This window comes from Toxotes jaculatrix, chromosome 12, assembly GCF_017976425.1.
Source record: "Toxotes jaculatrix isolate fToxJac2 chromosome 12, fToxJac2.pri, whole genome shotgun sequence".
NCBI classification, from domain to species: Eukaryota; Metazoa; Chordata; class Actinopteri; family Toxotidae; genus Toxotes; species Toxotes jaculatrix.
Genome location: NC_054405.1, coordinates 13388346 through 13501524, shown reverse-complemented (window position 1 = coordinate 13501524; position 113179 = coordinate 13388346). Strand labels below are relative to the sequence as shown.

Below are 113179 nucleotides of genomic sequence, written 5' to 3'. Positions count from 1 at the left end.
TTTGTAGCCACCCTCCAGTGTCAACACAGATCAGACCTCACCTACACTAGACCCATACTGACACCACACCTCACTTAGCCCACTTATTACCGTCAGTCTCAGTGCAGATAGGGTAATAGGATGGCTGGCCCCACTGGATTAGAATACAGTCTCTCTAAATTCTTGTCTTTTGTGATAAACCTCATCTGCTCTTATAGAAAAAGTGATGGCTGCTTTAGTGAGGCCAACTGTAGCCTGCGCATCACATCACTCTGGTGTTTAGTGACGTGGACCTCTGAGTTACACTCTGTCTCTCCTTCCCTCAGTTCCTTATGTTCTCAGCAGGGGGTAGTCAAACAACACAAACCATGTTACTGCTGACAAGAGTATTGTTCTTATTCAAGGGATGGCTGAAGATGTGAAGTATGGTTTATTTTTACTAGAAATAAACACCAAGTCAGGACACAGAGCAGTCTGGAGGACAGGACTCATAAAATTATGTCAGTACTTTTGGATAATTAGTGCATTTGACACCATTTCCGCTGTAAAGAATGCATAATGTATTATTTACCAGACACTAATGAAAAGAATATCTGCTGTAGAATGAAGTTCTAAAATTGTTTTAACATCTTTATTGGTATGGTATACGATTATGTTGGCTTATATTAAAGAGTACACCAGTACTCCTCAGTTTTAGTCCCCTAACATGGGTTAAGCTCCCTAAAACACAGGCTCCTTCACTTCCCATAATGCAATGCGATAGTGACATTCTCTGCCTGGTTGACGCCAACAACCTTCAAACCATGCCACAACACACAAGGTTATGACCTCGAATCTGAACCTATCACACTGTGGTGTGCATCACTTGTGAACCCAACAGGAGTTCAGCTGGTTTAATATTTTGTGTTATTTAAGCTTAATGTGAACAGATCAGCCTCACTGACGTCTACTTTGATGCGGGATCCGAGTTAGACAGCACCAGTAGTGTAAGGTGCAGAAAAAACTTTTCATTTCATAATAAATAATGGACATACAGGCCTTACTAACACACCATAACTATGCAATGCCCAAAAAAGAGTCAGTGAGAGGGAGAGAGAGAGAGAAGGCAAGAGAGAGGGAAGAAAGAGAGTACATGATGATGAAACTCAAGTGTAACACATATTTTTAAAACATACCATGACCTGCAATTTGTATGAAATGCTGTTTCTTCATGTTAAACATGTTAGCTTATCTTGTTAGCAAAATGTGACCTTTGCAGAATTACATCATTGTGAATTCATAGTGTTTCTTTGATCCCCAAAGATTCACAACTCCCCAAGCTTAATCACCAGTAGTTAGATTAATGTGATGAGTACATAACATTAATATTTGAAGATCTGTGGCTTGGAGAGGGCCACTTGTGCTCACATGTTAAGTTACCCTGATTTATACCACTATTGTTACCTGAAATTGTAATTCATCTCAGTCTTAGTTCACTCTGAATTTGCCTCACATATCAGCTTCAGTATGTGTCTACAGTCTCTGTATTGAATAATAAAAGGCAAATAAAGTGAATTTTCTTAGTAAATCAGCAAAAAGCAACACACAACACGGGTGTGTACAAAGTATATAATCAAGTGTATTTTCATCTTTATCCACGTTCTGTACACATATTAAGATCCATTTCACATGAACACTATACAATAGCAATGAGTGAGGAATGGAATATTTTCTGAGTGCTGAGCAGCTCATGTTGAATGGCACTTTCATAAAAAAATAACAGGAAATCACAGCATGAATAAGTAAATGTAGACGTAACTCAACAGAGAAAATGGCTTTATATTATCAGATCCATTGAGTAACAGATTCAGCACATATAAAATGCACAATGCAACAAAACAAAACATTTGTTTGTTCCATCCTTGTGTGTTTCTCTGCATAATCTGAACTGTAAATAATGCAAAAACAAAACATATTTGCAGCTATCAGAGGAAAGTGTGCTTTTTCTCTGGATTTAAGTAAAAGGCAGTCTAAAATGTAACGTGTTAAGAGGAGTGGTAACAAGATACATCGAAATATCAGAGAAATATCAATACAATTCACAAACCTTCAATTATTCATCTCATAGAATAGTCTTTTAGTAACTGATAGAAAAAAACAATACATGTTTGGCTGCTTTACAAGGAATATCTATGTCTCAGAGATATGTTTACATTTTCTGTGTGCTTTTGAATTATTCCATGACAGTTTTAAGGAAGAGAAAGATCAAGAGTGAGTCAGCCTCTGGTGAGGTGGGTTGGTTCTCCTTTTCCAAGAAGCAATCAGAAAAACTTCCTCAGATTTGATTCTGTGTTCCCAAAGATTCCTGTGAAGTTTGGGCTGCAGCGGTTTTGATGTTGCTGTGAAAGCTGTCGGGGTGGGGTGGGGGTGGGGTGGGGGGGGGGAGGGGGGGGGGGGCACCTCAGACGTTTATTCTTCTTCATGTTCCCCTGCATACACAATGCTTTTTCAATCTGTTAACCTCTATATGTACATACAAGCAATGTTTACAGAGAAATACCTTCACTGGTGTGGACTGACTTGTTCACAATTATCCCTACTTGGAATGGCATGGCACACTGACTGTGAGATCTCACATATAATGTTCCTGATCCAAGGTTCCCTTGCAGGAGTGTGTTGAGAGATTCAATCATTCCTTTAAATTTGCTGTATTTTTCACCAGAGAGCTAAACACCATGCTTCATTTATGATACTGCACCAGCAACATAATACCATCTCTTGTGAACAGAGGCAGGGTGATTGGGGAGTTCTGAAAGCACATAACATGGAGGCTGCAGAGATGATGTCTTATCCAAATAAAGGCTTTCTTTTTTGACTGTAGTCAGAATTACTTGGCTGCTCTCTGTTCATCTACCATAAAAATTCAATAACTGGTCGGTTCTGCCTCATATATCATAATGGGGACACTGAGACTTGAGATAGAGCATTACAAAGAAATACAAAGAAAACATTTAGGCAAATCTGTCCGGATGTTCTCAGTACTTTCTGCACTGTACCATATCCATGCTATATACAAAGCCAAAGTGGATATGCTTCTTCCAGCTTTTTAAAAACATAAAAAATGACACACTAACAAAGAATCGGTGGATGCAGACTCAGCGCACGTTGTGACACAGAGGATGAGTCAGATCTTGTGTCGTAGATGAAGATTTCATCACTAACAGGAGCTGGGCAACCTTGACTTTTGAGAAAAATGTACCTGTTAAAAGCAAGACACAGTCGCTTTGTGCAGTTGTTTTTTTGTGGCCTGTGAAATTTCACTGATGGTTGACCTGACAAAATAGGGGAGTGAAATGAAAGCATTCTCTCATCCTCTCATCTTGTCTCAGTCCAAACGTGCCTACTCTCCTTCTGCGTTCTCAGACGTAGTATTCTTTGTCTTTGTTCTTTTTGCCCTTTGTGATTGCCTTGGCCACGGAGGCTGTTGCTGTGCTTTTGTCTTTGACCACTGCTCCATTGCCCTCCACAGTGGCATTGTTGGCAAAATTGTGGCTCTGGTCTGTCTGGTAGGAGCCCTCGTCCCGGTTGCGGTACTTGTACATGGCATAGAGGAGGATAAGAATGCAGAGAGCAGCAGCAGCCACAATACCAACCACCATCCCCGTGGTGCTGCTGGACTCCCTGATCACCTCCACGGCACCAGGTTGGCTCTTTTCATCAGAGGCTGTGGGGTTGGCTGTGGGCACATGGGGAAAATTGGGGGGGTAAGTTAGTCCTGGTGTGTTTCGGGAGGATGGAGGAGCAGGGGGCAGAAGCACCTGGTCACGGGTGTTCATTTTGCCTGCGGGGATGTGGAGCTGGTCAGGGTTGGTGGTGGGAACATAAGGAGGTAGGGGTCGGGGTTTCTGGACTCCACCCTCACCAGCGGCGGGAGGTGGAGGAAGGACTGTCCTGTCAGTGACCATGGGGGAGTTATTATTGTAAAAGTCCTCGTCATCAGATTCCGTCATCTCCCCAGAGCCGAAGGCCGAGACCTCCACAGGGTCACCACAGTCCTCCTGGTCCGGGGGGCAAGAAGGGTGAGGAGGGAGTATCAGGGACTCTTTGGTGGTTTCAAGTGGGGATAGGAGGGTAGGAGGAGGAGGGATGACGGGGTAACGGGTGGCGATGGATGGGGGCTCAAGGGAATCCACTGTTATAATAGGCAACACTAATTCACCTCCTAGAAAGGAAACAGAAAAGGTAGGGGATCCTAAATTAGAACAGCACAAAAACTAAAATTCTGGCTGAACTTGTGCTCACTGAAGCAAAGCCACAATCTGCTCATTACACAGAATATTATTGAGGAATTAAACTAATATTAGCTGGCTTATCAGTGATATTATTAATAGTGAAAGCACACATTATGCTGATTTCTTTAATACGAAGTTATTTACATCACAACATTTGGTACATGAGGAGAAAAACAAATTAAAACCACCATGACGCTGTTCTTGAACGATGTATGCAGTTCTTGACCCCTATGTGGTTTCAGTGTGTGTGCAGATATGAATTCTTAATCTAAAGAAAATGTAATACAATAATGCGAAAACATAAAAGAGCTCACATGTAGACACAAACATACAAGGTGACCCATGAAAGGCGGCAGCTGAATGAAGAGCATATAACAGACAGAGCACATAACAAACAGACAAAAGAACAATAAATTAAATTGCCATGCTAGTGTATGTTAAAGGGTGACAAGAGAAATCACAGATTATCTTCTTAAGGAATCACACGTGGAATATTGTAGCTTACTGAAAGCAACCAGTGTGTCCTGTATATCTTTAATCACCACATGGATATAGATTCCTCACCAAATAAACCTACATATATTTTATGTAAATATATACTGTATATGAGCTCTCATGTCATGCATTCACATTTTACTTTGATCTGACTATGAGGTGAGAACGTCTTCTGGTTTTGGAGAAACATTTCAGTCTACAGAGTTTGGTTATTTATGGCCGCTAGGTTCCCTTTCATCATAATTTGAGTCACACTTTGCAGGTCCAGTCAACAACAAACAATTCTGATAAGGTCATATTAATAATTGAGGCACACATAATAAGGGCAGACGCCTTCTCATGTTCCACAGCTTCACAAGTCACAAGCCTGATCTGCTGTATACTGTCACCCACACTTAATGACTGCAGTGCACTTCATTAAGATTTTCTCCCACCCAATTTAGTGACGGACATGACTCAGAAGCTCATATACACATTCAATTGACAAGCCTGTAACAACTATCCAAATGAGGACAGCTGTTTGACAGAGCCCCTGAATAAATGAGTGTAAGATAGCAGCAGAAACATAGAACTAGTAAGGGAGAACTGAGAATTTTAAAACACTGATGGCTCACTGAAGTCAATGAATTTTATCTACAATCCCAGGTAAAAGTAATGGTAATAGTAGTTGGATAAGAACTGTACTCCCAGCTTCTTTGCCATGGCTGACCCACCTGTTCCTGGTTCACACTCTTCCAGGTCCTCATCATCACTTGGACACTCGGCTGATGCCACCAAAATATCATCAGAGTTCTGTGGCTGAAAGGAAAATGGACAAAATGTGTTCTTAAAAAAAAACAAAAAATAAAAAACAAAAAAATACAGTCCATGTATTCCCATCATCTATTTTTGTTTTTATTTTTCGTGTTTGCTGGCTGACTGTCTGTGTACCATTTGAGGAATAGCTGCAGCACACTTTAACATTTTAGCTTGGAGCAACACTAATGAGACTCTAAATCCAAAATGTGCCTATATGCACTTTTTTTTTAATTTTTTTTTTTTACCACTGTGGCTGACTTCATGTGTTTACAAGAGCATTACTGATAGAAAGTGATTTCTCAGCAGGCTAAATGTTGTACATGTTTTTATTTAATTCTATATCGTTTGGTTCTTGTCCAATTCTTTTATATTTGCAAAGACAAATTCTCACATGCTACATCAGGGTTTCAATATATCTAAATTGGATTTTAGGATGCACAGTGACTCAGAATACCTGAGCAGAGCAGGGAATAGATGGTCCACTAATGGATTACTTGGTTAAATTGAAAATACAGAGAAGGCAATTTCAGGGAAACTGGACAAGAGGAATGTAATGAAAAATGCACTGTGTATTTTTATTAGAAAAGGCAGCGGTTTTCTTTGAAACCTCAGGACTCCAAGTGCTGCTGAAATCCTTCCAATTTGGCAGGTCTGCAGCATTTGGATTAAAATCAACCCATTTGAAATGGTGGTTGGTGATGCTCACCAATCTGGATGTTATACTGTGACTGCTTTACGCGCAAGAGTCGTTTGGTCCATAAAAAGCCTGTTTTACATAGCTGTACTATATTTCAAAAATATACACTGAAGGATGAATCCTAGCACATATGGAAATAAAATGAATTATGTGATCAATTCAAAATCAGATATGTTGGCCTAAACCAGAAGTAAGATGACATGAACACATTTATTATTATTTAATGGGTTTACGTATTGCATATGATATTTTAAATAGCGTAATGCATTTGACAATAGGGGAAATTTGACTTGAATGAGATCAGTGTATTAAAATCCTTTCAGCCTACAGTGACTATCAGTGTTGCAGTTAGAAGTCACACAAGCATTTGTTGCATATCCAGAGAGTTAATTAGTGCTTGAGACTCTTATGTGGGTGCACTTTTATTTCAAGCTTTAACAGCAACTTCTGTCAATAAAATGACCAGAATAGCTTGTTCCTCGTTCTGAAGAGTGTTCATGTTCAGTTCAGCCCCTGCACAACACACACACACACACAGTTGCTCTCTGAGACTCACCTCCTCAAATCTGAATAACTTTAAAAATTTGAGAAGGCAATTTAAGAATGTTTGTTATTTTACTTTCAAAAAAAGTTTTCAATTTTAATAAAAGAAATAGGGCTAGATTTTCCAGAGTTAAGTGCCATGGCCACTGCCTGTGTAGATCTGAGGAATCTACCTGACTCTTAGTCGGTTATGTGATTGTGCTCTTTTACTTACACAGTAGGATGTTGTACTACTTGTTAAACTTCCCTGTGAATATTCACACAACATGAATGGAAAAAAACTTCAAACTACAGGCACAATTGGAAAAAAAAAAACACAATCCCATCATTTTTACTTGCTGGCAGAGTGGCGACAACAACCGTTGTCTAAGTTGTAAACCAATTAACCTCCAACTGTTAATTAATTAGCATCAAGCTCTCTTCAATTATCCCTTTATACTCTCTGACCTTTGAGATGCTCTCCCTCAAGCTCGGTGACCGCTGCCTGCGGGTGGTGGTGGTGGCCATAGTGGTGGTGGTTTCCATGATTGTGGTAGACATATCGGACACTGCCAATGGGGTGGCGGCGGTGGTGTCGGTGGTCAGCACAGAGAGCGAGTCCCCGACCAGACGCAGGTTCCCCTCCACCTGTACGCTGGGGTCATTTTCTGCTGCCAGTTTGAGTACCTGGAGACCGTTGTAATACAGTCCCGAAATCTGACCCTGAAAGGGCCGACCCTTGTCGTGACCGCCAATTTTAATGGCTGCCTGGCTGTTAAAGATGGTCAACTGTCTCCCTAAAGTTAGACAGAGGCATAGAGAAAGAAAAAGGTGGAAAAAGGAAGAGAATGGTAGAGCAGACATAGAGAAGTCACACAGGAGAGTTTGCACAGGATCATCATTTGAACCAGGTGGGCTTTAGTGATAATAACATTAGAACAATAGTTCATAAGTTATTTGAAAATTGATTTAGATATGAACTTTAAAAGGGCAATGTTAATTAGGGGGTTTACAAGTTAGACTTTACACATGCAGGTTACAATCATCAGAAGAGGCTTAAAGACTATTTAGGTCCCTATTTAAATGCTTTGATAGGACAGATATGGTCATTTTGAATTATCTCTGAGTTAGCAAACGGTCTGTAGGGAAAAAGGGACAGATGTTTTTCCCGGATATTTATCTCTTAACTCCAGACTAGATGGTGCAAGGATGCGGATCTTATGACTTCTTTTTTACAGAGATGGGCAAATTATTAAAATGGCAGTCTTGCTATACTTCACACTGTGTATAGCTAAATGACAGTAAAAGCTAAACACCCCTCCCTCCACTGACTCCATCGGTCATTAGGCCATTAAAACATGCCCTGCTCTGGGTTCCCCCTTGTCCTATTGTTTCACCTCCTTAAAGAGGCAATGATATCTAACAGCACTATTGCCAGCAGCTTCACTGATAAGCAGTGTTACATCAGAGGTGTAGGACCGCAGAAATGGGCCCATCTCAGGAGAATACTTATTAGCAAAGTTAATGGATGCAAACAGTGATCCACTTAAACAGTCTGTCAGGGCCGTTTTGTTGCAGCAGAAAACTTCAGCTTGGGAGACTGACGTGATTCGTTGTAGTACAAGGTGAGGCAATGCAAGGTTGCAAGGGGAACGAGAAAAGGGAAAGGAATTTGGTCCATTTGGTGTGATGACCAGGTGTAATGGTTTAAAATTGGCAGTTTAGGAAGAACGAGACCTGGTCAACTGATGGCACATGTTAGTTTCATTTGTGTTAATGTAAATGTTACACAGCATTTTAACGATTCTTTTTAAAATGTAGAATGATTACACACAGCATCTAATTACACACAGTGGTTAAAGGGACGATAGAGGGGTTAGACAAGGGTTATGTGTTTTTAGTTAATTGGTTTAAAATCTTTGTTAAGGTGCAGCTTTTCCACAAGGTGAAAGGATGACAAAGAATAAATGGCAAGTGTGCTATACCCCTTTCATTTGGTACTTATTTTGAATTCCACTTGAAACTATATTTGTGGTCATCAAAATTCATAGCGAATAGAAGTTCCAATTAAAATGGAGGCAATCATCTGGGTAACCTGATCCTTGTCACCCTTGTCTTCTGGCACTGCACCTCTCATGAGGGAAAGGTTATTTAGTAGTTATTTCAAGGATTAATTAATTAATCAATTAATTTTTACCTTTATCGAGTAGCCACTCGTCAACTACCCGACCAAGTCTGTATGGGATTCTTTGTCTAGCAATAGCCAGTCGTTCATTATCATAGTGTCCTTCAAAGAATTTGGAGAGACAGATTAAAGGTTAAAGTCTGCAAGCTGAAAGATCACATGGTTAGAAACAGTGTTAGAATGGCTAACAGGTTTAACAAGTTATCAGTTTTAACCCAGCTGTGAGTTAAAAGAAACTTGTGCGTTATGTAGTGTTATCTAGTTATTACGAGTAACAGTGTTAATGCTAATTAGACTAATGTTTAGGCTATTTATAATGTGCTACACTAGTTAGTGTTATTTAGCTATTTTTTAAGCAAAGCATAATCTTCAGTAAAAAGCACTTACAGTAAAATGTTAAATAATTTTATGCACTGTATAAAATTGAGGTTAATTCAGTTAAACACAGAAAAGCATTAAAAATCAGGCAACACAGCAAACACAGTGAAGAAAACAATTTTTGCATTTAGACAGTCTGTAGTTAGAGCAGAAACAGATATTAGCCTTTGCCACCGTCTCACCACATTTCTATTCCACAATGTGTTTGTTTCCATAGTATTCTGCATAATATGCAATGGATTCTTTTTTACTGCAACTCCCATGAGATAATGACAGCAGGTCCAAACCAAAGACAAAAAAAAAATTGTTTGTGTAACATTGTTGTGCCTACAGACTTTATTAACAACTCCAATAACGGATAAACACGTAGATCTAACACCAATACCTAATTTCAGTTTTTGGAAAGATGCATGAATAAATCCTTTATGCAAAACAACATTGTGGAATCAGGGCTAATGGGACAAAAGCTGCTCTCAAGTGGGACAGGACTTCAGCTCTTTATTTAACACATGCAAACACAGAAGAGTAATTTATCCAATGAAATCTACAACAGGAAATACACTATACAACAGTATGAACTGTCAGTTTCTGGGGGACAGCAGAGCCCAGTTGATATTAGTGCCATAAATACTCTTTATTCAGTCTAGTATGGATCTAGCACTGAATCTATCAATCATCAGCCACAAGGTTTCTACAGGGTTCTGACAACGCGTAAATTCTTGTTGACATTACCTTGTTCCATTTTGCTAAGAAAATTCTAGCAACATGTTAATCCTACATATGAATAGAAGTGTAAATAGGACATTGGATAGTATGAATAAAAAAAGGATTAGGACAACAAGGAGAAGGTGGCACAGTACATGACAGTGCATGGCAGTTAAAGCTAAGATTACCTGGTTTTACCTACTAAGCTTTAACATGCAGCAGGTTATAAAAGAAGTGAAGGTGCACTTCCATTGAGCCTTAAGAGAGCTGGAAGCAGCTCCCCTGCATTCTTGCCTTACACAAATGTTAGAAACATTGTATATTATGCCTCATTCCATGTCCATTTTTACAGAGATAAAAAAATCTGTTCCAGGAATCGGTTCCTGATACATCTAATTGTTACCTATGTGATGTACACTCCCTTTACAGCAAGAGTACCCATGTTTATTATTGCTGTGCATATTAGTTACTTAATATTAGAAATGTCTCAAAAATCACTGATTACTGATTGGGAACTCACAAAGAGTTTGCACACTACATGCAGGGCCATCACCATTACACATTTTTGATTTATGTACAACTGTGGCATGAGTGTATGTGCTTTGAGCACGAGCTGGAGGCAGAGAGGGGACTTGGTTTCATCCTGCTATGCCAGCTGGTGCACCTGTTCTGAATAAGGTTAATTGGTTGATTGGTTCAGAACAGGTTAAAGCACAGCCGGTCGTGATTGCATTGTGTATGGGTCTTTTTTTTTTTTTTTTTTTAATTTTGGCTTTATGGTTATATTAAATTTGTGTGCATAGGTTGGTGAGCTATAAAAACTTTCAGGCTGTGAAAATCTGTTTTGCATTTGTACATGCTTCTTTTTGTCTGTTTGCCTTTGTGCCTATGCAGATCTATTCAACATTTAATATGGCATTAATGTTCTTAACATTTTGAAACACTATTATCACCAGATAGGGTAATAGAGAATTTTGCATGTATTTATGTCTATGTACAGTATTTCTCTTAACAGCATCTGACAAATACCTGGACACCATGACATAAAACAACATAACACAAAATTTAAATGTAAAACAGATATATAACTTGGTCATTTTAGAGCTGAGCCCTTTAACGGATAGGGACCTGTACAAATTTTGCCGAATCCATCAATCTGCTTCTGTGAAAAAGGTGACCTTTATATGATGTTGTTTGTGTTCACCAGTGAGCAGATGAATGTAAATGTATGCAAGACCACAAAATTGTTTATGTCAACAAGAATTTATCAGCTGAATTAATAACAATATATATGCCCCGGTTAGTCAACACTGTGTCTTTAGACCTGGGCCAGAGGTTGGCAGATTAACAACAAATAAATTAATATTATCTTGGGATTATATAGTACGTGCACCACGTAAGTGGTTCTTTTGGATTTATCTAGGAAATCCCACATAAACCACATACGCATAGCATGTGCATGTATGGACATTTTTTGAGGAAAGATGGGGGAAAAAAATGCTGCTTTAATTTGCTGTAAATGGAGGAATTTTTCTCATCTGCTGCATTCTTCCCCTCCTGTGTGCCAAACTGACAACAAAAGCAACGGTGGCTGATGAAAATTATTTCATTGCTAGATATCCTTTGCAGCTGGAGGCCAACACATCAATTTCAGGCTATTATATTATTTTTGCAATATGGCATGTCCAGTTGTGTGTGTGTGTCAATTTAATAGATAGTTTGTAGAGCAATGAAACAACTAGACAGGAAAGCTGATCAGTTTTTTGCAAACAGTTCATTTCACAACTGCACATACAAAGGTTTACGTTTGATAGGCAGACATGCAATCCTCTCTTGCTAATCCAGATGCTTCATGCCATCTCTCTATAAATCACTGTGCCATCAGTCTTACCTGGTGGATAACGCTCAATGACTGGTTGGTTGTCCACCTGGAGAGTGGCATTGCCACCGCTGCGTGTGAAGCGTACAACATGGTACTTGCCGTCATTCACTATGACAGCAGGCTCGTCGATGGTGATGTCGTCTGTCCCCACATTGAAGATGACACCAATTTTTCCTTGATCCTGTGGGTGAAAAACAAAAACTGAATGTGACACGGTAAACAAATGATAAGAGTTGCAAATTGAAATGATTTCATATCATATTCACCTAAACAAAACAAATTCCCATTGAATTCAGGGTTGTCGAGCCAGGAACCTTGTTTAAGAGGTAAAAGCATATCCTTTGTGACATGGACAGTATGCTTAGTTCTTTCTTTAGGGTTCAGCACCACTCCCCCTCAGCAACCTGCTAAGGTTTCCTGATGTGGATCACTCCTGACAGAATCCTTCTGTTTCTCTTTTGGTTGACCAACTTCTCTTCCTGTCAGCCTTTCCTTGCTCCTGCCAACCTTCCTCAAAGGTCAAAGCTGCTTCTCAAGCCAGCCTTTGGGTGGCACTAATAAGAAAACATTGGAAACAAACTGTGTGGGCTCTCTGTGCCTGTCTGGCCTTTGTATGTTTGCTGCCTTCTTTCTAAATTCAACACAAGGTCAAAATGCTAATGTGGTAATAGGATACATTTGCAGGAAACAGCACAGGACTCTGCAGTAGTTCACAGAGAGGCACAATAATACACTTATCCAATAACCTTTGTAATTGTGATGAATATATAAATTATATTTTTAAAAAAAAGTACAACCTGGCAGGTTAGTCAATCATTATTAAAGTCAATATGAAACAGAACACCTGAGTGTCAGCCTGAGGTGTGGTAGTAAAGTTTGGCAACCAAATAACAAAGCCATTTTTTGGTTCCCATTCAACAGGCCGTCAAATGCATTGTGTACGTATTGTGTAGTATGTCACAGATGCACAAAAGCATGTTGTGCGCACAGGCAAAACATCATTACCATTACATAATAATAATAATAATGATTAGTGACTTTCAGGCTGTGCAGTTTCCCCTCATATCATTTGTCTCTCAGCTGTGTACCATCAAGGACCAAGAGACAGCAGGTTTTTATTCAAACAACCTCGACTCCAGCAGCTGGTTGCACTATATCACACCTAGAGAGGGGAGAGGAAGTAAACAGTGAAATTGGCTGGTGTAGTATTTTATTGAAATAAAATCCCGTAGACCGCTGGTCCTTCATAGCTCACACAACGTGCACAATATTTACTGGCCTTACAGACATGATGTAAATATCTCCCACACTGGAGACTTGCATTGCATCTGGATTCCCTGGCTGTACTGACAGAACCAGCTTCCAGTGTTTACTCCTTGACATGCACCATTTAATATTACTGATTGTTCCTTTTTCCTCATATCATCAATATTGCATTACTCACTCAAAGACGAAAAATTAAAATATGTACGGAGAAACGCTTCTTTCCTTGCCTTTATGGCGGCTGCTATTGTGTGATGTTAAACCTGTCTCCAAGCTTTTCTCTCACCCCCTAATCATATGTAAAATCCTTTTGAATTTGAAATAATTATTCATGCTGACATTGTTGGCGATAAGTACTGAAGTGTTAAGTGTCCTCAGAGACCTTGAATGTCGCATTAATAATATAATTTTAAGCTTGAGAAATCAACTTTCAACTTACTTTATTCAAAAAAAGAGCTCTGTCTCCAAAAAGAGTGTTCATATTGGAGGTCAGCAACTGGTCTGCGGCTCACTGGGGTGTTACATTTCTCAATTCAAATTTGTCATGAACCCAGAAGAAGGCAACTATGTGTGACTGATGAACACATGATGCATGAACTACAGCTGGATAATCAAATTCACACAAGAAGATGAAACCCCTTCATGACAAATGCCTACCCACTCACGGTTACTCACTGTGAACCTGTGGGCTAATTAAAGTCAGTGTTACTGTAGGTTACTGGGAATCAGCTGGCTGTTAGACCTTGCTGTAAAAGAACTACAGAGTCACATTTTGTTATACAAAAGTATGTCAAGAAACCACATTATCACCATGGTATACATAATTCTTTACATTGTCTGTAAGTAGGATCTCTTGCATTTCTTGTTTATTTATATTCTGTTTGTCCATGCTTTAGTTGCACTTCCCAAAATGGAGGATTCAGTAGGCAGCTATGGGGTGGTGTGGCCTCAGGTCCAATGCCCATGTCCGCTGGACAACAATTAACTTCTTCAGGGCCAGGACAAGTCTGCGGGGGGGGTTTCATATGCCTTCAATAAAAGCGTTGCTTCTGTTTTGCTAACTCAGTATTCGTGCACAATTACAAAACAGCCCCAAAGCACCTTTTGACAGCTGGCAAAGCAACAATACTGCACCTCAGTTTTAGCAAACAAAAGCTTGGCCTCTCCAGTTCGGTTTTTCTCTCTTTTTTCTCTTCTTTTTTTTTTTTTGCAAGAGGCTACTTAATGCCCATGTGTTTGGGTATAAAGCTAGTCAAGCATATCCTCATGAAAAGCTGCACAGTCTCCCATCTAGCTGTTTTGACATCATCTCTGTTGGAGAGAGCGTTTCCTTGAAGTACTCCCTGTTCCCACTGGAGCTTTCAGAGTGGGATCTCAATTCTCATTCTCAAGCTGCAGCCTACTTCGATTCATCTGAGAGGAAAAGGATTGAATATTATTATAAGGACATATTATTATTATAAGGAGATATCTTTGATGGGGGGGGGGAAAGAAAAGAAAACCTGAAAGGACTATGGCTCTGATGATTCTTCTCTGATAAGACACCACTGCCACCTGATACATTTTTAAACTGAGCACAGAGTGGACAGATCATGATTCTTTTAAGAGGGCCAGCATATCTGTCTGTCTGCGTTTGTTACCAGCCAACTGTCTGTCTCAGTATTGGATACCTTTAGGCTCTTTACTGAAGCCTCAGAGGAAGGTGGGCGCTTGCATCAAAAGACTTCTGACACTTATTACCCCTACTCTTGTATGAATGATAAAGTATCTCCCCTCCTCATCATACTCATCATATTTTCTATGAATTCTATCTGAAAATATCTAGTTATTACTGTAAAATGGATTTCATCTGTACAGTGTGTGGGGAAAACTCTGCATTTAAAATAACTGTTCTTTTTTAGATAGCTTTTATATAATATTTAGTGACCAAAGCACACGTGCAGCAACAGATTTGTACCTGACTTATCTATCATAAATTTGAAATGAAGAAGCCAAATACGTTTGAAGCACATGGAGAAGCACTGTAAGAAGGCAGGCTGAGCGCTGCCTTTGAAAGTGCCTTCTTGAAATATACACATTTGTGAGTTTTGGTGAAGCGTTTCCGTTCCTATATAGAATGAGGCAGAATATTTATTAAGAGGGACTTTCCTATTCAGAATATAATTCTGGGAGTCATATAATTCTGCTCAAGTCATTGACTAATGCATTATCAAAATGCATAAGAAATCAACTTATGGAATCAGGTCTTCACACCTTCATCTGTGCTCCTGTAGCCTAAAGCTCAGTTGTGCTGCATCGCTTCTTCAGCACTTCAGCACAACACTAATTGTCATCATTTTGCACAATGAATCTTCTGTTTTTGTTTTATCTTTTAGTCACTTATTAAAAACAGGACCATCTGAAAGTAGCATTAGCCTCTCTAATGTACTCTCCAGTGAATACGGTGATGGTTTGTTTCTTTTGTACGGGGTAATTGGTCTTTGAAGCTTGTGTACGCTCACTCCTCGGTTAACCACGTGGTTTCGGTTAACCATGTCACCATTTTAATGCAGTGTGGTGTTGTGTGTGCGAAGTTATCTGTGATTTGAATTTGCTGTTTTAATGAAGCATTTTAAGCGCTGACAATCAGATGCTGCATCTGCAGCAGTGAAAACTTAATCTTTTCTAAATTATCAGTGGATGGAAGTCTAGTGGCAGGCTAATGTCACATTTCATCTTGATGGCTCTAATAGTCATAATCAAGTGTATTTAAAATGCAATGAAGTGTTCTGTTCATACCAGGCACCCGCTGCTGTTATGGCCTTTAAGTTTTGAGTTTTGACCCCTCCCTTTTATAATTTATACTGTCCATCATTTTATATATTTGAATAGAAAGCTCCATTTTCCAAGGCAGATTATAAGAAGAGAATTCTGTTCTAAGGTACATCATCTGAAAACCCCAAATCCCTGTAGCACATAAAACTCATATATCACTTGTTTCCTTTACTATTTTCAAGTATCCCTTGTGGCCAAGTGTTATTTTGACCAGTGTACTGCTTCTCTCTGTCTTCACCTAGTTTTCACAGTCTTCCTCTTCTTCAATGGGCAAGCAGACGAAGGAAACAGACTGTGATAAAATGTGGAATTAATATGATACATAAATAAATACAAAAGCTGAGAACTAAGGTCCCTATAAAACAAGAATGTGTGATATTATCAAGCTTAGACGAAGAAAGGAAAAAAGACAACCTCAAAACCCTCTGAACTCTTTTTGATTCCCCTCCGCTGAGCAGTAATAAGGTGTCAAAGTAAGCAATCTGTCAGGGTGCAAGGACTTGGCAGATGCTGGAAAAAAAATCTTTTCAGCTGGCTCTGCACACAGGCAGCAGTCTTTGCATTTACTAGCAACAGTCCATGGCTGGCAAGGTCAGTTTCACACTTTTAAAACTGGAAATACAGTTTAAATGAGACAGTTTCAAAAAACATCCAGGGGAGGATTTTTGGAGCAAACATGTCTAGGAACTGAAAGGCGTGGCAGTAAAACTCTCAAAAGAGGCACATTGTATGTTTCAGCTTTCAGTTTTAAATCAGTTTTTGGATATGGGTGTCCATTGATCAAACTGCCGTAGCTTCCATTTTTAAAAGGCCATAGTTAACTATCATAAAACACCAACTTGAAATAGAGAAGATAATGAAGTGAATATCAGTTAATATTGAGATATGGGCTGGATTGGATTAGAAGACACTATAAATGATGAGTGTGATGAGTGTGATTCACTGGAAATAGCTCATGTCTTGCAACAAGAAATGTGCTATGGAAAATAAAGAGGGGAAAGAAGAGGAGATGCATCTCTCTTTTATATATATATAAAGATATATAGATATAGATATAGATATAGATATAACACATTTGGAGATATTCTTTTGTCATTTGTCTTTAAGAGGTTTCAAAAATAAGGGGATATTTCAGTGCCGCTTGAAAGAAAACTCAAGGTCAAGCCTGATGTAGTGTTGTTAAAAATGTTTTGCTTTTCAGGACAGAATCAGTGATTTTCGGAAGCAATTTTAGGTGGTTACAACAAAATGTGCTCTAATAAGGGCCTAACTCCAGTTGCAATTTTTGTCCTGTGCTTTGACAACAGGTGTGGTTTTAATTATTACACCACTTGCAGACATTTGACAGATATCCCCTCTGGTTTTCATCATGGCACATCTGTCCTGTGCCTACATGCTAAAAAGGCTGATTTCCCTCCAGAAAAGACACAGTTGCTGGCAGATGCTGAGGAGTCACTTGGTTCCACCAGCAGACACACCTGTTTATCACCAGTATACATCTAATAGTCCAATGACTTGTGCTCTACTGTTGCTCCTTCTTGAGATCATGACTTATTTATTCCTATTTTGTCTCAAGATCTGGACTCAGTTAATGTAGATAATCTGTGAATCATATGTGCCATGACGAAGTCTGAATAATAATGGCACAGTCAAGTTAAAACTTTAATTTAGTGATTATTTATATTTAGATTTCTTTTTCATTTAATATAATTAAGATTGGAACAGCAGTAGTCTACCAGCAAGGCTTTTGTGCTAATATGAGATTGTTTGCTTGTGCCTTCATCAACATATGTATTAAGAAACTGTGACATTTTCTTTATTCAAACTTTTGTCACCATTGTGTTTTTTTTTACTCAACCTTTTCAGATACATAACATCTACTTAATTGCTTCTGGAAATTCCTGCATGACACTCTAGTTTCAGTTGTATTAGTCCTACCTGCTAACAAGCAGATAGGGCTGCTTTTATTATTATTATTATTATTTTTTGATTGGTTTTGTGTTTGTGTTTTTTTCCAACTCAAAAACAAAGTTTAAACTTCAGTCAAGAGCCTCAGTGCTTACTTCCAAACACTGAGAAAAACTGAACAACTCATTAATGTTGCTCACTGATTTCCTGAGGCAATATGTAGACAATGCAAATAATTTAAAAGTTTGTTATCGTGTGTTTGCAGACAGAGAGGACTAATTTCTACTGTTCCAGTTCCAGTGCCCAATTCACATTGTCCTGATTTTCAGGAGATCTTAGTATTTTGTGTGTTTTTTTCTTTCTGTTTTTGATTTGTGCATTTATAATCATTCACATAATGCTTCTTCTTTAGGTTCATATTCATTGAGTAATTCACTAAATAGCACAATAAGAAACACTGTCAAAGTTTGCCTTATTCTACAGAGGATGATGTTTGCTTCCAAATACTCAAAACACGATTTAGAGCTCATAGATGCAGGATGCAGTTGGTATGAATCTGCTTTTTTGTTGATGAATCTGAAAGAAACTAAAATGTAGTAGCAGTGTAATAACCCATCTATCCTCCAGTGTTGCATGACATTTATGCTTAAAAGCCCCAAACTCTGTTTCCCATCCTTACTATGTGCAGCTGAAGATAGTCTCCGAGCCCGTGAGTGCTTTCCACTCGCACCAAGATGGCATCCTTCTGCTGAGTGCTGAAGCCCACGGCTAACCGGTCGGCGCGGGTGCTTGGCCGTTCATTGGGGGCCCAGGTGAATGTGATGAGAGCTCCCCCTTTCCCAAAGATATATGTGGTTCCAGCTGGGAAAAGAGACAGAAAGAGAAATACGAGGAGAAAGAACATTAGTCCGAGACGAACTGTAAATAGGCAGTATGTATAGTATTAGTAGTATTGCTTTGTTTTTTTTTTTGTTTTTATCTGGTTATATGTGGCTTAATTTGTTGTTAAAAAATCATTTGGTGTTCAGCTGGAGATATCACTGTCTCCGGGAACAATTCCAACTATTCCAAATGCTATTTATTATTTTTAGTTTTTAAACTAAAGCAATATTAAAGAGCCGTCCCCAGTGTGAGGATGAGATTTTGACTGCTCCTCTCACCAACCCACTGCTCTGCACGCACACTCTTTCATTTTTCAAAATCACACAGTAGATATAGAGAAGCTCAAACCAGGCAGGAAGGAGGAAAGATTTATTACAGAGGTTGGCTTCACTCTTAAATTACGGTTAAGCAGCCTAATTTCCAAAATCTGATGAAGCTTTACATTAACAGATGTAGACTAATGGCAGTGCATCTTTTATTTTCATGATTCCACATGGCTCGCACACAACATCATAGCAAATGCTGAGGTCCAACACTGTAGACATAACGTGAGTGGCATAAATACGCCATGGAAAGATTTCACAAAATATAATCCAGGATGCTCATAGCTTTGCATATGTGTGGTATTTTTAGAGAAGTTCGCATTGTTTGTCATAAATAGCACCAATGCTTTTCTTGTCAGGTCAATGAACACGTAAAGTCTGCCTCTTTGAGCGTCACAGGTCCTCCAAAATCAAGACAAGGCACTTGAGCTTTTATTTTTACGAACATGAAAAATTTATCATTTACCGTCATCATCATTCCTGAGGTCTCCTAAGCTGACTTGCTTCATCTCTACAACAGACATCAACTACAGCACTTATCAGGCTATTTTATCAATATTATTTTGCATTTTTACAGACCTTCTGATATATATGCATAATATATGTATAATAATGTTAGAGTTCAAATCGATATAATATAAAATATGGAAAAGTAAGTGTTTAATGTGAAAGGAAATGTTTAAAAAGCACTGACTTTAAGCTGATAAAAATTCATCCACCTGCTCATACAGTATCTAGCAGCTGCATGGCAAAGCAGTGGTGTCTGGTTAAACTTTCATCGTGCAGGTTATTCATCTACACTCAGAAATTCCTGTCTCCCTGAGATGAATGAGGCATATTGGTGTTGATTTATAATTTACAAGTCTTGCTGGAATTGCTGTGATACCTGAGAAAATCCATGCAGGCGTGTGCTAAAATCCATTCACTGATTAGCTGGTAAATCAGACACCTCTTAATTATATGTGATTTATTCCTAACTTCTTAGACAGTTCAGTTTGTTAATTAGATATCATTTTTTAAAAACTTTTTAATTTGTGTGAGGACATTAAAATCTGAACAATAATCCTTTTTGTATAATTCATGCAAATCTAAGTTGAGCTTAAGTTAAATCTGAGTTTAAGTCTGAGCTTTCTTAGAGGGACAATCTTCTTTTAGATGGGTTCGGTTTGCAGGTGTTTGACTGGAAATTGGGAAAGAAATGCTATAGAGTATGGAAACAACAATTGTCTTTGATAATACACCACAAATGTGCTATTCTAGGCTTGTTTTAACACCTGAAACCTGAAGTGTTGTTTTAACAACTGACATTTCTCAATGCTCGTATCTCTTAAGTGAAGCACAGAGAAACACTTGAAACAAAATTGTAGCCTCAATTTCAACCGTGTACAAAGACTTGAGTACCCTTCTGCTTGGCGTAATAGGTACTCACCACAAAGGTTTCTTATTGATAGGAACTAACTGCTGGTTGGATGAACACTGAACACTTACTCCAAAGGCTTGAAAACACCTTGCTTTGACTGAATTTAATTAAAAGGGCAGGTTCTCTGACAGTGTTTTTTTTTTTTTTTTCAAAGCAAATTTTTTTCTTACTGAGGTAATCTTAATTAATGTCTGAGATTTGCAGTCAAATGTGAGTCGGTGACATTAGTTACATCAAGGAGTCTCAATGAGTGGTTTTATTGGTTTCTTCCTTTCAATGAGTGTTATCTGCATCTGGGCTTTTAGCCTACCCTCATTCCTGCTAAATGACATCACTTTTCTCTCTGTTTAAGGAATATAGGATGTACCTCTTTGCTCTTGACAAAGCATACTAGATTTTTACATTTATTTTTACATTAACACATTTACTTACTACTTTTGTACTTGTGTGCCTTAAAATAAGCATACTCCTAACATAGGGGATATAAACAACATTGTAATCCCGCAATCTAATAAACTGAAATACATACAAATGCATCAACTGCAACTACTTTTGTGTATGTTGTGAGAAGTTCCACCTTACACCATGTCAAATTCCTTGTATGTGTAACGTACCTGGCAATAAAGTGTTTCTGATTCTGATTCTTACAGTCCCATCCAATAACACCATAAACTACAACAACCAAAAAACTGCCAGTGAGTGGTATTTGTTGAAGGGCTATAATACTGCATTTCATTATACCGAATAACCTTTCATGATTTCTAGCTTTGTTTGTTCTTGTAAAACCAAATAAACAAGCTGGTAAATCATGATGTGGTCAGTCAACATATTCTGAGGCCCAGTTTCACAGTGGGTCTCATTTCAAACCTCAATGTGCCATATATCCTTGAACACCAATTTAAAAGGATACTCAGCAGATTCAGACCTCCTGAATCTTTTGTACACAATGTCAGATGCCTAAAAACTGGTCTCGGTAGATCATTACACACATTACATTCTGAGTAAAAATGTCACTATCAGAAAAACTGGATCATTTTGACAGGAACAAAATGATTGCCAAAAAACGTGAAAAACTGATTCACGTGTGATTATATCCCACCTAGACATATGTTGTTTTCAAACAATTCACATGTGACAAATTTACAAGATGCAGACACATGTGATTTTTATATATTTCACATGTGAAATATAAAAATCCCATGTGGAAACTTCACTTATGGGGAATATGGGAAAGATATTGATGGAAAAGTTTCCCATGTTAATAACTAGTGAGTGTTCATGTTATCAACATAAAAGTTGTATGATTCATGTGAGGATTTGACAACATAACACCATATCCATTAAATGTGGGATTAATTCTATTAAACAGTGGTCTCTGGCTGATGTGAGGGATCAAAGACTTCATATTAGTAAGTGTAAGCTGGACATATTACAAGTTGGCATTCATGTTATTTACAACAAGTCGGAAGTATGATAACACCAATATGACACAGACACAACATTAACTCCCACATAGGTACATCTGGGTTTGGATGTTTTACATGACAAATGTACCATATATTACATGTGAAACCATGAATTGCACATTTTCTTTTCTTTTTTTCTTTTTTTTGTTTAGATCTTCAAAAAGATTTCTTCTGATGCAAAGAAAAAGGTTTCCCCTTTCAAGGAAACATGTCATGACAAACAGCTAATGAACATTGGAACTGTAGTGTCTTGTAGTGCTGTGGGAATATGAGCTGACAGCGAGAAAACCAAAGGGTAAATAGGGGTAACATGCATCGCTCCACTATGCATCATGAAATATGGAATACTAATGCTCTTGCAGGAAAACATGGAAGCATCCGTCTGGAGACAGCAGTAACTCCTGCATTAGTCATGCTGTAACGTTAAAGCATTTCATTACACCTTTCTGCCTCCCTGTTCTGTCTTCTCCAATTTCTTTTTTTCTCTGTGTGGAAGACCTGCGTCAAATAAAGCAGGCCGTAAATCAGTATTGTTAAGATTCTTACTATAAACATCACAGTTCTCTCCCTTGAAGCAGTGAAGCCTATGTATCTGCCGACTATCTCACGGGATCGCTCAGTTCATCTCTCATGGATGTACAATGCATCTGTGCTCGAATAACAGGCCTCCCTTGGAGATTCTCAACTGCAAAATGTGTGCTGTACATCACATCATTATTAGTTGGGAACCTTTATAATTAATTATGCTGTACACAGACATTGTGATGCCCCTGTGTACTGTATAATAATTTATGGATTTTATATAGGTGGTGTGATAGCACATTCACTGCAGAAATAAAATTGTAAGGCCCTTTTGTTTGTTTCGTTGAGTGATATTACAGATTCAGTGGTGTCAGTGGAGCTCCCAAATTGGTTGATTGGTTGTCATAGCCTTAATGGATCTCTGCACAACAAATGTAACAGTATGGATTTTTTGTTTGTGCCAAGATGCATGCTACCCACTCAAACATCCTGTCCTTTTCATTTGTGCTCTCAGCCTGCTGAATACACAAGAGAAGAGGCAAGATGCTCATAGGACTTGCAAAATACACCACGACGCTGGTGATAATTTGCATCACACATAACAGTTTAGATGTGAAAAGGTTTAAACACATCCCCTGAGCTTGCTGTTGAACAGAATTGGAGAATTCCTGTGGCCTGAGTGAGTGAATGAGTATTACCTCTCATAATATTACTAATCATGACTTTTAAGAGGCTGGAAAATAATCATGAATCATACAAATGGTAACTAGTATCAGCTGTGACATTATGAATACAAATCGGTGGAACGGTGAATTACTCATACCCTTATAGTCATTTAAACCATTTCTGATGATTATGATTCCCACTGGCAGAGTATATGTGCACCCACAGTATAGCTGTATATGGATTTTCACAGTCAGTAAATGTCTCTGAATGACCTGCCAGCTTCCAGTAGGGGAAAATGACAAAAGTGTTCAAGTGCAGCACAGTATACAATATACAGTGCAGGCATTAGGCAAGGACAGTTTGTATAGGACAACAGGGGCACTTTACTGAGAAAACAAAGCTGATTGATTAATATAAACTTGAATAAATCTCTAAATTGTAAGCAGTTTTGCAGAAATGGAGAGTTATGGGGAGATATTAAGTTTGAATTTGCTGTCTGACTTATGTCGTCCGAGGCACACTTCTTCCACGGTCTATTAAATACAGCTCAGTGAAATGATGAAAATGAATAGTGCAGCCTAAAGCCTGACAGGGAGGACATATGGTTTTCAAGTTAAAATATGGTCTGCGAGTTAGAAAGCGGCATCATATACTTAGTACGGTGAACACAGACTTAAAGAATCAATCAAATCAATTGAATTTGATCAATTAAAGGCTTTCCTGAAAATCTTATGAATCTTAAATACTACACATGCAGCTGGCACACGTAGACTTTAGTTATATTGTGGCTGAATTGCAGTTCCCGCTCCTATCAGCAACATATATCTAGACTGTTGGTTCTCAAATTAAATGTCTGCAGCTCACAGCGCCTCAAACTACCTTCTTCTTCTATAAGTGTTAGGGTTTTCTCCCACTCAACTTCCAGATGAGCTGGGTCATGGTGAAACTGTTTCCACTCAAATGGAATTCTGAAATACTGCATTAATGCTCCCTCCTACTCCAAAAGTCACAAAGACACTTCCCATAAATGCTCTCAAGTATCTTTCATGATAAGAATACAACACCCAATGTTGTCTTGGGCATTAGCTCAGTTTTTATGCTTTCATTACTGGAATATTTGTGAGGTTGTGACAGTTTATTTTTTAAAAAATATTTATTTTCTTGTTAGAATTAATTGGTAATTTCCTATTCTGCCACATGGGAGCTGTAATTGTATTAGCATGCATTCACTGTATTTACATTCAGTGATTAGCTTAATATAGCAGTTTCCAGTGACAGTGGATTCAAATTGATTTCACATCTCCCAGGAGTGCACAGGAAATGATGCAGCATGTAATCCAGGGTAATTTCATTTTATTGATACTAGTCTCACTGTTTACTGTTCACTCTCTTAACATTGCATCAGAGAGGTGGTAAAGAGGAACTTGCATGAAAGTCCGTTTACAGGTCTTAGGGAGCGTGGCTGCATTTGCAAAAAAGCATTTTGTGGCTTCAGAGGGAGCTGCATAAAATCTGGTAAACAAGACAACAAGTTTTGAAGGCCTCTGCAGCTCACTCCTCATCTCTGTTTCAAGTTACATTAGCCACTATTAGCATAACACTCAAATCTCTGACTGAACGGTTGGTGGTAAAGTTGCATTGTGGGTAATGTAGGCAACAGGATTTGACAAGGAACACGAATGTTTGGAGTAAAAAAGACATGTCTGGTTCTGCTGCTTTTGTTCCTTCACAATAAAAGAGTGAAAATCTTCCTAATCAAGATGTCCGAAATGGAAGCACATTTTTACATTTCAATAGAATGGTACAGCATGGCAACCTGTATGTAGTATGCTCTCTGACTAACTGAAAAAAACATGACTCTGTAACATGCCTGTACTTCTTTAAATAGACCACCATGAATGCCCACACTATGCTGGTGCCTATGTATTCTTTATGCAATAAGCCTCAAGTCTGTCCATTAGTGTTCATTTACTGTATTTGAAGACTGCCTTCAAGTATTCATGCCTGTTCAAAATACTGTACCTAGGCAGGTTTGCAAGACTATGCTGGTCTACTATCATCCACCATACACATCTGAGACCATATTCATGTCTATGCTGCTTAATGGGTTAGTTAAAAAAATAGAAAGCAAATGAAATATTCCAGCCACTGGTAAGTGATAGCTGATCCCTTTTTTTTTCTTTGCTTCCCATGACCTCATTGGTTTTTTAAAAAAAACAATTTTCAAATGCAGCATATCCTTATTTTTAACATTCCAACATCTCATCTTTGCCGGTGTGCCATTATCATTCATATTCTTTAACAAAAGATCTACACCCTCTGAAATTGCCCTGAGAGTACATAGCAATTCATATATACATATAAATGCAGACAGTGTGTGATAGGAGAACGCAGCCCTTGCATTTCTTTTATGACTCAGTTTATCTATTACAGCAAATGTCTTCTTCTCTTTTCTCAGTTCACATTTTCATTCTTGTGTTTGTTCTGCTTTGCTGCAGATCTAGAGCAGAGCAATGGTAACCTTGGTCTCTGATTTCTGCTCTTACATGCCATCCCCTGCATTGTCCACTTGCTTCACCCTCAATATCTCCAAAAAAAAAAAAAAAAAAAGAAAGACAAGTGCAATCAAAATGTGTGTGTGTTTAGGTACAGAACAGCAAGGACACCCATGATGTAATAATATTGATATCAGTTATAAAATTCACTGGCAGCATTTGGACAAAACATCCATGTAGTGGGAGAGAATTCCTGTTGTTTGTCCACATTGTTTGTGCATGTATGTGTATTACTTGTACATGTAAGTGTTTGTGTATGTGGTTCTGCCTCATTATCATCTTTGAGGGTAATGTAATATGTGACCTGGATGAAATTGAGCCCTCTCTGATAGAGCCTCTGATGTCCCTATCCCTATGCTTACTCTTTCTGCTGCTCGTGTAGCAAAAAATAAACAATGTGTTGTCTAACTGCATCGAGACTCTAGACAAGCATTTTTTTTTTAAGCTTAGTTGGTGCATTTGATCTAAGGACAACATTCTTTCTATTAAATTCGGTCTTTGAATTTCGAATTGTGCTCAGAGACATTATCATTCGAAGAAACTCACTATTAACTACACTATTTTCTCTATTTCTCTCTGGAAGTATTAGCTGCTCTTTGCCTCGCCACAGCCAGACAGTTCTTACACCAACATGGGGGCCCTGGAGAATGAAGTGCAGCAGATTTTTACTGAGTGTGTTGAACATACGGGTGTGTTGGGAGTATGAGGAGGGGTCAGCTACAGTGCAATCCTTCTCCAGTTCAGAGCATACAAGGTCTTAGGCACTGATGGTCATAAATTAAAGAGCCCTCTGGCTGTGTAGTGTTTAGGGGGTTAGTTTAACAAGACACTGCTCTGGAACAACGTTGTATTTAAGAAGCACGTCCACAACTAGTTTAGGATGGTTACACAAAATCAAAAAAACCCTCTGAGTTTTTGTGGCACTGCAGGGTCAGATTATCAACTGTGGAAGACAGCAGCCATGTTAGTTACATAATATGTCTCAAATTGGGATTTGGCTTCCCCTGATATGAGAAATCCTTCAGTCAGTTTGTTAACAATCTTAATTATGTCCTTCTAGTATCTGGTGCATTGATGCAGGGTATTTTGTTTGGCACATGGAGACATCATTTCTTATTTATTACAACCCAGATAAAATGTCTAAATTGTACAGACCAGCATTAACTGAAAACACGCTGCAGGTTTTTGTGAGCAGGGTGATCGCACTGCTTTATCCCAGGTTAGTTTCAACAAAAGACTAAACAGAAAAGTGTAGAAAATGAAATGTCCAATTTGAAACAACATCAATACATCAACGTAGAATTCTGAAGTAATTATCTTGATGTATGTTGTTACTCTGGCTATTTTTCCATCAAACTGTCAAACAAATTTCGGGCAGCACTGAATGTCTGGGAATGATGAAATGCAAACTGGGGGCTTTTTCATGATGTGAATATAGAGTTTGAAGAGATTTGAATCAGAAATCTTATAAAGTGATTGTTGCAAAAGATGTCAAATGACATTATTTTGAATAATTAAACAAAACAAACAAAAACAACAAAAGTATACTTCACTAAGTTCTCATTCATCACTTACAGCCACTGAGTCATCAGCAGTGCCTTTGGAGGGAAGAGTGTGTGTAACATTTTCTGGTGGACATTTTAAAGGTGAATCAGTAACTGTTAAACAAATGTATATGTATTGCAATTTATTGTCAAATTGTTGATATAGAAAACCCAATGAGATTACATTGATCTAATACTGATTTCACAGTGATTTTATATTCAGAAGCTGGAACCAGAGAATGTTTGGCATTTTGTCTTAAAATTACTTTAAAGAGATTAATCAATAATCAGAACTGTTGCTGATGAACTTTTCTTTGATTGGCTAATTGATTAATTGACAAATCATTGCAGGCCTTAAAAAAACTGCATTCATTTGCAGCCTGAATGCCTCTGATTAAGTAATATTTCAATGGCATCTGATCTGTTATTTCACTTAGTACTGCATGCTTTTTTTATGACCTGGATGACTCTTCATAGGCACAATCAGATCATTTTATTTAAACAAGGGGAGGCTGTGTGTAAGAGCCTGCCACATACTGTAACCAGCATACTGTGACAATACATGCAATATAACCTGTGTTTAGGATGAGGAGTGTGAGGCATTGCAGCAGGGTAGGTGGCCTATAAATAGCCATAGCCCAGGGACCTCCAGAAGTCTTTGGCTAGCCTTGACACAAACACATGCATTTCTGTTAGATTAAAGCAAGTGGACAAAAAAAATATGGTTTAGGTGAAATAATTTTGGCAATTTATAAATTCAGAGTTTTTATTTTTTAAATGATTTATGCTTCCTTGATGACGATTACATAACCCAATATTATAGTGAACATTATGTCAATCAGTGTTAACCAGTATCTGACTATGAATTCTACACTGTGCATTATGGCGCTGTGGACACTTGTAAATTAGAAGTACTGTCTGTGTCATTTATGTTGCAGTAAATTGAATTTCTTGCTCTGAAGCACATACTTCAGAACAACCTACAGTACAAAATCTACAACAGAGGTAATTGAAAATTTATCAGTGAGTTCTTTGAAGTGATTTTTTTTTATAGGCCTATTTGATCACAGGCTGTGCTGTGCCTGTAAAAGCCTGGTCCAGAATGATATGGCTTTAATAGCGCAGATGTAATTCATCACATTTTGCAACTGACAAAACTGCTGCGGTGAAAAAGACACTACAAATCCATCGGGTCTCTTTTTATTGGACATAAAAGTGAGTCTTAGGACAGAAAATTCCAACTGTGATAATAAAAGGTAGCAATGACTCTGGTGTCAGTGCTTTGAAGGAGCCAATTTAAGCAGCGTATCCAATTTGATGTAGGCTGTTGAGGATAGGTCAATACCTTATATCCCTCCATTGAACACAAAGTATTTTCTAGTTTATGAAATTGTACTTTTTACAGTTTAGATGTCTCCATGTTCAAGACAGATTTTATATGAAGAAGGAAAAGATATTGCCATTAAATTCTGTGATGATTTACTGTGAGCGCCTTACACTGCTTAAACAAATAAGAACTTCATACAGAACAATAAAAAAGATTTGATGATTCATCACACCATTGATGTGGATATTTCACAGCTCCTCTGATGCTGTAGCATCTTAAAAAGTAATATGGGGAGAGGGCCACCACTACTGATACTGATGGGCAGATAAAAGAGATTAATGATGCACAGAGGCTGCAGCACATACATAGCTGATGAAGGATCCATTAGAGAACCACCAAAGGTGCCACCAATACATAGGAACAAAACTAAACCCTATTTATCTCTAAAATGCCAAAGCTACCAATGTAGATATGCCAAACAGCAAAAGCATGCTCATTTCAAATTCTTATTATTCTTGACCCTTGACACTCGGTGCAATCAGAGCAAAGATGAAGCATTAGTGAGGCAGCAAACAGCAAGTTGAGAATGTTGGAAGGAAATGTCTTACCATGGCCCCCTCTGGTAAGAAAAGGCATCCTGTTGATGGCAATAGGAACGGTGCCATGCTTATTGTGGAAATGGTGGACATGGTGTGTGGTACTGAGACTAGAAGACACACGTGCTGTTCCAGTCTGGATGGGGAGTACAGTAAGCAAAGCAAACCAGAAGACTAGTCTTGAACAATAACTTAGGCCCATGCCTAGGCTAAAGTGCGACCAGCTGCTCTGCTGTCCGAGCACAGGGGTGGCTGGAGAGAGTCTACCCATGTATATTAGATCCACGTGGGGCCAGGACAGACAACTTTGCCGAGCTTTGGCCTCTGACAGTTCAACTTGAAGACGACAGGGCATCTCAGTGACAATGTGGGCCCATTTCTTTCATATTCCCTCTGGTTAGGGAGTTAGAAGATGGCGTAGAAATATCCCCTTGAATTTGTGAGAAAAATAACCAAAAATGGGTTTCAAGAAAGCAGTCAGAATCCAATCAATGTTGTTGTGGATGAGAGCAACCAACTTATCAATTTTTGGTTAACATTTTGCCATGACAAAATGTCTACTGCACAGAAAAGCCAGCGTTAAAACCTCATTGAAAACCATCCCAAAGCACATTCTTCAGAAAGTGAGCCGAGTGTATCCGAAATGCAGAAAAGATACACATCCAAATGAAGAATGGAGATGAATCCGCCCGTCATTTCAAACAGGCGTGTTGCTCAACCATGATATTTAGGCATGAAAAGTGGCAGGACAGAGCTTCATGTGACAAGAATTCTGATAAGAGTCTCCATCACCCACAGGTAGAGCTAGAGGGCAGCTGAGCCTGCCCACTAAGAAGAGTGCCCCTCCACCACAGCTGAAGATATAACACGCTTCTGTGGGAAACTGGATCATTTCATTAAGCAAAAAGGACAAGGAGATAAAAATACGCACAAGTGAAGATGCAGTGATGAAGGGTGATGCAGGAACCAGCGCTTTTGTTCCCCTTTAGCCAGGGAAAGGGAAGAGAACAGAGATAGGGAGGGAGGAGGGGGAGAGAGAGAGAGAGAGAGAAAGAAGGGAAGAGAGGGAGCAATATCTGCAGCAGCGCGGTAAAGGAGAAAATCCAGAAAATAAATAAATAATTTCTCAGCAGCTCCTCATTCAGTCTCTCACAGACGCAGCAAATCCAGTGAACGGTAACCTCTGGTGCTGCAGGGGTCCACCAGAATGCAGCTGCAGAACGAGTGTTTCTTTTTCAAATGAATGTATGATCCTTCTCTCATGCTCCACCTGCTCAGTCTCATGCAGTAAAGACTACTGCTGCATTCCCCCTCACTGCTGCTCCGTTTTCCTTTATCCTCTCTCGTATCCCCTCGTCCAGATCTGCTGTTCTGCCTCAGACTGAGGACGGTTAACGTGACAGCTGCATGTGTCTGTCTCTGGAGGAGGGCAGGTGATTCTCCTCAGATGGGATGGCTTGGATGCCAGAGGCTGAGATGTTGCCTTGGACTGCTGCAGCAAAAATTATGCTAATTAAAAAGCACAGTCGTATCATAATGAATCCCGGATGGGTGAAATTCCAGGACAGTCTGGTCGCCAGCAAAAATAAATGTCGTCTTGGAGTTGTGGTCTAATGAACGCGAGATAAAGGAGCTCTTCAAAAGGCATACTGTAGTCAGAAGCTCTGATCCAGCGAGGCACAGCATGTGCCTCTGTGTGTGTTTGTGTGCGTGTGTGTGCGTCTGAGAATGAGAGTCTGTGAGAATATGAGGGAGGGGGTGAGCGATCGCAGGAGGGAGGGAGAGACAGGAAGAGACAGCGAAAGAGAAAACAGGCAGCCACGGCGCAAACACACAGGGAAACAGTGAGGCAAGAAAATGGGTTGTGTGAATAAATACATGCTACAGATTCACAGCGCGCTGGCTTGCGGGTCCTGGCAGTAACACGTAGGAATCATACTGCAGAGGAGGAGCCTGATTTAGGTGAGCTGTCAGAGCTGTTACAGAATGAACACAAGGGTATTGGTATGGATGTGCTCCTAACATAAAGACTCGAGAGCTACAATAGGCATGAATGACAGAAACACAAATACCTGTCAAAATAATATAGTACAGCTCGCTACCTGAGGCTGAGGGAGCTATAGGCTATGGTATGTAATCCATTTTGAAGAAATCAAGAGCTTGCATCAGTGTTAAACCTGAAGCCTCTGTTTTCCAAGCTTTGCATTTTCATACCTTTTCTGTTTTAACACTCTAAATCTGTTTGCTCTGATCCCTCTGCCTGATGTGTTCACCTTATATCTGTATACAAGCCACCCCTCTGTTAGAGAGCTCAGTAGCACTCTGCTCTCGTGCTGCTTAACCATGCAGAACCTATTCCTAGCTATGACTGATCTGAGTTCAGAGGTATTCTGACAGTTTTTGAGCTGTTCTGGTTTTTTTGAGGGTGTGGGGAAATGTGATGGTAAGGTGAATTGCAATATATTGACACTTGAGAGGAAACAGAGAGACAAATGTGTGTATGGGGGGGGGCTTGGAGGTAGAAGAGATGGAGCTGAATACGAGAAACAGAGGGGGGGGGGGTAGAGCGATTGCAGGGGAGAAGTAAAGGGAGAGGACGAGAGAGACTGCAGCTATATCAGCTAAATCACGGTCGATAGAGATATCAGCTGGGATTGCCTAGTTGGTTGAAAGGACACGCATGGAAACAGGAGGACAGAGGCGAGCCATGCAGCACCACCTCTCATAGTGACAAGAAGTCGACGCAGGCCATTACTCAAGCAGGGGAGGGGTGGGGGTGTGGGGTGGGGTGGTGTGTGTGTGTGTTTGGGGGGGGGGGTTGGTTGCAGGCTGATTGAACAAAAAGAACAGAGGAGGGGCGAGTGCATAACACTCTGGAATGGCAAGTGCCCTAACAACACGCAGACATTCATCTGCTGGTATTATGAACATACATGAATTCAACCAAGCTTTTATTTTCCACACATCTGTCCAATCTGAGTTACATAAATCCTTTATGTGTGTCCTCTTCTATATGTAGTGCACGCCAGCTTAATCAAACAGACAATAGATGCAGCTATAACATGTAGGCACATTTACAGTAACTGTTTGGTGCGGAAACACAATGATCGCACAATAATCCTCTGATAACATCAACGGAAAAGTCTGATTTATTTCTACTGGCAAAGTTTCAGTCTCTTTCAGTTCCACGCAGCTAAAATGAAGGCAATCATGACAAATCATTTTAATTAGAAATTTGTTCTAACTTACGCACAGTCATGTCCAAATAAAACCAGTTGGCTATTTCATTTCCAATAACCGTGAGGATTGGGTACAAGAACTTGGAATGGGATGATTTATAGCCAGTGACTTGGTCTGTCAGGCTTTCTGGCGTATGAGCATCTTTCTAGGCAGCGGATATCTTGATATCTTGGTGTGAGCTGTCTAGAATGAAAGACTTGCATTAATCAGTTTACGTGCTTGAGGGTTGCTCAACATGATGAAAGCCATGCTATCTGGACAACAAGAAGGGGGGAAGCTGGGTGATTGTAACCTTGGGTTGCCCTTGGTTATTTAATAAGTTGGGCATCCCATGCAGCTCGTCCTATTAACACACACCAAGACACACCTCAGAGGATATACATCAAATACGCATTTGATGTATGATGGTATATTATGATGATGAGCTTTATTCTTGAATGAATTCTGGCTTCTCTTGGATTTTGAAAATGGAACTGTCCAATATCTGCTCTGTCTGCAGCTCCAAGTCCAATAAACCTTTGATTTGCATTTTTATTTTCTCCTACAGGCTATTTTAAACCTTTTCCCCCGCTTACAGAGCAGTTTGGCAGATCTCTACTTACTTAACATAATCACATTATGGTTGCATGTATGGAACAATATATAGTACATCAACTCTAAACAGATAATGTTTAGGTTTCTTTGTAGAAAAATCACAAGTCACGAGATTTTTGCAAACTTGCAAATGACATGATAGGAGAAGACGTGTACAGCGTTTTAAAGACTTAAGAGACCTAAATATGCACTGTTTGTTCTCAGGAGGATTTGTGAGAGAAGATTTTTCACAGACATCCAGTCTCGCCCCAGGGGGTAAAGTAGCAGGATTAATCATAGCACTTTCAGATTAATTACTCATAATGCGAGCATCCTCTGAAAGGCATGGCCTGCAGTTGTGATGTTTGGTTGATTTCATTAGGCTCAAAGCGACAACACCTAAAATAAGCCCGGCTTAGACGGTGCATGGAAAGGAGAGAGAGAGAGAGAGAGTGAAAAATATGAAGGCACTGAAACGCACAAGTATATGTGCATATGCATAAACTGTGCATCAGGCAGAAGAGGTTGTCGGGCAAATTGTTTAAAACAAGAAATCATCAGATAAGTCCCTAGCAGCACCTGGTAGAACAATTTTAATTATTAGCTGACAACAATTGGAAACTCATGGAGATTTCAGTTGTGCTGTCGTGGGGGAAAAAAAAGAGAGATGCACGAATGCTAAAGAAAGTCAGGGACATCTGGCCACAAAAAAGGTTCAGAGTTCAGTGGTTTAAGGAGGACCTGCAGTATTTTCTTCTCATCTTGATTAAACATGATTCTGCACTTTTTTTTTTTTTAACCAACTCAGGTGTCCTTGCAGACTGTGAGCATTCTCCCCTTAAAAGACAGTTTTGACAGAGTGTGACAGTAGGTTGCACACTGTTGGCTGCACATAGCGCTGGCAAAAACAGACTCTATTTGCTTGTTTAGCTGAGCTTACTAGCCCTCAGCGTGTCTCCTGGAAAGGAAGAGCAGCAGCAAACCTTGCAATGCTGAGAAAGCTTCCCGACGAGGGCGGGAAATTGCAATGGTCTTTTGAATTTGAACAACCACAATTCCTAAATGTCGTGCTTTGGATTGATGCAAAAGACATGAGTGCACGAGGAGCTGCTTGAACCATCTTCCTTCCCTCATCCACGGTTTAGATTTGGCCTTCAAAAAAAAAAGTGAGCCAGAGAAAAGGCAGTCGGCTGTCAGAACGGAGGAAGATACAGTTTTTGCTTGGCTGAGGTGTTTTTCCTCTACACTCTAGAGCCTAATTTTGATCACGAGCCTGAGAAAGCATCAGCAGGATAGTTGGCCGTAGAGATAGTCCTGCCTGTTATTGGCTTTGCTTCGATCTACTTGTCTTGCTCATTATATTAACATTACAGAAAGCCCCAGCAGAAATGCATGGAGGATTTTTCTGTTGCCATGACTGCAAATTGTGATGGAGGCTTGTGCAGCGTCCAACAATTTAACCCCTTTAGAAGATCCTTAGGATGTTGAGAATGATGGATGGGATACAAGCACCAAGTTCTGCAGACCAGACCTCTCGATGCTTATACAGTTATACATTATTTTGCAAATGTAGGCCTCGTAAATGTGTCTTAAACAATCTGAGAGTTGTTCCGGTTAAGAAATGGTTTATTTTATTGATTTCCTATAGGGACCTTTGTGTGTCTCTGTACAATATCCACTGTATAGACAACCTTGGTTTTATTTTCTTTCAGTTTAGTGGAAAACTGTGTATGGAGTTCTTGCCTTTCCATGTTCCAAATTATTACACAGTGATACCTCATACACTAATGATTCTCTTCATTAATGACAATGTGCGATACTCTAAGACTAGACGTTTCAGAAGTCAGTGGGTCTGCCATTCTGTGAAAAGCTGTGCTGTCGTCACATCTTAATAAAGTAGTTACTGGCAGTTAAAAAAAAAAAAGAAATGGTCAGTTTCAGTCACTACAAAATGTACCCCTTCTTTTTTCTTCATAATATAGAAAAGATCCCAGCCACTTTGCTATTCCAGGATCCTACCCATAGTCCATAATACCCATAATTCCTTGCTCAACCTCGTGAGTTCTCTCTACCCACCATCTCACCTTTCACCGTAACAATTTTGGATACAGTAGTATAGTGAGAAGTGATGCAATTTGTCTGCACCTTGCACAGTTAGTCTAAGTGGTGTATTTAGCCAATGTGAAGAAAGTGCTGTTATTTGAATTCATCTGTGATTTCGGTGTGCACACTGTGATTCAAGTGGAATTCGGTCCTAGACTGCTTATGTTCTGTTTGTTATTACTGTGAATAAACCTTGCATGCTGTCTTTCTTTCTCTCTCTCTCTCTCTCTCTTTTTCCGTCTTTAACTCCCTTTGTCCTCATCACACTCCTCAACTCCTCAAACACAGGGATTTCAGTGCTAGTGGGGGCTTGAATAGGATTCCTTAGGTATGAGTCTAGTTGGAAAAAAACTTCTCTCATCAGATGCTTCGCATCTCTCACCTCTGCACCTGCACACAGCCTCTCTCCTCCTCTCTTCTTCCTCTCTCCAGTGTGCAGCTGCGCATGTCATGGTCTGGCTGTTCTCTCCCTCCTTCCTAGTGTCTCTCTGTTTTCCCCTCCCTTGTGTTTCTTGTTTGTCTTGCTCTCTGTTTAAGTGTGTGTGTATTCCAGCCTGGGCGTGGTGACCTACTTTCATCCTCACGCCAAATCCACCTGCACACCTGGTCTCCATCATCTAATCAGCTCCACCTCCAGACTGCTGCATATATATATACCCCGGGCCTCCTCTTCACTCTTCGCCAGATAGCTCGGCAAGCTCCTGTGGTAACAGGTGGCTCTGCTTACTACCCTGCCTGCCCCGCTCTTCTCAAAAGAAGCCTTTGCCAGCTACACAATAAACAACCATGTTTTGAACCTTTAATCTGTTTCTGTGTTCTGAGTTTAAACACTTGGGTCCACAACTAGTGTGCTATTCATTCCTCAACGCACACACTTACACGCACACTTACACACACCCACATTCACACGCACGCCCCCTTTTCTTTCACCCATAGAATTCACTCCACTCTTACACTCATTCGATCCTAGAACAGAATACTTGCACACAGCCTCACTACCTCATATCGCCATTTGTGCCTTAGTTAATACACTGCCGTTCAGTAATTAGTATTAGTTTGATAACTAGTGGTAATTAGGAATAAACTGTTATCCTGCCTGTTCCTGCTGCAATATTCACTGAAGCCAAGTACTGCTGTTGCCTTCATTATATTGTTATTTCACTGGCATTATAAACCTAGTTATGGAATAATTATAACTATAGTCACTTTAACATTAACTTTAGGCCGTGTCCTTTGTCCATTCATTCAATATTCCCTAAATAATAAACTCTTAGTAGTTCTAAAATAAGCTGGTGTAGTTTTGAATAATTGTAATTTTGGCAGCTGATGCTAATTAGAAAAAAAACATCACAAAGGTTAAAAATGCTGTGTAATAGGCAGTAAATATGGAGAGATTTTGGACATAGCCAGGTTTCTGCCATACCCCCCTTCACTTCGCCTAAGCACTTGTCCACTTAATGTGCAGGGGAGGGGGTGAGGAGAGTGGAAGACTTAAAATGGAACATGCCTGCCTTTATACTGCATTCAATGTTGGCAGAATGAGAAGAACAAGAAAGACATCAATGCTCCTTAGTCCTTCTGACTAAGGAGTGTTTCAGCATCATTTCAAGGTGCTAAACATGACTGGGCAATGATGATGATTATAATGGCTTAGTTATGTATTATGTATTTCTCATGTTTCTTTTTTTTTTTGGAACGATTATTTAACTTAATACAATGCCAACAATATTCCATCGATGTGGGAAGGAAACTGATGGGTATGCAGAAATGCAGGAAATGCAGAGAAGTTCAGAGGGGAAGGAGCAGAGGGGGGTTGATGAACCACTATTACAGTAAAATGCACTGCAAGTCTCTGTGTGTGTGTCTTTCTCACCAAAAGGGGCTGAAAATCTGTCTTTGCCTCAATCCCATTCAGGCCACCACACCCTCCCCCTATCCACTCCAGCCCGCTTACTGGTTTGCATGGAGGGTTCACCAAAATTATGGGCTATTTCAAACCAGATGGTAGAGACTGAAAGTGAAATCTAAATCTCTCCAACAGCACTCTCTAACAACCTTCTATCAACCACACATAGCAGCAGAGCAACCACCTGAGACAAAGTGGTAATACCTTAAAAACAATGTTAAAGACTGACCTTGCCAAACAGCCGCAATACCATAGAAAAAACTTCTGATGTAGATCTGGATCCATATGCACAGGGAAATTACTGAATGTGATCTAGACAATTGTACAGCCTTGACAGATGTGCAGTCCTGCTTTTGATTTACTCTTTATATCTGTTTCTGTTCATTTAGGATGGGGGACAGGTTTAGAGAGATGATATTGATCCCAGGTGCATTAACTCACCAAACAAGTAATCAGGTTGGGGTGTGAAAGTTTGCTTATGACATGTCATAGTCACATTTTTGCTTTTTTCCAAGTACACAATAGAGAAACCCAAAATGTGTAATGGCACTCTACAAAACATTTGTATAGATCACATAATTTACCTTTTTGGAGTGTCAATAAATCAGGCATTGTTGTATATTGAATTCATAATGGCATAGCTCACAGCAAAATAAAATTACAAACATGTGTGTCCCTCGACAGCTGTAAGAATGTGAGACATGCTGGTGTCAAACAACTCTCACTGCTATGTGCTGTATAGCTGTATAGGCTATAATAGGTGTGTGAAAGATGCATGATACTGCTCCAGGCGTCAAATGTAGTAGCACCACCCCCATTCTCAATGATTCTCATGATTCTCCTAGCAAGATGTCGAAACTTATCATGTTCTCCAAACAGCCCCATCCTCTGGGTTGTATGAGCTTGTCATGGAGGGACCAAGAGTATTTATTGAATGGATTCCAACATAATGCACTTCACAATGGGTGAAGAATAAATAATTAATTTGACATCTTATTGTGAAGTATTTGTTGGAAGTGGCTGCTACACTACCAAATAAGGGCTGCTATCTGGCCCTGGGAGAGTTTATATTAACTGCTCAACTCAAATTGTGAAGTATTACATCACTGTCCAAACAACAATAGTGCCCACTGTGCATCGAAGACAGGCTGTTATACGGAATTAAACTAAATGAGAAATGAATACACATGCATGATGAATATATCATTATCTGCATTAAAGTTGAATGTCAGGAAAAATGTATAAGGGACAGCCTCTTACTTCTCTATAGGAAGGGCGCTTAGCAGACTTTTTATTATTCATTGAACATAGTGGAAAGTGAGTGAACAATCTATCAAAATGAATAGGGAGCAAAGAAGAAAATGTAAAGGTTTTCTTTTGCTGAGTATGCAGAGACTGGTGCTTTGTTGCACAATGACCATAGAGTGAGCCAGGAATAGAGAGGAGGTGACAAAGAGAAGGGGTAGATAGAGAGAAATAAAAAGGCAGGAAATGGGGAGTTTGTGTGTGTATGTGAGTGTGTGTGAGAAAGAGAGAGCGGGAGATAGGAAGAGAGAGATCACAAGTACATTTGCAAGACATTTATTTCAGTATTGCTCTATTGTAAATGAACTCTATGTGCTTTTGAAATTTACCTGTGGCACCCCGCGTGATCTATTGCTTTTAGGAAAAGATGTGATTCGGTCCTCCCACCCTGCTGCCATGAAATCAGTATGTGTGTAATCAATATAAAAATGGACACTGGATTCACGGAGATGATAACTCTGAGCTGCAGGTGAAAAGTCTAAACGAGAGGCAGTGACTCAAGGTTTTGATCAGCAACAGAAACGCCTCCTCGCATCTATGTGCTAGTAACCTCTTCCTGGAAATGCCCCTCTACTGTGTGTAAAGCACATGGGACTGAAGAATGATTGAGGAGGATGTGGTGGAGGACAATCACAAGTACCGACAATCAAGCTCCTATAATGGATTTAAATTAACTGTAATCAAACTCTATTATGATTTTAGTGTGACTATGAAAGTCACACTAAGTGAGCAGGGGATTATATGGTGTAAAACCTATATGTAGTAGTGTACATGTATGAAAATTGTTTTGTTTTTTTTAAATGTATTGTATCCTCATATGACCCCCGCATGAAAAAGAAAATTATAGCTATGCCAAAGTCTTGCAAAAAAGGCACTTTATCAACTGCGGTCATCTTGACCTCTCAAAGCTGACATTATTAATTACTTTGTGCATAACTGTGGGAATAAACAGTGTGCTCTTACTGAATGTTTCATCTGAACAAAAGCCTCTATATAGGAGTGTATGTTTGGCTCAGTTGCTCTGCAGACCAATTCTTTATTGCTTCTAATAAAGGTCTTCATTCCTCTGATTAATTTCTGCCTCCAAGAGCTTGTTTGCTTCAAAGACATGTAAATATTTTTAGTGGGGTTGGAAGTCCTAGATCAGGGAGCACTGTTGGACACTGCATGCTACAGCACATACAAACTGCAGAATAATGAACTAACTGACAAGAGCATTACACAATAACTCTCTACTGAACCATGAAGGGGGAGTGAATTGTGCAATTTTGTGTTTTTTTTTTTTTGGTCTTTGTGTTGCAATAATAGTAATAAATCATACTAAAAACAAGTTGTAACATTAAGCTAGTGCCTCATAGAGTCTTTGGGTAGGTGGGTGGCATGTAATGAGAAAGCACACTTATAAAATGTGATGTCTTCTGTGAATAACCATGCCTTGGATTTGCTAAAATCTACATAAATATAACTATTTTAAGTCTCACTGTGAATTTGAAATCAAATATTTGATTTCTGAAATCAAGCTGAACATAATAAACGGTGTGTAAAGAAGGAATCTTGCTGAAGATTGGCAGCTGTGACAGGGTCTACATAACGACTTGTTTGTTAAGGCCTTTAGCACCACCACAAAACTGGACATGCATGCAAACCCCTCTATTTATCCACAAGTCCACTAATTACATGGGTTAGTTACAATGGCTTTGACTATTTTTGCTACGAAGAACATCACAGCTGTATGACTGCCTTGTTATGTCCTGTTTCCATAAACTAATCTGCTCAATGCCAATTTTATATGGATCGTGAGTTTTAATAGCTTACAGAAGTGGGCTGGGGAAAGTGAAGGATTAGTACATGGGCTTTTATCAGGCCACAGAGGCAGCTCCAGCAGCTGAAGACAGCAGCCAGTTGCTCTGGCTGAAGGGAAAAGATGACAGTTGTGACCTCAAGTATAGAAATCCATCTTATGTTGAAGTATATCAAGAGTGATGAACAGTCTGCTGTTCATAGTATTTCTCGACTGCACTGAGGCTGTTGTTTGCTTGTACCATTTGAGTCAGTATGTATGGTTATAATCCAAGGTGACATCTATTTGGAACAGGCACAGCAGGAAAAAAAAATGTTATGGTACTAAATGTACCATGTATCATAATATAGTGAGCGAGTGTGTGATTATAAGGACCCAGGTGCTTTGCCTTAATTACATGACAATAAAGAGGAAGACATTTAATTTTGAGATATATATTATAATCAGGAAGATTATATTTTGTTATGAAATTATGTTGCAGTTTCAATGCATCTGTAAAATGACCACATACGGTCTGGCTTCAAAGGTCTGTAAATCCTTTCATGTTGCTTAAAGAGTCTTGTCAAGTTGAGTGATAGGCCTGTGTTGTAGCATCAAAACTTTAATTTGAAATGACCCACCTCAAGAGAAGTGCTTGTTAAATTATTTCACAGGTAAAATCCTATATACATATGTAATCAAAGCTAAACAATAATAATCATTTATATACTTATATATTTACTACAAATTGTTGCTGATATTATGTAGGGCTCAAAATGATATGATGTTGTGAATCCTCAATCCAAAGTGTAGTGTAGATACCCACAATGACAAAGCCGCATCGAATGCATTCTCTCTCTAAATTCTTCATTACAGTGGGTTATCATTTTATTGCTCACCAAACAGAGTGAGAGCTCTGACTTTACGAGAGGAACGGCAAGTGAATGATGTATAAGTGAGTGTGTCACCGTGTTGATGAGTGTTAGTGAGAGTGACAGAAAGACAGAAATGAAGCCAGAGAGAGGCAGACTCTCAATCTGAAGGCCGCTGTGTGTGCGTCTAGCTTTTATGATGTAAACTCAATGTAACCTTTCTCCTCTCACACAGCCCCTGCACTAGGGACAAGGAAGCCCCACCCTCCCTCCTCCTCCACAACCCAGGAGCCAGTATAGACCAGCATTCATTTGAGGCTCAGCTGCTGCGTGGTTTGGGTGTCAAATGAAAACCACCCAGGTTCCCATGCACAGTGGGGCACAGAGGGACAGTCAGAGCAGGGTGGGGGATTGTCCACTTGGTAATCAAACCTAGCATAATGCTAGTCCCAAAACTGGACGGCGCCTGAGAGACACTTTGGGGAATATCGCCCTGGAAATGAGAGAACGAACAGAGGCACTAACTGCCAATGTGAGACAGTTTGTACTTTATCTTGTATCTCTGCACACCCACAGCACTCACTGTGTGCCGAAGCACCGAGCCTCTTGGCAAGCCTCTGACCCCACTTTTACACCATTTATTGCTGTAATTATATGTGCTCTTGGTTACTTCACCTGCAGGCATATTATGATTGCTGTTACTTCTTTGTTAGTGACGAAGCAATTCTGAAAAAGCATTCTTTCAATAAATAGCCTTTATATGAATATTATTTCAAAATATCCCCTTTAACAAATTGCCTGTTATTATAAAAAGAAACTCTCCTCTCTGATGCAAATGGATCCTCTATGGATACGACACGCCGTTCTCGCTGCAGATGCAGCCTTCTGACCAGCTCTTATCTTTGTTATTATGGAGTCTGAAACTGCCTTTGGCTGTTTAAATCGGTCATCATACCAAGGCTATTTCAGGCTGATATACAGCCTTCATGGTAGGTCTTTTAAGGGAATCTCTCAGTTTTATAGTTTGCTTATGGTGCTGCAACAGAGGCTTTCCCCTCAGTCTACCTCCGACACATAAAGCAAAATGAAGCTAGGACAATATATTTATGCCTCTATTCTCTTTTTTTCCACAGTATTTTGTTTGCGGGTTATTGTTCACACTTGTCATATCAGGTACTTGTGTATCACTTGAAATTTTCACCCAGCCATGCCCTTATGTATGCATGCATGGATGCATTATTGGATTAATGGACAGAGGGATAGAGAGATATATAGATAGATGAATGGATAGATACTCAAACACTAAAGCACAATGACAAACATGGTATAACAAACTGCATAGGCTATAACTGTGTCAGTTACATTATTAATTCACATAATCTCAGCTAGGAAATAGTGGAAATTGCTTTCCAACCAGGAGCACATCTTTTCTGGGGCATCTCTGAGCCAGTAGCCTAAATTGGCCGGGCCTCATTATGAACTTGCTGTTGCTTGCATATTTTGTTTTTATAAATTACAAAATTAAATTGAAAGAGAGCTTCTTCCCTTTTTATGTGATTTGCAGCCCTGCCGTTGCACTTGAGGTGCCAACATCGTTTCTTCTTTTTTAACACATACTTACAATGTTATAATATGACAATTATAATATTGTACGTAGGCTCCAGCTCCCTGCGATCCTGACAGATCAAGAGGTATAGAAGATGAATGAATGAATGAATGAATGAATATTGTACACTTGATTGCTCTAGAACTCTTCTCTCTGCCACCCACTTAAAGAACAATATGATGTTTTAATACATTTGGGGGGAGGGAGGAAGCAGCACCCTGTGGCAATGGCACAGCTCTATCATAAAGCCAGTCCTTTCTGCTTGAAGGACTTGTCCAGGCTGTTGACAATAAGACGAATTCCACAACAGGATAGAGTGAGTTTTAACAAAGCAGGTATTTAAATAAGATGTGTGAAGATGATGCTGAAATCACTGGCACAAAATGAACAAGTCTTCAATGAGCGCTCTCACTCAATGCGTGTTGGTTTCATGGCAATAAAACATCTGCTTGGCAGAGATGAGTTCTCCTCGGTGAAGTGTTTTAGTGTTATTGAATAAACTTTATATGAGGCAAAATCAGACCTCGGAGAGGATTGATTTACCTGAACAATCAAGTGTATGCGATTTAGCTGTGCACGGATACTGATGCAGTTATTCCAATAACTGCCAAAGTTAAATCTTCCTGTATTTACCAGATTATGAGAATCTGGATGCCCACAATAACAATAAAATAATTATTATTTATGCATGAACTTCATATTCTAGCAGTGACAGGATTTATTAGATGACGATAAACTGTAAAGTTTAACTGTAGAAAGACCCCAAATCATTTACACACATCTTACATAGACTTCTGTGCACTATACTGCATAAATTCCCAAAGTGTTATTCACACACATATGAGAATAGGACACTCATAAAAGTCATCATAACTCATAAAAAGTATTAAAGTACAACTCACACTGTAAACAAGAATGGCCAGCCTGGTGTTGTAAAACACACACACACACACAAAATGGCTGCAGAGTGATTTTAGATTGCATCCTGTAACTTCCAGTCTCAGACAATGTAACTGTGGTTCGAAGTCCTTGGTGGACAGAGTGAGTGAAGTGTGTATTATGGAGGTTTGGATATTTCTCCTAACTCTGTTAGTCAGTGTGACATTGGCAGAAGATTGAACTCCCTCACCAGCAGTCAGTGTTTGCAGGGTGAATCATAAGAGACCATGACTAATCATGAAATAACCTGTCGCATATCTGAGTGAAACTGGCAGTGTGGCTTGTATTTTCCAATCTGTTAAACATAGCTTAGCACAGCCCGTGTCTGTTTGCATTCTAATGAGCTATCAGCTTGCATTAAATTATCCTGATATGTGACACTTTACCAAAAGGTTGCAAGAGGTCAGGGAAGCAATGTCTAGTGGCTTTGAATAATGAGCAGGTTTATTTGTGAAGAACGAATTACTGATTGCCGATGATGTAAATTCTTCAGGCTAATGAGAGCATCAAGGCACTGGGTGCTTACACTGCTTGCGGTGAAAAATACTACTTCAATCTTAAACCTGAAAATAACAACACTTAAAGCCTACAGCCGCCACACTAATGCACATTGTAATGAAAATCTAATTATTGGATTAGACTAAGTATTGGACAAACAGACATGAATGTCTGCACGAAATTAGATGGCTATCCATCTAATAGTTGTTGAGACGGTTCAGTCAAGGCCAAAATGGTGGAATGACAGACAGGCACTGCCTCCCTAAAGCCATGTCACTAAAATGGCTAAAAAATGACCTTGCCTTATGGCTAGAGGTAGAAAGAGAAAAACCAATTACTTGTAAGTGAAATTTCTGTTTAAACATCTTCTGAGGTAAAAGAAAAAAGTAGTTGATAATAATAATAATAATCTAGTCACTGACATGCAATATGATCTTTCCCAAGCAATGCAGAAAAGAATAAAAAGACTCTTAAATAGTACAAAAAAAAGACATCCCTGTTATGTGCAAAGACATAAATATCTGGAAGCAGCATTGTAAAGTTCACTTTGCTCCATGTAAATATGTTGGGAAATATTAAAAGTGGATACTTTCAACTGGTTAACAACAACTACACAAACACAAAATAAAAATACTACAGCTGAATATCTACCTGGCCCATGATAACAAATGTACTACAAGATATAAATCTGGATATTTTATTTTCCCTATTTTTTTTTACATACAAGGGAATCAAATCTCTTACTGTTATGTGAAAGGGTTACTTGTACTGCTGATCCCATTGTGAATCAGTACCCCGTTTGCCACTATCACCTCCTTTTAGCAGATCAGCAGAGCATCACAGGTCGCTGTACACAGCTTTAACTCCAGGGAAGTAAAAAAAACAAGCAAAAAACAAACAAAAAAAAGAAACATTCTTTTACTTTAATGAGACTATAGAGGCTGGAAATGCTGCTGTTATCTTGGAAACTACAAGAAGTAATATAACAGTGCATTCATTGTTGCTACTTTTGACTGTGGTCAAAAGTGCACTATGATTGAAACCTGGTGAGGACAGTACAACAATGCCTTTTAGACATAAACCTGCAACAAGCGCTTCCAGTATTTCCAGCTGCACGGAAATCCGTTCGATCAGTTTAGAATATCTTAGATGCAGCAATAGTCAAGAACATTACTATCAAAACAACACACATAACTGGGCAGACAGGACACGACAACAGCCAATGGTGTTCACACTTTGAGTAAGTTTGTGAGCGCTCTATTAGTAAAATCTGGTGTGAAAAGGCTCTAATTGCATCTTTGCTGTAGACTCACGAAGGTTTTGAATGTGAAAATCCTGTATTTCCTCAACCCCAAGGTTTTTTGTTGTAACACTGTGTTACGTTAATAGTAACACGCTAAAAGTAGAAACTGAAACTCTGGCATCCTATTGAGTCTGTGAGTGGAATCTCACCACATTTACCAGAACTGATTCAGCCCCGTGCAAAAAGAGAAGTACAAACGATACTGAGTAGGCTGGTAAAAATCTCTGTCCCTTAGAAGTATATATATTAAGAAAGCTTGAGCTTTCATATGCCAAGACTTAATATGACCCTCTACTACTACAACTACTACGGCTCAACTGTGACATCATGGAACAACAGGCCTTGTTTGAGAGAATCCCGTTTATGGGAAATGTAAAACAAATTATTAATTACATTTTGATCTGTCCCTAATGTCATTTATGCCACGATGCAAACTGAATATTACACCTGGAAAAAGTATTTGATGTGGTACTGAGAGAATTAGATACTAATATCTCATTTATTGCTATTTATGATTTTTTTTTTTATATTCCCAAACTGTTAAACTGCGATTGGCTGTGATTACCATATGCAAACTACTCACTTTGCTCTAAAACTCATTTAATGACATTGCAAGGAGACAGGATACCAACAAATTAGATTAGCAGAAAAGTTCAGCCATGGCCCTTTTTTCAGACAAATTTCCCTGGTTGCTTATCTGTATGGCAAATGAACAAACTTGTTTTCCCCCATGACTTCACTTGGTTTGAGGTTCCACTCTGCATTTTATTTAATCAAGTACTGATTGTGTAATTTCATTTTTTTTAATGCCATCCTCTGATATCCATCCATCCATCCATCCTCTACCGCTTAATCCGTCAGGGTCGCGGGGGAGCTGGAGCCTATCCCAGCTGACTATGGGCGGGAGGTAGGGTACCTGACTGGTCGCCAGCCACACACGCACACACTCACACCTAAGGGCAACCACTGCACCACCGTGCCGCCCATCCTCTGATATCTGAAGGATGGAATTCTCAGAAGTATGAGATTTAATTTGTTGTCTTTTCTGCGAGCCCTTTCTTTGAACAGTTTTAGCACATCCGTGTTCTGCTAAATACAAACACCGATAAAACTGATGATTTCAGTTTAGTAAATTTGTGGAAGCGAGCTATTTCTGTAATCCCTTCCTCTATATTTTGCACCCTACCATTGCTATTTATCAAAAATAATTGGGTCATAGGGATTCCAATCTCTTATTCAGTGTCTATCAAATTCTTGTGTGCACAGTTGGTGGAAGAGTATCATCAGTTTTTTTCAATATATGTGCAACTACATTAATTTCCTTAACAGCTTAATAAACAGTATGAGTCAGTGTGTTAGTGTCACTATGAGTCACTCAACATAGTGTCCTATCAAACATTGCTGAATGGACTGAAAAATTCAACTGGACCACTTATCCTTCTCTGAAAACATCATGATAAACAGTAACAGGAATTTAGAGGAATTTGGTGATTAAGTTAAAAACTATACTGACTCGTGTGACGTAGTACTGCCCTTTAGAGAAAACCCTTAAAATACAACACATAAGACAACAAAGATGTTTTAATGTGAGAAACTCCAAGGACAGAGAGACACAAATAAGCCAAATGTGGTATTATTGCCTCAGGTCCGCGACTTCTTTTCACATCAGTGTAAATGTCAAAAGTTTTCCATTCATGCATAAAAGGCTACAAAAGCTGTAAAAATGCTGTGAGTGTTTAGACATTGACCTGTCGTGTATTTCACTGAAGGACGAATTTGCTTGCTATTTATTTTGGCAAGAAAATAACAAAAATTAAAGCAATTCTTCCTTCCTAAGTCACAGGTTAACTTTTATAACCCCCGTAACCAGTCAGTTACACAATGCTCAAGCTTTTCTACCTCCGTAATGTAGCTGTGGGGCGCTGCGCCAGCAGTCTTGGGCTCAGGGTATCCATATGACTCACACAGAGCAGAGTTTTGGCAGAGATGATCATTTATGGGAATACACTGTCTCTATGTTGAACAAAGCTGACAAAGCCAGGTGGCTGTGATGATGGTGATGACAACTGATGGAAAAATCCAAAGATCTAACTTCTTAAGACATCTGGAAAACTGTACTTGAGAATACAAGATTTCTATATGGAAAATTTAATCATGTATATATTTATTTGAATAGATTATCAGCTTGTTATCATGGCTGTCCATCCATTCAGGTGAAGAATATCCCAATATGCACAGTGCTCTGTTCGTCCTAGACTGTCTACCTCTAGTTGTTATATGGAGATTAACACCTATATCTTGAATCTGCATAAATCTCACCAAGCACATTAATTCAGATAAGATACAAAAACTTCAGAGGCATGAATCAAGTGGAATGCTAGCTGCTTTCATTAGAGAAAGAGCCTGTGACCTAAGAAAATCTTTGTTTAAAATTTGAAAAGAAGGAACAAGTAATACATAACTGCAGTTGAAGGTTGCTTAACTGCCCTCAGACGTCTTATGGTGAGCAGATACATAGATGTTACAGACATACTGGGTCACCAACAGTAAAACCCTGCACAAGGATCAAAGTAGACATTTGCCCTGAGGAAGTTAAGATCTTTTCGTAATATAAACAACTCTCTACCTAGACTGCATTACATGGTTGATGGAAGTATTATTCAATTCTATATGCAACAATGTAGGATGCTGTGTAATGGTGGGTGGGACTTCATTATGTGATGTTTAGAAAGCAGGAGGCAAAGCTCAGTATTTTTTTCTTTTGTTTTTTTTTTGTATTTATTACACACAAGCACCTTAGAGGGAAGTGCCACTGTAATTTCGCTGGACATTGTTCAATGACAATAAAGGCTATTCTATTCTATTGTAAAGGTAACTACAGAGAACCAAAGGAAGGTCAAACTTTCTTTCAAGGTAAATGCCGGCATGTATGGAGTGCATGTAAAATACAATAACAAATAAACAATAGTATAACCAAGGTGCTCTAACAATTTAGACGATTATGCCTACAGACTGCCATCTAGTTTTTCAAAGGCTCAATTAATATAACAATTGGTGCAAGCTGCACTGAATTTGATGTTTGAGTGGTTGGGACTGTGACATTGTTGCTACTTCTGACGGTGTCAAAAATGCACTATGATTGAAACCTGGTGAGGACAATGCAACAATGCCTTTTAGACATAAACGTGTTGTGTTAACATTTAAGTACGTTAATGCAACACCTGCAACATGTTTGCAACAGCCCCTGTGGTACGTACCTGCCTCTACGTCCACACCTTAATGCTTTCTCTCACAGCATGGTCTTTTTAATGGTAACAATTCTAAATGATAAATCCTTAAATTGATGTGGAATGTACAGGGCACATGCTTACAGCAAGTCTGAACAGTCAGTTGCGTTAAAACTATAAACAGACAGAAAACAATCAGAAAAAGCTGCCTCCCCTCTTCTCTGCCTCCAACTGAATGCACCAGCTGTGCCAAGCTCAGCCAGAACTTTAAAAAAGAATCTCTCAACTCTACCAAATATAAAAGGATGACAAACTTATTGACACTCTGTTCACTGCTTCCTATGCTGCTGTCCAGGAACCAGCTGAAGATAAGATCCAAGGACATGAAACGTGTTGTGGAAACGACCCCCTCCCTGGTCCATCCCAAACCTGCTTGAGGCTGGCACCATAACAGATCTGGATACATGTTACTGACTAAACCAAGGAGCTAGACCAAAGACCTGTTCTACCCCCACAGCGTCAAACCCTGAGCTCTGGACAATCATCGTCCGGGGTAAAAGAAAGAATCAGAAATAACAAGCACAGTACCACTCATGTCTAACCAGAGGTGCGGCTGGAGAACAGGTATATTGTTTTGGACAAGCTGCCTGTCACTGAGCCCAAAGGTAATGCCACAGCTAGCATTTGCACCACTAACTCAGAAGCCAAGACCCATGCAGACATGAACTGTGATACAGCTGAGGCCCTGAGGAGAATCTCTTGGGGGCATCTGTGGATAAACAAGAGACCAAAAGCCACTAAAGCTAATGGCACATCATCAAAAAGGATGGGATCACAGCAGACCAAAGACTCTGCTGGTAGGTGGCCACAGAATAATTATGTAATAATTATGCCAGGAGCAAAATTTAAAAAACTGTCTGTCTACCCAAAACAATGGTTAGCAGCATTGTCCAAACACTGCCACAAGTTTTGCTGGACTATCTGGGCACAGACACTCTTATTGTGCATGTTGGAACAAATGAGCTGTGAAATAGGAACTCCATACACCTAATGGAGATTCTACAGCGAGTCCCAGCTCGGACATTTGTGTCAGGTCCAATCTCCACTTTAGTGAAAGGAATCGAACATTTTAGCCGCTTGCTGGCAGTAAATACCTGGCTTTCCTCCACATGCACTGGTCAAAAACTGAGCTTCACTGACAATTCCAACTTGTTCTGGGAACAACGAAACAGTTACAGAATGGTTGGGTTCATACTGCCAACTGTCAGCGCCATGGATCTTTCCTATCCCCTTCCCTCACTCCTCACCTCTCAAACAAGCTAAGGATGCAGATAAAAGAGACTGAAGAGTTGTTAGTATGTGGCACCAAACGTTCACCCTTATTCAAACAAAACAAGGGGAATCTCCATGTAGTCAGCATTACAGGGCATGCTGACATCAAGGACTGACTGGGTCCTCACCCACCCTGCCCTTTTAGCTCATGTCTTCTCTCTGTGCTAACTAGGTATGGACCCACTGCTGTTGACACAGCCCACCACAGACAGTGAGGAGCAGCTCAGTCTGACACTCCTGTTTTGACCAGCGTCAGAATGAACAAAGTGCTTTTTCTAATCTGACTCCAGTTGTGTGCCAGCCACAGACTGTGCCAGACAATGCCTTTAGTACACTAAACATAGCTTTTTTAAATATTGGGTCTCTGACTGGCAGGTCATTATTAATTAATGATTTTATTATCAAGACTGTGTCAAACCTGTCATTTTATGTTTTTAACTCAAACTTGGTTGAATAAAAACAATAGCACAGCAGTCTTTATTGAACCAGGTCCCCCACACTGGAGTACCCACTCTATTTAATAAAGTCTCCCAGTGCAAACAGGTGTCATATGGAAACTCTGGCTCCTTCGAATATGTTGAGCTTCAGCTGAGATCTTCCCTTTGAGCAATATTAGTAATCATCCACAGGCCCCCAAAATATATAATATGCCAACTTTTTTGATGACTTTGCTAAACTACTGCTGTGTGTATTGATTTTAACTGTGTTGTCATCCTGTAGTGGGTGGGTTTAATATTCATATTGATAATCCCAAAGACGGTAGTGCTCTAATCATTACTGTTTTCTGACCATCTCTGCTGACACTAGCAGAATTAAAACAGAGGTAATCAGAAAGTGCCAGATCAACAAAAACACCTGTGCATTATTCACCCAGGCTTTTACAATCCCCCAGCAGCTTTGCCTTCAGTTCCTCTCTGTAATCTTGTACACAGTTTTAGTTCTAAAATTATGAATGTTACTGATGCCATTGCCCCGATGAAAATCCATGAAGTTGTCTCTAGTAAGAAAAAAGCACCACAGAGGAATGCCACACTGGTGAAAGCTCAAACAAGAGAGTGTAGATAGGAGGAAAGAAGGAGGTGAAAAACCAAACACGAGGTTCATAATGACATCTTTAAAGAAAGACTTCGCATCTATACCTTGGAAATAAAAAGGGCAAGGGCGTCCTTTTATCAATAAAAATAGCAATAACGCACACACCTTATTCACTGTGGTTGACAGACTGACAAACCCCTCAGCAACAGTCCCTCCTGAGCTGTTATTAAAAGTCACCCAGACAGCTCATCCACAATGCTGCTGCCAGACTCACACCAAGAAAGTGGAGCACATTACACAGGTCCATAAATCACTGGACTGGCTTCCTGTGTGTCAAAGGATAGATTTTAAAATTCTATTACTTGCCTATAAAACACCAAAGTAAATCTCAGATTTACTTGTACTTTACAAAGCATCTAGACCCCTCAGGTCACCCGAGAAAGGTTTACTCAGTGTTCCAAGCATCAAAATCAAGGAAGATGAAGCAGCTTTAATTTCTGTGCTCCCCACCTGTGGAACAAGCTTCCTGAATACCTGAGTTCTGCTAAAACTGCCAGCTCATTTATAACAGGGCTTGAAACATCAATGTTTGTTGCAGGTTTTCCAATAAATGAAATACATAACATCTTTTTTGTCTATATTTGCTTGTTTTGCATTTGTTTCTATTTTTACTGTCTTTGAAATGAAATTTTAATGTCTTTTTTTTTTAAGTATTTCTTTTCCTTTGTAAAGCAATTTGAATTATCTTGTATCTAAATGGAGCTTTATAAATAAACTTGCCTTGCCTTGAAGCAGTCTGTTTACACCACTAACATGTTTGCTTTTTCAAATTGCAATCTGTTGAATATGTCATTCAAAAAATGACTAAGAAAAAAACTAAAGTGTTACCCTGTACTTCATGCAAGTCTCTTTAAGACATGTCTGCCTGATCCCAGCGTCTCCATATACAATCCAATCTGTTTTAGTGTTGTGGTTGAATGGTGTATATATGAAGGTCACTCACAGTGGTGTCGAAATGTCTGAGACCACATTTGAAAATCTCTTATATTTGGAAATAATAACATGGAAATAATCAGAAAGTTTAGAGGATTCAGAAACATTCTGCACTATAGTTAAGTCAGTAATGATATTTAAGCAAATCTGGGGCACTGAGAAACTCCCTCAGTGCTCCCTCGTACAAAAGCTCAGATTTCCTTAAGCTGCATCCCTTACATTGAAACGTGTGTACAGATGACACTCAGGAGACTTTGATCTACTCATCAGAGGCTCATTCAAGTAACTCAACTTGCACCCAGTATTCACCTGAAAAGGCAGTGCCTCAAGTTTCCAGCAGATCATTGAACACAAGTAACACTGTGATAGTGGGAAAAATGGGATCAGAACTCAGTGAAAGTGTGAAAGTTAAATTGTTATTCTAAGCAAAGATGGGCTTTGTCCACGTCAAATCATGGCTAGACTAAAGGTTTCTAAGGGGGCAGTGCATGGAGCTCTAAAACGCTTGGCAGAAACTGGATCAGTTGTATCCAAAGCACGATCAGGCAGACCGAAAGTGACCACACCATCCGAAGATCAATACATCAAACTTAGTTCCCTGGGAGATAGTTACACAACTTTATCACAGATAAAGAATTTGACATAAAGAAATAAGAAATAAAGAACGCAAGACTCCAATCAGCAAAAGTGCTGTCAAAACAGAGCTGTCTTGTAGTGGTCTCAGAGGATGGGTAGCAGTCATTCCTCGAAACCACTTCTCGGGAGGGGAAACAAGGCCAAACACTTGGGGTGGGTTAAAAAATACCAGCATCTCACAGTGGATGACTGAAGAAGGTCCTATTTACTAATGAAGCCAAGCTTGAGATGTATGACCGTAACAGAAGGGTGCATGTAAGTAGACGAGCAGGGGAGAGAATGATACCGTAGTGTATCAAACTGACAGTGAAACATGGTGGGAGGAACAGTGAAGTCTGGGGGTGTTTTGCCTCCTCTGGAGTTGGAAACCTGTATTCAACCTGGTTTTAATGTGATTGGTGTAAGGTTGAGAATCAGAAGTGTCTCAGTGTCCCCCAAGTCTATTTTGGGTCACCGTGTTATGAACAGCAATATGTTTTCTTGAGCCTTGGTCCCGGGGCGCAAGATTAAGCCTGAACCTCTATCCTGGATTATCCTTGTGGTCTTTGGGACACACTCATAATCATGAATGACTCCACCTGACAGGAAGGTCAAAGGGAAAAAGGGATTTGATTGAGCACTTATAGTTCTTATGCTACTTTCGTCATACTTTATAGTACATTACAACAGAGTGCATTCTTATTTTTCCACACTGCACACATCCACGTGTGTTTTACATAGGGCTCCACGTAAACATTTCCAAATATACAACAATTAAATGACCTTTGCGTTTCTTGTATTTGTAATTTAGTTGATAAATCTAAATTACTGTGTGCTTCATTTTACAATTGTACATATACTCTGCATACAGATTCATATAAAGCCTCTGTATATGTTCTACAGTTCAGAATCCTTTGATAATTACTACTACTGCTGGATAATGCAAACTTCAGCCAGCTCTTTAGAGGAAATGGAAAATCATTATAGTTCTGACACAAATAAAATAAAGGCTAGATTCAATGCTTGCTAACTGGCATATAAAACAGGAGAGGAAGACAGCTGCTGTCTACTGCTATGTTACTGTACCTTGCCTTCATGCCTGCAGGCTACCGGCTCAAGTCTGCCTTTCTTCCATGGGAATTAAACAATTCAAAGGAAATGTTGACTTCCAAATTAATGGCGAAGGTGGGTTCCACTCTGCAGATAGCTGATGGGTGCTGGTACTGTGGTTACGTAAAGCCGTGTCAGGTGGAACGTTGTGTGTTTGTCAGATGTGTGGGGTGCATACTGAACGTGGACTCACGTGGTTGGGATGGACGTGGGAGGACAGAGAACATGCCACGATTAGAGAAAAAGATGCAAGAACAGTCTTTTAACACCCTATTGTTCATGCCATGCCATGGGAACTCATCCACTTGTCACAACAGTTGTTATTATTTTTTCTTATGAGCTAAACAGAAGTTAAATGAAATAATAGTTCTGTATTTGTTATGGTGGGAACAGTGTTGGTGTTAGCTTTAGATTAGTGCTAGTTTAAAATATGTACATAGTTATACAGATACTTTTCCACGTACGGAAAGAAGCACACACACATGCAAACACACACACACACACAAGCAGGTAATGAATATGCCAAAACAATCATCTATAACTGCAGAGGTTAACCAATAATTACACTCTCCATATGTTTACATAAAGAAGCACTGAAAATTGAGCACATTATATATCTCAGTGACTTTGGTGATGAAACAGTGACCTAGAGGTAATTAGCACAGATGTCTGTGGCATACTTGGTAAATTGCTTTCTGTACATGAGTATAGATTTACTGAGGAGCAAACCAAGTAAAGAATCTTAGATGTTTAGCAAGTTTCTACACTTCTACAGTATTTTTTATGAGGTTATGGTTTTGAATGACCAGGTCATATATCAGCACTCTCCTATCTTTTCAATTCCGGTTTCTTGGGAGTGCATACCTCCTGGAGTGCTACACAGACGTGCAAGAAGACGGAGGTGGGAGGGGTGGATTATTTGTGAGGCTTTAATGTTGGTGAGATAAACAAACCAGACTGTCTCATCATGGATAAGACAGGCTTTACCAGCAAATACCGATGGTTAGAAACCCTATTCGTTTGTGATGATGGTTTAATGTGACGCATGAGGCTTGTTATTTCCTCTGAGTTGGACACATGTATTGGTTTGATCTCTGATTTCTGCCAAGCCATGCCCTTTACCACCTGCATGATTGAAAGCCATCCCTGAACAATACCAGATGAAAACAAAAAACGGTGAAAGGGCTTGTATTTTTCCTGAACGTTATTTTTGCTGTTGTTCAATAATGGTCTTGTAAATGCAGGAATATATCTTAGAGTTCCTCCTTTAATTGCACAGGTGGAGATCACTCTTTATTAAAGCACTGTTTCAGTAGGGTCCTGTAATCCCACAGTAAAAATAGGTCTTTCAGGGCCTTTTACAGTTATAGGGATACATTTCAGGAGGAAATAAAAAATGAAAAGAGAGAATTTTGAGTATATAAAAACTGAAGATTTGTAATGTTTACTTTTGGTAGCTCCTGTCCAAAAATTCAGTATTTAAAACACATATTGACTGAACTGTACTGAAATCGACAAGGTCTGTTTTCAATATCCTTCAAAAATCCAAATCTTCCCTCCGTATCTAACAACCAAATATCACAGCAAATGCATTCATGTCTGACACATTTGTTAGAAGAAGTGTTGTGAAGGTTTAGCCTTAGGCAGCCATTTGAAATTCTCGCTCAGACGATGTGATGCGCATCAGACTATAACTGCAATTACAGAAAATATAGAAATTCAAAGGGAAATTTCAAGATGGTTTTCATCAGATGCTGGCCTTTGATTGTATGATTGGGGTTGAACAACTGCATACCAACATGTAATCCCTCTCAACGGTAATCTTTATCAAGTTAAATAAAGATCAACATGCTTTTTTGTTTCTTGCTTTGCTTTGTCAAACAGCAGCTGCCAACAACAAAAACAACAACAAAAAGCTCACTGTCTACAATTGGTTGTGATAAAAAGTGCACATGAAGAATCAATTTTAAGGGATACAGAAGGTTTTTTTTTTTTTTTTCCTTTTACTTGTCTTGATAAATTACCATTTTGCATGACAAAGATGCAAGCTGTCCTACTGGAATAATAATAAAGACCAGCACGTTAAGAGTTAATTTTATAATGTTAATACTAAAACGTGCCGTAGAAGTTATTTTTTCACAGACTAAATTGTTTTCTTTCCTTTTTGAGTTCTGAAGTTATTAACTGAATGTATTACATACAGGACAGAACTGTAAGCTAGGGTTGTTGGTCATGCAGAAAGCAAAAAGTAGCTTTAACAACACACTGTAATATACTGTAATATATTATCCAGGCTCACAGTCTTGGTACACTATAGAGGACAAACTGCAGATTTGAAGGTTAGATCAATAGACGACAGCAGGAAGCTGATGCGGCTGTGCATGTAAGTTTGTAACGCTGGAAGCGAGCAGATGGAAGAGGAAAGCAGCTTTTTGAGGTAACTACAGCACATCGACTTGAGAAAGTGTCTTAACTTCCTGAATTCTCGAATAATAGAATTCTAATAATAATAATTAGACTGGCACTCAAAACTGTACAACAGAATAAATGTGCTCATAATGATGGATGATGAAAATGCTCATACTGTACAGTAAATGTCACATATTTTCATCCTGTAAACTTTCATGCTGTTATTGTCACATTATCCTCAGATAACCCCCGTACAGAGTTTTCAGTGTTTCCTCTCTTTAAAAAATATTGCAAAACAGCACATTTCAATAATGATTAAGGCATGATTCTTGCAGTTATTCTAAATGACTCCGCAGCAAATGAAGCTTAACTCACCATGACCATTGGACCAATAAGCTTAATGTTAATCTCTTGCTATTATAAGTATGAAAAGCTTCTAGTAAAAGTCTGGGCCTATTATTTTGGACATTGAGGGCTCTTTATATTGGAAGCAGCAATTGAACCAGAGGTTTTTGAAATGTGGTGCCATCAATGTGCCATGTGCAATTGGTGTGCAATCAGTTACGAGAGTTAGAAATACACTACAACACCATGTATTCAAATGCATGTATTAAAGAGTATATATCTGAAAATGTAAGGCCAAGACATGCAGTCATGTTTCCCATCACATTCTCTTTATGAGAGTAAGATATTTTTGAGGAAAAACTATAATAAACAGAGAGTGATCATATACGACTGAAGAGTGGTGAGTCATTAAACTTTTGAATTGTCATTGTTATTTTCAACAAGGACTTCTTTTGTAGTGTTCTTACATGCTTTACCCAGTGCCTCCAAATCATTTACATTTTGCATCACTGTTGATCGTTTTCCAAAGCTTAAAATGAATCTCCAGACTGATGAGGCTGCAAGTGGTTTCAGTTCATTTGCATATAGTATTATAACGGGCAACTGGTCCCACTGATGACCATGTGTGACTGTTGTCTAAGTTATGTCCTTTTCTAAACAATTAAAGTAGGATGCCCCCCAAAGGGTCCCAAATAAAATCTGAGTGGCCAACACGTGATTAAAGGGATTAGAAAGACAACAAACATTTCAGTCACACCGAATTAAAATCCCCTCTTACTTTGAGAGTAGTTTTAGGGGTCCACAAGCCAAAAAAAATTTTGGGAACCACTGAGTTAGATGAGCTATAAAAATGCATTCTTCTGCAGATAAAGCAGGGCTCTTATTTCTTGAACAGCTCAAATTTTGGGTATAGTGTTTTCCCCAACAGTTATGACTGACTAGCCAACCACTTACCACTAGACAGCCACTATTAGAGGCTCTGAAAGGCCAATTTTGTGTGATCTGGAAACACATCTGTCACTGTAACAGCCTTAGAAACCAACACGAGTCTCACTGAAACGTCTTTTTTAGCAAATTAATATTTTGCAGACATTTTCAATTGTCAACCACTTACTCTTTAGTGGGATTTGATCATTATCATTTTCCTCATGGTAACCAGTTTTCTATTAAAAAACCTTCCCCCCACCATTCTGCCCACTCAGGCGTAAATACACCTGCACTTACGGTCACTGCAGAACGGCCCCCCGTAGGTGGTCATGGTGCAGTCACAGGAGAAGCCCTCCCACAGCTGCAGACACACTCCCTGGTGGTGGCAGGAGTCCTCTGTGCAGGTGGTGCTGGGACCTAGAGAGGGTTAGACAGCAGATTTACCAGATGCCCTCTCACCATTTTATAATTATTAATTTTCACTACTGTCCAAAGGGAATAAATACGTAATGGCTACCTGCTGCAAAACAAGACTAAAAATATTAATGTTTTCACAGAAAATATTGATGTAAGGAATTTTTATCACTTGTACATGTATTTTACAAGCTTCCAAAAAAAAAAAAAAAGCTCAGCACAGTCACAGCAATTTAAACAAGGACTGATGTTTAGCCTTCAGCCAGTGAATGCATCAGGAGGCTTCTGAATAAAGTCAAGGAAATCTTTTCACAAATCTTCAATGTTTCAAAGTCTCCAAAATACTAATCAGATTGGCTTGGAAGTTTTTGTAACCTCTCAGACTCTCAAGAGGAGCTTTACTCATTCTGGAGACCCTATAACCACTATCAGGCCAGAATCTTTTTCTAATCATTAAATATCTTTACCAATAACTCATACTGCCGTAAAATCAACTTTACTCATTCACGTTGCAGTAAGGAGAGACGCCTTGTGATTTTGGAGACTCCATGACTTTTACCTAAGCGTCACCCTCCGGCCAAACTTTGGGTACACTTACATAACTATTCTGTCACAACCAGTGCAATGTTAAAGTCCCGTTAAAGTTGTGGCTACCTGGGGAGATTCTTTGGGCTTATCCAGCCTTGGCAAAACTCCATTAGCTACTGGGTGCTTTCTTGAGAAAGAGGCTTTATCTTTGATTAGAATTAAATAAAAACAGCTGGATTTCTCAAACGCAGATGGATATTATTATAGGTTAGTGTGTATAATCAGAAATAATAAAACCACAAAATGTGTTCACTGGCCAATCATAACGGAACATTGGACAAAGCTGTTTAACAGAATAAAATATGTGGCGTGGGCAGATCCTCTGGATTCATTTCTGCCCTGACAGCTGTTGGAAATACTAGGAAATCCGATTATAGCAATGATACACAGGTGTTGCATACTTCCTCACCTCCACAGCCGCGCTCCACCTCTCCCACCTTGTGCAGGGCATCTGCCAGCAGGTCAGGGAGTCTTCCATTCAAGTCCACTGATGCCAGACAACCCTTGTAACCTTCCCGGGATGCTATTAACCTGGGCAGGCTGCTGTACATGCTCTTCCCAAGACCACCAATGTACAGCTCCCCTGCAAGATACAGGAACTGGTTTATATAAAAAAAAATCTCTCCATCAAAATTATGTAACTTGCCACAAACCGAGTACGTGTTAGCGCATGTTTCCAAACCCAACTCTAAATGTTGATGCATGCTAAAAATATTGAGTTGAGACAGTAATTGTTTATGCCTTCACAGAATTACACAATAGTCAGTGTGTATTCTTATTATGATGTTAGAACAAAAATACAAAAAGACAACGACAACAAAAGTATTCTCTATCTCCTCTAATAAAACACTTTTGATTGTTCAGATAAATTACCTTTTAAATCCAGGTTGCGGGCTCCATTGGTGTGTTGGGTGACAGTACGGGAATCAATCTTAAGGACGTGCATATTGTTGCTGTCCCGGGAGATCACCACGTTGTGCCACTGGTTGTCACTGAGCGGCTTGTCAGAGTTTCCCTTCATTAGTGACGGCCCGTTTCCCAAGTCAAAAACATAATGAATGTACCTGCAGGACAAGGCAGATGTATACACTCAGTATTTCTTATCTAATATTGTTATGTGATTACAGTATCTTTCAAATTATTCTGATGGCATACATGGCATTGCAGCTGTGCAATGCTGTCTACCAGTCTCTTCTGTGCTACTACCACTGAGGCATTTTAAAGTCAGAGATTTTCAAGTGCGTGTTCAAATAAATAAACAGTGAATCAATGTAAATACCCAAGATAAGCCTTCAGGCGTAGCATCATGATCTTAAATTTGATCAGCAGACACTGAAAGTGCACTGTCAAAAAAACGAAAGTTGTTTGAATCAAAGTTAAGCAACAGCTACACTTTACAGATAAAACCGAGCAGCCTGAAAACGATGACAGAAGTGTTGTGAGCCATTTTTCGTCTGTGTTGTCTGTGCGAGCTTCTGCTGCAGGCTCCAGAGCCGAACAAGGCCTGCTGCTGACTAATTACTGGGAGAAAGTCTGCGCATGGTTTGACAGTGAGACACTACGGTCGTTGCTTTTCTTGCTCTGATTCGACAAATTTTCTCTGCTATTTTCTCTGTGAAAATTCTTTTTTTTTTTTTTTTTTTTTAACAATGAATAAAACATTTGGAACATATTTGTGACTGAGTCAAGTTGCCAAATGTGCTTGACTAGGTCTGATTGTGTGAATGACACTGGTTGAGTGGTAACAACAGATACTGTTTTTTTGGCACTCGTGCATCCACTCTCTGTGTCGCTCCCCTTAACAAAATTATTTATGATGAACAAATGTTTTTAAAGCTATTTTGTGTCTCTCCTCAGTGCTCAAGTCTGGTGGATTGAAGATGTGAATTATGATTAGGTAATTTGGAGCTCAAGAGAGATGAAAAGCTCCCATTCCTGTTTTGCAGGAATAGTATTTTGCGTAAGTATTTTTGCAAGACAAGTATTTTTGCATTGAAATAAAATACTATACAAATAACAAAAAAAAAAAAAAAACTGGTGTAACTATTTTGTTCTTGTCCCAAATAGGCTCCTCTATCTTTCCTTAGCCAAGGCCTGCATGGACTGTGTTTACTGTACAAGACCAAACACCCCAGCACTTACCCTTTGACCAGCTCCACCACGATGAAGTCACTACCATCACCGGAGTTGTAAAGTATCAGGCCATCGGGACTTGTGGTCTTGAACTGGAAGAAAAGGTGCATGGAGGCGTAGGCCTGCAAAGTGGAGAAGGCCAAGTAGCTCGCTTGGGTTATGAAAGATACAGGATTGGCCACAATGTGCCTCATGCCAAATCGAGCATTCAGCTCGCAGTAGGAGATGTCTCCGTTCTTGCACTGGTCCAGGTACAGCATCCCGTTGAAGGACAGCGCTTGCAAATGACCGATGAAGTTGGAGGGCATCACAGAGATGAAACGCCGCTCTGTCATGATCCCCGTCTCAATGTTGTTGAACTCCAGGCGGGTGTGGGCGCCGGTCATTTGGCCTGTGGAGCGAAACACGCGGCTTTAATTGCCAAATAGTTCTCAATATATCTGCACCTTTGCTGCCATAAGCTCCTTGATTCCTAATCTACCTTCCACGGTCACATTGTCCACAGAGAGCTGCAAGTTCTTCCCACGCCGCACCACCTTCACTGTGTGCCACTCATTGTCATTCAACTTCTCGCCTACCAGGAGTGTCTCTGGTCCCTTACCTAAGAGGAGAAAAGCATTAAGTGATAATCATACCAAATCAGCTCAGTACTCACTTTTTTCTTCCTTTCCACACAAAGCTCTCAAAATGAGAAGCACTCTCTCCTCAGGGTGCATACATTAATTCGCTTACAGAATCACTCGCACACATACATTTACCTGCAGCTACAAATTTGCATTCACACTTAAAGGAGAAATGAGACAAATAAATGACAATAGTATCTCCTATTCCATGAGACTGAGTGTGTAAAATGATTTCTGTACTGAAATGGCATGACGCATACTTCTCTTTATTGTGGCATTTGATTGATGCCTGCCGGGGAGTTATGTTAGATATTATCTGGAGGCTTGGATTCAAAGACGTAGCTTTAAGTTTCAACGTTTCTGCACTATCCTCTGTCTTTCTCGCCAGTTTCAAAATAGGTCACAGTGCAGAAGCTTGCCACTGCAGCACCGTCATCCCGAATCAGTGCCTATGCAACAGGCCGACACGGCAGTTCAAAGGAGTTCTGACATCGCTTGGGAAACTAATTGGCCATGCCTAAGCTGACTGCGCCTTTAGGGGTTTGTCTGTCTAATTGAGCTCAGGGTGCAGGAGAATTACAGGGGACGTACAGAGGGCAATAAATGGAAAACATCAACGGGTTTCCGAACACTTCACTGTTTCATCCTCGGGGAAATAATACTGGAGACTTCGTCCAGGGGACTGCGTATCAAGCTTCTTTAACAGATCACCGCACGATATCACCGTCCACCTGGTGAATGTAGAGCTCCCACTCCACACAGATCAATCACATCAAATCCGGCTCCCTCTATATTTGATGGATTTACTTAGATAATGAAAAACAAACTCCTCACTGGAATCATGTCCAACTCAAAAACAGAAATCTTTACCCTGTAAATCTCTATCATGAAAACAGAGGTATAGACAGGATTTGCTCTAATGAAAGAATGGATGGTGAGATGTTGGATAGTGGAGACTATTCATCTTATCTGTGCCTCTTAGAGGGGAGCTTCCCTGCTATCTAATGTCTACACCCAAACAACTCAATAAGCAACCAACATAGAAAAACAGTGAGAACTGTGGAATTCCACCAATCTTACACATCTAAGTCTGTCTGCAGGTCTGGTGGAGTACAGCACATGTGAAGGAAGTTGTATAAAGCCATTTTGTGGTTGCAGTCGGAGCTGAGGGAAATCTGATGACTTGCTGACTCAACTGATGCCACTTACCAAGTCTCCAACTGCACCGTAAACTATCAGGTTGCATTGTGGGTAATGTAGGAAGAAAGTATGAAATTTAAATAGAAACCTAATGTTACAACAATGCATTGCTTAATTGGTGAACTGCTCTCTTCATTAAAATATTTAATAAGTATTTGTACAAACTAATAGCAGTAATTGTTGGACCAGTAATAATAATTTTGCCTTTCAAAAGTCAGTATGCAAATGAAGTAGATGAAAGAAAACTGACTGCGCACCGTGTTCATACCGGAATAATGTTCTATCTCTAAAACTGCAGAGGACAGTAAAATGGTGGAATATAATATGTATTCAAACAGACATCTGACTGTAAACCCTTTGAAATGTGGGATCCATTCAAAGTACCCTTGCATCACAAACTCAAGCTTCCAGAGGCTCAAGAGCAAGCTGCACATGTAAAAGGGTCTATTTTGTCCAGTTTGATCCTCAGTTAAAATTGAACTTGATTAATATTTTCAAACAAGGATAACTTCAAAGGCACGGTGCGCTTATACAGGTCAGCACTATGGGTGAGCTGAGGCTTTGAATGCAGGGTGTGCGTGATAATCAAAGCATGCCATGGTAATTCTGTAACTCTGCAGAACAAACGCCCCATTTCAAAAGTGTGCAGTGTACCATTATTCCCCTGATTCCAGAGAAGTACTCAAGAGCACTGCTGCAACATTTGTTCTTACAACATTCCACCCTCCCACGGTTGGATCCACTTGTGGACAGCTTCCAAGCAGCTGCTGCAGATGGGCTGTCTCTTTGATTCCTTAAGAAATCAGCTACACGCGCAGGAAACCTCACCTGAGAAATACGAATTCTTGATCCTGTAATCAGGTCATAAGCTAATCCTAATATTCACAAACACTCTGTGGTGCAAATTGTAAGTCTCCCTAATGATAGCGCTCACTAAGTGTCACTATCTAAGTCATTTAGGCAGATAATTCTGCAATTTAAAATTTGGCCTCATTTTCTGTTATCAAGCATAAAATCCATCCATCATCACATCTGCAGCATTAAGCTAATCAAAGGTCACTGGTCTAGCATATTTATAGTATAATTGATCAGGAAGGTGATTAATTTTGACACAGAGACAAGTACACATACCGTATGCACTTTCTGTGGACAGTGCATGATGGTACAATGCCATCTGGTGGTAGAAGATACAACGTGTTGGGCAGATATCAGGACATAGAGTATATAAGTTATGTTCAATATAGCTCTTATCTTTGCTATTTGCATCATTATTTATCTGAATATTTTTCGTTTCTCCTGCAGGTGGGTCACTGAACAGATTTACATAGACAGTACTTAAGCATCTCACTTCTGTCTAGCCATCCACACACATACAAAGAGACACACACACACTACTCACCTTGATCAGAGAAGGACAATGTTGCCCATTCAATATAATGGACTGTTGCTTAGGCTAATACGTGTCGTAAATCTGCTCTAACAGTTAAAATGTCCCTTTTCGCTGTACAGCCGTTAAATCTGAACCTCCGATCAATAGATTAGCATGAGACAAAATTACAATACAGACTGTGGGTTATTGATTTTTCCATTCTACATGCGTAAGATCAAAATGTGTTTGAGAGTACACAAACAGATGTTGCATCTCAGGTGATCATAAATACAGTCTAATGACTAATACTCAGGCAGCTCTGCAAATCACTCTAAAATGGAAAATTAACAGTCAAATGTTTGATTTTAGAAAAGTCGGGAATTCTTCATACATGAGTGTTGGAAACAAGCTTTCAGCCGGCACTCGATTATAGTGATAACTTTTATAAGCATTCATAAGCCTCTTCTGTATTGGATGATCTGTATCAGAGAGCCGTTCACCTCTCCACTGGCAATAGCTTTTATCTATTTCTCACACCGCTCCAGTCTGAACCAAAACTTAAATTGCCCACTATCAGGTGAGACCAGCAATCTGCATCATAAATTCCAACATCATCACGCCACAACCTAAAGTACCACTTCATTTCACAGGAGTATGGGATACCAGGAAATCAATTCTGTTAATACAGGGGAAGATCTGACTTTGGCGTTCATCTGCCTTTTAATCAATGGCATTATGTTCGCTCATTTAAATACCCCATGTATTTGACTTTATTGTCATGTTTCCCAGCCTGAGTGCTTGTATTGAATAATTTCTCCTAATGAAGGATTTTAGACATTTTATACATTCATGCAGCTTATTCAGTCTGTATTCCATCTGCATTTTATATTCAGTCTGGTCTAGGATTCGTTTTAAAATTAAAATCTCAATACAATGCAAAGTAAGATAAGTGTTGATGTATGATGAGAAGTTTGAATTAGGCGAATGCTTACTGCATTCGAAGATTTCTCATGAAAAATTGACACCTTATGGTTTCATTTGCTTAAAGAGAGTATATTCTAACAGTTTCCCCTCTAAAATAGGAAGAGCTGGCTGCAACAAACTGCACTCTCTCTCACACATTTCAACATTTCAACATTTCAACAAGCAAAACAAAGGTCTTTTTGATATTTGACAGCCTTGTCTCATACTCGTCTATTGATCAGGTATCAGGCTAACCTTTAATTTAATCTCAGGTCTGCCAATGCAGTGTTTACTCTGTCACAAAATCGAATTTTCTCTAAACAGAGACCGAGCGCTGCTTTTCTCCTTGCAGATAATTGCTGATTGTACTTGAACTCTACCCAATTACCAGTTATGTTAGTCACAGGCAAATGAATGATAGACTTATTGGCAGCACAACAGCAGTCTATTGCATGTCAAATTTAGCTAGCATTTGATTACAACATTATTACGCTGCAATAATGAGACAATGTGTAATTTAAATTGTTACTAAAATGTGTGTTTCATGAGCTTAGAGCAAAAGGATGCAATTATATTCAACCGCACAACTGTTCGCCACAGTGAAGTCTCATTCTTGTTCTCATCTTTGTAATGATGCTTATGAGCAGTGTACCAGCAACAGTAAACAAGGGGTTTCCACAACTGTGGAGCAGAATAAATGAATTATGTTCTGTTTCATAAGGGAACAGAGAAAGAGGCATATGATTATACCACAGTGCATGTTCTCTAAATCATGTTACAGTAAATAATCATAGGAGACACTTACTGAGATTACAGTCTATCCTGATACAATCTGGTGAGAGAGAGAGTGAGATGGTGAGATTAAAAGAAAAAAAAGAACAGCACAAAAGAGGAGAATATTTCACATCCTTCAAGGTATATTCTGCAGACAGTTCAGTGCTTTTCAGAGCCCACCATCCGGGGACAGCCTCGAGAGTCTAAACCGCCAGTTTCCTCCCTGTAGTGTACATAACATTAGAAAAAGGAACACTGAGTGAAAGGAAAACCTCAGCATGCGTCTGGTGCTGCTGGGAGGACAATAGACCAGATCAAAGTTGGGATCAATAAGGGCTTTATTGACCATAAAAGTAGAGGTGCACTGGTCTTATTTTTAGCATCGGTATTGGCTGTGATACGGCTGCTTTCATTCAGCTTTGGCAAATGAATCTGTTTCAGATATCACGTCTAATATGCGCTTTGGGGTAATTCAACAAACATGCACCGTTGTGAAGAAAACTGTCTGAAACAGATAACAAAAATGAAGAATGGAACCTGTGTTAGATCTGAGTGTCTTATGTGGAGGTAATAATGAATTTCAAATTTGAAATAGAATAAAAAAACAAAACAAACCCTAAAGCGCATTAGCGTATCAAAGTGGCAATAGTTTTTCTGCAAAGAACAGGTGTGAGTGGCGACTGAACAACAGCACTTAAGTTACTGAAATTACTGGAATTATGCACAATTTGCAATAAATGACCAGTTTCCTGACAGATCTAATCTTCTCAGTTTTTTTGAGACAGATAGTCCCTTGTCATATTCTGTGAGTGTGTTATATTGCAAAACTGGGTTTAAGATAGCATCCATTCATAAGTGACGCAGACATTAATGTGACTGACTGATTTCACTGAAATGTACATAGAAGGTCACGAATGTGAAATTTAATAAGTTTGATTGGTTGGTAAAAATTTGACTTATTGTACCAATGAACCTCTACTCAAAAGCCCAAACCTTGATCGTCACTCAAACTGCTGTTAACTGAAATAATGCAGTCTCCTGCTGGTTCTGCAGGCCTGACCGTAATATATATTTTCCAAGTTAAATGCAGAGGAAAAGGGCGATTTGCACAACCTGCAGCCACAATGAACCTTACACCACGACAGAAATGACAGCAGCACAAATGTGATTCATTGCTAACATTTTCTCATGGCTCCAACAGCTAATATCTTCTGAATCCGTCTGCAGTATTCAAATTTCTGGCCTCAAAACGGATTCACCCACTCATCATTTCCATGTTCTGAATAATGAAACCAATTTATCCAACTGTACATGAATATATTGGTGTAAGTCATGTGGCTGAGGGGTGCTCTCAAGTTGTCAACCATCACAGAGCAGTGGATACAGACAGCCAGAGACCAGAGTGCTGCAGGTGCATGTATATTTGTGTGCGTGTGGGTTGGGGACTTGTTTTACTATATTCATGGGAACTGGGAGCCCACTATACTTGTGGGGTCCAACAGATTTGTAGGAGCCAAAGTGCTGGACCCCACAAGTTTAAAGGGCTGTTTAAAGACATGGTTTTAGGGTTTAGGTTAGAATCAGGTTTAGGTTAATGTTGGGGTAAGGGTTGGGGCTAGGCATCAGTTGTGATAGTTAAGGTTAGCGTAAGGGGCAAGGGAATGCTTCATGTCAATGAGAGGTCCCCATGAATTTAGTAAAACAAGGGTATGTGCGTGTGTGTGTGTTTGTGTCTGTCCATTTCTAGCACCCTGTGCTCAATGAAGCGACTCTAAACTGGACAAGCCAGTAAATGTGAGGGGAAGGAGCTACAGTGGTCACATCTATGGCATGAGCAGCTTAAGTAGTAATATCTCAGGGTAACGATGGATCTGGTCTCTGACTGCCTTCTCCTTGAACTGCAGACAAGCCATTGAAGGGCTGAAAGAGCCGGGATGGTCAGATGGGACCTGACCACTGGATGAACTGAGAGAGAGAGCAAAAGAGAGAGAGAGAGAGAGAGAGAGAGAGAGAGAGAGAGAGAGAGAGAGAGAGAGAGAGAGAGGGAAGGCAGGATATAAATACAAACCTACAGTTGCTTAAAAAGGCACGAGTTTCATCATACTTATTTGTATTAAAATACTTCCTCAAAATGTTTTTTGAAGATTGATTTTACATACAGCATTCTTATTTTCTTTTACTCAGTTGTTGAGTTTTGTATAGCATTATGTTTTTTTCCATGTGAACAGGTGATTATTCCCGGTTATTCCCTGACTGGTGTGTGTATGTGTGTGTGTGTGTGTGTGTGTGTGTGTGTGCTGCATGTCATACCCCTCTGTCACACTGTCCCCCATGTTTGCTGTTTGCCTCAAACAAGCAAACAAACCTTTTATCTAGTTTTTTTTTGTAAAATTCTAATTGTAAAATTAACTGTGCTAAAACTGTTGTTACGTGTCGCCCTGGTGGTCTGTTGGTTAAGATGCACAGGCTAACATTTAAACACAATGTCCATATACAAATAGCCAAAAATATTATCACAATAGTGGTCCATATTGACCAATTTTATCAACTTTTTGATAAATACATACCATTACTGGGGAATAAAATGAATTCAGCATGTTTGTTAGATCTCAGTTTGTTTTGGTGAGTAACACTGAATATAAACATAACTTGTTTGTTTACAAGAAAACTCCACAGGGTACCTTTTAATTTGAAGTTCAAGGGGTATATTCAGTTTAGGACTGAATCCTAAATAAATCAGATGAAGCTTTTTCATAGTTTTAAACCATCAGTTATTTTTGAATCAATGACTTGATGCAGGATTTTCACCTCAACAGAGCAACAGTAGCATTGCTTTTAAATGAACGTCACACAGAAGACGAACATGTTATGCTGCACGTATTGGCTGATGCACTCTGGCACTGGCTGTTGTATTTATTTTGGCCCAACATGTGTCAGCTACACAGGCCTTCTGCTGCATCCAAGTAGGGTGACTGTGCAAATGAGGGTTGACCCAGATGCAGAATAGACACATTTATCATAAATTACTCATCAGTTTATCATCATTTCTGTGGGAATTATTATTGTGATTATTATCTGGGTTTTTTTTTTTTTTTTAATCACCAAGCCCTAGATACCCTGGGAAACCAAAAGTTTTTGGAAATACACTTTTTCTCTGGTGGTAAGTTAGAGAAGACGAGTCTGTCATGCCTGTCTGTTAAGTATGAAGCTATGGACAGGAGCTGGCTAACAAGTGCAGCTAACAAAAACTGTAAATACGACAGTTTGCCATTTTATTAGGGGGTTATGCATCTGACTACATCTTGGATTTGAGCTGTTGCCAGGCAACCAGTCAAAGACTTGAGAAAGCTGCTGTGCCTGGACAAAAAACAGTCTGACAAATAACCCTTATAAAACAGCAAATGGTCATTTTTACATGTCTGTTATTTTACGGATTAAAGAAACGAGATATAACGTGTTAGTTATCGAGCTGAATTCTGTTACCATTTGACAAGGCCGGGCTAGCTGTGTCCCCCTGGTTTCCATTCTTTGTGCTAAGCTAAGCTAACTGGCTACTAGTACATCATTATATTTCATGAAAAGATATGAGTGTGCTATTGATCCTCTTTTCTAACTCTCTGCCAGAGAGCAAGTAAGTGTATTTCCCAAAAGGTCAAACTATTTCTATGAGTCCCATCCATAACTGAACCACTTCTCAACTCTAAACTTTAAATGAAAGTCCAAGTTTTAATATGGGGTATTTTTTTTTTGTTGACAATTTTCTGTATTTAATGTTGGATTGAATTTTAAATGAAGCAACATAGAAGCTGTATTTACATTAGAAAACAAGACATACAGAAATGAGAGCAAGGAGGGAGCAGAATACGTCAAGAAGCAGATTTTGAGTCTAACTCTGAAAACTGTGATGGGTTTTCACTCCCTGATATTAAAAAACCAAAGTGTAGCTGGCAAAAAGATTTTTGAAAAGGAACATTAAGTTAGGAAGTGCTGTTATCGCTTTCATTTTAAATTGAAGATTCATAATTTAATTCACTACTTTCCAGTTAAATAAATCTGAATGGGCTAAATTTTACACAACCACACCAGGTTTCTGGAAAAACTGCTACGTGCAAAAGAACCAAGGCATGTACTTTCTTTTTTAAGCAACTGTAGTTATTGTATTTGAAGATGGGTATGGGAGAGTCTGAGACAAAACTAATATGAGAACTCTTGCTAAGTGACATGTCCTGAAAGGTCAAGTGGTATTATCTGCTCGCATTTGCCGCAGCAGCATTACCCAGGTTCACAGTGAGTTTCACTCTGCCTCCGTCCAGCTCTAAACGCAGGGTGTCTGCTGACTGCTGAGAGGTGGTGGCCATCAGCAACCCAAAGGCCCTCTGGGACATGAAGCGCAGGGACACATCCTCGGCCTCTGTGTGGAGTGTCCTTGGCAGCACCACCTTTAGATACATGCTGCCGTCATAGCTCACAGTGGTGGCTTCTGTGGATTTCAGGAACATGAAGCATTAGTGGACAATGAACCCTAACGGGAATCAAAACTCTAAATTAAAAAAAAAAAAAAAAAATTTATGGAAAGAAACCTGAATTCTGTTCAAGCTTATCTCAGGTACACCATGATATAATTTTAGATTGCAGTTTTCATCAGTCGCACCAGATGGCAGAAACAGCCTGGAGCATACGAAGACATCAGTGAGCTTGCAGCAGCAATCAAATTTCTGAAGGATTTATACCCATCACAGTGCAATACAAAAGGGATTTTCTTATATCCCTCATACTATTAGCTGCCAATGGATCTGCGTAATTTGGCCTCTCTGTGAGAAAACCATCTGCATGGTAAATGCTAAGTGATTCAGGCCAAATTACGCTGCCGAAGCAGCACAGCATTTCTAATGAAACACACATAACACTGGCAACCTCATGATACTGACACTTCGTTAATGAATCACTGTAACGTAGGAAAATACTGTAATGTTCTTTTGAATGGCTTAATTGAGAAACAACTGAACTTTCTATAGTCCGTTCATTGTCACCTGGACTCCTTTGTGGACGTAGAGTGGTTATTTTGAGCTGAGGGCATGGCTCTCATTTGACTTGCTGTGACATTATACAGCATATAGATGATCAGACAGCATTTGCTAATGAAATGATTATTGTTTGGAGGCTTGAGCATTAAGGTATGTTAATGAATTTTCTTTGTATCAATTTTTTTTTTTATCTATGCAGGCACTTTAAGGCCACTATGCAGCTGAGCTGATAAATAAAATACTGGCCAAAGTGTGTTAAAAGCTTTGCAGCAGCAAATTTAAGATCACTTATCCTCCGCATCCACTACCACCGTGCTCAGAAACCCTTACCCTTTTCACAGCTGCGACCTAGGTAGCCAGTACCGTTGCAGTCACAAATGTGGCGGTTCCAGCCTTCCCTGCAGTGTCCACCGTTGGCGCATGTGTCTCTGGTACACCTGACATGAGTCTCTCTGGTGCAGAAGTTGCTGACACCTGTGGCGCTCTGAACCTCCGCCAGCCTCCACAAGTTACGGCTCTGTCCGTCAATGAAGAGGTCCCTCACACAGCCCACATAGCCAAGGCTGAGGGAGGCTGTCCACACCTCAGGGGGGAGCATGACGGCTTGGTGATCCTCAGGTAAACCTCCAAGATACATGTCGCCGTCTAGGTCAAGGATCTCACTGCCTTCATTAGCAGAAAAGGGGATGCTCTGGCTGTTCACAGAGATGAAGCCTGTAGGGCAGGCATTAACAGTGAGTCAACTTGGACTTATACAATGTTTTTGTTGCAGTAAATGAAAACAGGTGTGTGTGGGTTGTGCTAAGTGAAAAGTGAGAACAAACTGTGAGATTGAGGAAGTGGGCACCAGTCTCTGCTTGTTGTCAAAACTGTGGATAAAGAAACTGTGTTGCCAGTTCTTAGGAATTGATTTTGTGAGCAAAAGCAGAAGCTAAAACTAAAACTTGCTGTGGAAAGGTGAAGAATTACAAATGACAAATTGACAAAATCATATTACCCTGCTTGAGAAGAAGGGGAAATGTGTTTAGTAAAATGTGAAAGAAGAAGTAGAAGGCACTGTGTGTATTTTTTGGTTTCTACTAATAAGGCAGACATTTAGATTGCACTAATAAGGCAGACATTTCCTAATTTGAGGCAGATGACTGTATAATTGGCCACTTGTGAAATAGGTTAACACAGATTTCAAAATGTCATACATATATTATTGCAGCTAAAATATTGTTGTAATTAAAACCTAATATGCATGCGTGTTTCACTGCATAAAAAACAAGAATGTGCTGATGTGACTGTATCCATGCTGGCATATGGCGATTTCACAGCTTGGAACCCTTTTCTACTCCACAGCTAAAACTGGAGAGACACAGTAACAGGAGTAGACAGAAGGCATCCTCCTGCCTTCACAAATACACCAAATTATCTTACCGTTGCGTCCTTTCCTCTGGAAATCCACATGGCACCAATCGCCATCATTGAGCCTCGTGTTACTAGCTTTCATCTTGATGCTGCCAGAGCCCATATCCATGACCAGGTAGAGAAATCCATCCAGCAGCTCTATGGCGAAGAAGTCAGCCCTGGGCTTCCTGTCGGGCTGCGTTCCCTGGAGACTGCCATGACTGAACAGCAACAAGCCGTTGGGCTCTGTGGTGCGGAAGTCAAAAGATATGGCGCCTGTCTTCTTTGTGTTCCACCTGGGCAATGTCAAGTAGGCAGATGGCGTGTCGAAGGTGACCGGCTCTACCGCTTCCACATTCTCGCAGCCGAATATTAGGTCACCGCGGATACTGATCTTAGGGTCCCGCTGTTCAGCCAGCCGTGACAGTTCCAGTCTAAACTCATTGTTCTTGTAGACCACCTAATGAATGAAAGAGATGTCATGGTGAGATGACAGCTGGAGGGAGCAATAGATTCGGTGCAAAGGTTGAATATTACTCATTAATACATACTAGAATCGATATGACACAGCAACATTCACAAGGACATGCAGCAGAAACCGCATCCTCCCTGAACAGAGCTCAGATAGAAAATGTCCTGATAGTTTCATCTCCATAGTTGTGTCAAATAAACCTGCACTTTTAATTATACAGATGTAGAAGCCCTTGATGCATTCATTAAAAAAAGGTAGCCACATTTTGTCTCACTGAGATTGTTCCTGTCTCATACTGTGCATCCATACAGAGACAGAAGCACGCCGAGCTGAACACATTCTATTACTCAAAGTGTACGGTATTCAAAGTCAAAAGCTGTGAGACCAGACATTGTTCTTCACCACACTAACAATCTGCCTGATTCTCTGGCAATTTCTTCCTTAACTACAAAACTGTCATGAGAAGCAAACAAGAAGGAAGCAAGAGCTGAAAGGCTAATTAAATCTGGAGATGCATTTAGATTTAGATGCAAATGTAAACATTTACATTTTGGAAATTTAGCTGACTCACTTCAGTCCAATCAGTCCGACAGTAGAATAATCTTAAAATTCAGAGTGGCGGCATCACAGACAGAGCACCCACACAATGACAAACAGTTATCTGTGTTTATACTAAGTAAACTGAAAAAGATCAAGTCCAAAGAGAGGAAGTGGGTGGGAGAGAGGTGGACTCGATCCTTTGCAAGCACAACACACAATTTATTATTTAAAGAGGTAAATTTAGTAACTGTAAGAGGGTATACACTTTCATCATTCAAGTGTTCATTTTCATGTCTAAGCTCATGATGCAGAAGCAACTAATTAATTATATTAAAAAAATGACTTTGCACTCCAGCTGCAGCTAAATGTACAGACCTCCCTCTGCCTTTGACGAGTGTCTGTTGTCTATTGATTTGATATTTTAGATCAATAAAAGGAAACAATGAAATACAAAACCCTTTTTAAAGATAGTATACACTAGATACAAGATATACAATACCCTGTTTAACTAAAAGCATACTTCAATAAAATGCCTGTGTGGGCTTTTCTCTGCTGTTGTTGTATTATTTTCTTTTTTCATTCTGGGTTCATCAATATGCACAGCAGGAGACAACAATCCTTGTCTCATTTTCTATCAGTGGTAAGTCACCCCGAGCCCACTGTTATCTGCCACATCATTCTGTGACCAGTCACTGCCTGAGGTGACACACCACACTGCACAGAGGACTAACAGCGGAGCTGAGAGGCAATTTGAGCCAATATCACACTTCACACTGCCTCAGTGTGACTAATTAAGCAGTGAAATCAGATGGTGAAACTGACCATCGAGAAATGAGTGTAACAGGCAATTTTAAAATGGGAAGACGGTCACTTTAGTAAAGAGGGACCGGTGCATGCAATTATGTACAGGCATTGTTTACACCTAGGAACACTGTGTCTAACGAAAAATGCATAGATTGCTACAAAAATGCAAGCTGTGACCTCTGCAAGATTATTACATAAGCCAAAGGACAATACAGGAAGTGGAATCCTATTTCACTAATTCAGTTGCTTGTTTTATGTGACAAGGATTACAGAGTATCCCAAAACACAAGAATAAAGCTCTTCCAATGTCGACTGACAAAGTCCTCGTGCATTTTCTGGTCAAGTAGTGAAGAATAACAGCAGTCAGAGAATGAGGACCTTCACTGCTGCTAACAGCTGTGTGAAAACATTCTTCATAACCAAATTGGGTACGATCTTTGAACCATTAAAGTAGACGAACCTAATGATGTGGTGTGGGGTGTCCTGCGGGCGCACACACTGCAGACCAATAAGCCGGTGACTTCAAAGACAATTTCATCTCTCCCTGCTAGTTGTTGTAGTCGTGACATTCGTCTGAAAGTGGCCATTATTTTTCCTGTACCTGATGAACCTGATGGCCTTCACCCAGCTGCACTCACATCTATTATCATGTAACGTCTAGAGAGATTAGTCATGGCCCAAACTCTCTACATTCAATAAGACAGATATCCCCCTAAATAGATCCTCTGCTTATACAATAAATATTTTAGGCACTTCTCACTTTTCTTTCCCAGGATGAATGTGCGTGCGTGAGAGTTTTGCTCCTCTACTTCATCACCAAACTCAGGGCTCTGGCCTGGACTGACCCATCTTTGAACCTGGCTCCTGGATTTTCTGGCGAGCTGATCCCATCTGATCAACACTGCCTTTGCCGCTGCTCACCCTCATTACCAGGACTTTTTAAGGTTTGCCATCCCATCATCGTGACTCTGTATCCCATCCTACTCTCCCTGCATGCCCACAGCACATCTGTGTGACTACTTCCGGCCACACTTCAGGTTGTGCTACAGCACAGACGTGTTTTTCTCATCTCTCCGCTTGGTATATACACTTTGCACATTTCTAAAACATTTGCATTTCTTTGTTTCCTAAAGATTCTTCCAAATAACATCTTAAGTTGAATTGCAGAATGAAACAAAGGTTTACTGTCAGGGCATAGGAAATAACCACTAAATGCTAACAAACAGTTTTTTTTTTTTTTTACATGGGATTACATCAAATGTGGAGCATCCCATCATGGACTTGGCTGACACGCTCCCCTGGATGTGTCCTAATGTCACTGGATTAGCTGCGGAGGCTCCCAAACCAGCCTTCCCTAATGACGCTTCTTGCTGGCACAGCACCAACACTAGGCCAAAAGCATCAGCTCCAGCTGGGACAGAGGCAAACCCAGCAAGAAAGCAAATAAGAGAGCACGAACGCTCACTCCAACACTTGAACTCTCACTGCAAAACAGGAACGATCCACTCGCTCTGAAGAAACTGTGTGACCACACTAACTACGACCACCAACTACCTAGGGAAGTTAATCACACCACCAAGTATTAAGGCTAAATAAAGCCCAAGAAACAGTCCCAAAACTTCTTCTAGGCCAGAAGAGGACAGAAGAAACATTGCTAACTCCACACCTGATAAGTCAGACACTATTTTGATCTGGGGACTCTAAGCATGTAAAAATGACAGACACTGTAAATCTAACTATGGCTGACACATCTGTTGGGGAGCTAACGGGGCTGTTGCCAGTTATCCTCTTGACACATCCAAGTAATATGAGGATTATTATCCACGCACTACATTCTACAAAGGAAAACTGGCTCTGAGATCCTGAAAAAAGACCTTTCGTTGTTACTGAAGAAGCTGAGCGATTGTCAGTTGCAGTATGAATTCATCTCAGGCTCCATTCCAACTCTGGGGAAAGGACTCAAATCTTTTAGCAGACTTCTTGGCCTGAATACATGGCTGACATCGGCATGCCTCACCCACGGGATGAAGCTTATTGACAATTTCAGTATCTTTTGAAACTGTAAAGAATGCTTTAAACCTGATGGGGTTCATCCAAACATCATTATGCTCTTGGGATGCCACACCCAAACAAGAATGCGGATTAAGCTCGAAGGACAGCAAGCAGAGGTAGACAGGCTGTATCGTTCCCCCTTTACCTGACCCTCTGCTCCACATCATACAAAGGTATTCAGAGGATGTCTCTGTCCCACTTAAGAAGAGCCTCAAGGACCGCCCACCCTCCACCACACAAGGAGTTAGTCAAAGCACATTGAAGCTCAGTCATACTGATGAACTATTGACACAGTGACAGATATCATCACTCAGGTGTCTACAAGAGATGAGACAGACCCCATGCCACTTCCTTAAACACACCTGTGATCTTAAACAGCCGAAGACATAATCAAACACACCGCAGCAGGGTGAACAAAGTGTACTCAATTACCATGGCTACTTGATCTAATCAGACTCCAGTTGTGTGCCAGACAATGCCTTCTGTACACTAAACTTCTTTAATTAAATATTAGGTGTCTGGCTCGCCAGTCACTATTAATTCATTATTTTATTGTCAAGAAAAATGCAATTTTATGATTTTAACTGACGCTTGGTTAAATGAAAACAATAGTACAGCAAATATCAAATAAGCTCCCCCAAACTTCCATTTTAACAGTGAGGCTAGAGTACTTGGGAAAGGAGGTGTAGTTGCTGCTTTATTTAACAGTATTTACCAGTGTATGCAGTTGTCATATGGAAAGTGTGGTTCTTTCGAATATGTTGCGTTTCAGTTCTAAAGTTATGAATGTCATTGATGCCATTGCCCCCATGAAGATAAAAGTTGTCCCTGGTAAGAAAAAAGCACCACAGAGGAATGCCACACTGGTAAAAGCTCAAACAAGAGAGTGCAGACAGGAGGAACACAGGAGGCGAAAAACCAAACACCAGGTTCATTATGACATCTTTAAAGAGAGACTTCTCATCTATACCTTGGACCTAAAAAGGACAAGGGAGTCCTTTTTCTTTGAGATTATTCATTAGAATAACAATAATGCACACACCTTATTCACTTTTGTTGACAGACTGCCAAACCCCTCAGCAACAGTCCCTCCTGAAGTGTTATCCACCAAGTCAAAATTCTGAGGATAAGACAAGCAGTCTGTAACGCCATCTCAGGCAAAATGGCTATATCACCTGTGGCTCTACATAAGACTAGTCGGTTGGTGCATTTTCACCCCACAGATTATGCAGCTTTGAGAAATTGAAATTGTTCAACACCTTAGGGATACCACCTGCAGCTTTGATACTTTGACTAGAAGCTTCTTTAAAGATGTTTTTAACTGCATAGCATCAGATATTCTACAGATAGTCAGTAGTTCTCTTCAGTCAGGCCTTTCTCCGGGGGCCCTGAAGTCTCTTTTAAAAAAATCTAATCTGGATGCCTCAGAAATGAATAATGACAGGCCCATATCAAACCTAGCTTTTTAAGGAAAGATTATTGGAAAGGTTGTTTTTCAGCAACTTAATGCATTCTTAATGCAACATAGTTTCTTCAGTGCTATCCAGTCTGGATGTCCACCACACCACAGCACTGAGACTGCACTTGTTAAAGTTCTGAACTGTACTCAACTGAGCAGTGACACTTATGGCATATTATAACATCTCTTACCATATTTATGCAGATGACACACAGCTCTACATAACCGTGTCACCACATGACTGCAGCTCCTTAAACATTAGCTGAATAAGTGCATTGAACAAATCAATAAGTTGTTGTGCCAGAAATTTCTACAACTGAAACAGAAACAAGCCTGAAATAATTACTTTTGGCCTCAAAGAAGAAAGATCAAAAGTCAGTGTTCACCCTGAATCCATGACACTTTAATCTACAAATCAAGCCATAAATCTTGGCATAGTTGCGGATTCCGACTTAAATTTCAACAGCCACATAAAGACAATTACAAAATCCGCCTACTACCACCATAAAAACCTAGCAAGAATCAAAGGATTTTTGTCTATACAAGATACAGAAAAAAAAATGTTCATGCATTTATTTTCAGCAGGCTAGACTATTGTAATGGTGTCTTCACAGGTCTTAGTAAAAAATCAACCAGACAGCTACAGCTCATCCACAATGCTGCTGCCAGACTCCTCACTAACACCAAGAAAGTGGAGCACATTACACAGGTCCATAAATCACTGCACTGGCTTTTTGTGTGTCAAAGGATAGATTTTAAAATCCTATTACTTGCCTTGAAAACACTTGAGCAAATCTCAGATTTACTTGTAAGTTACGAAACATCCAGACCACTGAAGTCACCTTTGACAGGTTTACTCAGTATTCCAAGAATCAAAATCAAGAAAGGTGAAGCAGCTTTTGTTTTTTTGCTCTTCACCTGTGGAACAGGCTTCATGAATATCTGAGGCCTGCTTAAATTTCATTTAAATCAGGGCTCAAACATTATTGTTTGCTGCAGCTTTCCAATAAATTAAATATGGAGTTACAATTTAATATTTGACTATTTGTTTAACTGTCTAATTGCTTACTTTTGCCTCTGTTTCTGTCTTTATTGTCTTTGAATGTAATTCAATCTATTTCTATGCCTCTGTCAAACACCTTGAATTGCCTTGTGTCTGAATAGTGCTGTATAAATAAACTTGCCTTCCCTTACGCACGGTAGTAGTAGGTCTAAACACCACCAGCAACCATACCACCCACAAAGCGGAGGTTGCAGCATTGGCAGCATTGCTGGGACAATAACCTGCCCATAAATAACATCTCATTTTCATTTCTATGTATTCACACTGCAGTAATTATGCAGACTCCATTTAAAAATCATTCTGCAAATGTTTAGGCACTGTCAAATGTTGATTTTATGTACTTTATTAAAAATACTGCCTATATCATATCAAATACACATTAATTTTAAATGTATCTGCGTTGGAGAGTTAATGGACAAAATTACATAGCTGCAGACTGTGAGGACTATTGACTACTGAGACTCTACTTAAGCATAGTGATGTTTTGAGCACAATGCTAACATGAAACATGCTAAGTTGCTCACAATGGCAAAGCTAACTTGTTCATGTTTAGCAGGTAATATTTGCCACGTACTTCATCTCAGCTTATCCTGTTAGCATATTATTTTTGCAGTTATTTGGCCATAAACCACAGCATTGGTCAAAGTGAAATTTTAACCTGATGATGAAACACAGATTACTTGTTGTGCATAAAAATACAGCTGTCTGAAGATTTCGATTCTCCTCTATAAATCTATTCCGTGACTCCACAAACTGGATGCTTTACAGTTAAAACTTGGCAAGTGAAACTGCTTTTATGTTTGGGCCCCAATAAAATAAAATTTGAAACTGAAAAAGAAATCTTCTTATGTTAGCACACCGTTCCAACAATACTCAAATAAGTCATCAATTGACTTTTAACAAGACAGTATGACAGTCTTTATAATCCATCAAGTTCTCTCTCTCACACATAATGACAATGCTGCTCTGCTGCAAACTGCCTATGCTGTTACTAGCTTAGTCTGGTTATTTCCACTCTATTTGCCTTGTGTATTTTGTGTATCCCATTTCTAAGTGATGTGTCTATTCTGTCCTTGGTGCTTTGTACTCCCAGCTGAATCCCATGCAGCTGGATTTAATGGGGATCAAGAGCAGAGCCTAATAACAGTTTATAAGCATTTATGGAATAAATGGTCTTATATCCTTTGACGCAAGTGTCTCTGAGAGGAGAAAACTCATTTTTCTGAGTTGTGTATTGACCCCAAGAAAATTTGTATACACCCATATACCACCCTATTACTATTCCTTTACACATCACTAAAACATCAAACTACTGACTGTTCTAGCCATGTCTCCTCCTAATCCTTCCTTGGTAAGGGAAAGAATTTTTATTACTTTTAATGCACATAGCACATCATTTGCTTTTTATGAGATTGCTCACTTCATTAAAAATTTGTGAGACCAGGGTGCAATTGGGCATTAACCCATAATTCAATGCTTTGCCTATACTAACTTTAATGCTAAGTACATGATCTTCACCAGCTTGCTCAAGATAATCAATGTGACAGGTACAGACCAGAGTTAAAATGCTTCAAAACTGTGTAAGTTGTGATGGAAACTGAGTTCAGGCTGTGTTTCAGGAATAAACATGAGACGATGAATCTGTTTCTTACATATAATCGGTGCTACGTTCTCAAAGGGATTCCCAATCTATAAATGCATATGCTCTGCACAGTGCAGCCTCTCAGCTGAAAGTTTCTCCTTCAAACACCCTACAACAGGAGAATCAATATAAACGTGAGGGGTGATTTTCTATACAGAGAAATTGCCCTGCATATAGGAAGGGTTAGTGCTACCTAAGGAGGGTAGGATAGTATTTCCAGTCTTCTGCTGAGACCGAGGTCAAGCTGTACTCACATCTTTCAGACAGCCCATGAAGTTGTTGCTGACCGGGGAGCCTGGCAGGTCAGCTGTGTTTAGGCTGCCCCCTATGTAGAAGAGATCATCAGAACCCAGCATGGTGTAGTCCTCCTGCGTGTAGCCGGTGGTGGTGAGAATCCCATCCACCAAGATCGTCACCTTGAGGATCCAAGCAGGGAGTGTGAGGAAAATAAATGACAAGACATGGACAGATTTTAAGTCAGACAGAAAAAACTGGCCTAATTATTTCATGCTTCATCTCTTGATTCTAGTTGAGCTTGCCTTAATGTTGGATCTTGAAGGCAATTACAAGAACAGCTTTGAAGGGTTCACTAATCTCTCCTGATCCCTGTTTCTGATATATTAGTAGGATTGCAGTGAAGTCAGTATACCATAAATATTCCTTCCAATGATATTTTGGCTCCAATGCAATGTGAATTCCACAGTATACTCAATTAATTTGAAATTAAAGATATCAAAATGGTAATCTACATCACTTGTATATTGGCAGCAACAAAATAAGATTATTCTTGCATCAGTCTCATCAGTACACAGAGACAATGGAAAAGAATGACTGAAATGGGCTGTATAGGAAAAAAAAAAGATATGCTTGTTGCCATGACAATAAGCCTACAGTTAGCATGTATTGCTGCACAAATATAACAGCTCCCAGTTTGGAATAATAAGTGAAAACAATTATGATTTTTCCTTTGCAGGTAGAAAACTCAGATTTTCAAGAAAAGCTACTATGAAAAGCTCAAGGTTCTTTTGTAAATTGTGATGATGTGATAAATTGCATTTTAGGTCAAAACTGAAAAAATGACAGCTTCAACAGGACATGCTTGTTTGAAGATTCAGTTACTTGGACTCAGGCCATTCACAATCATTTTAGAAAAGCAGGACTTGAGTGGAAAAATGTCCTTGACAAAATTCTTTGGCAAAATCAGGCCAGTACTTTGTAAAATATCACTGACCAATTCATATGTAAGGGAGAGGGAAGTGCTTCCTTAATTCGCAAGTAAACAGCCCCTACACCTTCACTATACATCTTTTTCTTTTTTTTTGTGTACACCTTTAATTTGAGTAAATGGACCACTTTTCATTTTGATTAGGAAAAATGATAACTTGCAATATAACATGTTTATGGAATAATATTCATTATGGATAAAAATGGGATGATTTCCATTAAAAGAGGAGGATGACAGCGATGAAGGCGACGGTGAGCTACATTATTGCACATAAGTATATGTAACAACTACACAACCACCATCACCACCACCACGCCCAACAGACCTCAACTTAGATAAGAACAGTAAAATGATATGATCTCATGTAGATTGGTCCTTATCACCTAGTCAGATCTTAGTAAGGACACAAAAAAGTAATTTAAAATGTGGGACTCATGATCAAGCAATATGAGTGTTAAAAGCCCAAGTCTTTAAAATTTATCTGGAGAATGGCTTAACTTTGTCAAATCTGCTGTGTCTGTTCCGTGAAAAATCATTGGTTTGTTGAAAGCGAGAGGATAAGAGACAAAAGAATGACCTGACATGGTATCTTTACGTGTCAGATCTCTAAAATGAGGTTCTGTCTCACCATTCTCTGGTACTGGCAGATATTGATTTCTGTATATCTAGTGGTGAAGACTTGAGTGTCTTTGGCTTGGACATCGGACAATGGCATGGCTTGGATGTGGGTTGATGATACTGCACTTCAGGACGCTTTAAAAAGAAAATAAAAGTGTCTAGAAACTGATTGATGCTGCTTTCTCTTTCACTCCACAATGTCCAGAAAAGAATGACCAATGTCTAATAGTGGGTATTACACAATATCCTGGCGCTTCAGACAGTTAATTTCGTGGCATTTGAAAATCAGAAGTGAGGGATGGATGTGTTCAGAAGTAATTATTGAATTAGGCACAAGCATCATTATTAGAAGTGCACATTAGGGTAATGTTCAGCCTACAGTCCTGGCTGGTACACTTTAAGACTGACCTTTCATCACAATTTCTTCAGGATTTCTACACAGCCAGTGCTAAACTGAGCTGATTAAAGGGTAACATATACTGACTGTTAGTGGAGCTCAAGCGTTACAGTGAGACTGTTGTGCAGTGTTTAGAGGGAACAATGGATAATGTGTTTACTTGTTGGTGTGTTGTATGCACTGTACAGGTCCATAAATAGGTGGATGCATCATTAATAAAGGTCAGAAAGGAAGAGAGAATGAGCACATCAGTTTGCCCACTACAGTACAAGAAAAGACACATGGAGAGGGAGATAGTAATAGGAGGAATTCTAGCCTGAAAAGCACCACCAGATCTAATAAAATGTTTCCACCAGAACTCTCTTGGGAGTTACAGTTCCCCCTATCTACATGTCAGGGAGGTAACTTATCTAAGGGGAAAGCAATTTACACAGGGATCAAATGCATGGCTGAAAGCATAAGTGAGGTTGTAAGCATTGGATTGCCGCTCCTCTGGAAGCCGGGGTAAGGAAATAGATGTGGAGGAAGATGCAAGTTTATGTGCAGGTTAATGTGACAAGTTCAGAATATATTGGTGATGATGAGAGAGTTAGATACAAAAGGAGCCCTACTTTTGCAAAGAAATCAAACATTTAAATGCATTGCACATAGTGAAAGCTCATTGTGGACTTTACTTAGATCTAGTTTGTTTCAGGTAAATTTACTACAGTAAGTGATCAGAAGCCTTTTTTTTTAAATGCAGTTGTAAGAGTATTACATTGCACCTCAGCTCAGATGGGTTCTACTTGAATTGATGCACATTGCAGGCATCAAAATATCACACACACCTCCCAATATGTGTCAACTGTGCTGGCAGTCTGAAGCACAAAAAGCAATTCTAAAAAATGTGCATGTGTGCACATGTGTGATTTTGAGAACACTGACTTAGAGTAACTGCACATTTTGCTGGATATTAGCAGCCAAAATGTTGTTGAAACCCCACTGTACACAACCCGCTCAGCACTGAGTGACATACAGACGCAGTCAGTGATTAACTGGTGAACATAGTGGAGCAGAGCTGCTAAAGAAACAGATATTTCCCTCAGGAGAGTGAATATTCACCAGGTGGCCACAAACACAAGTCCAAATAAATGATAATGTTCCTCCGTAGCTGTTAGATGTGTTTGCGAACACGTTACCAAATCAACGTAACAGGTGATGATATGTCAGCGTTGTGTTCTGAACTTGTTCAGCTTCCAAATAAAAGAAAAGATAAATTCAGTTTGAGTCCTTAGCTTTCTTCACCAGGTAGCGTGAACTTTGTCTGTCGGCAGTTTGGTGCTGGGCAGGTAGTGAGGTCCGCGCATCAAAACTCATTTGCTGCTCACTGCCAGTCGCTGTTACTGGAAACAGGACTGATGAGAGTGTTGGACCGTGCAGCAAATTTGCAAGCTAAAACACTCCATAGACCTGCAGAAATGGGTAATTGTCTGTGGGTTTGTCACTGTAACAAAGTCATTAATTCAGTGTTAATATAAAAAAAGCAGTGATTTGTGGAGCTTTAAGGTACTGTATGATGGGACTAAATGTAGAATGACTGCAGAGTCCCAGCAGGGTCAACATTTAATGTAACAGACACATCCTGGAAGTGAATTAGTCTGGGAATTCAGAGCTGTATACTGTCCAGTAGACAATGTTAATGAATATAAAACCTTAGGGCCGTGCTGTACTTGGCTGGCGTACAGTAGGTACAGCAGTACAATGCCTGACATACATGGTTGTATTCATTATACTATACTTTTTTCTTTGCATGACCTCACTGATACTGACGCAATCTTGCACCACTGCTTACAACCACAAAAAATTGGTTTTAGCCTGTTGTGTACGTTGAGTTTGTAAAAAATATCTGAAAATCTGTCTGATAATTATCGTTGTGTAAAAATAGAAAAATGCACAAGCTCCTGAGATTTCATTGCTAATGCAGAATACATGAAAATTATGGATATTGCTGTGTGAGTTGAGTCTTTTCTTTCAGGTAAAAAGACCTTTACAGCAATCTTGCGGGTGCAGAAAAAAAAGCAAGTTGCTGATTATAAAAGAACTCCACCAAAGCAATCTATTTCATGAGAAAGAGGGCAATGACCTGATATGAGCTTGTAATATCTATCAGAACGTGGAAAATGGGAGACAGGGAGTCCAGCAGAGCAGAAATATTAAACATTCAACAGAAACCAACACAGTCCATGTTAGTGTTTACACTGATAGTGGACTATAATAACAAATGGGACTGGTTTTACCTATATCTGTATCTATGCTGTATACTGTGATTGATTTCTCTATGACATACATCATTTTAGAGCCTTTGTGCCAGCTGCTGGCATAATAACAGAAATGGCTACAGGATCGCTAAAATCTACAAACTTTTTTTTCCCCCAAAAAGTGTGAATTTCTTATTTCTGTGAGCAGCGAGCATGGAAGTCACAGGCAGTGAATGTATACACACCTGGCGGAGGTTGCGTGTCACCCGAACATCATGCCAAACGTTGTCATTAAACTTCCCACTGGCAGGTTCCACCAAGGCCTCGAAAGCACCAGAGCCCAGGTTGATGACCAACCACAGGGCTCCGTTCCTCAGGGACAGGTTGACATAGTCCGCCGACTTCCCTGTGTGAAGCAGCAGGCCGTTCCTCTGCAGGGTACGGAAGGACAGCGTGATCTCATCCAGGCTGCTCTGAATGGGTGTCTGGGACAGGTTGTAGCTGAAGAACTCATTGCCTTTGAATGTGGCCACTGATTCCTCCTGCCCTAAGAGGGGAGGAGAAACATCTTAGATTATTCTCACAGTCATCCTGCTTATGTTTGACTTATCTACTGCACAGAACATTCACTACTAGAGTAGGGCTTTAATGAGTTGAAGAACTAAAATGAGCAGAAAATCAACAGTACCGTATTATTCGACAATTATTTCACTATCACCAATACCATCTTGGACAGACAATATACTTATTTGTGGAGATATTCATACATGCCACAAAACCACTGTACATTCTTAAGATGAATGTACTGTCAATGGGAGATCACGATTCTGTGCGGTGTTTGTGTGTTGAAGCGTATGACTGGTGATATTCTATTGTACATTTTTCTTATTGTCAATAAATCAAATGAAAAGACCAAGACCAGCAAAAAACTGATCCTACTAATGTGTTTTCTGTGAAGCCAAAGCCTAATGTAGCTTATTCCTCTGTCCCATGGACCTCAATAACACACATTGCTGAGTCACAGTATTTATTCCTTAATTACGACGGTTGGGCACACATGTGCTATTGTTGTAAATAGTCAGTAGAGCACCCAATCTGCAGCTGAAAATAGAAATGCATTATTTTCTCAAATCTGAGTAAAGTTTGCTAAAAACTAAAGTGCCAAGAAATTATTTGGCCTTTTTAGAAAAATAAAAATATAAACTCCTGGCATCTTTTTAAAGATTACGTCTTGAGTAGGAAAGATGGACTTGGTGTCCTAAATGTGAAAAAAAAAAAGTACTGAGCTGGGTTGACACATTGGTTGGTTTGGTCTTTTCATTTGTTAACAATAAGTATACAAGTATAAAATAATGTCAGCCTTATCCTTTTTTTTCAAGAGTGACATTTCAAAAATACCAACATAAATGTGTCAGGCTTCACAGAAGATCTAATTCACCCCCACAAACTAAATAAAATACCAGTGAGTATGTTAAATGGGCTGTAAAATCTGATGGCTCAAACACTTTTCCCCAGTTGCTGCAATAAAAGCAGTTTCCAGGTTTAACCAGAGAAGAAGAAAGATGTTGGTTTTTGTGCACTTCATTGTTTCTTTGGATCCCACCCTGGCAACATAACTTTTCACATCCTGTACTAAAAACCCCCTCAATGTACCTTTGGTGTCAAACATCTTTGAACATAATACAAAATCATTCATTAAACAGTGATGCTTCTATTGATCTAATGATTGCACCATATACAAAATAAAGTAATACCTTGTAGACAGACAGACAGACAGAGACAGATAGATAGATAGACAGAGAAAAACCTTGCTCGCTAAAAACTATTTAGGAGCAAGTTAGAAATCTTAAGATTGTGAAGACGTGCAACAACCTCGGTGGAAAAAGCAGCAAACTGTTGAAAACCGAACTTGACACCACAGTGGCAAAAAGTCATCCAGCTTTGAGTTCAGTGTTGTATTGCGAGGTTGCCAACCTGTGGGATTTGCCTCTGCCTCTGAATGATAAAACACACTGTACTTTATTTAGTTTCATAATTCACTAAGTCCTTGCACACGCATACAGTACATGAACACATCCTGACACCCACTCTTAATCTTCACAATATTGAAATCCGCAGTAAAATTCACAATTCCGGTGCGGTAGCTTTTTGACATTAAACTATCATTTTACATTGAACCACGGGAATAATGTTAACTATTGTATAACACAGTTCTTGAACTCATGAGTGGGCTGTTTCAAGTCAGCATAGACACCCCTTCCTTTGCTTGTTTATACGATGCAGCCTCTGAGCTACTGAGCAAGCTGTTTCAAGCTAGAGGGATAAGCTGTCTCTTAAGCCGGTGTTTGTTTGTACAGTAAATGTCGGCTTCTGAACTCCGGGGCCAATTTAAGCCAGCAGGATCAGTGCTCCTATTAGTCTCTATTGTTTGAGCAGTGTAGTTACACAACTTTTGAGTACACAGCAACTTGTTAAGCTATTGTTGTTGAGTCTAAATGTGTTCCACATTTCACTGATGAAGGAGAAAGATATACCTAAGAGCAGGTGCAGAGTCAATACAATGAGCACTGAAGGTAACATACAGTGGTTGAGAAAAATGATTATGGGACACCAGAATGCCTTGTTATCAAAACACGAGTGCTTACGTGTCAAGTTGATAACCCCGAAGGCACTGCTACCATTCAACCTAATATCTAAGAAAGGATCATAAGAGCATGACATGTTGAATGATTTGCATAGAAACTTGTGCAGATCCTGTGGGATATCTCTGTCATTCCCAGCTTTCTATATGGAAAATGCCACTAGCAGATGACCTCGAAGTCCTCTTAAAGGTCTTTGAGGGATCAGAGGAAATGTGTGCATGGCTAGAAAGTCAGCAGGCCATATCTCTGCTTTCCTCCTTTTACCTTGGAGGTCGCCCATTGTCTGCAGCAACAATGTTTACCAGCTCAAGAAAAAGGCAATACTGACTGTGTTTGCTCTGACACCAGACAGAGTTTGGCACTAACTTCAAGGAAATGCCGTCAGAGACACCGGCTGCAGTTAGTACACCAGCTGAGAGATGCTGCTGGAGCAGTTAAGCACTTTATGCATGCTGCAGCAGACTATGTGTGTGTGTGTGTGTGTGTCGGGAGAGGGGAAGAGCCATCAAACTTCTACCTTGGCTTCAGCTTTAAGATCATTGTGCCATCTCTCTATGCAAATGCATGCTCACATGGGCAGAAAAGGAAGGCTCAGCAGAATATGATGGCAGCACTAACTACACTCTCTACACGTCTCTCCTGCTTCTCTTTTTATTGTCTTGTCTCTGCCTTACTATACATCATCAAATCTCTTATCTGCTTGCACCTCATGGCCCCTCTAAATTCAGCATACACAAAAATATAAAGGTTCTTATAGGATGGACAATTCAGTGAAGTGCACAGTTATAAAATGTTGGGGGGGAGCTAAAGCATCTTGGGTGCCACTTGAACATCGGACAACTGTTGCCCCCATGTCCATGTCCAAAAAGGATTATTTGTACAGGTAGAGAGCCAGCGCTATACATTAGCTGATAAATGTCACAGTACGAGGCACACCAAAGACTGTAGAGAGAAAGTGTTTTGCCATCAGGTGGGAAGACATTGTTTGCTACTTCTTCCTGTTAGCCCACCTGTTCCAACCTCTGTTACAGTTACACTATGCTGCAGTGGCCATACCACATGAAAAACGGCCAACATGTGGATTGCTCATTAATATTAAGCTTTACAGCTGATTAATTTCAAAGTGGTCCAGAAACCCTGGGCACAGATGGCAGTTGCTGAATTTGCCTCCTGCTCAGGGGTGGGAGAGTTGCTTGTGGGCCCCTTGTACCCAAACCTAAGTCAGGCAGTGTGGGCATGTGGCATTACCCCTCTGGTCTGGAGGCAGGGATGTACATAAGCACTCTCGGTGGTCAACAAGCTACACCTGTTTCTGAATAATCTCACTATTTACAGTATATCTGTATGTCTCAGTGCACACAAGCAACGAGTTCTGGGACTGAAGCACACAGACAAGCAGCCACTCCTAAATTTTTCTGAAGTCTGCGAAAAGCTTTTAATTCATTTATAAACTGTGAGACTCTTCCCAGAGAGGGAAAACTGTGTTGCATATTTGATCTGAGATTATTTGTGGCCAAATAAATACAGATCAAATCAGAACACTCTCTTGAGCTTCCCCTCAGGCTGAAGCTGGAACATTGTCAAAGTTCATTATAAATGTTTGTTATAACATTAAATGGCTGAATAAAACTTTGATGCCTCATGTGTATGCCATGAAGTCAGATGTACAGCACTTCATCACTAAAGATATGCTATGTCTGAGTATTGCTTGGAGGGTAATTTCTGTAAACCTACATTCCACAATCAATTACTAACATCTTCTTATTATTGATGCATGAAATGGAGCAATTAAATTTACGCCTCATTTTGCTACAAATAACATTGTGGTTGGCCTTTAGGACACACTTACTGTATAACTTACTAAATATTTGATGGAGCAGTGTTCTTCTAATACAGCAGGCAATGTTAACCATTGTACAGTTGAGGCAGTAGTAGGACACAGTATATAAAATAGAAGCTTAAGTCAAACATTATCTTTTGGCCTCAGAAAGACTGATTACTTTTTCCGAAGACAAACGAGTTTATCACACACGTACAGCCGCAAGCTGCACCATTTATAGTAGGTGAAAAACTGGTGTAATCATACTGGGAAGTATTTGCCTACGCCTTTTCATCTGCTGTAAATGACCTCAATATTGGTGTTAATCAGTTCTACACCAGAAAATGTACATGAGAACACCCAGGGTGCTGCCACACACTCTTTGTTCATCTTCACAGATTTGTGTTCCGATAGAGTGGGAATAACATAATTCAAAGACACAAAGCTATTTCAGTTTACATCCACAGACAGAGTATATATAATGACATCTTACTGAACATAAAAACATCATCTACTAATGAATGAATGTACTTTCTGTGGACAGGAGCTGTAAAGATAACCAAAGGAATATGTCATTTCTAGAAAAACAGATGTTTATTTTGTCAAAATTCATCCAAGAATGTATTATCTCAAGATAATAGTCAAAGTAACATCTCGGTGATGAAGAAAACGGGGACTTCAGCAGCGTATCATACTGTGAGTGGGTCATCAAAGCTAATTCTCTATGTTTAGAGACAACACCGATTGCCATGGAGACAGGATGGTGACTTTTATCTCAGTCTCACAACATGTGGCAGAAAACACAAAGCATAAATACAGCAGACTTCATGTAGGTCACTGCCGCCCATGTTATGCAGTCAAAATGCCCGTTTTCTGTAGGTGTAGCTTTACTATAATTCAGATGTTTTTCAGCACCTGAGTTAAAATCAGTGTGAAAAATGATATCTGTAAGGCAATTTTTTTTTTTTTCTAACAAGAACTGAACATCACAGTAGTGTCTGTACCTCATCGTTCACTGGCAAAACTCTGCTATGTGCAAATATTTCTTCCATCAGTGGTTTGAAATCTCTTTTCTTGAATCTGTGCTTATATGGATATTAAACACATCAGCATGACTGCAGTGTAGAAGTCATTTGAAGTGAATGTTATAGCCCACTGATTAATGGTCGTAAACAACCCAGTGATCACACATTTGAGAAATCAGCACTATTTTGTAACTGTATTGTTATTATTTATATAACAGCCCCCAAAATGCACACAAAAAAGAAAAGAAAATCCAGATAAATATGTTTGTGTATACTCAATACATTTTTTTAACAGGAAACGTCAATAAATAGTTCGCTTTTTTTTGTGTGGATGTGAGAGACATCTTTGACGTTAAATCCCTTCGTGCTCTGTTACTGACACCTGTTTATTTCCTTTGAAAACATCATGAAACCAAACCGAAGAGATGCTATGAGCATAGATGCATTACCTTGGCGAAAAACTGCAGAGGTCAAAGGTGATGTTCCAGTAGCTCAGTCAGTGGTCAGGACAAGGGTTTGACGGACAAAAATTGAGTGAGTAGTGAGCATAACATGACAGGAAGCAAAAACGAATAGGCAAGTATATGAGAAAAGAGGAGAGGAAATATTAGTGCAGCACAGTTAACTAAAATGATTTCAGGGGAAGGGAAATGTTGTGATCAGGTGGCTGGGAAGGAAAAGCAAACCAATAGACCCCATACCTTGGCGGTTTAACATCAGGTGCGCCAGACCTTGAGGGAAAGAACAGAAAAAGGATACGAAAAGAGGAAGTTCATAAAGAGGTTCGGGAGAACAAAAGCATTGTCACAATGTTGGACTGCAGTTTGTGACAGACATCCTGGGGTAGATACGGATGTCAAAGTTCAAACTAAAATATAAAGGGGAAATTAAACTAAAAACAGACAAACATTTCAAGGGAGGAGAGGGAAGGCAAGGAAAGAAAAAAACATCTTGATAGGTGCAACCCTTACAGGTAGTTGCTCACACAGATGCTTTTTTCTAAATGGAACACATACTGTATGTTTACTTGATGCAGACAGCGTTTGAGATGTATCAGATATACATAAAACCTGCTTTACACCTAATGTAAAAAAAAAAAAAAATTACATGTAGTAACTGAAGTTATCTCTAAAGGGGCTCTATGGGCTTATCCCCTCATCACCACTTCTCCGCGCACAGATATTTTGCATGTAAGTGCTCAGCCAATCCCGAGGAGCCTATTTAAGCTTCTATATGGCAGTGTTTTATGAAAGGGCTGAAGCGACACCATTCCTTATCCACCAAATCTTCAGTGACTATCACACCATTTCACAGAGGATTTATTATCTAATAGAGCTCTATAGGTTTAGAGGTGGAACATGAAGACACGAAAAGCATCCTTGTAACAGGTCAGCCAGCAGTTGCCTGCCACACCCGACCTCTTCATTTTGGAAAAAAAAGCAGAAGGGAGCCGAGGCATACTGCTGCACTGCGTTAGATCCTCGCTGACTATAAAGAATCATAAAGCAGGTCAGGAAAGAAAAAAAAATGCAACATCCCACCTTCATATTCTGTCAAGAAGAAGGCAGAGGGGTTAGGTTGTGCTAGACACAGGAACCTTTGCACCGGGCTGACTGCACTGGCTCACACATACAGGACTTCACAGTAAGACAGATAGTATACTTCAAACTAAATGCAACATGGCACATTATAAAGCTATAGTAAAACTACCACAAAGCTATTGAAGTAAACTGAAAATACACTGAAACATATCAGTCACATTAAATTGCTGAGAAGCTGACAGTGACAGCGTATAAAAGTCAAGCTGGTCTGCCTTTGCTCACTGTAACGATCGAAACCAATTTTTATTTAGTTTTGTGTGCGCCACCAACCTAAGTCTCTGATCTCTTATGTTCTGTGTGAAGCGCAGACCCAGAGAAACACAGACAAATATCTCAATAGGTCAGCCAGAAATTATATGGCATACCTCACCAGCTCCGCTTGCCAAGAAGGGGACGGGGGTGACACAATGCAACACCTGTGCTGAGCACATGAGCCCCACTGTGCCAGCCAACACAAACAGCTCTCATCAGTGCATCACCACTCTAAGAATCTCATACAGCAAGTCACGCTGCCACAGTTCAAGTCCCAGTTCAGTCATTAGGTAAAACCTTACGAAGGGGCGAGTCGCTGCTGCACAAATCTCCTCCACACGTTCCTGTTCAGGCTGCAGCTCTTGGTGTGGAATGGACATGAATACCCCTGAGATGGTCCTTGCCTGCCAACACGTAGGCTTTTGTTATAGTGTGCCATTGCAAAGCCAGTGACTGAGCCTCTGCTTAGACAGGATTCACCCACAGCCCTGTCTACACAGCAAACAAAGAGCTGCTGTGTGCACCCCCACTGTGGCTGTGCATTGCACATGACAAGCCAACTTATGTATGCACAAGGCATAAATTATACCACCTCTTCTTCTCTTCATCACCCCTCAGATGCTCTCATTCTCCCTAGATGTACTACGATCTTATTATGCTTGTGCTAAAGCATCATCCTCTTCTGGTGTCTGTATCCTCATATACTCATCCTTATGCTGTAAACAAAAAAGTGCATGGATATCAGGTAAGATCTCTTTCCATCTGTTTGTTTTTTGCACAGGTGGTAAGGTGCATGGATAGGTTGCCCATTATCCAACTAATAACCACAACCAGTCACAAAGACAGAAACAGTTGCTTTTTCTCGCTTTAGCTGGAGAAAGGAGCTTTGACCCGAAGAATTCACAGCTAGGGTGACTCCACACACTTCTGAGTTTTGTTGAGCACTGGGATGAGGAAAACTAATGCATTTCTGACTAATGAAGACTGATGCTGGTGACCAAAACAGACCAGGACAAGCAGCAGTTAACAAGGGCCTCGGCCAATAAAGTATTTTTTGATTTTGACTGTGTAGTTATTGTTCAGTTGAGTTGAAGAAAGCTGAATGAGGAGTGGTGTCATTGCTGCCCTTGTACTGGAGCTGCCACACACTGAATATGATCCACCTACTTGGTTAAGCCTTACATCCAAAGCTCACTGTGTAGAAATGCAGAGATACCTGTAGATAAACCACCTTTCCTACCAGTAATATACTAGTTTTACATTTTTAAATAAGAGGCAAGTATAACAGTATAAGACGAGCTTCAGCGCAAACTAAAATTTATAACCAAGTGATTGAAGATTATTTAATTAAAATTTTAGCAGTTTGCTTTTAGGATTCCTTTTGACTTGGCCTTGTTATATAACAATATTTCTCTACTTTTTGTAGTAGATAAAAACAAAAACCCACTGTTCTAGTCAGTCAGAAATAAAAACTGGCTGATTTACCTTGTGGATGTGATGTTATTGCTCATTTCATCATGGCCCTCTATAAGGGACTGTGAACAGCAATCATTTATTAGTAATGCCTTTCTGAAGGACCTGCTGACCTTGAGTAAATCCATAATAAATCGTACAAGCGCAAAAACTGCTGCTGACACTATGTGTTTTCAAACCATCAGGCAGGTTTCACCACTGTCTGACCACATCCCAGTTAATGATGTTAGAGCTGGTTTGAAAACTGAATGATGGAGGTTTGAACCCTTTGAGAGTTTTCTGTCCAAAATGATTCAGTGTAAAGTTAGCAAGGGGGAAGCATGACAGATGCAAAGAGTGCAAGAATTACATTCTAAAGAGTGCTGCCATGCTGGCGTAAAATATATTACTACTACTACTATTACTATATTGCTATAGGTGAAACACGTTTTGATTGTGAATAAGCATCACTTCAGAAAAAAAAAACATATTATGTATCAAGATACGAAACAAAACTTCAAAAACTGTGTATTAACACTTTCCTAATGTGAAAGTTTAAGTCTTTAACCTTTTACAATTATCTATAAATGACTGAAAGAGCTTGGTTTATAAAAGGTAAAAAAAAAGGTTATGACATTTTCCATAAATAAAATGAGGTTGATGTGCCTGCTAAAAAGCAAAGCAAATCTTGATTTCATTTTTTTTGTAATTTCTTATAACAGTTTAAACTTTTGGAAATATTTCTACCAAGAAAAGCACTGCTATCTTCGTAAGTTTAATTAATGAGTATAGGGAAAAAAACAAATGCAGATGTTGAAGGACCTCTCAGTCATTACTGTGACATTAATTAGCGAGCATCTAAGAAGAAAGAGCCATTGCACGAGGATTAAGATTTGCTGTATTTGTTTTTCCAAGAAAAGTACAGTATTATCGAGCCAGTTGTAATGAGGGATTAGACCAAGGTCACTACTGCTGAAAGATGGAAGCCCACCAGGACCAGCTTTCTTTCTTTAGTAGATTTTAATGCTTGCTTAGTCATTCCTGTAGTTCTTTGTGTGTCATTACTGTGTGCTTATACAAGAAACAGTGAAAATGTGTTGGCACTTGGCATGTCTGAGTTGTGTAAGGTTTTCCTTGACGTTTGAGAGATTTCTCTGTTCTGTATCTGCCATGTGAGGTGACTGTCCTTATCTCTCGTTCACAGCCCTGTTTTTTTTTTCTGGCTCACAAAACATCAGAGGATGCTACACTCTTGTGGCATTAGAGCACGCCCTGCCATGGTCTTTGTCCGTACAGATCGACGGGAGCCCACGTGCTGGTTACTGTAGATGAACAACTCCGAAAACTCACCTGCTGTGCCAAAGGTTTTCACTGCATTAAAGCAGTTCCTCAGACAAAGACAGATAATTCCTGTACCACTTAAAACCCACAGCCAAGACCAAATATAGCATATGGGTTACCATCTTCACCATCTCTGAAGGGAGGAGGCGATTTAGCTAATGCATACATTCGTCTATTTTCGTCAACGCAAGGACAATAAAGGCTTGCTGGGTGAAGAACAGCACATAGAGTAGTTTGAAGGATAGAAAAAAAGGCATGTGGTGAGTGTGATTTTGCTGTTGTCATTGTTGTTTTCATGCATTCTGCATTGGGAATTGTATCCATGTCAAGCTTTAATCCAATAAACATTTTGATGTGCTCTCTTTGCAGCATGTCATTTAATAATGCCTGCCTTTTTGCTGTGAGCAGAGCCATACCATCTTTGCTTATAATTAAGGATGATTAATGCTTGTTTTTGGAAATAGTGCATAGATGAGACCTATTAGCTGTTTTACTGAAGCATACAACCACATACCACAGTCACTAAGTCTTAGGTATGTGCTGTTTTAAATGCAGCAGGGAGAATCTGGACCAAAACATGTATCATCTCTAACAATCCATTACATCCAATATTATGGACACCAATATGTATGTGTACGCTGTTATTAATTCCATTCTACGCTCTGCACAACAATAAAAGACTGTATATGGAGACAGTAGCAGTTTGTGATCTTCAGTCTATTTTGCTGTTACATACCAAATAAGTGTCAGAAGCAGGATTTCAGAGAGCAGGTGTGCATAGGTCTGTGCATTTTCAGTCAGTAACAGTGATTTATAATGTGCAGTGGTCCAATGCACCTTGTACTGGTCTCCTGAGCCTGTTGGCTGCCCTTTCACCAGAACCAGGAGTCCTTACGGGGGAGATGGATGTCTCGCTCTGATGCCAACTAAACAAATCTCCCTCCTCGCTTTCAATCTTCATTTCACGTTCAGTATGTGCACCTCATTAGAAAACAATCCTGTTTAATTATGGTCAGTTAAAATGTTGCCAGTAACGAGAGAAATGTCTCTTTACCTGCCAAAGGAGATTTGTTCCTCTTAAGAAAATAATTTTATATGCACCTATGAAAGAACATCGTTATGCAAATACTATTACAATTGTATGAACGTCAACAGGATCTGTGCCATTATGTTTCAGTTTACGTACTCCACATACTGACCTTGGAGCATAATGGCATATATATAACACTTCATAAATCTTAACAGTAAACAGTAGTTTACATGAGGAAAATATGCACTGAAGAGATTAAAAAAAAAACATACAGAAATCATAAATATTAAAGTACCTCACTGCAGTCATTTTCTCTGTTCCCCATATTCTGAGACACCCACATACTCTGCAGACCTCTCCAGTCACCTTGAGCACACTGATTATATATACAATGGGCATTCAGCACATTAAGCGCTTTTTCCTTAGTGACCTCGTGACCACTGATAGTATATCTCCTTTTAGCTTAATTTGTTGGATGTCAGAACTGCAGTCCAAACTGATAATAACAACCTGATAATAACCAGACACACTCTCACACACTGAGGCTGTGGTAATAGCCTTTGCAAACAAGAGCATCACGGAAAACAAATTATGCTCATCATTACGCTCATTATATGATGCATTGTCTTACCTTCTACTTCTTTCTGTACAGCTGCGGGAGAATAAAGAAAACCAGACATATTTAATGTTGACAGCAGGATATCTTAGTATCAATCCACCACAAACCCACAGACTACATCAGAACTAACACACATGCTGGATATTTCATGTTTTCTTTCATCTTTCTTCTTCTTTCAATGCCACAACATGCATGCTGACTGACACGTTATCTGCCACAGCTGCAAGAGTCTGCTCATCTGTTCTGTTTCTTATAGTCGTACAATTAATATTACTGACAAAATTAGTGGTATTGAATCCCATAAATGGTCCATCTGCCTGCCAGCATTCAGCGGCTTTGTCTTTGTTTAGCCAGGAAGGTCCCCACCCATGACCCCTGACCTTGAGGGAGAAGGTTGCAGAGCTTCAAAGCCAAACATGTATTGCTGGCCCTGTTCAGACCTGGCATTAACATGCATCTTGGGTGATCTGATCCACAAGTGGACAGCTCTAAGTAGAGGTGTGAATGCACCCAAGACATGATGAATTGAGTATATCTTGGATGTCTTGTGTTCTAGGCCACACTGAAGAACCGCCTACTTAGCTGACGTCCTCTGCATAAGAAGAAGAAGAAGTACATAATCATGTGAACATTCATGTTCACAAATCACGTCAGCTGGCTTTGTCCACAATGTCTAAAAATTTTGAAAAGCCCACAGAGATATATTAGTGTGACTAACTGACAAAGGACTAACATTTACTGCATAAGACTTGAGCTCACTTTAAAATGCCAAGTTCAATCCTTTCTGTTTGGTCGACTTTCCAAAATAAGAAAATGACATCCATTTGGTAGCCTGTTAAATGTCTCTGTGTTGAAAACATGCAAACAGCTGACACATTAGGAAGCTGTTATCCTCTATGACTTGTGAAGATAATTACTAAAAGAGCTAGACACACAGACCCAAGTAGCCTTTAAGTACTGCTGTAGTGTACTTTTGCCTGGATTGCTTTTAAGTGGGTATTATTAATTATTTTCTGAAGTTCAATGAGGATACAGACCATAGAATAGGATAATGACAAGATATTTTAACCATTTATAAGCCAAACAATCACAATTTTATGTCTCTAACATTATTAATTGTGCATACTGGTGATATTTAAGTGTTTGTTAAATATTTACTTTCTTATGGTCCAGTAATGATTAAGTGCTTCTGTTACATTTGACCCTTTGCAACTTGTGGCCCAGGTAAGATGATGAAGCAATTAGTATCCCGATATGACCATTTACTTATAGAGCCTAATGTTAGCAAACTTTAGATGAATATTACTGTATAATGTCAGTCCCCAACTCATACCAAAAAACCTGGCATTCAAATGATAAAAATACATTTCGTTACAAATAGAGAGATGATATTTTTCTCACCTTCATGGCAGTACCTTCCCCTGTAGCTGGTATTGATACAGTCACAGAGGACCTCTCCTTGGCTGACAGAGCACACGCCGTTGTTGTTGCAGGGAGAGTATGCGGCACATATGTACTCCAAATCACTATGGACAGCTTGACCATCCAGCAGTACTGGTAGTGCCTCCCCCAGTTTCAAATTGGCTATAAGGCCCTGGAATGGCGGCTCATATTTAACAGTGCTGGACGTCAGGGCAGAGAGACGCACATCGGGTGAGATCCCCCCTACGTAGAGGTCACTGGCCACTACCATCTCTTTTCTTTTGGACTTCACCTCAGCCACTTTCTCCTCGTTGTCCACCACCAGCTTGGTCTCTTTGTAATTACGAGAAAGAAGGATTCTGTGCCAGCGCTGGTCGTCGACACGTGTCTCTGTGTGCAGGGAGGCCGGTTCAGCACAATGGATGGTGAAGTGCATCTGGAGCCTCCCACCTGCGATTAGAAGCTCCAGGAAGTCGCAGTTGCCTCCATCATCCAGATAGAGCACCAGTGCTTTGCTGGTGTTGGTTTTCAGAATAAAGCTGAGCTCACCTGTTGTCTTGGCGTCCCACTGGCCATAGCGAGTCCATTGACCGGGAACCCCCTCATATTCCAAAGCTATTCCTGTTAGCACCAACCCAGCTAACAACAGTAACCAGGAAGCCTTGCCTTTACACCTGCTCATGATGATTACTATCTACAGCCACTGGCTCCCTTGTGGTCTCTAATTCATATGTCTCCAACACAGCTGTGAGGAGGAAATGTTATCTAGAGTCTACACTTCTTTTGTTATCACCCTAAAATTTACAGAAATATGACTGCAAGTCCCACATGCGGTGAAAGAGTTTCTTTAGCCTTGAGTGACTATCCTGATTCTTTTTGCCATCTCTCCATGAGCAACACGTGATAGAGTGAACAAATGAGGTGCATTGCATCTACTTTGGATCAGCTGCGAAAGAGAACAAACAACACAAGTGATCCACAATGCTGTGTGCTTCCTCGTCTTCGCCATCCAATGTCTTGGCCTCCATCCAGCACTGTTCCTGTCAGTTCTCCATGGGTTAGCTAGGCATGCAGCCTAGGTACAGCCGCCATTCTCCTCAGCCTCTAAACATCCTAAGACATAAAAGAAGAACATGTAATGATTAGCTGGAAAGATTACTAACAATCCCATGGTAAATGATCACAGTCATTATGAATAACATGGCAAATTAACTACAAATTCTAAGAAATCATTCAAAGAGGTAAACATGGAGACAAGAGTGATAGAGAGGCTTAATCGTTATGAAGAATTCAGTTTTGAGCATTCAGCAATGGTTCATATCTTTATAGGTCATTTTCCACAACTCGTTCTTGACTGCTGGTAGTCATAAAGATAACCAGCAGGGATTCCAGCAACACTCCCTCAACATGACGCTTTGGCCAATTCAATCCTCATGTCTCAACATTCAGGCAGAAAGGGAAACAGAGGATCTCACTAGCTTGCTGAGACCTGTGCTGATTTCCAAGAAGCTGGTGGGAAAAGTCTGTTTCATAAAACCCCCACAGATGTTTTGGTGCAATGCATGGCCTCACTAACTTCAGTGATGTTGAGCCCCTTAAGCCTTCTGTGCTCCCTGGGCTCAAGCTAAGACGTTACAGCGAAACAACACATGCAGGCCAGAAGCTGGGAGTGATGCAAAGGAAGAGGTCTGTCTTGGAAACCAAGAAACAAACAAAAAAATTGAACACTTTGTGATGACAAAAGAGGGTACGCCTCCCAGGCCTAAGGACACGAACAAAGTTGGGCACCACTCTTTGGCAGAACTGGGAACCTGCCCTGAGTCATTACTTCCACTCACACTGGAAAGTACAACTGATATCCAATCATCCTGTGGAATTACGTAGGGGGAAACCACACATATCCTAAGAGATGAAATTTGTATTTAAAGGAGAGAAGAGTTTATTTATCTTTTCATTATTAACACCAATTTCCCTGCAGAGCACAAAGCTAATAATGAATTCATCCTACAGACAAGTATTGTGTGTGTTGTCACAGCCTGGTGTAGCTTATGCCTCTGTGCCAAAGAACTCACTGCTGTCCAAAAGACATAAAAGAACAGTACCTTTGAGTGATCCAATTAAGTGATCAAAACCGAAATAAGCTACTACAATACATTACAACCAATTTGCAGAACAGAGTGGAACAATACTGTCGATTTAAAAGATGCCTACTGTACATACTGCATGCCAAGCATCATACACCTGATCAAACTCAAAATATGTTTGATTTAGAAAGGTTTTACAGCAAATGTGGAGCTTTCTGCTCTTAATATTCAAAATATGTACCAATGTCACCCTGTCTCCTGGTGTTGATCCATTCCGATTCAATCAATGAGTCTCAATAAATACTGACAACTGTAAATAATTTATCAAGCTGAAGCTCTAAGGTTTTATCATAAACTGCAAAAAGAGCTAATTTGTCTGAAAGCAAGGCATGATATTTATGTTAAACTGAGTTCTTTCTCATTTATAAGCATTTTACAACTAGAAGCAGAGGCATTTCATGCAAGTGTGGCCCAATTTCATCTCTGCCACAGAGAGAGATATAATATGTGTTTGAGTCTGCAGGGAATTACAGCCTCTATTTGGGCTCTTGCTGGTGAGGGACTGCCACAGTTGGGTTTATTCGCTAAAGGTAGACGTCACAAGAAAGAATGCATCACAGCAAATTCACAGTTCTCATCACAGTTTCTCCCCGAAGTCTGAGAAAGCTTCAGGCTGGGGGAAAAAAACCCTCCTGATAGACGGGTTTATCATGGGAATAGCTGTATCATGGAAGGTCATAAAAACTGACGCCCTCCTCACAGGATGAATTGCAATTTACCAAGCCCAGGCATTGTGTGTGAAATTCTTCTTAGAGCCTGTTGTTGCTGTATATGCGTGGTCGACTACAGCCGGTTTTGATTTAGAAAAACAACACATTAGTATTTTTGCGTGTAAAAAAATAAGGAGGCATGTGGTGCTTTCAGCTTCACGGCCTTGCCCCATGATAACTGTTTTCCAGCAAATCCCATTTACACTCACTGAGAGCAACTTGTGCTCCAAGACATTACTAAAAGACATAGAAATGCCCCATGATCTGGAAGTAGCAGAAAACAGGGCCCATTTAAAACTGAAATGAAATATTCTATATAAACATGCTAAATTTGGGCTAATTTGGCACTGACAACCCGCTATCTGCAACATTCATGTAGTTAAAGGAAGGATCTATTTAAAGCTTACATAAATAGGGCTTAATCGTTAAAAAAAGAATTGTATATGACCATGGGCCATGCTGACAATAACTGTTTGTTGTTTATATCTTGAGTATCTTTCTGCATCTGTATCTTTAACATCCCCTGTGTTGACCTATAGAGATCACCCGCTCCCTTTGTTCACATCAATTTCATAGACACTCAAAATATCTCAGGGACTGTTAAGCTAACACACACAGGGCAGATCAAATGCACAAAGGCCTATATCTCAGTGGGGCTTTGTGATGCTAGTCTGGCAGTGTCATTTCTCTGCACTTGTAAAAAAAAAAAAACCTCTAAGCTGATTCGGCACATTTTAAGTCTTATGGGATTTTTGTACAGAAATGCGTATTAGTAACTACTACTAACATTCTTTTTTAAAAATAATATCTATTTCAGTTAAAATTTTTAAAAATGGTATTGGAAGTTGCACTGTCTGAGGCATTTTTGATGTTTTCTGGCTTTAACAGGATTGATTAGCCTATTTAATTCATAGCGATGATATAGTGTGGACTGTCTGCTCCCCTGTCCACTATTGATCACACAAAAATAACATATCAACTTGTAAGTAAGGTGTTCACACTTAAGCTTGTTAATGTAAAGAGTAACATTGCCTCCTTTACATTTAATGGATTTTCTCACTGGATAACATGCTCTGTCTTCATTAAAAACAACAGGCCAATTTCCCATCATGGCCGGAATCTGGTGGGAGGACATCAGAGGTGGACAATTAATCGTATTCCAGTGAGGGCCGTTGCCAACTCCAATAGCCCACCCTTATACACACTTTTGTGCATCCTCCACTATAGAAAAAGAGTGATACCTAAAATTATGAATTTTATCAGGTCTGTTTTGGCCTCACTCTACAGAATACCATGGCTTATTTTTCACCGGTCGCATATTTTTACGCAATGTCATGAGCTGTTTTAGTTCTTCTTATACTATTGCAATACACATATTATTTTGTGAGGTTACTGTAATGTACAACATATAACAAAGAACCATGGTAACACCATAAAAATGGCACAAATACAGTAGTTTACCTATTACAGCAATTTGAACCTCAAAATAATGTCACCATATACAACTGATACAATACAATACACATACTGTTGTGCTATGGTCACTGTGACGCTGCTGCACCATAGTGCATTTTTCATTTATTCATGTATTTGCAGAAGCTGATCAGACATAATCCATAAACGATGTGTCAGGTTGTACTGACATCACACGTCACTCGGCCAAACACATCGCTCTACTTAGTAAAGCTGTAAATATTACAGTAAACCCCACAAATTAATATTCACCACTGATTAAGAAGATTACTGAAGAGATACTGTAGTGGAGAGGGACACCTCGGATACTGCTCCTCTGTGCCAAAGGGGAAGCAGAGCCCTTACAGTCAAGTATATGGAACTTTAAGAACATGCCTCTGAAAAATTGGGAGTTGAGAGATCTCCACAAAATACTATCAATATATTCTTTTCAAGAGATCCTGCAAAGAGCTGCTGCTACTAAAAGTCAACCTGCTACACTGGGGGAGGGACAGAGGGGCAGGCAGAGGGGCTGGAGGTTCAACAGTTACTGATTGTGCACGTGCAGATATCACACGGACTCCACGCTGCGGGGAATGGGAATGAACAGTTTTTGCTTGAATCCGTGGCTGACACCGAACAACGGGGATCGTTGTGTGATACTCAATAACGTTTCAGTGAACACAGTGGTGATCTCAAAGCTTTCCTTTGAAGAATCAGTTGGATAAACAGGTGAAAGAGTGCAACAGGAGGAGGAAATAAAATGAAAAGGAATGTACAGACACACTTGCTAGTATGCTTAACAAATCAGACAATTGCAATTGCATGCACTTTGCTATGCTTTGGGTGAGACAATCACTTTTTTTTTTTTTTGTCAAGCCAGGTTTAATAGGATTACAGTAACAATGTCTCCATGTGCCACTGTGGCAGCTAATGTATGTATTATATGTTATCACTGTTTAAAATGCCTGGCTATGTTTAATATAACCATATAGGAGGTCACTGATTGCTTGTTGAAAAGGCATGTTAGAGTATGCCGTCTGAGTCTGTATGCCTCTGTTGCATGCATCCGCTTCTGTTTACTCCTTTAATGAAATGTAAGCGTTCTCCTTCTTATCTACATTTTACCTCAGCAGGTTCTGGGGTTACAACGCAGAAGAATGGTCCGCAATGTACCACACGGTTATCGTTCCCCAGCTGTTTAACTCTACTCTTTTCACTCATCAGTTTTCCCATTAGAGGACCGGCGGAGGTTGAAGACCCTGTCATTCTCTAAATGGAGCCTGCAAGACTATGAAAGCAATTCCGACAGACCTATAGGAGAGAATGTAAGAAAAACCACTCTCAGTATGCACACCCAATCTACTACAGACATGGGTCTGTGCATTGAGTAAACTTTGTGCTGCAAGTAACGACTTCTCACCACACCTCTGTAATCTTTTCCCTACCCTCAACCTTAGGCCTTATGGTCTGAGTGATACTAGAAGCAAAATAGGGCAAGTCTAGGGATATTACTTGAGGTACAAATATTTAATCTCCAGAATTTTGGCACAGCATTTGTCTGTGCATAAGATTCCCTTTGACTGTGCCAAAGCAATTTTCTGTTACAGAAATAGCCTCTGTTTTTTGACACAACTGTTGAGTATCTCTCAAGTTGCTGTTTCTTATAGAACGACGTCAGCTGTTACCTCAAGTCTGCTGAGATTTTGTAATGAGCTTTTTATTGAGGCAGAACAGGCTTGGCTCTGTTGGGAACGATCTAATCTTCCCCCCTGAAGTTTCCTTTATGAACTTCCTTTTGTTTTCCCAAATTGGATAAAACAAATAAAATAACCGAGTAAAGTTTCAGTGCGCAATTTACGTATTGTCATTCTAACTCTGAGCTAAATTAGTTGACTTTTCTATTGATAAACTAGGCTTTCAAACTTTAGGCCTGAATAAAATGTTTGTCTGGTCTTGACTACAGATGTGTTGACGAAAACAGTGAGTCTCAATCATTAAAAACAATGAGATACACACAGATAAAAGCTGCACGGAGCTGCAGTAGCTGGTTGTTATTTCTACTGGGTTTGCCAACACATAAACACCATGCACAGTAAACAGTTATTTGATTGAATGGAAAAAAAAAATTCTTAGTGCAGGAGACTATGCAGTTGGCTTTTCTTTTTAGTTTAGTTGAACAAATATGAACATGACATACATGACCAATCAGTGAACTTGCAAAAGTCTCTATCATGTCTCTGTATCCTTGGTTGAATGTTTAATTTTGTGGCACACACTAAACTGTAAGGGCAAATATCAAATGATATTAAATTAACCTGTGATTGGAGAAACACTTTCTGCCGTATTACTCTGTCTGTTCTATGCCTCTCAAGTTCACAGTCCTTTGAATGATTCAAATTAAGATACAGAAGTATCTTCTGAATGAGACATCACAGACAAATGGAACAGTCTGTTGAATCACTGTAAAGCATTTCATGTCAAACAAGAAAAGAGCTGTAAGAATCATTACTGCTAATCACAGATGGAAACAATGACTGCAATAATGATGCGTGCTTTTAATTAACCAATTTAAAAATTAAATCTAATTTGGTCTGATATGGAACAAAGACAGGCTTGACCTATATACAATGGATCATTTTCTTTGATGGAAACTTTGGATTAGAGATTAAAGATGTCATACACAATGGTTGCTGCTTTGGAACAAATCAAATTTTTATTAATTACAATTTTTTGCTGCTCTATCTTTTTTTTTTAGCATAGGCTTGCACTACTGATGATGAAAGACAAAAAAAATGTTATGCATTGTTTTCTGTCTCACGATGAATAATTTATGCATCTGTCTAGTTGCATGTTTTAGTAATTACAGAGTGTTGAATTGATTTCTTCAAATAACTCTGAGATGCACAAACATACATGTTTTTTTTTTTTTCAGAGGACAAAGTGTAGGGACGTATAATTCAGCGATCGCTGATAACTGAGAGTAGACAGGTTGGCTGTTACTGCTGGTTGCAAAATGTTATCCTGCCTCCAAATCTACAGTTCAGAATATATTTACTTCTTCATATTTAATCTGGGCTCTCCAGGAGACAGTATATAAAACTTGTTCTCCCAACAGGGGAAAACTAGTTGGTTGCCCATTATCCTTAATGGACAGACATCGAGTACAAAGACATGTCGTTAGTCATGAATATTTAAAAAAACAGACCTTATGTGCGTTTTCATTAATGTAGTTGAGTAACTCTGTAATCACATGGGTTTTTTCAAGTAGTTCTCTGCCAGAGAGACAACAAGAGACAGTCTGGGTCAGCACACCAGGAGGTACTGATGCACAGCAGACAACGAGAGTGACCAGGAGATTTTCAATGCTCCACCAAATCTTAAGTCTACCGCGTGTCAGCATTTTGGTTTCCAAAAGAAAAACTGTCAGTTTTGCATAGTTCAGACTCTGTGAGAAAGCTAATAATCTTTCCAACCACCTTTCAAAGTGACAGAGTGTTCTCTTTCATCATGTTTGATTGTACGTGTTTATCTTATGAATATACAATTTGAGTAATAAAAATGCAACCGAACTACTATATCAAATCTCTTCAAAGCTGACAGTTCATACCCAGAGCAGATAACCACAGTACAGACAGACAGACAGACAGACAGAGACAGACAGACAGACAGACAGGCAGGGAGGCAGGCAGGCAGGCAGATAGATAGATCACAGTTTGTGTGCCTCTAGGGATGTGCCCAATACGCCTTCCCTTATTGTTCCGCCCACAACACCATATTCAGTCATCACACCAAGTTGTGTAGTTTGCATTTGAGTCTATGATAGTTTGTTTATTAGTGAAAGGAATAAGAAGGAATACAGCAGCCGGGGATGAGCTAAAAAATATTTTGAAGGAGCTGCAACAATAAGTCAATAAATAACAATAAATAAATTATGCAATTAAGCAAAAACAAGCAAATTGGATGGATTTTAGGAAACAGTGATTGGTATTTTTTTCAAAATTTCAAATGGTCAATCTATAAACTGATGTTTATAGCTGTTAGTGTCAAAATATTACCTGCAGTACAGAGATTTTAAACAGTGTGCACAAATGTGTGTACAATAATACAAGTTTATAAGGACACACAATAACATAAAGTGTACATTCGATTTCCATGTCAATTTTCCATGTGCTTTTGTGAGCAACGACAACAACAAATGTGTTTAATGTATAGAAGTTCAAAGAGGTTCTGGTAGGTTGAAAAAATAAAGTTGAGCATGCATTCTTCTGCATTGAAAGTGCAGTGTATAAATAGGATATGCATGCAAATATAAGTGAGCAAAAGGCAGCAGGGGGTTGTCACTCAGGCGCTCATAATGCCTGGGGACCTACAGCACAGCTACAAGGACAGCACCCGCCCTCCACCCTGCAGCACCCAGGACGAAGCCACAGAAGGCTGCTCAGCTGTGTGGGATCACTCTAACAAGCTGCTACCTCAGTCTGGCCCAGCTGAAGCTTCTCACACTGTTTACTAGGCGCCCATAAAAGCAGCCTCAGTGAGCTGTTGTTGCTGGGTTTTGGGCTGGAATAAATTCTGTCTGTGTTCGCCGTGCCAGCGACTCCTCTGTGAATGTGTACCAGTCTGGAAGAAGAGTTTTCTTGAACTTAAGACTGGAACTGAAGACATTCAACCTCTTATATCCCTTAAAACTATGAGGGATGTTAAAGTATCTAAATTACAGCTTAAGTTATGATATGAAAATTGGTCTAAGTGATATGGCTAAAATCTCTCTATTTATAATAGAATGTTTTAAGCTATCAATAAGTGTCACTACAAGGCAGATATATGCAAGGCATATATAAAATCCACTGCTATGAACTGCACTGTTCACAGGCATCACATCAGGCAAATCTCTTCAGACATTAGTGTTAGTTTTATAATATGTTCTTGTGTCTAATGTGTTATAATGTGTTCTTTGCATGTGTGCAAGAAGCTGTGATTTGCTTTGTGTTAATTAAATCTAGTATCTAATCTCATCCACACAATACCAATCGAATTAATTTGACTGATCTGTCTGTTACAGTATTACAAGCTGTGTCCCATCTCACATTTTCTCTATTGGAGTCCGCATTTCAAGGATGAGTACGTCATAATTGATCCACCAGGCTGTCTCATTCCAAAGATTGCTCCAAACGGAGCCCAAAAAATATGTCATTTTACCAGAATTTGGAGGACAGATTGCAAGATGCTCTGTGGCACTATCTTCCTTGTGTGACTCTAAAAATCTAACATGTTTGTACTGAAAGTAAAGAGGTGAAAGTCATGAGGCTGCGGGGTAATTGAGCACTGTGACGCAAGCAACTGGTCAATAAGATTGACATCAACATTGTTTACATGTTGTTCAGTTTAACTGTTCCTTTAACATGGAGTTTAGGTTAACTAGTAATGTCATAACAAGACTCTCCAGCCATGCTTGTGGCTCTCTGAGGCTGTACTTAGACACAGTGGCATTTTGAGCTAATTGTGAATGTCAGCATGTGAACATGCTCACAATGACAATCTGAACATGCTGGTATTTAGAAGGCATAATGTTCCTCATGTTCATTGGCTCAGTTTAGTGTGTTAGCATGCTACCATTTGTTACAGTAACTAAACACAAAGCACAGCTCAGGCTGATGTTATGTCAGTGTTGTATTGCGGGTATTTGATAAAAACCAAAGTATGGGACAAATAAACATTTTTACCTGATGACAGTGATATATTAAATGTTAAAAGATCACCAAAGTGATTAAAATTCCTTCTGGAACAAATTTCCTGGCAATTCATCCAAACCACAAAATGTCAACCTCATGGTGGACCTACAGGAAAGGTCAAAGGATCACCAAAGACACTAGGATTCATCCTTTAGGGATGATGAATGTCTGAAATTTGATGGCAAACCCATCCCATAATTGTTCAGATATTTCAGTCTGGATGAAAGTGGAGGACTGACCTATCAACCAGTAGACTGACAATGAGTCATGCTGCTAGTGGGGCTGAAAATTAAAGTTACCCTCATTTTTTTTTTTCATTACAGCAATTTTAATTTATGTAATATTATGCATTTTATTGCAGCTTTTCAGATAAAAGCAGCACACATGTCTCATGAAATTCAACTGTGCTAACACATTACTGTGTTCGACATGAAACACCCATGATTTCAAGGTGAACAGCAGGACTATTTCCTTTCAAAGGTCAGCTTAAAGTAATTTGCAATATTTGTTTACAAAAGTCAGCCCAGGTTATTTGTGCTTTGTGCCAAGCAGTAATTTGACAAGGATGTTGTTTTCTGACCCATTTCTTTCCTTTTCTTTTCCCTCACATTTACACGTTAGGAGATCTGTAAAGCAGTCCACATTTCACACTAAAAGACAGCTGTCTGAAACTATTTTTATGATCATTTGGCAGTTTGTGTGAAGCACAGCTTGAATCCTAAATATCGTAGTTTGTGTTTCAAGGTCGAAGAAGAACGTGATAATACTAAATGGAAATAAACATGTGACATGATATAAATTATTTGTGGCATTGTTACAGCATCCTCCACATGATATGTTATGTTACAGCTCGCTGTTTACCCTTGCTTCCAGTCTTTAAGCTAAGCTAAGCTAACAGCTGTAGCTTCATGTTTCATCCAAACATCAGAGGGGTATCAATCTTCTCACCTATCTGTCAACAAGAAAGCTCATGAGCATATTTATACATGTGTTTGATGGTCACATGCTCAAGGGGAGCTCAGCCTCCATTTAGTTAAATGTAAAAAATTATTTAAGTGTAACAAGTGTAAACACTGGCAGTTTTTTAATTTGAAGCCATCCTATTATGAGCCCTTGTGATTCCTTCCAGCTGCTCACACATGAAACACTAAGGTGATGCCTTTTCTCTTCACAAGTGTCACCTTGCCTCTTGTCTCGTAGCTTCTGTTGTATGCTGTGATTCACTCAGTAAACACTACTCCCTTTTCCCCGACATGTAAGAAAGCATGACTATTTGGTAGAAGCCATAATTGGAACATGCTGATGTTGTTTCGTGCCTCCTGTGGGCATTTGCATTGTAGTTCCAGGCTCTCAGTGCTTGTAGTGAGATCCATATTTTCCACAGTGCATGACAGTGTCCCCGACTTCAAATGTATGTCATGTTACAAACAACACTCTCTCTTCTTCTCCCGGCTTTATGAATCTTACATTTTATTCCTTCTGCTTTTTCCTCAGTCCTCAGTCTTTTTTTGGAGGCAACTTCATTGGAAGAACTCAATCTTTTATGGAGGGCATGCACTCATCTATAATGGCTGGGGTGAAACTTGAAACTTTAATTACTCAAAGATGACTTTTAGTATTTATTTTTTGCTGAGAATGTGTCTGTCTTCTTTGGTGGGTAAAGTGAGGGAGCGTCTGAATTGCTGCTCCATCAGCGATGATGGATTCATCATTTTGTGTGTTACTCTTCAGTGGTGTCGGTATTACAGTATGAGTTTTTGCAGCTGGCCATTGAATAGAAAATGTTGATAGACTTGATTTGTAGACAAGCAACTTCCGTATATTATTTGCTTAACATCAAAATACCTTGTTGAAGGTTTGGCTGCTGCTGCTGCTGCTGCAAAAAAAAATATATATCAAATATCAGTAAGAAGAATTCATGGATCTAAGCAAACATCAACAGGTTGACTTTTTCTTTATCCTCCATTTATTTTGGAGCAAGGTGGTTGGGGAAAGTTAACATCATCAGGGCAAGAAAGGGTTGGAAAACAGGTGACACACTGTTTGGTGGGATGTGTTTCTCATCATTTTCCAATCAATTATTTTTCACGCATGAACAACATGATCTAATATTTTTCAGATATTGAAAATTCTTAGACTTGATATTGAACCTCAAAACTGCTGAGTGTTGAAGGGTGGTTGATCAGATACTTCCCCTGTCTCCTGATCTGTTTTTCATTTGAATCATTTTTCTTTTTATTCATTTTACTTTTAGAAAGCTCTTGTGTTATGACAACATTTAAAAGAAAAGTCAGACATTTTATTTTCTGGCTGAGATTTAGATGAGAAGACTGACACCACTCGGAAATATGAAGCTACAGCCTGTCCCTGGCTAACTTAAGTTAGCATAAAGACTGTGGAAACAGGGGAAAACTGACTATTTCTTAGTCAGGACCTGGAGTCTCCACTGGTTGCCAGGCAACTAATGAAAAAAGAAATAGTTTGGCACATAATCCCCTGTAAAATGTCGTTTTGTCATTATTACACTTCAGCACAATGTGTCAATTAGTGAGCTTTAGAGGAGCTAGTAAATTTTGTCACCCTTGGACAGAGCCATGGTAGCTGTTTCCCTGTGTTTCCAGCATATTTCCCCAAAATGTTGAACTTTTCCTTTAATATTGCTGGTTTGGGATCTGAACCTATTTTGTTAAATAAAAAGGGTTTTGTGAAAAAAACATGTTATATTCCTCTAAGGAAGGTAATGACCGATATATCACTTTGGCACTGGTACCAAATTAATGCATCATACTGCCACAGTAATGATAAATTTCAAACCATATACCTCGGCTATAAACATTTGCTTTTAGTTGTGATTTTCCCTGCATTTTATTTTCATACATTTTGCATTTGTGGAAGGATTTTTGCTTCAGCTGCAAGCTTAAGAGATATAATCACCGTCCTCATCAACATCTGCATCAGCAGAATCATGACCCCCGCAATCCGGCATATACGTAGTCTTCATCATCAACACAGCCATCATTATCCTCATCCTCATCATCCACTTGATCCTCTTCTTGACCGTTAACTCACATCTCTCCATAAACCGGTACTCTGATGATTTATATGTTGCATAATTTGCTGAACAACGTATAACCCTTCTAACGTCTGTAGTGCTGAAAAGGAGATGTTTGTACTTGCACTCTCTTCACACTGTATGCTGCACAAATTGTTTTTATCAGTCACACGAAAGCAGCTGTTTGAAAATATGAATTTTAATTGTACACTTTCAACAATTACACATAAAATGAACAATCGAGTTAAACTGTCTTTTTTTGGTTTTGCATTAGTTGTGATGGTCATGCTGCTGGTGGTGTGTGTGTGTGTGCCTATTATTTTCCTTCAAAACTGCCAAATTGTCTTGCTGGAAGAGCTCTTACAGATACAGGCGCACAAAGAAAAACTGTGTTTTTACTTCACCTGTACATCTAAGTGTGATAAATATGAGCAGATATTGTGCTGTGGCTTGAACCACACTCTGGCTGAACAACCAATTTAAAGTGTCTGTTTACTCGCTGGAACAATATACAGGCCATACAGTGACTGCATGTCAACAGAACAGGAGTTTCCATTTTCTCAGTGGCACAGGGCGCTGTAACAGCTGACATTTTCATAAACCAGCAAGCCAGGTAATTAGGTAACTAACTACGTAACACTAGCTACAAGCATAAACATGGTTCTGTGCGCAGTACCCTCATTAAGTAAATGTAAATGTACTGTAGGCGTAAGAAAGGATAAAATGCATGCACATCTGCTTGCTACATAGCTATAACTGTAATACCATTTGAAATGCTTCCCTGAGAGATGCAATTTGGTTGGGTTCCCACAGCAAAAAAAAAAAAAAATATATATATGATTTAACTGACAAGACAGCAGGCACCATCCAGCTCATATGTTTGCATGCCGCAAAATAAACCTGCTATAATCACCGTCTCTGTCCAATCCAGCAGGATCAGAGAACCACCCTTATCACACTCACGGGTGGAGGTTTGTTATCAGGGGCTCAGCTGATACACAAAGTCTACCAAACATCATTAGACATAATTTAGCCGTAGCATATCTACTGTCAACATTAGATTTATTCACTCATACTTCAGTGCTTGGGGGAAAAATGATTACATACAGAACATGATCGCCTCTGAACAGAACTAAATGTCTTAGCTATATTTTTTTGAAAACACTGCCTGAAAAGACATTCTACGCTTGCAACCCACTCTACCCTGTTTCAGCACATAATGGCGTGAGTGATGTGTGTGGATGAGTAGAGGATGGTGTGGAGCGCCATTTAGTCAGACGCTGTCAATCTCACACAGGTAAGCAAAAGTAGGAACGAGTGGGAAAATCTTTTAGCCTCATCAATGCATTTAATAATCTGATGATACAGTGCAATATCTCACTGTGCTGATATTGTACGAAAATGCTTCCTGTCTAAAGCGGGTGTTCAGAACAAAATGTGCTCTGCCTTAAAGCAATGCAAAGGGGATGCATTGGTGGGGGTGAGACATGAAATACAGATCCATGAATTTGAAGGCTTCTTAGATGCCAAAAACACTGCACAAAGGTTTAGAATACAATAAGACCCCATTATAATTATCACTGTGGCAATTAAATAAAATGTGAGGTAAATAGTAGAAACAGAGCGTTTGCGTGTATGCAGTTGGCCACTGCAGTGCCTCACCTGATGACATTGCCTAGCAGCAAAGGTTGAACAAGGTTCAACCTCTAGACCTGCCCCCCCCACACCCTCCCATACCATACTTCCTCAGGAAGTTTAGCACCACAGTCATCAAATCTGTCCTGTGCACATCTGTCACGGTCCGGTTTGGAGCAGCTACAAAAAAAATGGATAGGAAACAGACTGCAGCAAACAGTGAGGACAGCAAGAAAGAAAAAAAATCATTGGTGCTCCCCTGCCAACCCTCCAGGACTTGTACTCTTCAAGAACCAGGAAAGGGGCAGGGAAAATCATTACAGATTCCTCACACCCTGGACACAACCTTTTTCAACTCCTCCCCTCTGGCCAAGCACTACAGATACAGAACCCTGTATACCAAATGTACCAGACACAGGAGCAGTTTCTTTCCTCACGCCATGACCCTTATAAACAGCTGACCAGAATCATCAGCAATGGCATAGCTACTCTTGTTTCTTCAGACAAATATTGCAAATATTGCACCACATCTACAAATTCTGTTGTAGAAATAATCATAATTTAATTCCAATAAGTGATGTACATAATTGTTGTTTGCACTACCACTCGCACTTTATGTATATTGCTTGTATATTGTACATTCAAGTGAATTCAAGTGAATTTCCCGCTGTGGGATCAATAAAGTGTCATCTTATCTTATTCTATAAGCACTGTCTGTATATTGTCTATATTGCTAGAGAGCCTCCAGTGGGAGAAGCCAAACCCCTTGAGGCTATAACGCTCAGTACACACCAGGAAACAAAACTGTTCACCAACTTTTCTATTTTCATTATTAATTAATCTGCTGACTATTGTTTCAATTAATCCATTAATTGTTTGGTCTATAGAAGAAAAGCGTGTTGTTTTTTCTGACCAACAGTCCAAAAGTTCATCATCATGCATA

General features: G+C 39.6%; 1 protein-coding gene across 1 annotated transcript; it reads right to left on the bottom strand.

Moving 5' to 3' along the window:
* Positions 1-1631: 1631 nt before the first annotated feature.
* Positions 1632-98369, bottom strand: nrxn2a (neurexin 2a). The gene is made up of 21 exons (XM_041051746.1): positions 97488-98369; positions 96099-96119; positions 90493-90522; positions 90241-90252; positions 84551-84852; positions 80083-80244; positions 71827-72256; positions 70735-71118; positions 69657-69860; positions 65412-65438; positions 60933-61052; positions 60461-60842; positions 59192-59382; positions 58728-58901; positions 57614-57733; positions 18577-18758; positions 11922-12093; positions 8960-9049; positions 7231-7559; positions 5459-5543; positions 1632-4180 (listed from the first exon to the last, which is right to left on the bottom strand). The coding sequence occupies exons 1-21, from the start codon at positions 98188-98190 to the stop codon at positions 3378-3380; spliced, it is 4923 nt and encodes a 1640-aa protein (XP_040907680.1). The 5' UTR covers positions 98191-98369; the 3' UTR covers positions 1632-3377.
* Between the last annotated feature and the right edge of the window lie 14810 nt (positions 98370-113179).

What these genes read in the sequence shown, in the direction of transcription:
- nrxn2a (XM_041051746.1), bottom strand. Translation starts at nt 98,190, where the DNA reads ATGAGCAGGTGTAAAGGCAAGGCTTCCTGGTTACTGTTGTTAGCTGGG. An exon ending in GGGAAGGTACTGCCATGAAG is followed by an intron (nt 96,120 to 97,487) that starts GTGAGAAAAATA and finishes ATTCTCCCGCAG; the next exon opens with CTGTACAGAAAGAAGTAGAA. An exon ending in CCAGAGGAAAGGACGCAACG is followed by an intron (nt 71,119 to 71,826) that starts GTAAGATAATTT and finishes CCTGCCCTACAG; the next exon opens with GCTTCATCTCTGTGAACAGC.